Source organism: Girardinichthys multiradiatus, chromosome 10, assembly GCF_021462225.1.
Source record: "Girardinichthys multiradiatus isolate DD_20200921_A chromosome 10, DD_fGirMul_XY1, whole genome shotgun sequence".
Classification (NCBI taxonomy): Eukaryota; Metazoa; Chordata; class Actinopteri; order Cyprinodontiformes; family Goodeidae; genus Girardinichthys; species Girardinichthys multiradiatus.
In genome coordinates, this window is record NC_061803.1 from 34,949,170 (window position 1) to 35,062,410 (window position 113,241).

General features: G+C 40.2%; 5 protein-coding genes across 10 annotated transcripts; 3 read left to right on the forward strand and 2 right to left on the reverse strand.

The window, feature by feature from the left end:
• Nucleotides 1-14,491: 14,491 nt before the first annotated feature.
• Nucleotides 14,492-15,591, forward strand: si:ch211-131k2.2. 2 transcript variants are annotated; one of them, XM_047376105.1, is made up of 6 exons: nt 14,492-14,691; nt 14,794-14,890; nt 14,969-14,998; nt 15,096-15,149; nt 15,284-15,355; nt 15,451-15,591. In XM_047376105.1, exons 1-6 carry the CDS (start codon nt 14,590-14,592, stop codon nt 15,483-15,485), a joined length of 390 nt encoding a protein of 129 aa, XP_047232061.1. In that variant the 5' UTR covers nt 14,492-14,589; the 3' UTR covers nt 15,486-15,591. The 2 variants fall into 2 exon arrangements, with proteins under 2 accessions (XP_047232061.1, XP_047232060.1); XM_047376104.1 differs by having other exon boundaries at nt 15,284-15,459.
• On the reverse strand, nt 15,183-26,503 carry kat7b (K(lysine) acetyltransferase 7b). Its single transcript, XM_047376103.1, has 14 exons — nt 26,322-26,503; nt 24,561-24,711; nt 24,215-24,463; nt 22,762-22,844; nt 22,497-22,580; nt 22,273-22,371; nt 22,042-22,152; nt 21,756-21,947; nt 21,456-21,545; nt 17,987-18,127; nt 17,811-17,904; nt 17,543-17,689; nt 16,197-16,303; nt 15,183-16,079 (listed from the first exon to the last, which is right to left on the reverse strand). Exons 1-14 carry the CDS (start codon nt 26,337-26,339, stop codon nt 15,978-15,980), a joined length of 1,668 nt encoding a protein of 555 aa, XP_047232059.1. The 5' UTR covers nt 26,340-26,503; the 3' UTR covers nt 15,183-15,977.
• Nucleotides 26,504-33,707: 7,204 nt separating this feature from the next.
• On the forward strand, nt 33,708-38,892 carry ptges3l (prostaglandin E synthase 3 like). The gene is made up of 7 exons (XM_047378146.1): nt 33,708-33,896; nt 34,022-34,135; nt 34,213-34,279; nt 34,386-34,484; nt 34,598-34,687; nt 38,496-38,558; nt 38,676-38,892. Exons 1-7 carry the CDS (start codon nt 33,862-33,864, stop codon nt 38,682-38,684), a joined length of 477 nt encoding a protein of 158 aa, XP_047234102.1. The 5' UTR covers nt 33,708-33,861; the 3' UTR covers nt 38,685-38,892.
• Nucleotides 38,893-40,946: 2,054 nt separating this feature from the next.
• On the forward strand, nt 40,947-46,612 carry aarsd1 (alanyl-tRNA synthetase domain containing 1). The gene is made up of 12 exons (XM_047378145.1): nt 40,947-41,101; nt 41,383-41,511; nt 41,587-41,746; nt 43,249-43,306; nt 43,393-43,549; nt 43,649-43,765; nt 43,839-43,969; nt 44,048-44,114; nt 44,203-44,294; nt 44,602-44,656; nt 44,732-44,826; nt 44,902-46,612. Exons 1-12 carry the CDS (start codon nt 41,063-41,065, stop codon nt 45,038-45,040), a joined length of 1,239 nt encoding a protein of 412 aa, XP_047234101.1. The 5' UTR covers nt 40,947-41,062; the 3' UTR covers nt 45,041-46,612.
• LOC124875754 (myoferlin-like) lies at nt 46,602-99,072 on the reverse strand. 5 transcript variants are annotated; one of them, XM_047378140.1, is made up of 55 exons: nt 98,856-99,072; nt 98,302-98,357; nt 98,031-98,122; nt 90,756-90,864; nt 90,559-90,652; nt 90,290-90,462; nt 89,227-89,355; nt 89,053-89,115; nt 88,920-88,970; nt 88,813-88,843; nt 83,846-83,961; nt 83,572-83,698; nt 83,391-83,494; nt 83,217-83,285; nt 83,102-83,145; nt 76,966-77,048; nt 76,817-76,855; nt 75,157-75,281; nt 74,967-75,080; nt 73,385-73,562; nt 73,147-73,271; nt 72,909-73,018; nt 72,116-72,308; nt 71,821-71,976; nt 71,595-71,726; nt 70,377-70,540; nt 69,580-69,694; nt 69,242-69,344; nt 67,548-67,690; nt 67,254-67,424; nt 66,913-67,006; nt 66,749-66,826; nt 64,096-64,277; nt 59,557-59,715; nt 58,974-59,075; nt 57,091-57,252; nt 54,495-54,660; nt 54,350-54,423; nt 54,179-54,235; nt 52,862-52,873; nt 52,680-52,778; nt 52,421-52,549; nt 52,162-52,317; nt 51,991-52,082; nt 51,734-51,904; nt 51,505-51,653; nt 51,286-51,425; nt 50,072-50,160; nt 49,913-50,008; nt 48,653-48,794; nt 48,445-48,544; nt 48,167-48,360; nt 47,763-47,872; nt 47,519-47,666; nt 46,602-47,257 (listed from the first exon to the last, which is right to left on the reverse strand). In XM_047378140.1, exons 1-55 carry the CDS (start codon nt 98,941-98,943, stop codon nt 47,219-47,221), a joined length of 6,237 nt encoding a protein of 2,078 aa, XP_047234096.1. In that variant the 5' UTR covers nt 98,944-99,072; the 3' UTR covers nt 46,602-47,218. The 5 variants fall into 5 exon arrangements, with proteins under 5 accessions (XP_047234096.1, XP_047234097.1, XP_047234098.1 ...); XM_047378141.1 differs by lacking the exon at nt 76,817-76,855; XM_047378142.1 differs by lacking the exon at nt 54,179-54,235 and having other exon boundaries at nt 98,856-99,071.
• Between the last annotated feature and the right edge of the window lie 14,169 nt (nt 99,073-113,241).

Consider the following 113,241-nt stretch of genomic DNA (forward strand, 5'->3'; position numbering starts at 1 on the left):
TGGAATAGAAATCTTAATTCTCCCTTAACCAATGAAAGCATCAGTAAAAAACTATATTTTATATTTACTTGTGTTTTCTTTGACTGATTTTTAAATTTGTCTGCTGAGGACAAACATTTGAGTGTACAAAATCTGTATAAAGACACTATTTAACAGCACTGTATGTGAGTTTTACTTAAGGAATCAAATCACTGAATTGAATTATGTTTTGAATGATACTCTACTTCAATCAGATAAATCTGTATGGAATTGCTTGGACCTTAGCTATACTCTAAAAATATTTGGAGTAAAGCCAAGAAATTTTCAATAAATGTAAGTACAGGATTTAAAGAATTTTCACTATTGTTTTCAAGGGAAATCTGCACCCTGAAACAGTTTTAGTGATAGGGCATACAGTGTGACCTGATATGGCATCTACCTCTCTCACGAAAAGGATGAGTAATGCTTGCGGATCAAAAATCAAACATGTTTTGTCTGCAGCTCACTCACAGTTTACACCACAGCACACCTCAGCACACTTCAATGCAGAGTGAGTTATGATGCACTGGCAGGCCTGGGGCACAGGACACTGACAGGCTGAAAGAAGAGGAGCAGAAAGAAAGAGAAAATGCAGTTTGGGAAATTCACATGACAGAAACTAGGAACAGAAAGGAGAGAGGAGTGGAATATGGGAATAGGGAAGAAGAAAAAGGAGGGGGTAAAGCATGAGGGGCAAGTGAGTGAATAGAGGATGAATGGAAGAAGGACGGAGGAGGAGAGTTGCTTCCTGTCTCCATTCCTGCCTGCCCACATAGACAGGCAAAGAAAAGAGCGGGCGAACGAGAGGATCTAGGCGGACTGCAGGCCACATGACATTCCCTCTCCGAGTCCCTCGCTTTTCCTCCGCACTGAATGATGTGCACCCTCCCTCCTTCCCTTCCTCATTCCCTCCCCCGCCCTCCCCCTCCCTTCCCCTGCCCTTCAAAGCTTCGACATGTCATCTTCCACCACAAAAACAGAGGTGGGAAGACTTGCTGGCGCTACTGCTGCCTCAGGGTGTCTGGCACTAAAGCTGACTGCAAATACAGCAGGGAGAGGAGGAGGAGGAGTAGGAGGAGTGAAGAGACAGAGAGGGAAAAAGACATGAAGGAGGAAGAAGAAGAGTGGAGACAGAAGACTCAGAAGAGAGACAGAGACTGGAGTAGAAAGCAGGACAGCAAGCATTAAAGAAGATTCATGAAGCCTTGGGCGCAAGTGTGTTTGTGTGTGTGTAAAGAAGCTGTTATTAAGTTGAAGAGACAAATATGAGTCCTGTCTGTTTGGTCTTTTCTAAGGTGACACTACTGCAACCACATTGTGTCCCTGCTATGTCCATCCAGCTCACATACAAACAGGCTTGAAGCAGCTGGTTAAAAGTTGGAGAGGGAGCCTTGAAGATGCAGAGCTGAGATGTTTTCCTCTCCGTGTGGCCCGTCCTGACAATCACAACCACCAGAACCCCATGATACCCATAAAGACCGAGCAAATGGCATGTGAATCCTAACCAAGGCTAATATTAAATGTATGGAAACCCCAGGCATGTAACTGAATTTATCTTTATTAATTCATACATAATCATCTAGGATCTGGGATGCTGTCATATTTTCTGTGATTCCAAATACAATTTTGTGTGAGTAAACTCTTCCAGGCCAAATGTTTGCTGCTTGGATACCACGAAATTTGCAGATTGATTTAAAGAGCAATTATGCACTTGGCCTTTGAACCTCTGAGGCTTTGGAAATGAAATTGTGATTGGCTCCTAGACAAAGTAAGCATATCTGACCAAAAGCAGGACTTGCCATGAGGAGAGAGTGCTGGAGAAGCCACAGGAGCCCTGCAAACAAGAACATTGGTAACATAATAAGTGTGGCCCTCTGGGGACTCTTTGGGTACTGACCTAAGAGCCAACAGATGAGCACAGTAGAGAGGTTGGTAAACATTAAACACAATCGCACTGAGGCACTGGGGTCTAATATACAGCATGGATGATCCAGACAGACATCCCAAGTGAACCAAATCTAAATAATTTAGGTATTACTGCAATGATATAGAAGCAGATTGTCACCAAACTTATCCACAGAAGCTAAATATGAAAATGTATGATGTGTTCACATTACGTCACAGGTACCATAATTGCAAGTTTTTAATCTGTAAATAAAATTGATGTATGGATCCATATTATAATTATGAGTAGGAAAATTTCAGTTTTCTGAACACTTTGTCATTGTCAGATTATAACCATAGATGTTTGTTTATTTTATTGGGATTTTATGTGAAAGACCAACACAAAGTGGTGCATAATTCTGAAGTGGGATTATAAAAATACACTAATTTACAAATACAAATCTGAAACCACATGGTGTGTTGCTGTTTTCAGTCCCCTTCTGTGAAACGTTTGTGTAACTATCTTCTGCTGCGATTCCAGCTCAAGTTCAGCCAGATCGGATGGAAAGCAACTGTGAACCCCCGGCCCCCAGTCTCATGCCTTTAACAGCTTCTCTTCTGTATTTGAAAAACTGCAACTCCGATTTCTTTCAGTTTTCTTTCAACAATGGTTTTCTCTTTTCCACTCTTCAATAAAAGGGAAATATCTGGAGTGCACGACTCATAGTTGCCCTGTTGACCAATTCTCCTACCTAAGTTGTGGGTGCAGCCCCTCCAGAGTTACCATGGGCTTCTTGGCTGATTCTATGATTAAGGCTTGCCTGGGTGGTCAATTTAGGTGGACGGCCATGTTTTAAAAGATTACTAGTTGTTTTACAACTGAGTACCTTTTTTAGAACAGAGTTATATAAGTTTCACTGCAATAATAAAAACTTTTATAAGTGTTAAATTCTCAGAAATTGTCTTTCCTGGTGTTTATTTTGTGATGATCAAGACTCTGAAATTTTGTGGATTACTGTGGATAAACATTCAAAAAGAAATCTGATCAGGGCGTAAGGGAGCTTAGGTTTTGTAGCCCAAAGCTATGCATAGATTTAATACATCTCAGAATATTCCAGATTACCCATCTCATTGTTGTGGTATTAGCTTGCTAGGCTGAAAGTTAGCATAAAGCAACTTGTTAAAATTATTCGGATTGGAAAAGTATGACCGTACACAGAATAATGAATTAAAATCCAACCTTTAATTTAAAATCCCTTATACAAAATCCCCTTTAAGAAATAAGTATTTTTAATAAACTAATAGTTGACAAAGTTAGTGGCATCTACAACAACTGCTATGAAATAAAACATAACTGAAGCTTGATTTTATTGTATACATTTCATTTTAAGTTGGTCAGAGTGTCTAGTAACTTTACATTTCTAATCCATGAATTTTTGTTCCCCCGGGGAGGAAACATGACATGACACAAGGGTCCCTTCTTCTAAATTGGTGTGAGAACATTCATGCTCATTCATGCAAGTCAGATGTGTGCTGATTTTCATGAATCAGGAAATTGAGACATAAAATGTGTCCCCATCTAAACATTTCTTTATCTGTAGTCAGAGCAATAATTAAAATTTTAGAACAAGTGGAACTGAGACAAATGACGCTGAATGAAAGCCCAAGTTTATTTGACCAAAGAATCATTCGACTTGTAACAATCTTTTATTTAAGATAATGTTACAAGTCAGATTTTTGAGAAAGGCAGAAGCTTAATTCAACAAGTATGTACAATACCAATATTCAAAGTGATCCAGCTAGCTTAGTATTAATATAAGTTATAACTGATAGAAAATTTACACATGAAAATACATAGCCTATCTACAAACAAGTCTCTCTCCCTCCCTCCGGGCCAACCAGTCGTGGTTTGTCATCAAACCTGCTCTGATGCATATGGTCTAGACTTTCACTGGGCTATTCTGACACATTAATATTCTTCTATCTTAAACTTTCCATTGTAGCTCTGGCTGTAGTTCTCCTCTTTATTTGATGATGAACCTTGGCCCCAGTCTAAAGCTTTCTGAAACCATCCATATTCCCATCAACTCTGACCAGCTTCCATGTAAGTGCTGAAAAACGCATCCCCACAGCATAATTCTGCCACCACCATATGTAACCATGTGAAGAGTGTGTTCGGGGTCATGCGTGTGTTAGTTTTCAGCATGTAGGCCAAAAAGTTCAATTTTTGGCTCATCTGACCAAAGCACCTTCTTCCAGACGTTAGTTGTGTTCCATACAGGTCTTGTGGCAAACTAGAAATAAAACTTCTGATGACTTTCTTCTTCCCACTCTTCCTGAAAGGCCAGATTTGTGAAGTGCACTAAATAGTTTTTCCACCTGAGCTGTGGATATCTGCAGCTACCCCAGACTTATTCTTGGCTTATTTTCTGATTAATGCTTCCCTTGCCCAGCTGGTCAGTTTAGGCAGACTTCCATGTCTTGGTAGGTCTGCAGTTGGTCCATCCTCTCTACATGTTCAGATGATGGATTAAACAGAGCTCTGTGAGATGTTCAAAGCTTGGGATGATGCTTTAGAACCTAACCCCGCCTTAACCTTCTCCACAACTTTAGCCATCATCTGTCTGCCATGTTCCTTGACCTTCATGATGCTGTTTGTATGAAGAATGCTTTTTGCAAGTCATTGTACCTTTGGTACATTCTTTAAATAATGTATTGTACAGCGCAACATGCATGCAGACAGTTCCCAGAATGTGCTCGGGACATGTTTTTCTTACCATTTTGTTACAGGAAATGTTGTGAAGTTTCGTCCATTTTCAAGAATGTGTCAACGCCTTTGCATTTGAACGAGCTCCATGTGAAAAGCCATGTGCCAATGTTTGAAGTCAATTTCTTGCCAGTGAAAAATACCATTAGCAGATGGAAGATGAAAGCAGCTAAGACAACCTGTAGTGTATCGCAGTGGCAGAGCTAATTGGAAGTCATTCTATTTTCAAGCCTTGAAAAGAATTTCAAAGTCAAGCATTAACAGCTTATAACAGACTTAAAAAAACAATCTGCAGCTATTTGAAAGAGCTCCATCTCAAACACCTTTAAGAAAGACAGACAACCTTCTACAATAAGTGGGTGGAGGAGGTGAAACCTAAATCCAATGAAGAATATTATCCTCACTGATCAGATCTCCCCTTATCCTACAGCCATCAAGCATATTTAAGCACTTGCTATTTTCTCCAGAGTACGTATAGACGGAGGAACTCTGGCGCTTGTTGGTGTGTCCAGATCAAATGCAAAACAAGAAACATCCTATGCTCTCTGTGGCTGAGCCGATCCCATGACACCAGCCAGTCTCATGGATCCGTAGAGACAGAGCAGGCCACAGTACCAGCCTGAAGCCCCAAGTCAAAGCATGCAAGAGCAGACAGTGGTATTTCATTCTCAGAGAGCCTTGGGGAGCCACATTTATGCCTTTCTGTGGAGAAACCACACTAAGTGCCACAGCGCAGCAAACGGAAAAAACTATTTGAGGAATTAGCTGGCGAGGAGAATTTCAGAAGATGTCCAAAAGTGAAAATGTCAAACATAATTAATGGTCTCATTAGAAACAAGGTTGACTCACAGTCGTATAGATGGAGTCGTTCTTAGTCCTGTTTAGCAGTCTTTTAACACATCGCTCTGTAGTAACATTGTGGTATATATTAAACGGCAAACATCATAAACTCATAAACCACTAACATAAAAACAATGATGTCATGGCTTCGTAAGCTTCTAATAGATTAATTCACGACACCTGAGTTCAATGGGGGTTTGTATCTGAATGTATTTTAAGGCAACACCTCAAATACACTGCTTCCTTCTGTGGCACCATGAGAAAAAAATAATCTGCCAAAATGTCACAAACAGCAAAGAGTCATCTTCCACAGGTCTGGTTTCTCCTTGGTGAAAGATGTTAATCAAACATAGAACAAAAGCAAAAGACCTAATGAAGATGCTGGAGACATGTGCTGTGTTTGGTTTGGCCATAAAGATGATTGGAACATTTGGATATAAAAGGGGAAAACTTGCAAGCCTGAGAACATCATCCTAACTGTAAAGCACAAGGGTAGTAGCATTATGCTGTGAGAGTGTTTTCTGCAGGAAGGGTTAGTGCACCTTACAAAATAGATGATATCATGAGAAATTAACATTATGTTTAAATATTAAAGCAACATCTCAAGACATCAGCCAGGAAGTTAAAGCTTGGGACCAAATGGCTCATTCAAATGGACAATGACCCTCAGCATAACACTAACTACAAACTGGCTAAAGGACAACAAAGTCCCTGACCCCAGTCCAATAGAAAAATATTGTGGGAGCAAGGTAGTCAACAAACCTGATCCAGTTACACCAGTTCTTTCAGGAGGAATGGGCCAAAATTCCAACAAACTAATGCTAGAAGCTTGTGGAAGGAAACACCAAATTGTTTAACCTAAGTCATACAGTTTGAATTCAATGCTACCAAATATTAAGAAAATGTATGTTAAATCTTGCCATTCTGCCGTTTAGCAAATATTTATAATTTTAGTAATCCTGACTAGCCAACAGAAAACCTTAAGTTTAGAAAAAAAGGTTATGTGTCTTTTTAAACTGTTTACATAACTAAAGTAGAAACCAGAACAAACATGAGAAGAAACCTGGAAATATACAGAGAATATCATGCTGCAAAGATTTTAAAATAAAAGTTCTAAAAATGTGTTCAGAATTTATCTGTCATGTGGTTTTAGCTAATTTCACCATATTTTCACCACAATCATGTTTCCAACTTATTTAATGCCACTCCAACAACAAATAAACACATTTGTTTGAGGTGGCAAAATACTGCATGTTGGCAAAAATGAACAAAAGAAGGCCACAGAAATTAACCACAATTTGCAACATGTGTTACATCGATCAAAACAAAACAAAACATGCATATTCTTTCATTTATCTGCGTGTCAGTCATGGATACAAAACAAGCCAAAACAAAGGAGCCATTAAAAACTACAGACTTGGTGTTTTCAGAGCTTTAGTGCTCAGTAAGGTGGTAGTAGCATTTTAGCTGTGAGGCAGGAAACACTAAAGATATCGAATCTATGTGTTAGGCAACACTGCCACCACCTGAAAAAGATGCAAACTGCAATCAGGTAAATCCTGAAACTTTTCAACAAATCCTTCATCACGAAGATTATTCTTCTTGTGGTCTTTTTTCCTAAATATATTGGGTTATAAACTGTTTTCATGACACCTGAACAAAGAAAGCAAAACTAATTTATTGTCTATTATTCACTGTCAGTCAGTAATGTATGTATAACTCAATATTTCTTTAATTGAATTCATAGTCCATGACCAAGTCATGGTCACTGTTTTTGTGTAATGTTCCTGTATTAAGTTTTATTTTTGTACTTGCCTTGTATGACGATAAGTCATTTAACCTTTCCACTTGAGATTAGAGATTTTTTTCAAATAGAGATTTTAAAAGACAGACCAACAGAAAGTAGTGCGTAGTACGTAGTAGGACCCTAAACATGCAGTCAGAGCTGCATAGGAACCCTAAATAAAAGCATATTCATGGTATGTATTGGCCTAGTCAAAGGCTATACTTAAATCCAATTAGGAATTGAAAACATTTACCTCCAATCTGACTAAACTTTGACTAAGCTATTTTACAAAATAGTCTGTTTATGTGCAAAGCTGCTGGCGACAGATGCCAAAAGAATTTTGTTTTGTAAGCAAATTTGAAAATAAAAGCATATTTTTCCTTCCTCTTCACAATCAGCTACTAATCATCTACTTTCCTCTCTATCACATAAAAAGCCCAAAGTTTTTGGTGTTTGAAGTTGTAATTGGACAAAATTGGAAAACATTTAAGGGGCATACATATTTTTCTAAGGTGCTATGCAGAATTGATCCAAGTAGGTTTAATGACATCCTAGAAGGAGTTCAAGTCAACTCAACTGTCCCATTCACTGGTCATGCAGCATTAGTTCTGCACCCACTAGCTTGTCATCTTTAGTCTCATTAGTTGACTAGTTTGTAAACAATAAAATTAGGATTGAGCCCTGTTTTCTCAGGTGACTATGCTACCTCAGGTATTTCTGCCACCTTGTGAATGGTACATGGACTGAACTTATATAGCATCTTTCCAGTCATAATGACTACTCAAAGCACTTTACACTAGAGCCACATTCACCCAGAAGCACTCACTAACACATTCATCCACCGATACACAGATCTGCAAGCAATTTGGGGTTAAATGCCAGTTGATGTGACCCCTCCATGTGGCAGGAGGAAGCTGGAATCGACCCCACAACCCTCGGATTGCAAGACGACCACTCTTCTCCCTTCTGGGTATCACATGAACACATTTATGAAATGCAGCCAGCGACAAGGTAGACACTGGTTCCTTCACAGCTATTTTATATTTTAATTGCCATGTACAATTTCCCTTTCTGGAGATGATCAGCAAAACACAGTAGACTGTTTCCTGTGTTGTAGCTGTAATATGAGAAAAATCTACAGCGCTGACTCAGTGCCTGCATGTCAAAGGAAAAGCAGAGAAAAGATATATAGAAGTTGAACTGCATTTCTGATTAGAAGGGGAAACAGATGACTGAAGGATTTGAAGCTGAGATCAACAGAGTTTTATTTCGACACCAAAGTTAAATTCAAATCACTAAATGTACTGATCAAGAATGAAAGTGCTTATATTGCTTCTCTGCTCCAGAGTTAATCTACGAAAAATTAAAGGTTCCCATACGTCTTTAATTCCAAACATACTTGCTTTTCAGGATCAGACCCTGTTTACAATATCCTTCAGAACTTTTATATTTTTCCATCGTTTGCAACTCTCGTCCATCCATATACAAATGCAGTTTTTAATGAGAACTATTGGCATAAAGTTCATGTAGACTACAGATTTCTATACGTTCATCTCAACAAATACAGTGGCTTGTAAAAGTATTCATACCCCTTAAACTTTTCCACATATTGTCACATTACAACCACAAATATAAATATTTTATTAGAATTTAATGTGAAAGACCAACATAAAGTGGTAAACAATTGTGAAGTGGAAAGAAAATCCTACATGATTTCTTTTTTTTTTGTACAAATAAAAAACTAAGAAGTGCGGTATGCAAAAGTATTCAGCCCCTTTTATTCTGAGCTCAACCAGTTACTTTCAGAAGTTGCCTGATGGTTGCTAATGACTAAATAGAGTCCAGCTGTGTGTAATCTAATCTCAGTACAAATACAGCTGCTCTGTGACGGCCTCAGAGGTTGGTTAAGAGAATATTGGAGCAAACAGCATCATGAAGTCCAAGGAACACACCAGACAGGTCAGGGATAAAGTTGTGGAGAAGTTTAAAGCAGGTTTAGGCTATAAAAAGATTTCATCTCATAGAGCACTGTTCAATCCATCATCTGGAAATGGAAAGATTATGGCACAACTGTAAACCTACCAAGACAAGATCATCCACCTAAACTTACGGACCGAACAAGGAGAGCACTGATCAGAGATGCAGCCAAGAGGCCCATGGTGACTCTGGATGAACTGCAGAGATCCACAGCTCAGGTGGGGGAATCTGTCCACAGGACAACTATTAGCCGTGCACTGCACAAATATGGTATTTATGGAAGAGTTTCAAGAAGAAAGCCATTGTTGAAAGCAAACCATAAGAAGTCCCGTTTGCAGTTTGCCAGAAGCCATGTTGGGAACACAGCAAACATGTGGAAGAAGGTGCTTTGGTCAGACGAGACCAAAATTGAACTTTTTGGCCAAAATGCAAAACGCAATGAGTGGCGGAGAACTAACACCTAACATCACTCTGAACACACCATCCCCACTGTCACATATGGTGGTGGCAGCATTATGCTCTGGGGGTGCTTCTCTTCAGCAGGGATAGGGAAGGTGGTCAGAGTTAATGGGAAGATGGATGGAGCCAAATACAGGTCAATCTTGGAAGAAAACCTGTTGGAGTCTGCAAATGACTTGAGACTGGGGCGGAGGTTCACCTTCCAGCAGGACAACAACCCTAAATATAAAGCCAGGGCTACAATGGAATGGTTTAAAACAAAACATATTCATGTGTTAGAAGATCTGAAAACTGCTGTTCACAAACGCTCTCCATCTAATCTGACTAAGCTTGAGGTGTTTTACAAAGAAGAATGGACAAAAATTTCAGTCACTAGACGTGCAAAGCTGTTAGTGACATACCCTTATGACTTGCTGCTGTAATTGCAGCAAAAGGTGGTTCAACAAAGTATTGACTCAGGGGGAGTAAATACTTTTGCACACCTTTTCAGCTTTTTATTTGTAAAACACAAAACTGAAATCATGAATAATTATCTTTCCACTTAACAATTGTATACCACTTTGTGTTGGTCTTTCACATAAAATTTCGAGTAAAAATATATTTATGTTTGTGGTTGTAATGTGGCAATATGTGGAAAGGTTTAAGGAGTATGAATACTTTTACAAGCCACTGTAAGATGGACACATTCTACCATGGTACCACAGTCCACGTCTCGTGAATCTCCCCCAAACTTCTCAGCTGGCTCTGCCTATAAATCCACACAAGGCTGTTGTAATCCTTGTTGTTTAAGCACCTTTTTCTTCCACACTGTCAAGATTTTAATATCTATTTTCTATTCCTGTTTCTTCCGTATATGGTCAAGGGCGGGCAGGTGCCTATCTCCAACGGTCTACTGGCTACACCTGGACAGGTCGCCAGTCCATCCCAGGGCAACACAGAGACACACAGGACAAACAACCATGCACACACCCATTCACACTTAAGGACAATGTAGAGATACCAATTAATCTAACAGTCATGTTTTTGGACCATGGGAGGAAGCCGGAGTATCTGGAGAGAACCCACACAAGCACGGGGAAAACATGCAAACTCCATGCAAAAAGACCCCTGGCTGGGAGTTGAACCCAGGACCTTCTTGCTGCAAAGATTATAAAACTGTTAACCTGTTTGTACCAGATATGCTGGAGCTAAATGTAGGCAAACTGGTCCCTCCAGAGCTCCTACCCACTCTGGGAAAGTATGTAAATATGTGTTTCCAGACTTATTCTCTCTCTCACATTGTGAGAAAATTGTGTCCTTCCTTCTTTATGTCCTTCCTTTGTTTTTTACCTGCTTTTTTCTATCCGTTCTTCCTTCCTTGTGTTATTTTATCCTTCATTTATGCTCCTTCTTAATTGTGCCCATTCTTCTTTCCTGACCTCTTTTCTTCACTTCTTGTGTCCTTTCTTTATTCTGTCCCCCTTTCCTTTCTAATGTCCTACTTTCTGTCTTGTGTCCTGCTAACTTTGCAGTCACGTCTTCCCTCCTTTTCACTTGATTCCAAACTTTCTCTAGATTTTGCCTTTGGTCATCCTTCCTTCCAGTTTCTTGTATATCCCAATTATGCGTTTAAGCCAGTTTTATTTTATTTTACATTTTCCGGTGAATGCAAGGACTAGGAACTCTGGAAGGTTGACTCTGGAAAAGCATGGAATTTTCAGATAAAAAAAGTGTAGGAACCCTGTTCCATCTCCCAAGACCCCAGAGAAATGTTCCCTGGACATGATGGATAACCTGGAAATCGGAGGACCAGACAAACTGAAGACGGTCAAGTCTCTCTTCGCTCAGCAGTCTGTCAGAGGCTGGTGGCCTTGTTCCATCAAAGACGATGGAAAGAAGGTCCTGGAAGTAAGTAGAGTTTTTTTTTTAACTAACCCCTGAATATGCATTGTGAGACAAATTTTTAAGGGCTTTGATTCAAAGATAAACACAACTTTTAAAGTGCAGGGAAGTTCTGATGGAATGTTTTCACAATCCTTATTTATGGTATTTATTGTCTTAATGCAGGAGGCAACAGCTTTACTTTCAGGACACAGTAAGCTTGGAACATGGAAAATGCTTAAAGTCACAAAACACCACTATCCATCACGGAGTCCAGTAATTTAGCGGTCAAGACGAGGCCGCTCTTCCTGCGGTCACACTGACTGGAGACATTAACTAAAATAACAGGCATGAGTTATATTAGACTGTGTTATGAATCCATGTAAGCTTAATTTTTTGAATTGCTGAAATTATTTTTTGATGATATCCTGTATTGCTGAGACGCAACTGTATACTAATGAAAGCCCCCTACTTTGCTTATCCTCACAGTCATTTTCCTTGCTCAGCACCTCTTAACACAATAAATGTTCCTTTTGTTGGCTTTTCATGTCCTTAATCATGGCGATCTCCTGGAGCAACATACTTATTTAAGTTAGTTTAAATTTCAGAGCATGTGGACATTTTTACAACATGAATACACCCACAGTATTGAGACTGAGGCCTCAAACCTTTTATTTTCTCAGTTATTTATGGGCCCTTTAGGACTTAAGTGAAGATTCTTACTGTAACTTTTTGATGTTTTATGTTAAATGACATCTTGCCCTATACGACTTGCCCTACTGGACCTAACAGCGCCTTTTGATTGATTGATTGATTAATTGATACGTCTATTAATCCCCAAACAGGGCAATTCGTTTGTCCCAGCATAAAACACAATAAAAATAAACAATATACACCAATAAAGGTCTTTGAAACAATAGATTATGAGGTCTTGCCTTTCCAAATGAAATTTTTGTGTCAGCATCAATGATGTTATCTCTGCTTTTTCTGACCTCTCCTGGGGAATACCACAAGGCTCCATTCTTGGTTATTATTTTTTCCTTGTACATTCTGCCACTTGGTGTTACTTTCTAGAAACATATAATTTTCTTTCATTTTTATGCAGACGACTGCTGGGTTTATTTTTCACTGAAGCCCGATGAGAATAAGACATCAACATGAAATCATGCAGTTTAGACCAAACGCCATCAACAGGACCCCCTCAGTCGAATGGTTCCCCATGGACCTCTTGTGAGAAAACCACTTTAACAAAGATATGGGGGTCAGAATGGGCCTGTCCCTTAAACTGTATGGTTTTGCAAATCATAGCTTTAGCCAAAGTATGCAAATGAGTCTAAACAGATGTAAAGAAAATACTTTTAAGATAGCTGAACTCAAGATTAAATGCTGAAATGGAATGTAAGCATGTTTTTTTGCTTTGGATAATTGTGTCTGTTTTCATTTTTCAAAGATTTTTTAACACATTTGTTTGTTTTTCAGTTGAATTGCAAGGAATATACCAAAAATAAATAAAGATGTGTAATCATTTATAATGGAATATAACAGGAGTGTGTGCCATTTCTATATCCATTGTATGAATTATCCATCATGTCAAAGTGCTAAAGGCAGTGTGAGATCACCTATTTCTGAGGTGAAGTAAGTTTTTCAAGAATTAATGATGCTGACTGAATGATGATTAATATCTTGATGTGATGTTGTTCTTGTCTACCAACTACATGCCAGCCATGTTTAAGATGAAACTGAATTTTAACTTGTCAGGAACGACCAAAATAAAGGAGATATGCCCATTACCTCTATTTTCCTTTGTTCCCATGAATTCACCTGCATAGAAATGAAATCCTAGGTTAAGTTTCGATTCAACTCCCTGCAGTAAATCAAAATCCACTCTGCGTCACATTGAAACGCGGCGTCCGGCCATTACAGGGGCTCTTTTGTGACTCAGCCATTTTATATGCAGATCCTGCGCCTCTGATTTCTTTTGATTCGCCTCTCCACGTCAGGCTCTGGGTTAAGACTGCACACATGAGGGCTGTTCAGGTGTAATTGCCTTTCAGGCGTAATTGTCGCAGGCTTTTCTTGTTTGTGGAAGCACCTGTGTGGGGATCAAAGCATTTGATGTTTGTTGTCAGCTTTGTTTCAAGTGGGTGTCCTCACAGCACATGGATTGTCTCGTAATTGCCTCTCTAGTCATTTCTATGGCCGTAGTGATAGAAGAGTTCACATTTCCTTAGAAACAGAACATTTAAATACTGAGCATTAAAGATTATGAAGGTTTAATAACATATAAAATCTCAGCACAAAGACAATAAATAATGCACGGCTACAGTCCTGTATATTACTGTACATTTAATCATAATTAAATTAATTGCAGCATTTATTCTTGAGATCTGGAGATAGCTCACCAAGTCAATCAGCAGAACAGAAAAGAAGTCGTAGAACAAGCCAGATATATTAGCAAAGCTTCACTCAAAGCCAGGCGTCTTCCTGTCTCCATCATATCAAAGCAGTGTGTGCACATCATAAGGTGACCAATGAGGAAGAAGGGTGTTTTCAGGACCGACAACAATCCAAATGTCTAATAAAACTGGAAATGAAAGGTGCCAGTTCAAAAAGTCAATATTTAAGCTTGGAGATGATATTTCCTGTTGCTTGTAAAGCTTTTGTCATTTTAGTCCTTCTCTAGAATAATCTATAATATGCATCATATTTAACTGTTAAATGGTTTTTCCAGTTGTTTTAATTACAAGGACTGTATGAAGAAAATTGCTTCAATGGTACATATATGAAACGTTAGATGTGATGCGTTGGTAATTATGCTTTGAGGGGAGGGGTCCTGTAGAGCAAGCGGGTGTAGGATATAAATACAGCTTGGGTTAGGCTACAACAGAAGACTGAAGACAAGTCACCAGACGTCGTTGCATTTTATTTAGTTAAAATTCTTTAAAATACAGCTTTAATTGTAGGAAACCTGAACTGAATTATTTTTCTTCACCAAAAGATGGAAAACTGGAAGATCAAGCTTGTCGTCACGACTTTTTGTGTGCTGGTACAAACATCTACTAGCAGCACCAAGGAGAGAAGGCTGCCCAGACACTGGCAGGTAAGAGCTACGGGTTTATTTAACACACAGATTAGTTGAGGATTCTTCCACCATTAATGGAATGAGCCTTAAATTGATGCCAATGCATCGTTTTCCTGACAGTATGAGACTGCGGATACAGATGTGACCAGCCCTGTGGAAGGTTTGATGAAAAGGTCGAAAGCCCTTCGCTTCTATGGACTGATGGGAAAAAGAGCAGGTAACATCTAAACACATCCTTGCCGAAACGAAGCACCCGTGTAATTTCAATAATATACATGATTTTATTTCTTCACAGTGACAAAAAAACCATTTCAAGTAAAAAGGCGTGAGTAATCTCAGCTCTCCCCTTTTCTTAAAAAAAAAAAAAAAATCTAAAATTTTAAAATGTGAGTAGATAAAAAAATCTAATTTTCTACTTGTAGGAAATAAAGGGGAGGCGTTTGTGGGCCTGATGGGAAGAAGTGTTTCCACTGAAGGTGAGCAGCTGTTAAAGCAAGCGAAACAATAAGTTCAAAGTATCAAGGCAGCTTTATTTCAAAATGTGGACAAACACTTAAAAGCAATGAAAATCACAATGTGGTCCCATTCACATGTTTTCTGTTTATTTCAGAGTCTTTAAGTGGGATGATTTCTTCTGCAACAACCAGAGAGGTCCACCACCCTGAGGAACCATACAAGCAAGGTGTGACTGTAGCACTACAAAAACCTGAGGTTGTGTCACCAATCATTTCTAAGCAAATTCAAAATCTAATCTCATTTTTTCCATTTATTTGGCAGCTTCCCTAAAGGAATGGATCCACATCTTGTACTAATCAGACTTACAGGAAAAACATAACGTCTATACAATGTTTACACCAACCAAAGACTATAAAAAATATTTTTAGTAAAAAATTTCACCCTGCTTTTTTTTTCGCCGATCATGCCAAACAGGAATAATTACCGTCTTTATGGTGCACATTCTTTGAAAGAAATAAAGAAAGCTGAAAATGTAGTTGAATGTATGTGTTCAATTAAGCAAAGCAGAACATTCATGTTTCTCCACCAAACTAGATCAGTTCATCTAACGTTCACAACGGAGTAGACGAAGGCCAATTTAAAAAACAAAGACAGCTTCCGGTAGCTTTACCTGCTTTAACCTCAAGATGCTGAGAATATAAAAGAAAAGATGCAGAGAAATGATCTGGATTCAACTGTAAAATAAATGTAACACTGGTCTTGAAAGACGAGTCAAAGGTCTTAGGCTACTTGTGGTTTCAGAGGCTGGTATAGAGTGGGTTCCTTTCAGTAGCCTGAGGGTCCTGTGCTTATGTCCCTTTGGGAGGGGTCCACTTTAGTGAGCTCGGGTCGATAGTTTTGTTGCTGTTACCTCGCTTGACCTCCTTGGCTTTCCACTCGTCAATCAGGTCCTAGGATGAGGAAACAGAACCAGCAGGCAGTGGTCAAACGAGTGGAATGAAGCACAATCTGATGATGATTTCAAAGGACATTTGTGTTATTCAGTGGAACATAAAAGCTGATCTTACCTGTCGTTTCAGAACTAAGTGCTTTCCCTTCCAATACTTCAGCATCTGTAGAGACTGCAGAGTGCTGACAATGTCCACCGGATTAACTGCAGTTTCCTGACTGATCTCTGAACATAGAAAACAATGTAAATAATACAATCGCTGGTGCATCTAAATAATGTTAGCTTACTCTAGTAACTCAATTTATACAGTGGAACTCATGTTATAAAGATACATTCTGGTTTAAAGCTGAAAAAAACCCAAATCTCAGGATTAAATCAGACCAATAAAATGATTTTCAATACCGATGTGTTACACTTTAGTCCAGCAGTCACTGACACCCTCCACAGAGAGTACTCCATAAAAGTTCACTGCTAACGACACTAAATTTTCACAGTGTGCTGTATATAAGCCCATTAAAAGAAAGTTGAGTGGAAGGAAAAAGTGTAGATGAAAAGGCTGCACAAACATCAGGGATAACTGCAGTGTTAAGAGGATTTGTGAAGCAGAGCCCATTGAAGAGATTGGAGACATTTGTAAGGTGTAGACTGCAGCTGGAATCAGAGCTTTAAGAGCTGCCACACACAGACGTATCCAGGACATTGGGTACAACTTCCTTGTGTGAACACACACCTAAACCAGAGACCCAGTGAGAAACATTTTACCTGGGCAAAGGACAAAAAGGGCTTTACTGTTGTTCGGTGGCCCAAAGTCCTCATTCAGAAAGTAAGTTCTGCATTTCATTTGGAAATTAAGGTCCAGAGTCTGCAGGAAAAGTGGAGATGCACAGAATTCAAGCTGCCTGAGATCCAGTGAGATGTTTCCACAGACCGTGATGAGTTGCAGAGTCTGGTCATCTGCTGGAGTTAGGCCACTGTGTTTTATAGTCTAGTCAGTGCGTCCGAGACTTTAGAGCACTCTATGCTTCCTTCAGCTATGAAGCTTTATGGAGACACTGGTTTAATTTTTCTTGACATCTGTCCACACGGCCAGCAGTAACAGTACCTGCTGTAATGAACTTGATATCATTGTGCTGGTTGGCCGCCACCCTGGCCTGACCCAAAGCTCATGTTAACATTACTCCAAAGAGAAAAATGATAGAAACCTGAGCTAACGATGGAGATGAGCTGAAGGTCGCCAATAAAGCAACCTGGGTTTCCTGAACACCTCAGCAGAACCACAGGCTGATCTCCTCCATGCCCCGCCGCTCTATAAGTTTCATGTCTCAAACTGAATTACTGAAATAAATGAAGTTTTATATGACATTCCAATTTAATGGAATGCACCTATGTGAACTTCATGGGAAACAGTCCAAAACAACTTAATCCTTACAAAGTACCCAAACAGCTGCCTATTGAGTCCCTCACCTTTGATGGAGATCTCCTTGCCCTGAAAGTCGTGCATGTATCTGAGTAGCACCTCCTTCCAGTAGCTGCGATAACTGATGAGCCCCAGGTCAGACAAAGGCCTCTCTGGTGAACCCACCTTCTCCTCCACTTTGGACAACAGATAACCTTAAACAGCACAAACGGTCAGTCAGCAAAACAGCAACAACCAAAATACACTCTGCAGTCTTCCTCAATCATTTGATTACTGCTGGTGGAATTAAAGAAAAATCAAGTTTCATATACATACTGAAGTCAATGAGCATCTTGCCAAATCCCTGCCTCATGTACTGCGGCATCGTCAGGATACAAGACACGTTGTAGTTCAGGAAGGAATTCTTCTCCTTTAAATAAAAAACGTAAATACTTTTAGAAACAGATCTAGAACTAGTTAAGAATGTTACAGACCAACTGTTTTAGTTTTACCTTAGAAAAATAGCCCACTAGATGGCAGCCTGTGTTGTCAGCCTCTGTCATCACATAGAAGAGAAAAGGCTCCACATCATAGTAAAGGGTTTTGTGGTCCAAGAAGAGCTTGGCAAGTAAACACAGGTTCTGGCAGTAAATCTGGGGATGAAACAGTTCGACATTTAATCAAAGATGTTCCCTCAGGGTTCTCACACATCTTTCAGCAGCAGTTTTGTTGTCTTATATTGATGAAAATGAATTATAATATTATTTTTAACTAAATAATTCTACTTTAGTCACACGTTGTGCACAGTGGTGGAAGATTAAAACGACATACAGAACGTCACATGCCGATTTTACCCAAGTTTTTTTTTAAGTAAAAATGCTTTTTATGCAGAATAGTAGCTGTTTTTTGCCAGTCTGATCTTTATGGAGTAACATCTGGAATCTAACCCTGGATTTACACTGTATCTGCTCCGGTCCGGTCCGAAGCCCGGAGGAACTCCAAGAACCATTTGCAGATCGCGCAATAAAAGCCATTGGATAAATGCTGTAACAAGTCCAAAACGACTCATTCGGTGGAAGTTAAACCAGTTACAGGTCCTTCTCAAAATATTAGCATATTGTGATAAAGTTCATTATTTTCCATAATGTCATGATGAAAATTTAACATTCATATATTTTAGATTCATTGCACACTAACTGAAATATTTCAGGTCTTTTATTGTCTTAATACGGATGATTTTGGCATACAGCTCATGAAAACCCAAAATTCCTATCTCACAAAATTAGCATATCATTAAAAGGGTCTCTAAACGAGCTATGAATCTAATCATCTGAATCAACGAGTTAACTCTAAACACCTGAAAAAGATTCCTGAGGCCTTTAAAACTCCCCGCCTGGTTCATCACTCAAAACCCCAATCATGGGTAAGACTGCCGACCTGACTGCTGTCCAGAAGGCCACTATTGACACCCTCAAGCAAGAGGGTAAGACACAGAAAGAAATTTCTGAACGAATAGGCTGTTCCCAGAGTGCTGTATCAAGGCACCTCAGTGGGAAGTCTGTGGGAAGGAAAAAGTGTGGCAGAAAACGCTGCACAATGAGAAGAGGTGACCGGACCCTGAGGAAGATTGTGGAGAAGGGCCGATTCCAGACCTTGGGGGACCTGCGGAAGCAGTGGACTGAGTCTGGACTAGAAACATCCAGAGCCACCGTGCACAGGCGTGTGCAGGAAATGGGCTACAGGTGCCGCATTCCCCAGACCTGGGCTACAGAGAAGCAGCACTGGACTGTTGCTCAGTGGTCCAAAGTACTTTTTTCAGATGAAAGCAAATTCTGCATGTCATTCGGAAATCAAGGTGCCAGAGTCTGGAGGAAGACTGGGGAGAAGGAAATGCCAAAATGCCAGAAGTCCAGTGTCAAGTACCCACAGTCAGTGATGGTCTGGGGTGCCGTGTCAGCTGCTGGTGTTGGTCCACTGTGTTTTATCAAGGGCAGGGTCAATGCAGCTAGCTATCAGGAGATTTTGGAGCACTTCATGCTTCCATCTGCTGAAAAGCTTTATGGAGATGAAGATTTCATTTTTCAGCACGACCCGGCACCTGCTCACAGTGCCAAAACCACTGGTAAATGGTTTACTGACCATGGTATCACTGTGCTCAATTGGCCTGCCAACTCTCCTGACCTGAGAGTCTAAGACCTCAGCAGTGCCACAGGCTGATTGCCTCCATGCCACGCCGCATTGAAGCAGTCATTTCTGCCAAAGGATTCCTGACCAAGTATTGAGTGCATAACTGTACATGATTATTTGAAGGTTGACGTTTTTGGATTAAAAACACTTTTCTTTTATTGGTCGGATGAAATATGCTAATGTTGTGAGATAGGAATTTTGGGTTTTCATGAGCTGTATGCCAAAATCATCCATATTAAGACGATAAAAGACTTGAAATATTTCAGTTAGTGTGCAATGAATCTAAAATATATGAATGTTACATTTTTATCATGACATTATGGAAAATAATGAACTTTATCACAATATGCTAATTTTTTGAGAAGGACCTGTAAACTGCTTCATTTCTGTTTTTACGCATCCAGATATTTTCATGTGTTTTGTTCTACAATGAGTGAGTTCACTGAGTGCAGAGAAGCTATATTTGTTGCTTCATTTGGTGAATTTAATGTTTAATTGCTTGGTTTATAATACATTAGTCAATGTATATAGCCCAGCAACTGATCTAATTCAAATTCAAAGATACTTTATTAAGCCCAAAGCGAAATTAAATCTAACTGATCCAATTCAAAAATCCGGATGTACTTGTTCTGTTTCCTGTTGGTGTGGTATGATTCATGCAGACTTATTCTGGCCGTGCTCCGACATCCGGCTAAAATGGACTCTGGTCGAATTGGACCTCTGTCCGCCCTGCGCCCTAACCCTTAGACTGTGGAAATGGTAGTGGACTTTTGGAGAACACCACTAATATGTCAGCTGTGGACCACTTCAGGTTCTTAGGAACCACCATCTCTGAGGACCTGAGATGGTCTTCACACATAGAGACTGTTCGAAAGAAGGCCCAGCAGAGACTGTACTTCCTGAGGCAACTCAAGAAGTTCAACCTTCCACAGGAGCTGCTGGTCATCTTCTACACTGCCATCATTCAGTCTGTCCTGTCTTCATCCATCTCAGTGTGGTTTGGCTCATCCACAAAACAGGACAGGTCCAGACTGCAACAAATAATCAGGACTGCAGAGAGAATAATCAGAGTTGACCTTCCCTCCATCCAGGACTTATACAGGTCTAGGGTCAGGAAAAGAGCTGCTAAAATCTCTGCAGACCCCACACACCCTGCACATAAACTGTTCAGAGTTTTACCTTCAGGCCACCGCTACAGAGCACTGTTTACTAAAACCAGCCGCCACAGAGACAGTTTCTTACCCCAGGCTGTTTCTCTGATGAACATTCAATAGAGTACCAAACAACAGCATACAGATGTTGCAAATGCACCTTTTTTTTTATGTATGTGTATATTTGTATATTGTATATATGTATATTCTTTAATGTAAAAAACAAAAACCAGAGCAAAGTGTACCAGAGTCAAATTCCTTGTTTGTATGTACGAACTTGGCAATAAAGCTGATTCTGATTATAATTCCTTTCCAAACAACCTGACATTCCATGCCATGTAGAAGTGCCTGGCAGTGTGCAGATACATGTTAGGGTGAGTAATGAGAGACTTTCTTTGTCATCTTTTTAAAACGTTATGGAGATTTAGAACAGTGCTTTTAGTTTGCTTTATTTGTGGGAAACATAAATTCAAATGACTTCGGTTATGATCTGTTGCATTTACAAATTACAATCAAAGCACTTTGACTGTTACGGAAGTCCAGTATAATACGGGAAACCCTCAACAGATGCATGGACAGAAGACAGAAGGACAAATGGAAGGACAGACAGGTAGAAATGAAATCGAAGCTCAAGTTTCTGTACCTTATTTTTTTTGCCGTCCACTTCAAACACAGATATGGAGCCTTTTCTGTAGACCTCATCTCCTGGAGGATGCTTCCACACACATTTGGCCTGATAACACATAGGATACAAGAACCAGGAGCCACCATTACAAAAAACCTCAGCAAAACTCAACATATATGGAATGGGTTCAGTATATTTAGCAGCAAGCTCAGAAATATTTTGATAATTTTTGCCAAAACATCCCATAATGCCTGAGAACTGGTCAGCCTGACATGACAAGGGATCTGCTGCTTCTCAGAGTACGGTCTAAAGTCTCACCATGTGTCGCCTGAGAATGGTCTGACTCTTCATGTACTTCAGGCAGAACTCACAGACGTACAAGCGGCCGAGACGTGCATACTCCTCAGGATAGGGTGAGTGGTACCAGGTGTCCAGCTCGTAGCGGCCAAACACGATGGTTTTGATCATGTTGCTGCCCTCTGTGATCTGACCCTGGATACGCAGCTTCTCCTGCAGAATGGCACATCCCAGAGAAAACAGATCTGTTAAAGGAATGCTGGCTTTCAAATATAACGTGAGAGCTAAATAAAACAGCTGCCATTACCAGGTCTTCAGATGCACGGGCCTGAGCTTTTCTGAACAACTCGAGGTCATAATCGCTGGTAATGTTCTCGAGCAGAGGCTCTCTGGTGTTGCCGTACGTCTGCCGATGATCCTGTGGACAGAACAGGAGGTCAATCATACAGTTACACAAAACGCCTGCGTTATAATGAAGTAGAAATCACAGCTGCAAACACAGGAGGTGGATGATGACATGTGTCGGGTGTTAAGATACCATGTGCTTTTCCTTCTGTTCTTTCTGCAGGCCAGAGTTTCTCCTCTTCCTCATTTCAGCAACCTGCTCCTTGTATCTGCTCTGTTTTGGTGTTGGTGTCTAGAGATGAACATCCAAACAAACAAATCATTTTCCTGCAAGCATCAGAACTGTCTTCTGTCAAGAACTGTAAAAACTTCAAAACCTACAACGAAAGTGCTGTGATGCCAAATAATCCCAACTACCTGGTGGCGAGTTGCATGTCGTGAATTTCCATCATCAGGTGTCTTCATCTCCTCTTCTTGTTTCTCACGGCTGACAGCTTTCACCTGACAAGAAACAAATAAAGCATTAAAGCCTGGTGGGGTCCTACTGCAGCCGAAATACGAAGATCACCCCAGCAAACGTCTCCCCATGTATTCTCAGTCTGAAACAATGCTGCACTGTTCATTAAAACCAGCAATTCTAATCAAACTGCACTTTAGACACCATACTGGTTGTTAACTTTACCTTGCACTCATCAGCAGAGAGGTTGTGGTAAAGAGGACAGCCTGATATAGCAAAATGACGCTCATGTTTCCCAGTGAGGTGACCTACACAGATAACGAATTATTAGAATGAAACCAAGATTTGGTGGTACAGAAATTAATGCAATACAACCAAATGTAGTACTGTTCAAATATCTGGAATACCTTGGAAAAATGTATAAAATCATGTTTCATCACAACACAAATAAGACATTCAAAATATGAGAAAACACAACTTTTAGATTTAGTTTAGATTCAGTGGAAATTAAAACTCTATGTTAAGAAATAAATGTTTTTAATAAAATCAACGCCTAACAAATTCCACATTTTTAACTCATGCTTAATGAGTTTGTACGGGTGTATAAACATTTAATTGGCAATCCGTGTCTGCCTTCTTACCCTGGGGTGTTTTCAATATATACAATTTATATTCAATTAGTTCAATCCAGGTTATTTATATAGCGGCAACTGACAACAAATATGGTTTCAAGGCACTTTACAAAAAACAAGTTAATTTAATTCAATCATAATCCAAAGTCCATTTACAGACGTTCCAATTAGATCCAAGCTGTCACACTATTCAGCCAGGTTCAGTTTATTATTTAACATGGCTTAAAAAAAAAAAAAAAAAAAAGTCTTTTCTAGGGAAACCGAGCCAACACACATGACACCAATGCCCCTTTCAGATCATCCTTACACTGAACGACTACAGCACCAAACAGGACGTTTGAAGTCAACCCAACAAGAACACACCTCTGATCCACCTCGGGAAGTAGTCAAAAACCCATTAAACCTTTGAGCTTTGTGCAGAACAGGTCTGACCCAGAGATGTCATAGAAAGCTGAATCAGCAGCAGCAGCGGTTAACAGACACCAGATGATCCTACAGTGGTTGTCTCATATCAGAAATATGCTCATCAGCAGAATCTGACGCAAATCAGAATTATAGTCCTCAAATGGGTGACCATGAGTTCTCTCAGCTGGATACTGATCCAACGCATAAGGACAAATTGACAAAGAAAAGGTTCACTTGACACAAATCTAGTCTTATTCGATGGTCATATAAGCCCCCAGATCCAAATCCTACAGAACGTGGTGGGGTGAACTAAAGAGTGGAGACAACAGCAGAGGATCCAGGACTCTTGAAGGTCTGGAGATCATCCAAACAGGAATGGTTATAGATGTCTCTCGGTATGCTCCAACCGTGGGAAATGTTATAGGAGAACACTCAGTGCTGTCCTATCCGCAAAATAGGTTTGCGCAAAGCAGCTGTATTTTTTTATACCACTAATATTAAAGGTTGATTTTGGTTCAGTGTAAGATTATCCTATTTTAAGGCTTCACATGTTTAACGGGGACGTCAATAAACGTGGAGTGCTTTAAAAAAATTATTTCACAAGCGTATTGGGAAAATGTGCATCAAGGCTAAAATCATACCAAGGGAATTACACCCAGGGGTTGGACACTTCATGTTGAAGTTGTACGTTTCATGACAGCGCCGACGCTTGGGACGATGGGAGAGGTCCTTATCTGAGTCTCTGTTAGCTTGATCTTTGGATTGGCTCTCATCATGAGAAGCATTGGGGCTAGAAATATCCAGCTCAGACTCAGAGGAGGGGGCATTTCCAGTGGGTGTGAGCGGTGGAGATTCATCATGGTCCGCAGGACGCTTCAAGTCTGGAGTATCTGATGAGAAAGGGACAAAAAAGTCAAACAAGTTGTAATGACACAGCTAAGATTTTAAAAGACAGCACATGTATTCTTAAAAAATATAACAACCAACCCTGAGAGCTCTGGCTGAGGCGGGTAGAGGCTCTGGTGAGGCGTTGTCTCTTCGGCATGTTTCCATCGCTCTCTGAGCTATTGGTCTGTTCTCTTTCAGCAGAGGAATCAGAGTCTTCTGTTCCATCAGAGACACTCCCAGTCAAAGGTCTCTGCGGGAGAAAATAACTCTTATTTGCTATCATATCCGTCCCTCAAACTTGGATTGCAGGCATTTAGCCGAAGATTTTATCCAGAATGACTGGCAAACAACGCAGTTAAAATCAAAGCTAACAGGGCCAGTGTACAAATAGAGCGCAGGCATAAAGTAAAGCGCAGAAGAAGAGTATGCCAGTAGAGGAGGTAGGGAGGTACAGGGTAGGAGATGCTCTAGTTTCTTGAGGAAACTAAGCACATCTCAAAAGGCTTTACTGGAAGCTATACTCAAAACAAAAAGCATAAAGAAAGATGACAATTATTTAGCTTGTTGTATGTTATATTACAGGTCAATAATACTAAATTTTAAAGTCGGGTCAGTGCTGTTTTGGTGTTTTCCATGAAGCATAACTACCTGTGTGAGTGTAACTGGTGATGCACAAAGCTAAACAGTTTGGTTAAATGATTATTTTATTGCCTCTCGAAAGTTTTACATTTGTTTCTTTTGTCCATTTATTATTGCATTTGCTGCACATTGCTTAATTAAAGCGGCAGTGTTCAAACCTTTTGTCCACGGGCCAAAATCAGCGCGTTGAAACGACTCTGGGGCCATACGTTTTTTTCCCCAATTAAAAATGCTAAATAATTTAATATTGAATTTTGTTCTTTTTACCTGCTACTCAGTATAGAACAAACGCGCAACATTTTAAGGAAACAAAGTAAGAAATAGGTCACAAGGGCCACAAATGGCACCCGGGCTACACTTTGAACAACCCTGGAATTAAGGGCTTTTAATGAGTTCTGGTTCAGAAAACTGAACCAAAAGACCAACATACTGGCTTGGTTATGTGCCTTAAGCTGAAGAGCATGAAAACCACGTGGTGAGATCATGTTTGAGGATTAACAAATAAAAACACAAACTGGACAGTAGGTGTCATCAATATAAATGTCTTCTTTTCTCCTTTTCGATAATGGACCACCCTCTGATTTTTTTTCTCAGAGAGGAAGCCTGTTTGGGGCTAACAGCTACACCTAATGCTGGTCTAATTAGGCATTTTCCCCTAAACAATTGCTATAACCGTTCAAATCTCCCTGCAGTGACCCACAGTAAGTTAACAGGTCAGGTCTCCTCAACCCATTTTATTGCCAGTTAGCGGTTGAGTCTGCTGTGACGAACTGCCCTGAAAAATACAGTATTTTAATTTTAACTCTTCACAAATGCAATTTTAACGGCGTATGTGTAAACAAGACATAACATGTCTAGCACCTATATGGTTCCAAGTCAAAATCGGCATTAATCTAATTCAGATGTTTGGCTTTGTTTTGGTAATACCAAACCTTAAATGTCACGTGTGATTTTCCAGGTTATAACGCCCACAAAGGCTAAACGATGTCAATATTGGTTAAAAACCTTAATAAAAACTGAGCATGACTAAATGAATGCGAGAAAAGTGATTGTTTTAACGATGTCTGATAGAATAAGTAGCTAAAGTTTGTTTCAGGGCAGTAAATTCCCGGCTTGCTAAATGTAAAATTCGTGGAACCTTCCAGCTCCCCGCTTGGAGAATGGAGCTCTCTGATGCTAAAGCTAACCGTGTTTAGCAACCCGCTGAATCTGTTCTCTTACCTGTCGTGTGCGCGGCATGTCTTCCTTGATTAACGCTATTTTAACTGAGGTTGGGGTAAAAAAAAAGAAATGCCTTATCAACAGACGACAAAACAGAGAATGGGAGACACTACTTAATGGTTATTGTCATGAATATGTTTGTGTTCGCCCGGGTAGTCTGGCGCCACATTCCTACTCAGACGGAGGAGGGAATTACATTTCCGGTGACGAAAGCAATAGGTCCCCACACCAGCAGGAGGAAAGGTGCATACCGCCACCTACTGTACAAGAGTATGTAACTACACAACCTCCACTAACTAAATTCTATTTTTCAGTTTTATATCCTGCAGATATGTAAATAATGCTTTTCTTACATTTTTAATTTCTTCTTTGTTCCCTTCTGTTCCCCAAATTCCTTTCAAACTCCATTCTCGCCCTGCTAACTCTACTGTTTCTCTCTTTCAGTTAAATATACTACACATTTAATTAGTACATTTTCTACAGTTTCTTTTTCTCCACAACCCTCACACTTTTCATTTGTTCTTTGCCCTATTACATAGAGAACATCATTCAAAAATGTATGACCTACCCGTAATCTCATCATTATCACTTCTTCTCTTCGGCTTCTTCCTCCAAAGTCTTTGTTACTACTGAATTTTGTATTTTATAGATTTTTTTTCCCTTTCTTGTCTTCATTCCACTTTTTCTGCCATATTTCTAATTCTTACCTATTTCTTACCTTTCCCAAATGGAATATGTAATGTTGTTTCATTCCCCAAAGCCTTTGTGGCCCATTTATCTTTGGTTTCATATGCTTTCATCCCCTCATGTGCTGGCACCCAACAAAACCGTATATCCATACCACCCCTGTGCAATCTAAACAAACTGTGATGAATTTCTAATAATATATCCTTCCTGTTGTTTCCTATAGCCTGTATACTTTCTATGACTGCTTTTGAGTCTGTGCACATCACCACCCTATCTGGTCTGACCTCCTCCACCCACTGCAGACTAATACTGACTGCCACAATCTCTGCTGTGAAAACTGCTAAATTATTTGGAAGTCGTTTGGAAATGTATATTTGAAACTCTGGTTTAAATATCCATATTCCTACTCTCCCCTTTATGTTCTTTGATCCATCTGTGTAAATTTCAAAGTAATTGTAATACCAATTAATGCCAATACCGATGTCTAATATTTACACTAGTTTTCACCCCTATTTCGTTTAATTTCCATTCTTTTTTCCTTTTAAATAAGCTCATGTCTACTTTAATCTTTGGATACAGCCATGAAGGAATAACACTAACTGCATTATTCTGTGAAAATGTTTTCTTATCTAGTTCATATACTTTAGCCCATTAGTTTTCATTCCACCCATGCCCATTCCTCTGAAACTTGAGTATTACCAATAGTTCTGTAATGTTTTTGATGCAGGGTTATCTTCTTCACTTCCCTTAATTTAATCCAATTACAGTTTTATTCTTTTTAGGTCTAACGGAAACTCACCATTTTCTATTAATAATGCATTAATGGGAGTGGTTTTTATTGCTCCTGAACACACATCTAATGCCCTGTTTTGCAATTTGTCCACTTTTTGGAATGTTGAAATTGCTGCTGCTCCGTACACAAAACATCTGTAATCTATAGCTGATCTCATTCAAGCCCTGTAGATGCTTAATAATGATCAGTTCTCAGCCCCCCATTTACATTCAGTCACAGCTTTCATTAAATTTATTGCATTTTTTCACTTTGTTTCTAAATGTTTCATATGAGTTTTCCACGTATATGATCTGTCTAACCATACTCCTAAATATATGAATTAAGACACCATTTCCAAATGCTGAATATATAGTGTAAGATTATCAATATTAATCTTTCTCGCTTTTTGTTTCCACCATATAGCAGGACTTGCTTACAGATAGTTTAAAACCCCATTCATATGATCATTTCTCTATTTGATTAATGCTTCTTACTACATGTGACTCATTCCTTCCCCTCATCCAAATTGCCCCGTCATCTGCATATAATGATGATTTAATACACACAGAGGTTGGACAATGAAACTGAAACACCTGTCATTTTAGTGTGGGAGGTTTCATGGCTAAACTGGACCAGCCTGGTAGCCAGTCTTCATTGATTGCACATTGCACCAGTAAGAGCAGAGTGTGAAGGTTCAATCAGCAGGGTAAGAGCACAGTTTTGCTCAAAATATTGAAATGCACACAACATTATGGGTGACATACCAGAGTTCAAAAGAAGAGAAATTGTTGGTGCACGTCTTGCTGGCGCATCTGTGACCAAGACAGCAAGTCTTTGTGATGTATCAAGAGCCACGGTATCCAGGGTAATGTCAGCATACCACCAAGAAGGACGAACCACATCCAACAGGATTAACTGTGGATGCAAGAGGAAGCTGTCTGAAAGGGATGTTTGAGTGCTAACCCGGATTGTATCCAAAAAACAGAAAACCACGGCTGCCCAAATCACGTCTGAATTAAATGTGCACCTCAACTCTCCTGTTTCCACCAGAACTGTTCGTTGGGAGCTCCACAGGGTCAATATACACGGCCGGGCTGCTATAGCCAAACCTTTGGTCACTCATGCCAATGCCAAATGTCGGTTTCAATGGTGCAAGGAGCGTAAATCTTGGGCTGTGGACAATGTGAAACGTGTATTGTTCTCTGATGAGTCCACCTTTAATGTTTTTCCCACATCCAGGAGAGTTACGGTGTGGAGAAGCCCCAAAGAAGCGTACCACCCAGACTGTTGCATGCCCAGAGTGAAGCATGGGGGTGGGTCAGTGATGGTTTGGGCTGCCATATCATGGCATTCCCTTGGCCCAATACTTGTGCTAGATGGGCGCGTCACTGCCAAGGACTACCGAACCATTCTTGAGGACCATGTGCATCCAATGGTTCAAACATTGTATCCCGAAGGTGGTGCCGTGTATCAAGATGACAATGCACCAATACACACAGCAAGACTGGTGAAAGATTGGTTTGATGAACATGAAAGTGAAGTTGAACATCTCCCATGGCCTGCACAGTCACCAGATCTAAATATTATTGAGCCACTTTGGGGTGTTTTGGAGGAGCAAGTCAGGAACGTTTTCCTCCACCAGTATCACGTAGTGACCTGGCCGCTATCCTGCAAGAAGAATGGTTTAAAATCCCTCTGACCACTGTGCAGGACTTGTATATGTCATTCCCAAGATGAATTGACGCTGTATTGGCTGCAAAAGGAGGCCCTAAACCATACTAATAAATGATTGTGGTCTAAAACCAGGTGTTTCAGTTTCATTGTCCAACCCCTGTACATTTAACTTAGAAAATATGTAATTTATCATAATATTAACTAATATTGGACTGATTACAACCCCTTGCAGTTTACCATTTTCTGTTTTAATATCTCTTGAAAAATCCTGTTCAACTTTCATACAAATTTTTCTGTCTTTAAAGAAGCTAGTTATAGCTAGTTAGTTAGTTGTACAGTTTTCCACCTATTCCCATTTGATGTAGTTTTATTAATAGTTCTTCCCTCCACATTAAATCATATGCTTTTTCAATATCTAAAAATGCAATAACCATAATTTCTTTCATTTTTAAAGTTTTCTCCATATCATTACATACTCTAACCAGGGCATCTTTTGTGGATCGGCCTGTTCTGAAACTACACTGATAGTTACTAATAATCTCTTTATGTTGAAGGGTATACATTAACCTGTTGACTATTACTTTCTCCATCCATTTACACAAATGGGATGTTAAAGCTATTGGTCTGTAATTATTTGGGTCCAAGTCGTCCTTCCCTGATTTATTGAATGGCAGAATTATTGCTTTTTTCCAGCTTCTTGGAATGATGCCTTCTCTTCAAATTTTATTAAATAATTTTGATACTAATATTAATGATTCTTCTGAAAGCTGTCAGAACAAAGCATAGCACAAATTGTCCTCCCCTGCAGCTGAGTATCCTGTATCTTTTATTGCTTTAAGTTCTTTGATTGTTATATCTTCATGTATTGTTGACTCAAAGCTTCTTCTCTTCTCACGTTTATCACTGAAATTTTTGAGTTTTTTTTCCTTCTGTTGTCTATGTAGATTCCCAAAATATTCTCAGGTCTTTTATCGTCTTAATACGGATGATTTTGGCATACAGCTCATGAAAACCCAAAATTCCTGTCTCACAAAATTAGCATATTTCATCCAACCAATAAAAGAAAAGTGTTTTTAATACAAACAACGTCAACCTTCAAATAATCATGTACAGTTATGCACTCAATACTTGGTCGGGAATCCTTTTGCAGAAATGACTGCTTCAATGCGGCGTGGCATGGAGGCAATCAGCCTGTGGCACTGCTGAGGTCTTATGGAGGCCCAGGATGCTTCGATAGCGGCCTTTAGCTCATCCAGAGTGTTGGGTCTTGAGTCTCTCAACGTTCTCTTCACAATATCCCACAGATTCTCTATGGGGTTCAGGTCAGGAGAGTTGTCAGGCCAATTGAGCACAGTGATACCATGGTCAGTAAACCATTTACCAGTGGTTTTGGCACTGTGAGCAGGTGCCAGGTCGTGCTGAAAAATGAAATCTTCATCTCCATAAAGCTTTTCAGCAGATGGAAGCATGAAGTGCTCCAAAATCTCCTGATAGCTAGCTGCATTGACCCTGCCCTTGATAAAACACAGTGGACCAACACCAGCAGCTGACACGGCACCCCAAACCATCACTGATTGTGGGTACTTGACACTGGACTTCTGGCATTTTGGCATTTCCTTCTCCCCAGTCTTCCTCCAGACTCTGGCACCTTGATTTCCGAATGACATGCAGAATTTGCTTTCATCTGAAAAAAGTACTTTGGACCACTGAGCAACAGTCCAGTGCTGCGTCTCTGTAGCCCAGGTCAGGCGCTTCTGCCGCTCTTTCTGTGTCTTACCCTCTTGCTTGAGGGTGTCAATAGTGGCCTTCTGGACAGCAGTCAGGTCGGCAGTCTTACCCATGATTGGGGTTTTGAGTGATGAACCAGGCTGGGAGTTTTAAAGGCCTCAGGAATCTTTTGCAGGTGTTTAGAGTTAACTCGTTGATTCAGATGATTAGGTTCATAGCTCCTTTAGAGACCCTTTTAATGATATGCTAATTTTGTGAGATAGGAATTTTGGGTTTTCATGAGCTGTATGCCAAAATCATCCGTATTAAGACAATAAAAGACCTGAAATATTTCAGTTAGTGTGCAATGAATCTAAAATATATGAATGTTAAATTTTCATCATGACATTATGGAAAATAATGAACTTTATCACAATATGCTAATATTTTGAGAAGGACCTGTAGAAGGGATCTGGTCTGCTTGGGTTTCCTTCATATTTAGAACTTTTCCTGCTGCTGTGGCAACTGCTTTTATTTGATCACTTTTCTTTTTCATTTGTACTGTTACATTCACAGTATGACAAATAAATGCAATAAAGCTTGCCTTTTTATGTATCATTGTATTTCCATTCACTTTACACTGGTTTTTTACATACATTATATTCAGCAGCTGGACGAATTAGGATTTGCTTCTGGTTGATCTGATTATTATTTGTATTGTGATTTTCTGATTTGTTTCTCCAGGTCTCATGATTCTTGAATCCTTCCTTTCTCACTTTCTTGAGTGTTTCAGCATATAAAATTATTTACATTATCTTGGCTTTCTGAGCTTATCTGCCCCCCCCTCTGAACTATACATCCTCCATATGCTGCACTGCATTCCCCTCCACAAGTACAACATTTTATTTTAGCATCTTTACCATACTTTCCATACTCACGAGGGCCTCCACATCTTGCTTTTCCCTTACATTCTTTAGCAACATAGCTCATTCTTTGACAAGAAATAAACATAGATAGATAGATCGATCGATCGATCGATATTTTAAAAATCCTTACCATATCCACAGGCAAAAATACTAAAGTTGTGACTCCCTACAAGTTGGATAATGGGCACAAGACAGTGACATTTATCAATGAGCACAAACATTAATCTCACAGTAATCAGTAGTTTGGCTTCTACAAACTGCTGACACATTGACAATCACTATCAATGACACATAAACCACAACCTGACTATCTTCATTCTTTAGCACAGACTGGGATAAATCATGCAGCTTTCTGGAGGGTAACTGGAAACACTGAGAGGACCCAAACACAGCCAAAACCATTGGTTTCACTACGGAAGCCTGCAGAATGGTGAATTTGACATTCTTCTTTTTAATATAAAAGTATGACACTTGACTGTTTGCCAGGCAGTCGATCGGATTGTTTTCCATGTTCTGTTCTCATTACATGTTTCACACAGGAAGATCGGTGTTGCTTTGCCTCCTACCTCCATTTCCCATTTGAATAATCATCCACCTCCAGCAAATGGACCTCATGCAGACAGACATGTTTTGTAATTTTTGGGATATTTTCATGTTATGTACAACACAGTGTTTTCCTTTTATTAGCCATGTTTTTTTGCTTTCATTTTAATTTTTCTGAAAAATAGACTTTGGCACAACCCGGCATTGAACTTGTTCAAATATAGCAATGGTTTCAAAGAAAGTTCTCATTTACTGTTGCTGGAAATAGACAAAAAAGGTTTTCTAGACCAACAAAATAGAAAATGTTCGTCCCAAAAAGTTATGAAACTATAAAACTTTATTTTTTAAGGAAAATATCTTAAACACTTTTTCAGACCTATAATAAACATTTTTTCAATTTTGTTTCTTAAAACATGTCATGTTTAATTTAATGCTGAGCAGGTATAAAGGAAACAATTCACAATAAAATTATTTACCATTTATAACGAGTCAAAAGAAAGCATGACCCCTGAGTAATTTCAAATTGGAGCGAAATGTTTAAACACCAGTTGTTTAAAGGTTGATAAAATAGCATCGATTTAAATTTATGTGAAGTGCTGTGACGTTTTTATTTATTTAAAGATGTTAGAAGTATGCTTTGGTCTTCGCTTTTCTCTGAAAAGCCATTATCTTCTTCCTCCAGTACCAATTAATCTGGATTTATACTAAATGAAGATGACAACATAGTTATGTTTTGTAGATTTTAACTCTAATAATTATGTTATATGATTAAATATTATATAACTATATATTACATAACTATATAAACTATATATTTTATCAGAACCCCAATTCAAATATCCTGAACTATCCCTAACAAAAGCAATAAAAAATGTGAGAGTTTAACTGTTTCTGGTATTTTGCACAGATGATTTTTGTTTTCATTCTCTAAATCTCCCTACCCCCACATTCTTCTGTCCAGTAGGGAGGTCCAGGGGGGTGAAAGAGGTGTTGTAGGACCCAGAAACTGCGTTTGCCTTCCCGAGTGTTCCACTGACAGCCTAGAAAGGGCAGAGAGGGGGCTGTGGGAGGACTCACTCCTAGCAGCTGATATTGCTCTATATATAGAGCAGCTTCTTGGGCCTGACCATTGTATTACAACTTCACAGAGGAGACACATGCGTTCTACTTTTCTGTGATTTAAAGGAACAAAAGAAGTAGCTGCTGTTTTCATTTTCCTACAGGAATCAGAATGAACAAAGCAAAGATTGTAAGACCAGAAGGAAGGTAAGTGCTGGCTTTCTGTTAGTGAACAGTGAGAAGAAGCTACTCACATGTCCATTTTTTATTTGAGGTTTTAAGCTTCAAACTTCACAACAATAATACAAATCACCACTGACTCTGTGTCACAGCCAGCCAGCACATGCGCTGTGGTTTGACAGAAAGAAATACGTCACCATCAACTTCGTTGTTCAAAAGCCTAAAGATGTCCAAGTAGACATCCAGCCAGACAAAATGATTTTGTGGTAGGTTTATATTATTTTAATCTATGGTGATATCTGTATAGAGTTACTTTCTGACAAAGCTTCTGTCTGTGGAACAGCTGCAAAAATGACACCGATGATGTCTTCTACAATGAACTGCACTTTTACGACAAAGTCCAAATCCATGTAAGGATTCACTTTTTGCATCTTATATTGTTTAGTAATTTATGTTTAAGTACAAATCTATTTAGCCGTGTTATGTAGACCTGCATCTGTTTTAACACTTTTAAAGGACTCTAGAGAGAGAGTGCACGAACGCACCATCAACATCTTGTTAAGAAAGATGAAACCTGACGTTGCATGGCCTCGTCTTCAGAAGGACCCAGCAAGGGTAACAGCTGTAACAGCTCATTAGTTCTTCTGTTACCACATTCTGTCACACATTCATACTACTGTTGTGACGTAACTTGTATGTTTAACAATGTTTTGTTGCTCTTTCTGTAGCCCTGCTGGATTTCTGTAGACTTTGATAACTGGAGAGACTGGGACCATGAGGAAGATGAGGGAAAGGCGGAATACGACCAGTACATGGATGTGAGTGGCCCCCACACCCAGCTGTAGTGATAGAGCCATAATACAATGCCTTGGGACACAATGCATACACCTTTAACTTTTCACATGTTGTCACTTTTGCTTATTGGGCTTTTATGTGGCAGACCAAAACTACCAACAGTACAATTGAAGGAAAATAATTCACAATTATTATTATTATTTTTTTTTTTTTACAAATCCAAAAATTGCAAGATAGCTCAGTCTCAAGTCTTTTTTTATTGCAAATTGAAAAAGAAAAAAGTCAACATAAATACTGACATTCCTTGCTATTTTTTACCCATGATCTCCCACCACCAATTCCTCCCAAAAAAACAAGTGAATACTAAAGCCAAAAGCTTAAGAAATAAAAAACACATGAAAAGAACAAGAAGAAGAAAAAATCATTGGAAACTTTAAACATGGTTTAACAACCAGCAATACTATTATTTTACAAATACATAATCTTTTCAGCATTTACAATTTCAAAAAGTTTTAAAGCATCAAAACATGTATAAGTAGACATAATAACAGAGTTTTAAATCTCTTCAAGTTGAATGAACTCATGGCCTTCATACACTGTTTATATACAGCTCGGTGTTGGTCTTTCTATTTAAATAATATCATTGTTCCTGCTAAAAAAAAGTACAAAATGCTATTACATTGCTTTGAAGCTTAGTCAGGTGGATATTCTTTGGACTCACTCCTAACAGTGCAATGAGTGGGCATGGTTTTGGTGAAATATTGCATATTTGTGACAAATTTATTCTAAAAAAAAAAAGACTAAATTTAGGACATGTCCAAAACAGCAGGGTCAGGGTCATTGTCTTTATTGCTATAATAGAGTCTTACTTTGTCCAGTGTACAATTTTAAACTGGACTACTACATGTCTAAGAAATACAAAGGAAGTATAAATTCTATCAATAATATTTGCCACAATTCTTCTAAAATTTGTTCAGCTAAATCTCCCTCGTTTCTTCTTCAGTGGCTCCAATGTTGTCAACTTATACGTGCTCATTAATTCATACATTGTACCTACAGCACGTTTACCTTCTGGTTTATATTTGATCATCCAGAAGAAATGGAGATAGACAAAACAAATCTATATTACATGAAATGCAGAGTATGAGTAGCAGGTATCTGAAGAAATGTGTTTTGGGAATATTAAATGTTATTAACTGTTCAGAAGAAGAATACATTCTTGCAAAAAAAAGATCATATATCAATTTTACTTCAAGTTTTACATGTTAAATGCTTCATCTGTGATGGATGGAGTGAACATACAATGTCTCTGACACAGAGCAAAGACATGAGTGTTACATGTCCAGCAGATATCTCTTCTAAGGCCACCCATGATGGTATAAAATCAGGATTTTTAGTCCCTTACAGGACTGCCTTTATTTTAGCAGTGAGTTAGGGAGAACCATCTTATCTGTTTTCTTTGGCCTTTGTATTATACTGTAATTCATTGTCGTTTCCTATTCCAAATGAACAAGGAAATCTGACTCTTTAAATGATTGAAGAAGGTTTTGGTTAAAAATTCTGGAAGACTGAAAAATATGTAAAAAATTTAAAATAAATATTTAATTCATTCATCTTCTATACCGCTTATTCCATAGTGGGTCTCGGGGGAGCTGGTTCCAATCTCCAGCAGTCTACGGGCAAGAGGCGGGGTACACCCTGGACTGGATTGGCGACCTGTCTGAAACTGAGAAATATTTTACCTTCAGCGAGGTCAAATTTTTTATTTGACCTCCCTAAAATAAATATTTATTTTGAAAATTTTTATTCTTCCCCCCCAAAGAAAATGAAAGCAAATTCCACTTTTTAAGATGTTACTTTATCTCATACAGCAAAGGTGATCCTTGTGCTTTCCTGGAATTCAAATACCCAAATATTAAAATCTTTCATGACAAATTTGGAAATTGGGAAAGTAATTGAGGATTCCCGTTATTTTCTGATGGGCCTTAATTCAAATTTTTGAGAGTTCACTTTTTAACCAGATATTTTACCACTCTCATTGTTGAAGGTGAATACCTTGATACCGAAGACTCCTCAAAAGAGTCGGAGAATTTAAAGATCATTGTTTCTATGTTATCAGTAGATATTACCCCCTTATCATTTTGAATTTCAGAAATAGTCTGACTGGGCGTGTTCTTTGTCTTAACTGATATGCTAGAAGTTAACCTGTTTTTCCCGTGTTCATAGCTATTACAACCTGATTTCAAAATAGCCTCTTTTCCACCAAAAGAACTATCGATTTTGAACAGGTTCAGTTCAGGTGTCTTTGATAATTGAAGTTTTGTTGAGAACTGATGCGTGCTTCCACCAGTTTCAGGAACCAAGCAGTGGGCGTTACACACATGGACAGGTCATGTAGTAGCACTGTATGTTGTTCGTCTTTGCCGCCATACTTGTTGTTTCTGTTGTCTCCAGCTTTGTCATGCTGTTAAAATTTTGACATCATGAGACCAAGACAGCACCTAACAACTGATCAACAGTACCTCGCCATAGTGAGGCTTCAAACAGGAGGTTCTCAGATGGAAGTGGCCACTGAGCTTAGAGTCATGGAGTGTCATCAGCAGGTTGCACAGAAATGCAGAGTATGGAAGAGTCACAGAAAGGCATAGAAGTGGACGTTCTTTAGCCACATCCCACACTGATGACCCCTTCATTGTGAACAGGGCCCTGCAGAACTGGATGATGAATGCCACTCAACTCTAGGCACATTTAAGGGAAGTGAGAGGCACCTAAGTGTCTGTGTGCTAGACTACCTGCAAGGGTAACTGACCACACCTCCAGGCACAGGCATCATCTTCTTGAAAGGACCAGGGACCATTTTTGCTGGACGAGGAACCAGTGGTCCTCAGTTCTGTTCTTTGATGAAAGTCAATTCACCGTGAGCAGAAATGATGGCCGCTAACGATGTTGGAGACATTGTGGTGGTGGTGCCAACACATGTAACAGCACCACCACCAGCCTTTGGTGGTGGTGCTGTTACATGTGTTGGCATGCGTGTCTAGTCAATACAGAACTGCCCTACACTTTGTGAATGGGACAGTGAATGATACAGTATGGTAGCCCATATTACTTTAATAACATCATTAATCCAGTCATTGTGTCCCTTTGGGATCAATAAAGGTGCAATTTCATCTTCATGGACAAGAATGCTCCAGCTCATCGAGGTGGCATCATTAGGGAATGCCTGCTGGAGACTGGAGTACCTTTAATGGAGTGGCTGGCATTTTCTCCAGCCCTAAATCCCATGGAAAACGTTTAGGATCAGCTCACTCGCCGTCAAGAGCACAGGTGTCAAACTCCAGACCTTGAGGGCAGGTGTCCTGCTACTTTTAGATGTGCCTCTGCTTCACCACACCTGAGTCAAATAATTAGGTCATTAGCAAGACTCTGGAGAATTAGACTGCGTACTGAGGAGGTAATTCAGCCATTTGATTTAGGTATATTGGACCAGGGACACATCTAAACGTTGCCGGACACTGGCCCTTGAGGACTGGAGTTTGACAACCCTGGTCTAGAGGCTCGTAACTCTGTACCCCATAACCTCAATGACCTAAGGGCTGCCCTTCAAGAGTGGAACGCTATGCCTCAGGAGCCCATAAATTGTTTTTGGCTTTTATTTCAATAAATTGTTTGAGATGAGGAATTCATCATTTTGCTCTATCACATGGAATCCCAATGAAATATACTGAAGTTTGTGGATATAATGTGACACTATGTCAAAGAATTCAAAAGTATAATATAATTATACAACATGTGCATGTTTGAACTCCTGAATATGTATTTTTTTGTCAGATGATCCAAGAAATGGCCAGCGGAAACAAAGGAACAGTCCCAGACATGGGGGACCTCAGTGATGTAAGCCCAGTAATCTGGTAGCTTTTGCAATGTAATACATAAAAACATATATAAAAGCAGGATTTTTTTTTTATCTCTGTGTGTAAACTAATATTTATTTGTTTTCTTTTCTTCCAGTCTGACTGACATAGATGACTCTAACACATTTGTTGGAGACAGATGTCCCTATACTTTGCTTTTGAGATTTGGTGTCAAGTGAAAGTGATTATATATATTTTTAAATATATTTCACATTTGCGTATTTGTCTGTTATGGTGTATTGTAATGTACTGTTTGTATATTTTATTTTAAAAGATTATTATTCAACATATTACATTAAAAGTCAATCATTTTCTATGCCGCTTCTTCCATAGTGGGTCGCGGGGAAGCTGGTGCCTATCTCCAGCAGTCTATGGGCGTGGAGGCGGGGGTACACCCTAAACAAGTTGCCAGTCCATTGAAGGGCAACACACATGCACACACTCATTCACACATCTAAAGGCAATTTGGAGAGACCAATTTACCTTACAGGCATGTCTTTGGACTGTGGAAGGAAGCCAGAGTACCTGGAGAGAACCCACGCATGCACAGAGAGAACATGCAAACTCCATGCAGAAAGACCCCCGGCCGGGAGTCGAACCCAGGACCTTCTTGCTGCAAGGCAACAGTGCTACCAACTGTGCATGATATGTCCCATTTAATATTAACAAAAAGACACAACATGCAGTCACTAAATATCTAAAAACTTGTATGCAATATATGGGTAAAACAAAATTAACAAGTCAAAATATGCAGCAACACCGCATTTATTTATTAAACAATTCATGCAGATGTTGTGTTATGGCATGTTGCGTATGATTCAGTTGCTCTTAATATAATTTAAACATGATATTTTATCTTATTTCTAGAAAAATATTTGTTACTTATTTTACAATTTAAAGCAGGTTTTCTCATTCTAACTTTGTAATAAAGAATGCAAAAAGCTTCTCTTAAACAAATCTTCCATGACTTGAGGATCTAGAGCTGACCACAGTATTTCCTAGAACAAGCATCAAATTATATCACAGTGGCAGAGGTTGTAGAACTGGACAGCACCAGGAACTGACATGATCCACACTATGCTCTCCAACATCTAAAAAGAGAATGGACCAACCCAGTGTTGATCAAGGGTGGTATAGCTCTAATCATGCAGGACCCCAAGAAAGGGGGGTTCAGGTCAGGTGCATTTGGTGGCCAATCAAGCACAGTACCACCATGGACCAGGTTTTGGTACCTTTGGCAGAGTGAGCAGGTGCCAAGTCCTGCTTGAAAATAAAATTGGCATCTCCATAAAGCTTGTCAGCTTGACTGTGGACTTCAGAAAACTCAACAGTGGTTCAGAAATCCCAGCAGATGACATGGCACCCCAAATCATCACTGACTGTGGAAACGTCACACTGGACTTTAAGCAACATGGATTCTGGGCCTCTCCAGTGTTTCTCCAGACCTTGATTTCCAAAATGAAATGTAAACTTTACCTTCATCTGAAAAGAGGACTTTGGACCACTGAGCAACAATCTATTTCTTTTTCTGACATTGTCTCTTTTTCAGGAGTGACTTGACACAAATGCAATATTTGTAGCCAATGTTTAGGATTCATCTGTGGAAGTGGCTCTTGATGTGCTAAATTCAGCCGCAGTCCAATCCTTGTGAAGCCCCCCTCCCCCAATTATTCAATGGATTTTGTTTGACAATCCTCTCAAGGCTGCAGCTATTCATGTTGCTGATGCAACCTTCTACCACACTTTTTTCTTTCACACAACTTTCTATGAATATGCTTGAATAACAGCAAGCTTCTTTTGCAGTGACCTTTTGTGGCTTACCCTGCCTGTGGAGGGTATTAATAAATGTCTTGTGTACATTGTCAAGTCGGCAGTTTTACCTATGGTTTCGTAGGTATTAATATGGCCATTAGACAACATTTTATGCAGTAAAATTACTTTTTTCAGTTGTGTTATGTAATATTCTGAGACACTGGATTTTGGGATTTATTATCTGGAAGCCAGAATCATCAAAATTACAAGAAACAAATGACTGAATTATTATTATATTATATACAAGAATGTCTTATACATGTTTTTTCTTGATCCACTAGGATAATTATCTGAACCACAGCTCAGCCAGAACTTGAATAAAATAAGGCTCAGGGGTTCTGATGTGAGGGGTGCGGCAGGAGAAGCAGAGAGGAGAGATGTTGCCGTCTGGACTGATGATGCTCCAAAGTTTGCCTGAAGAAGGTACAATTTTGGGCTAGATAGATAGATAGAACTATACAAAGCATTTCTTGATGTTATTTTGTCCGTATACAAAGAAAAAAGAAACATACTATGATACCGCTGGTTTATGAGATATCCCATAGGGAAACTCGTAGCTGTTAGGTTTTGACTACATTGCTACCCGTACTAAACTGACAGCTGTGAGTCGGAAATTTTAAACCGAGTCCCGTACCCTTCAAGGCTCAGGTTTTCCCTCTTAAACAGTCCAGAATGGCTTTCCAGTGTCAGCGTGATTGTTATATGAAAGTGGTACGTACCTCTAAAGAGGACACTAAACACAACATCCCGGAAACGTAACCTTTCAATCCTGCTGGAGCTGTTAGCATGGCTGCTAAACTAATGAAGCTAAACCTGACTTCACTTTTATTTTTAAGACGACGAAAATTGAAGTTATTTTGTATACCGAGTTGTGACTTGCTTATTTATATTCATTGTGTACTCCATCTATTTACCGTGTCTATTAAATTAAATGCGCTAAACTTGTAGTTTAAAGGCTTTGCTAGCTGACAGTCTCATTCATTTGCTTTCAGTTTGTTACCTCTGTAGTGTCCTGCTGTCCCGCGGAGCTAAAACAGGAGGTGAATGGAAAGAAAGAAACCCTCAAAGGCTTTAATGTCATTCTCCAAGATACAGTTTTATTTCCCGAAGGAGGTGGCCAAGTAAGCATGTTCACATTAAGCCTGTGCCACCGCTGAAAGTCAGTGTGTTACACGTTCTCCCTAATGCTCCCACAGCCAGATGATCGTGGCCTGATAGGAGAGGCTCCAGTTTTAAAGGTGACTAGGCAAGGGCCAGATGCCGTGCACTTTGTGACCTCACCTGTGGAGGTGGGTCAGGAGGTGCGTGTGAAGGTAGACTGGGAGAGGAGGTTTGATCACATGCAGCAGCACTCAGGTGAGGAGGAGGGTTAAGCTAAAGTGTTGAGCTATAAATGCATTCTCACTATTGTTAGTTGTACATATGATCCCTTGCAAAATAATGTATACAATTTTATATTTTACTTATTTTGTCACAACCACAAACGTCAAGGAATGTTATTGTGACTTTATGTAATAGGTCAACACAAAATAGAGCATTAATGTGAAATGGAAGGAAAATGATACATGGTCTTCAAATTTCATTACAAATAAAAATCTGAAATGATTGTCATGAATTTGTATTCAGTCCTATTAATTCAGATACGTCTGAATAAAATGTATGACTGCCATTTGCATTCACAAGTCCCTTAATATGTAAACAGAGTCTAAGTTACTCTGAGTATTAATCCAGTTGTTATGGGATGACCTCAAAAGTTTCCTAGAGAGCATTAGATAATAAACAGCATCATTGATACCAAAGGACACAACAGAAGGGTCAGGGATAAAGTTGTGGAGAGGTTTGAGGTGGATTCAGGTTATGAACTTTGGACGTCTCACAGAGAAGTGTATGGCAAAACTGCCAACACATAGTCGTCCACCTAAGCCAACTTGCTGGGCAAAGAAATAATTAACTGAGCCTGGTTCTGGTTCTGCTGCATGTTTCTTCCTGTTAAAAGGGAGTTTTTCCTCTCCACCATCGCTACACGCATGCTCAGTATGAGGGATTGCTGCAAAGTCCTCTCTACTGTTGCTACATGCTCATCCAGGAGGAGCGACTGCTACAAGTCACTGACTTGATGCAATCTGCTGGATTTCCTTAGATAGAAAAACTTTTTATCCAATTTGAATAATAAATGAATCTGACTGCACTGTTTGATAGTTAGGATTAATTGTAATGTATGAACTCGACTTGAAATCTGTATGATTTGGTTGAATTGACTTTGTAAAGTGCCTCGAGATGACCTGTTGTGAATTGGCGCTATATAAATAAAACTAAATTGAATTGATTAATCAAAGCAGCACCCAAGAGACTTACAGTAACTCTGAGGCACTGCAGAGATCCAAAGTTAAAAGGCTCTGTTGACAGGACAACTATTAGTCATGCACTCCACAAACCTGGGCGTCGTTGAAAGTAGGTCCAGTTTAAAGTTTGTTACAAGTCAACCAGAAGACACATTAAATATGTAAAAGTAAATCTTCAGATTAAATGAGACCAAAATTAAACCTTGGCCTACATGAAAAACGTCACTTTGAACACAGTGAAAACATGGCGGTTCAATAGGAATGCCCTTTTCAGCAGTGTGTTTTCCTTGGGTGGTGGGTGTGCTGATGTGGGCGTGTGTGGTACAGTGTATAAAAGGCTTGTTTACTGGCCCACTGGCTTTTGATGGATGAGCCTGAGGATGTCATGTTTTCATATTTGTGCTGGTCTATACCCCAAAACATACATTGAGCTTTGTGGTTGTAATGTGATAAAAAATTAAAAGGAGTAATAATATTTATTCTAAGATAAAGTTTTTTTTTTTTCCTGTTCCTTAGGTCAGCATTTGATCACAGCTTTGGCAGACTCGATGTTTGGATACAAGACCACATCCTGGTACATCATTAGACAGATTAGTCTCATTATCAAAAAAAGACCCCAGCATTTACCTGGTCTGATTTTTTTCCTGTCCCTCTCTTTAGGGATTTGGGCCGTCACAGAAGCACAATTGAACTGGACACTCCATCCGTAAAAGCAGCGCAGCTTCAGGAACTGGAAGAAGCCGTAAATGAGAAGATCAGAGCTCACATTCCTGTTAATGTCCAACTCCTTTCTTTAAACGACCCTGCAGTGGAGAAGGTGTGTATACAAAGTTGTTCTTACTGTAACTGAGCTTGTTTGTGGCAGTCAGTGATTTAAATGTGAGATCCTTCCTACTTACGTGTTCCTGCGAGGCAGGTGAGAAGTCGAGGGCTGCCAGAGGACCATGCCGGACCTATTCGAGTTGTTGATATAGAGGGCATTGATGCCAACATGTGCTGTGGAACCCATGTGAAAAACCTCAGCCACTTGCAGGTGAATCTCAGTTTCACTTAAACACAGCTGAAGTGATAATAAATTATTAATCTTTTGCTCCTTTTGAACTCAGGTTATAAAGTTGCTGGGAACAGAGAAGGGAAAGAAAAACAAAACCAACCTGATCTTCCTCGCAGGAAATAGAGTTCTGAAGTATGCAGAGAAGAGCTACAGCACAGAGCGTTCGCTGGTGTCTCTTCTGAAGTAGGTTCAAACTAAATTTTCAAAGCAATCCCCAAAACAAAGCTAGAGTGGAAAAACATCCTGGTCATCATTCAACAGGACGGGTCCAGATGAGCATGTCCAAGCAGTGGACAAGTTGCAGAAGTCTTTCAAGCTGCTACAGAAGGTAAGAGGATTACCTCTAATTAGCTTTTCTGGATGTAGCTAAAGCTGAAGCACTGAATGTCTCCAACCTTTTGAAAAACTGTGTTCAGACGAACCTGAGCCTGCTTCGGGATACGGCAGTCTTTATTGCTCAGAACTTTATGAACAACCCTGAGAGAGGAAACTTCTTCAGCTTACACAAGTAAGTCAATAAATCAAGAAATATAAACATTAGTCTGTTAATAGTACCTTGCAGAACGACCCACTTAAATCAGCCCATCATTGTGTAAAGTATAATGGTGGCAGCATCATGGTAGGGGGAGACTGTTCCATGCAGGTTCAGGGAAGCTGGTCAGAGTAGATGAGCAGATGGAGAAGACTCCAGGGGAAAACATTTGCTGATGTTTGTGGTTGTAACATAACTAAATGTGTAAAGTTTAAGAGGTTTGAATACATTTGCAATGCATTTCAGGTGTTTTACAATAGTTAAAATTTTTATTTATCTACAGAAAAGAAGGTGACAATGAGTTTATGAATATCATCGCCAATGAAATAAATACAGAGGTAAGACCTCCATCTGACTTCTTTCCACCTGGACAATAAGGTGTGTCCTCGAATAATTGTTTGACTTGCCTTAAGGAAATTCTGGTTTTCCTCACTGTTGGAGAGGAAAAGGGACCCGGTTTGTTTCTCCTTGCTGGACCCAGCGGACAAGTGACTGAATTAGGACCACAGTAAGAGATTTAAAGACATTTTTACATTTTTATTAAAAAAACAATGAGTGTTGAATACATCTCTGTGCTCTTCAGGATTTTAGAGTTGCTTCAAGGAAAAGGCGCAGGGAAGAACGGGCGTTTTCAAGGTAAAGCCAACAGCCTGGCCAAGAGAGAAGAGGTGGAGGCTTTACTGAGACAACACTGCAAACATCACAGCTCACAGGAAGGGTAAACCCAGCAGCCATTCAGTTGGAGCAGAAAGGAAAAATAACAGCAGTTAATGTTGATAATCTGTCTTAAAGGTGCCGTACAGAGCTTGACAAATTTGTGTGCACCCCTGAAAAAATGTGAACAAAGAGCTTAAAATAAATTAATCTTAGTTCAGTAGCGTATTCTCAGTGGTAAACTGTAAAAAACTTTATTTTGAGCACATTAGCGGATGCCCCTGCTGTTCAAACTCTGTCCCAAGGCAGTGCCAACGGTCCTAAAACATTTCAAAAGGTTGGAGCATACAGAGATCTAGACACTTTGCAGTGTCTAAATCGTCCTGAATACTATCTTCAGTTCACTCCACCTCACTGGTTTTCTTCTGGATTTAGATCTGGGGCTTGATATGACCATGAGAGAATGTTGAATGTGTGCCTAGTGAACCATTCCTGTGCTGAAAGACTCCCCTTGTGACCCATTTTCAGTTTTCTGGTACAATTGACCATATGTTTAGTTAAAATGTAAAATTTGCACTTCCAAGGTTTCCAAGGCCTTTGGAAGAGAAGCAAGCCCACAGCATCACCGATCTTCACCATACTTAAGTGTTAAAAACCTGGGCTGTGAGTTTCTTAAAAGCTTGATCTTAGTCTCTGGCTGAAGTTCTAGTGGAGTTTAGTAAACTCCACATGCTAGGACACTGGTTCCTCTGGTGCTCAATATTGTCAAAGTTTTATGGGCCTCCAGTAAGGTATCTACATATTTAGATCCTTCTGTCCTTGCCAGTTATAGACTCATCTCCAAGCTTCCATTGACTGCAAATATCTTAAAGAAGGTCATGGTGAACCAGTGAACTCCTGCTCTAGATCAGCACAGCATTATTGGTCACTTTATCAGGTTTTTGCAGATGGCATTGAACTGAAACATCTCTTCTGAGAGGATCAAATGAAGTGAAGAGTGACAAGGGAAACTGTTCTGGCCTGCTAATATTGGACCTTACCTCCACTGTTAATACAGTTGACCATCTCATTCTGCTTGATAGGCCGAGGTTCTGGGTTAGTGACTCAGATTACAAGTACAGATCTCACTTTTATTCAATCTGTTTTGGTTGCAAGAAGTACCATCTGAATATTAATAGGCCTCATATATCAGCCATCATCTCCCCCGGATTTTAAATATCTGGTATAGAAAACCCATTTCAGTCGACCTCTGGCCTGATTGAGTCCACTCAGTCTTGTTTTGCTACTTTAGTTTGAATTTCAGTAAATATCTTCAGTAGCTCAGAACTAGAGTACAAGGATTTGAAACTATTTTTAATAATCAGTTAATCACATATCTGCCTGCTGCTCATCATAGTCGCCAAATTACAATAAATCTTTGTTTATGTCTGTTCACATGAGGAAAAACCTTTAGGGAAACTTTTAAATATGAAAGTCTACATTTGACACAATCAAGTGTGAATCATTATTTTTGTGTTAAGAAAATATTTGTCTCATACACTTAAATTGTTTGTTCTTCAGGAAATCTTTAATTATAATAGCTAGGACTTTCACATCTCCTGTAAATGTCTGCATAATAAACAAAGTTGATTTAAAACTTGCAGGATCTTTATTGTTTTTCCTCCATTACTGTTTTACATTCTTTTGAAAGTGATGTGCTACAGGGACCACAACAGATCCTCTTCTGTTAGCTATAATCAGTTTCATGTTAAACATTTGTAATATTCTTTATAAAAACAAACAGGACAGACTGAATAAATGGGTTGGCACAATATAATCGATGATAATAATCAAAAACCCACCTTGTGACAGACGAACAATTATATCTCATATCACCTTAAATAGATTCCAACAGTGACCGTGTACAGAAAACTACCCACAGAGACAAGCTGACAGGAAGGTCTGATCCAGTACAAGACCAGCCTCTCAAACACAGAACCAGAACCTGTGTGTGACGCATTAAAACAGTTCATCACCAGTCTGTGGTTTTTAAGACCAAAGTGTGAAACATTAAAGTCCCACGTTTGTCACATCAAAGTTGTCCAGACAAAATGTATATTTAGTTATGTTACCAGTGCAAATATGCAAGCACCCCTTCCCAATAATAAAACACTATCAGCTGTAAAAGACAAGCAAAACATTTTCAGTTCGCCTGAGTGTGTGCAGTCGGTGTAATCCTTGTGTTGCAACAACATTCTGCTGTAGAGTTACTGAAGCGGCTTCACGATCTTCATTGAGATGTAGTTCTGGAAAAGAGAAGGAAAGCAAGTTGCTCCTCTGTTAGCTGAACTAAATACGCAGTTCTCTTCACATTTGTGAATGATATGTTAAAACCTTCAGATGCTATTAGAAATCATTGGAGTTGCAAAATCTCACTCTGCAAACTTACATTAGTCCTATTTTTAATGTTTAAGGCTAAGGAAAACCCAAAACTTAGTTTCTCTGAAATATTACCAATATTAACATTGTAGCAACAACATTTAGTGCTTTCACAGATCTGTTCTTACTGGTAAAGAGTACAACAGGATGGCGATGAAGAGCACTATGATGATGAGGAAGATGAGTCCAATGAACACCCATTTAAACCTTCTCCACACAATGAACTTCATGGTCTTGCATGGGTTAGTGAACCAGAAGAAAGATGTTTCTGGACGGCTGGTGGTTTGAGGGAATAAAACAGCATTTGTTAGAAGATAAAGCATTGAAATCAACCCATACTATCTGGTACAGTTTGGTACGGTGGACTCTTACTTGGGAAGGTCCAGCTTTGGGTTCATGTTGGGTTCATCTCGTCCTTTTCCTGCAGGTCTCTCGTCTGCTTCTGCTTCACTCACAATCTCCAGCATCATCTCCACCTTGCCCTACAGATACAAAAAAGAAACCTGATGAACAAGGACTCCGTGTCCGTGGAAACTTCAGTAGTTTGGACCAATCTGTCCACATATGCTAAACTACTAATATTTTTTTTGTTTTTTGAAAGCTATTAATACTTTTGATGCATTCATAGTCTTTGTCATTTTCTAATTGTGGTTCAAGTACTGGATTAATGAAATGTATGGATTTGTGAAAACATTGAATAAGAACCTCCCCAAACCCTTACTGGTCCTCCTTTTACCCCTATAGTTAGAGCTGCTATATATAATAACTGTACTTACACCCAGGACCTTCTTGCCATCTTGTTCCATGGAGCAAGGCCACCAGCCTCTGACAGACTGCTGAGCAAAGAGCGACTTGACCATCTTCAGTTTGTCTGGTGGTCCGGTTTCCAGATTATCCATCATGTCCAGGGAGCATTTCTCTGGGGTCTTGGCCGGAGGGACCAGCTTGCGTAAATCCAGCTCCAGCACACCTGGAACAACAAGGTAAACTTTTTTTATAATCTCAAGCATATGAATTTAAAAACTCTGACTTATGTTGTATTTTTATGTTTTACCCAAGTAATCATCCAATGAGAATTTGTCGTTATCCCATATCTGAACAATCAGCTTGGGGGGAATCCTGAACTCTGTATTGTCAAGACTCCAAAAGTGTTCCTGAAGCATAAAGAATACAAACATATTCTAGTTAAATTATTTCAACAACACAGTCTAAACATTGTAAACAAAAACATGAACACACAGTAAACCAGCAATAAGCCTTACCTTCTTGGACACAAGGCAGAGCTGTTCAGCTGGCAGATAGTCAAAGCCATAGACAAACCGCCAGTTAAAGTTGCCGTCTCCATCCAGAGACCTGTAGTGGACGTCAGTCTTCTGTTTGTCCTCCTCCATGCCTGGCATCCAGCTACCATAGAGAATGACAGGGACAGAAGTCAAACACTCATGCTCATGAATGTCCTTTATTAGAGTGTTTGATTGATTGTACAACAACCTCAGAGTTTTAAAACAACTGGGTGAACAAGTTTACATTTTCCCTAGTCTACAAGGGGTCAAAATGTTATATCCAGGCTCAAATATATACATATAACTGCTAATGTTTGATTAAATGTCCCTTACCACATGCATTTTGTAGCCATCAAGACTCAATAGAGCTAAGGTCGAGAGTTGGGAACGCTATCCCAGAAACTTGATAAGATGCTTTGTTCTTTGGAATCGTTGTCCTGTTGGAACATCCAACCGTTTCTACGTCTTAGCTTATGATCTGAGGTGAAGTGCGATTCTACCAAGACCATGATTGAGGGCTCAACTCCCCCAGACATTTTTCATGTTATTGTGGCCAAATAGGTCAATCTTTGTCTTATCTGACCATCAAAACATTTTGTTTTAATTTTAGAATGCTTTAAACAGAACTTGAAGAATTTGATTTTGGAGCTAGTCAGCACCCTCTAAGTCCACAGAGAGGTGCAATAGGCCATGGACACGGACACTGGTATTCCATCAGTTTCCAGCTCATTACAGACTCCAGGCTCAGTGGTTCCAGGTTTATTCCTCAACATCCTGACCATTTTCCTTTAAATCTGAGGGTGACGGTTTGGGTCTTCTAGATCTCAACAGTGACTTATGCCTACATACAATTGGTTGAACTAAGAATTGTTATATCTAGACTTGTTCTGAAATGTCTCCATGAGACTTTGACAGTTCTTGTTCTTATATCTTTATTAAATGTCCTGGATGTTCCCATGTATCAGGTTAAAGGTTACTCCAATGAATGGTAAATAATTTTTTATGCTACCAGGGAGAAACTACAAGCTATAGTTGATAATGGTCACCATCAAGTGGCCACTGGGCCATGGCAAGTTTAAATGCATTCTAGAACCTTCAACATCCACTATTAGAAGGTTCTGGTAAATACTTGAGCCTCTAAGTATAATTTTGACCATGTATGGATTAGATAAAATCCACAATAAAATGTTCAAATGCGAGGCCGGTTCTTATTAAGAAAGAAAGGTAACTGTGGCATACCCTTTCACATAGATATCACTCATGTTCTCTCCTGTGATGCTGGTTTCATCCAGAGTTACATCTGTGGTGTTCCAGATGACAGCCCGCAGGAAATACCTGAACATTCAGACAGATCAGTGTTGTCCGTATGCATCTGGGGAGAAAACGCTGTTGACTTACTTTTTAGGTTTGCGGGGTGTAACGTCAAAAGGAGGACCGGGGAGTCCGATGCTTTTTGGGAACACATCCACCCACATCTGCAGCCTTCCCTTTAATCAACACATTAGGGTGATGGGTATAAACTTCATCCGACACTGGGGGTATGTTCACTAATTTGCCAAGGTATTGATACCTATAAAATCTTTCACATTTGTCACATTACAATCATAAAAGTCAGTATATTTATTAGGCCTTAATGTGATAGACAAACACAAAGTAGTGCAAGTAGTGGAAGGAAAATAATGTCAGTCAATAAAATCTTTTCACCACGATTACAACTTCAACTGTTTGGGGTACTGTTCTACTAGTTTTGCTCAAGTAGAGACTAAAAATGAAACCCGTCTTAACCAAATAGCTCAGGCTCCGTCCAATTGGATCAAGCATGTCTGTTAACATAAATGCAACAGTTAACTGGGGCATTCTAACACGAATTCAACACATTGGAGCTCTGGCTGCATGTTTAGCTCCATCCTTTGCAGCATCTAACAGCTTTTCTTCCAGTATTGCCTTGTATTTACTTCCATCCCTGTCCCCATCAACTCTAAGCAGCTTCTCTGTCCCTGCTGAATAAAAGCATCACCACAGCATGATGCTGCCACCATGTTTCAATGTGGGAAAAGGTATTCACATATAGCATTCTGCATGTAGGCCAGAAAGTTTCATTTTGGTCTCATCTGACCAGAGCACTTTCTTCACAAATTTGTGGTGTTCCCCTACATGGCTTGTTGCAAACTGTATATCTGACTCCTTATAGCTTTCCGTTTACAGTGGCTTCCTTGTTGTCACTCTTTCATAAAGGTTAGATTTGTGTGAGAGTGCCAGGTGCCTCTAGACTGCTTCTCCAAATGATGGATTGAACAGAGCTTTATAAAGATATTCAAAGTTGGGTATACCATTTTATAATCAAATCCTCCTTCAATCTTCTCCAGTATTTTCTCCCTGACCGTTGATAACGTTTCTTCACTAATTGTTCTCCAACAGACCTCTGAGGCCTTCACAGAACAGCTGGATTAATACTGAGATTTAATTACGCACAGGTGACCTCTATAGTGACCTCTATAGTTGATCTGAATTTTATTTAGGGGCTGAAAAGAAATGCAGCACACTTTTCAGATTTCCACTGTAAACGACTTAAGACCATGTTTCATTGGACTAATAGATAAATGAGGTCTAACCTGAGAGAGATTGGGCTGGAAGGAGCTGTAAAGTGTCCTGGTCTCCACATGTTCAGGAACAAGCCCATGTGTTCTAAGGACATGCAGACAGAGACGTTCCCAGGGTGGGCCCAAGTGCTGGTGAATTTCTGTGTTGCTCTCTTAATGACAAAACAGAGGTGGTTTGATGGGACAAAGTTCAAATAAACGGCCCCTTCCTAATTCATTTTAATATCTTACCAAACTGAGCCAATGTGTAATCTTTTCCGTTGAAAGTAAGCGACGTCCCGTTGTCTTCTGTCCTGGGTCTGGACAGCCCCTTCAGACGAGCCAGGTGCTCCAGGATCTGAGACGGTTTCAGCTGGTCCCGCCACTGGTTGATGCCAGAGCTTGGATGACAGACAATCATGTTTCATCCCTTTTCTTAAAAAAAGTTAAAATGTTTTGTTGAATTTGAAAATGTACTTACATGCAGTAGCTCTGAGGAAGGCCACAATAGGAGTTATAACGAGACAGTAAGCGGTTCTCCAGGTCAATCACAGTCTCACCGACCTTCTCATCACGAGTCAGGAGATCATAGTCATAAACTGAGATTTTCAGGTCTTTGTCTTGAGGCAGGAAACACGTCATCTCAAACATCCTAAACATGAAGACGGTTTGAAAACAATTGAAGTGACATTAAGGGAATAACAGATAAGGCTGGTTGAAGATACTCATTAGATTCACCTTCCAAACACAGGGTTTATGGTGTTGGGCAAGTAATGATCTCTGTCATCGACTGTATTTCTTCCCACTGATATTTTTATGTACGGATCGCACTGAGGAGACACAAACCAAGAATAAACCGAGGCAACTGCCTGAAGCATGGGTGTCAAAATAAGTGGGCGTCAGTCTCACCCTGCCATTGTTGTCTTTAGGCTGCAGGTCAATCGCCCGAATCACATAAATCCTGACCAGACACTCCTGAGGTCCGCTTTCCGGCAGCTCTCTGAACTGTCGGGGCGGGGCAGCAACACTTGGGTCATCCGGCAGGGGGTACACCTTGAACGCACCCTGCAGGTATGAGAAAACACTGCACTCAACTGATGAAAGGTAGTTTCCATAAAGTTAACCCATCACCACTCAGCTTTGAAGGTTCTGAATGGTGCTAAACTACCTTGAACTCGCCAACCACACTGGGGTCTTCGTCCCCATTTTCATTCTTGCCTTGATGGAGTTTGAACGTGTTGCAGAAGTCAGTCAACCCTTTGAACTCTTGGACGTTTTCCAACTCACAGTCATACACCTGAAAATTGACACCAACATTTAAGACATCTGCTACCAGAAACATAATCTGCTTGTCATACAATGAGCCATAAAGTACCAGATCAGTATGTGTTGGAGTGTGTAGTTAGGAAGAAATAAAGTCTGCGTACTTTAAGTGTATCGTAGCCTTTTCTTATGTAAGGGCCACATTTCTCCTGGTCTCCAACTGAAGCGTAGAATTTACTCCACCAATCAACCGTTTCCTTTTCCTGAAATGCATTTGCTTTGCATGATTACCTTGGCATAGTTCAAATGTATAAGAACTTAAAAGCCAAATATGTATTTATCTCACCTTTTCTGCATGCTTTTGAGAAAGGATGGTAAAAAAAATAAAATAATTAAATACATCAACAGTTAATCATGACATCATTAGAGGACACATGGTGAAGGTGGTGTGTTGAAAGATTATTAGTGATCTGACCCTTTTTTTATGATTGGTAGAAAGCCTGTTAAACACGGGCATAACAATGAGATGGCAGATATCTTCAAACTGTAACAACTTTGCTAAATCAAAGATTTAGCAAATCTAAGGTAAAAACACCCAAACACCCCATGCTTGCGATTAAACGTTTTCCAGTCATTTGGGTTTCAAAGAAATACGTATTCAATGAATCCAAACTTATTGAGCCATTCATTATCAAGCCCACTGACATTTATAAAACACATACTTTTCACTAAATTACCTGGATTTCAGATGTCACCAATAAAAATCCTAAAGTGCACTGTATTCAACCCCCTTTGCTCTGATACCCCAATACAATATACTTCTATGGAGACTGGTCAGTAGATCTCAAAATGGAAAGAATATGGCAGAACTGACAAGAGACCATTAATCAGAAACAGCGAAGAGGCTTAAGGTAGCTTTGGAGTTGCAGAAAAAGAAATCCACAGGTCAGGTAGGAGAATGTGTCAACTGGGTAACTGTGTGTACTACTGTGTACTTCATAATTCTAGCCTTTATGGAAGAGTCACATGAAGCAGGCCACTGTTAAACAAAAGCAATAAGACATCTGATTTGCAGTTTGCAACAAGCCATGTAGGGGAATGGCCCAGTCAAAGTACAGACCTAAATCCTCGCCATCCAATCTGAGCCTTAGGTATTTTATAAAGAAACTTCAGTCTGTAGATGTGTAAAGCTGGTAGTGATACGTCCAAAAAGACAAAAGTTGTTCTACCCCAAAGATGGTTGTTCTACAAAGCATAGGGTGGTCACAGGGTGGTCAAATGAATGCCATAGACAGATTTTTAATTGTAAGACAATCTAAAAACCATGAATCCTTTTACCTCTCCCTCACAATTATGTGCCATTTTGTATTGGTCTATTACATAAAATCCCTAGAAAATACATGAAATGTTTTGGTTCGACATGACAAAATGCAAAAAAAGTTAACCATCTGTCTGCCTTTGCTCGTTTTCATGTTATGCCCTTGCTGAGATCAAAATAATTCGGTGTGCTCATTAAAGCGGTTTTGGAGAAACTTAGTAAAATCAGTTAAGACGACAGCCCCAGTGTGGATTAAAGCCATGGTGTCAACATTATGAGGAATTTTCTTAAGCTTGTGTCATTGGCTTAGTGAATTAGAAAGCTACAATGATTAATCATACATACAAATTGGGAAGTTGGGGTGGCCAGTTTGTTGAAAGCAGCAGACATACTGTACAAAAACTGCAAGCCAAAGTATTAAAGTCTGTCAAAATTTGACACTTTAGGAGCCAAACTTTGTTTCTAAGCAAACTCAGTGCTGGGGATATAGGGAAGATATAAGAAGCTAGCATTTACCCGAGCCTCCAACAATGGTCGGGCCTCTTCCACGGTGATGGAAACATCTTTACGGGGTGCGCTCATCAGAGCCACTGTTGAACAGAAATAAAGATTTTCTTCTCTTTCTGTAATAATTTGTGTTTTTTTAAATACTGAAACTTACTCTTGGAGGCCCTAGCGCCCTCTGAAACGACAACATACGGGTCACATCTGAACTCCTCCAGAGACGTGATGGTGCACTGACCGACCACAGGCTTCCTGCCAAACGGACGATGGTCGATCACCTTTACAACGATGGGAGGAATGTACATCTCATCCTTAGGAAGGAGCTGAATATGTAAGGAAAACGATATGATTCAACTTACAGCATAAGGGACAAGCTTATTATGTGATATTTAAGAGAGGAACATCCTTAGATGTTGGATGAATTTGTCATAATGTGCAGGGTTTACAGTTTACCAATTCTTTCAACGTGTATGCGAGCTTTAAGCTACATCTGCAGCAACTTGCAAATTTTCTCATCCCCTTGTCATGTTGCATTCAAAAACAGGTATTTTGGGGGGATTGTAAGTGAAAAACCTTTACAAAATAGTGCAAAACTGATGGGGAAGCCAAATGATACATGTTTGTCAGTCAGTCAGTCATTTTCTATACCACTTCTTCCATAGTGGGTCATGGGGAAGCTGGCGCCTATCTCCAGCAGTCTATGGGTGGGAGGCGGGGTACACCCTGGACAGGTCGCCAGTCCATCGCAGGGCAACACACAAACGACCATACTCATTCACACACCTAAGGCCAATTAACCTAACAGGCATGTCTTTGGACTGTGGGAGGAAGCCGGAGTACCCGGTGAGAACCCATGCATCTCCCACGCATGGGAGAACATCCCACGGCCGGGAGTCAAACAAAGGACATTCTTGCTGCAAGGCAACAGTGCTACCAACTGCGCCACCGTGCAGTCCAAAACATGTTTGTATGCAGTTTAATTTAGACATCCAGGTAGAGGAAAGCTTTTTAAAAAGGGCATAAAAACTATTTAAAAACAAAAGGGTACCAAGTGTTTCAGAGTTCAACCAAACACCTTTATCTGGCAAAAAAAACACTACAGCTCAAAGTTGTCATGTGACTGTATTAGGTCATGTGATTTCCTTCTTTGTATATTGAATGCCAGAAACATTTCCTGGTTGCATTTACAACTGTCGACAGTGTTTTGTTTTAAATGTTTGCTTATCCACTGTTTTGTAGCTTAAACCTCGTCAAGACATGGTTCTCTCGTTTCTTTAACAAAAATATCATCATTCAACCCCTGAGTCAATACTTAGAAGTACAGGGGTTGGACAATGAAACTGAAACACCTGGTTTTAGACCACAATAATTTATTAGTATGGTGTAGGGCCTCCTTTTGCGGCCAATACAGCGTCAATTCATCTTGGGAATGACATATACAAGTCCTGCACAGTGGTCAGAGGGATTTTAAGCCATTCTTCTTGCAGGATAGTGGCCAGGTCACTACGTGATACTGGTGGAGGAAAACGTTCCTGACTCGCTCCTCCAAAACACCCCAAAGTGGCTCAATAATATTTAGATCTGGTGACTGTGCAGGCCATGGGAGATGTTCAACTTCACTTTCATGTTCATCAAACCAATCTTTCACCAGTCTTGCTGTGTGTATTGGTGCATTGTCATCCTGATACACGGCACCACCTTCAGGATACAATGTTTGAACCATTGGATGCACATGGTCCTCAAGAATGGTTCGGTAGTCCTTGGCAGTGACGCGCCCATCTAGCACAAGTATTGTGCCAAGGGAATGCCATGATATGGCAGCCCAAACCATCACTGAGGCAGCCGTGGTTTTATGTTTTTTGGATACAATCTGGGTTAGCACCCGAACATCCCTTTCAGACAGCTTCCTCTTGCGTCCACAGTTAATCCTGTTGGATGTGGTTCGTCCTTCTTGGTGGTATGCTGACATTACCCTGGATACCGTGGCTCTTGATACATCACAAAGACTTGCTGTCTTGGTCACAGATGCACCAACAATTAGTCCTCTTTTGAACTCTGGTATGTCACCCATAATGTTGTGTGCATTTCAATATTTTGAGCAAAACTGTGCTCTTACCCTGCTAATTGAACCTTCACACTCTGCTCTTACTGGTGCAATGTGCAATCAATGAAGACTGGCTACCAGGCTGGTCCTATTTAGCCATGAAACCTCCCACACTAAAATGACAGGTGTTTCAGTTTCATTGTCCAACCCCTGTACCTTTTGCTGGAGGTCTTTTGAGAAATGTCTTTACTAGCTTTCAAGTCACGTCACAAATTAATTGGACACAAACCTGGACTTTGACTAGGCCATTCTAACATGAATATGATTTTATCTAAACCATTCCTTTGTAGCCATCGTTATTTATCTCCCAATCCCCATCAGCTCTCACCAGCTTTGCCGTTCCTGCTGAAGAACAGCATCCCCACCGCATGATTCTGCTACCACCGTGTTTTACTCTCAGCATGGTGTGCTGCGTTAGTTTTCAAAAGGGTTTTGCATATAGGCCAATAAGTTCAATTTGGTTTTCATCTATTTGGAAGACCTTTTCCTTTTCTTTCCTCTTTAATTATGCAGTACGTTGCGTTAGTGCAAAACCCCACCACCATACTTTGAAGTTTATTTTAATGTGACAAAAATGCTACCTTCACATGAAACTGCATTTTTAAATATGTGTGGACTTGTTTGCTTTATCTGGAGACACCATAATTACCACTTTGATGAAGAGGACAGAGTTGGGGAAGTTGGGACTCTTTTTCATGTTCTTGATCACAGCAGACTCCACCCTTTGGCCCCCACACTCCACCACCAGACTGGGGGAAGATACTGCAGCGAGCTGGTATGTCTTCATGTTCCTCAGACCCCATGCAAGAATCTGAACACCAAGAGGCACACAAAGAGAAGAGAGGGTATACAGAAAGAAGGTCTACAGTACATACCAAACGTTTGGACACACCTTCTCATTCAAAGAGTTTTCTTTATTTTCATGACTATGAATATTGTAGCTTCACACTGAAGGCATCAAAACTATGGATTAACACATGTGGAATTATATACTGAACAAAAAAGTGTGAAACAACTGAAAATATGTCTTATATTCTAGGTTCTTCAAAGTAGCCATCTTTTGCTTTGATTACTGCTCCGCACACTCTTGGCATTCTGTTAATGAGCTTCAAGAGGTCGTCACCTGAAATGGTTTTCCAACAGTCTTGAAGGAGTTCCCAGAGATGCTTAGCACTTGTTGGCCCTTTTGCCTTCACTCTGCGGTCCAGCTCACCACAAACCATCTCGATTGGGTTCAGGTCCGGTGACTGTGGAGGCCAGGTCATCTGGCGCAGCACCCCATCACTCTCCTTCTTGGTCAAATAGCCCTTACACAGCCTGGAGGTGTGTTTGGGGTCATTGTCCTGTTGAAAAATAAATGATGGTCCAACTAAACGCAAACCGGATGGAATAGCATGCCGCTGCAAGATACTGTGGTAGCCATGCTGGTTCAGTATTCCTTCAATTTTGAATAAATCCCCAACAGTGTCACCAGCAAAGCACCCCCACACCATCACACCTCCTCCTCCATGCTTCACGGTGGGAACCAGGCATGTAGAGTCCATCCGTTCACCTCTTCTGCGCCGCACAAAGACACGGTGGTTGGAACCAAAGATCTCAAACTTGGACTCATCAGACCAAAGCACAGATTTCCACTGGTCTAATGTCCATTCCTTGTGTTCTTAATCCCAAACAAGTCTCTTCTGCTTGTTGCCTGTCCTCAGCAGTGGTTTCCTAGCAGCTATTTTACCATGAAGGCCTGATTCACACAGTCTCCTCTTAACAGTTGTTCTAGAGATGTGTCTGCTGCTAGAACTCTGTGTGGCATTGACCTGTTCTCTAATCTGAGCTGCTGTTAACCTGCGACTTCTGAGGCTGGTGACTCGGATGAACTTATCGTCCGCAGCAGAGGTGACTCTTGGTCTTCCTTTCCTGGGGCGGTCCTCATGTGAGCCAGTTTCTTTGTAGCGCTTGATGGTTTTTGCGACTGCACTTGGGGAAACTTTCAAAGTTTTCCCAATTGTTCAGACTGACTGACCTTCATTTCTTAAAGTAATGATGGCCACTTGTTTTTCTTTACTTAGGTGCTTTTTTCTTGCCATAATACAAATTCTAACAGTCTATTTGGTAGGACTATCAGCTGTGTACTGTATCCACCTCCTGCACAACACAACTGATGGTCCCGACCCCATTTATAAGGCTTGAAATCCCACTTATTAAACCTGACAGGGCACACCTGTGAAGTGAAAACCATTTCAGGTGACTACCTCTTGAAGCTCATCAACAGAATGCCAAGAGTGTGCGGAGCAGTAATCAAAGCAAAAGGTGGATACTTTGGAAAACCTAGAATATAAGACATATTTTCAGTTGTTTCACACTTTTTTGTTCAGTATATAATTCCACATGTGTTAATTCATAGTTTTGATGCCTTCAGTGTGAAGCTACAATATTCATAGTCATGAAAATAAAGAAAACTCTTTGAATGAGAAGGTGTGTCCAAACCTTTGGTCTGTACTGTATATATGTGCATCAGCGTTTGAGGTTGTGCCTTACCTCCACAGCTGTGAGCTGCACCACGGGTCGGATACCCTGAGGAACCATATAGAGGTTTTCTGCTCTTTTTGGGGGAACCAGGGGAAGATCCCATTTACCTGACTACAAAGAGAGACATTCTTATTTCTTTTCCAAGATTATCCTTAAAAGACAAGAAAGATAAGAGGATGAAATAGTAAAAAAAAAAAAAAACAACAAACCCCTTAATACTAATGCACTGAATCCAGGGTTCCCACACGTTTTGCATTTCTAAGTTCCATACTGGCACATGGTTTGAAGAATAAAACCTCAGTCATAGACTATCCCCAATATTATGTACATCTGCATTTTCCATCTTTTCCCAGTCAATCACGCAGAATGCCAACTGTGAGAACACATTACCACTAACCTTGTAACGTAAATTAATCAAGGCATTTGTAAGATAACTACAAAATCTAGAAACCTTTGGTATAGCGGAGAATTCAGTCTAAACGTGTCTGAAGTAACACAGACAATATCTGAGAGGAATGTTAAACAATCTGAGTTCTACAGACTCAGGTTCTTTGACTGTAAAACAAAGTTTCCCAGAGCTTTTATTTCAAACCTTGTCTTTAAGAATTAGTTCAGCTGCTACGAGTGTTTCCCCAGACTTCTTCCCCTTCCGGATGACGGGACGCCACAGCAGTTTGGGCGTCTGATCCATGCTGGAGTTCAGCTTCACCAACGGGGTGCAAACACTGCGGCCGAGCAGCTCATCCTTCCCCTTAACAGAGGATCACATGTTACAGTTACACGGATGTTTAGCTGGAATTTCCAAGGGTTCATAACTAATGAGCATCAAAATTCATTTCAAGGGTAAAACAGAGGGGTTCATTTTTATACAACCATACAGGGGTTGGACAATGAAACTGAAACACCTGGTTTTAAACCACAATAATTTATTAGTATGGTGTAGGGCCTCCTTTTGTGGACAACACAGCGTCAAATCGTCTTGGGAATGACATATACAAGTTCTGCACAGTGGTCAGAGGGATTTTAAGCCATTCTTCTTGCAGGATAGTGGCCAGGTCACTACGTGATACTGGTGGAGGAAAACGTTTCCTGACTCGCTCCTCCAAAACACCCCAAAGTGGCTCAATAATATTTAGATCTGGTGACTGTGCAGGCCATGGGAGATGTTCAACTTCACTTTCATGTTCATCAAACCAATCTTTCACCAGTCTTGCTGTGTGTATTGGTGCATTGTCATCCTGATACACAGCACCGCCTTCAGGATACAATGTTTGAACCATTGGATGCACATGGTCCTCAAGAATGGTTCGGTAGTCCTTGGCAATGACGCGCCCATCTTGCACAAGTATTGGGCCAAGGGAATGCCATGATATGGCACTGATCCACCCCCATGCTTCACTCTGGGCATGCAACAGTCTGGGTGGTACGCTTCTTTGGGGCTTCTCCACACCGTAACTCTCCCGGATGTGGGGAAAACAGTATAGGTGGACTCATCAGAGAACAATACATGTTTCACATTGTCCTCAGCCCAATATTTGCGCTCCTTGCACCATTGAAACCGACGTTTGGCATTGGCATGAGTGACCAAAGGTTTGGCTATAGCAGCCCGGCCGTGTATATTGACCCTGTGGAGCTCCCGACGGACAGTTCTGGTGGAAACAGGGGAGTTGAGGTGCACATGTAATTCTGCCGTGATTTGGGCAGCCGTGGTTTTATGTTTTTTGGATACAATCCGGGTTAGCACCCGAACATCCCTTTCAGACAGCTTCCTCTTGCGTCCACAGTTAATCCTGTTGGATGTGGTTCGTCCTTCTTGGTGGTATGCTGACATTACCCTGGATACCGTGGCTCTTGATACATCACAAAGACTTGCTTTCTTGGTCACAGATGCACCAGCAAGACGTGCACCAACAATTTGTCCTCTTTTGAACTCTGGTATGTCACCCATAATGTTGTGTGCATTTCAATATTTTGAGCAAAACTGTGCTCTTACCCTGCTAATTGAACCTTCACACTCTGCTCTTACTGGTGCAATGTGCAATCAATGAAGACTGGCTACCAGGCTGGTCCCATTTAGCCATGAAACCTCCCATACTAAAATGACAGGTGTTTCAGTTTCATTGTCCAACCCCTGTAGCTCCATCTATTAGAAAAGTAAGAGATGTAGGTTTACTGCAGGGAAATACATCTGACCCCCATTTGTCTTCATACTCTGGACCTTGTGCTGACATACACATGACAAGTGTGAACAAATGGATGGAAATTTCCTCATAACTCTGTACTGTCTGACCGTTTTGTAATAACCTTTAAGTTTAATTTGAGTACTCCACCCCTGAGAGAAAGTCTCATTATTGTAGATATTTTTCAGACAAAGCCTTAACAGCTTTTAAAGAACATCTTCCATTTTTAATTTCCTTATTTTCAGAAAAACACAGCCAAGTAAGGCCATTTATTCCCACCCTTTCACAAATTCAAAACCCAAATCCAAATTTATTTATAAAGCACATTTAAAAACAGCAAGTTTGCCCAAAGTGCTGTACAAATAAGATAAATAAAACATATTAAAACACCCAACATGTCAACTCACACCAGGCCAAATGAAACTGAAAAAGCAAGAATTTTTAAATAGAGACTTAAAAACACAAAGAAAAGATGCCATATTTGAGGACAATGCTTTTCAGAGGGCCAATAAAGCATAAAGTACATTGCAATAGTTGAGATGAGTTGAGATTAAGGCATGTATTATTCTCCCTAAGTCATGCCTCAACAACATAGGTTTGCCATTTTCCTCAAGTGAAAAAAACCTTTTCAAATTTAAAATGAGAGATCAGAAATTACACCCAAATTTGTTACATGCTGTTTGATCTATGTATCCAGGCAACCAAAAATTAATAAGTGTGTTGCATGGGGTGCTATTAGACCCTTGTAAAATAACCTATGTTTTGCTTTCATTGAATCTTAAAACATTTAACGCCTTCCAAGCTTTAACGTCTTCCCTGCAGCTTAATAGGGGGTTGCATGGAGAGTGGATTATTAGGCGTTAGAGGCAGATCAATCTGGCATTTGCGTAGCAGCGGAAGGCGATGCCATGTTTTCTAAAAGACCACAAAGGGAGCAGGTATAAAGAAAATAAAAAAGAGGTCCAAGAATTGAACCCTGAGGAACCCTGCAAGAAAGGGGGGCTGAGGTGGACAGAAAATGTTCAATATTAACACTAAACGTTCTGTCACTAACAAGAATGAAGCCAACCGAGTGCTGCACCTTTAATCCCAACTCAATGTTCCAAACAAGAGAACAATACTGTGGTCCACAGTATTAAACGCTGCAGACAGATCTAAAGTACTAGAATCACAGTTTTCAGAGGAATTTCCTTAAAGAATGTCATTAAAAACCCTTAACAGTGCAGTTTCAGTGCAACATAATGTTTAAAACCAGACTGGAAAACTCCCACAGTGCCATTAGTGACCCAAAAGCACTACATTTGCATGTTTAAAAACTTCAGGGGCAATACTGGAAGGAATCCTGCTTTTTATAATAGCAAGGACTGAGGTTCCAATTAAAAGGAAAACCTCTTTAAAAAGGGACATGCAGGGATGATCTATTTTAAGAGTTTCTGTCAGGTTTCAGAGCTCATCATAGCACTGAAACAGCACTAGTGGGAGTCACTAATAATATTCTCATGGCCTCAGATAATGGACTTGTGTCTTTGATTGTTCTGTTAGATATCAGTGATGAGTTCTGATACAGTTGATCACAATATTCTCTTAGAAAGGCTGGAACATGCTGTAGGGATCAGGGGAACAGCGCTAGGCTGGTTTAAGTCTTATTTGTCTGACAGATTCCAGTTTGTTCAAGTAAATGAACAAACTGGCATAACACAAGTAAGTGATAAATCATCTTCAAACTCCATGGTTAATTGTGGAGTACCACAGGGTTCACTGCTTGGGCCATTTCTCTCAACTATATATATGCTTCCAATAGGTAAAATTATCAGGCAGCATAGGATAAATTTTCACTGTTATGCTGATGATACTCAGCTTTATTTATCCATAAATCCTGATAAGCCCAACAGTTACATAGGACTACAGGCATGTCTTGAAGACATAAAAACTTGGAATTTTCTGCTTCTAAATTCAGACAATACAGAAGTTATCTTTGGAGTGTTCGAAAAGGAAACTACTAAGTCACTTAATCCCGATGGCCTTAAACCGGCCTCTGGTAATAAAGTAAAAAACCTTGGTGTTATTTTTGACCAGGACATGTCATTTAAATCCCATATTAAACAGGTTTCTAGCATTTCCTTCTTTCATCTCTGGAACATTGCCAAAATTATAAATATCCTATCCAGGAGTGACGCTGAAAAACTAGTCCATGCATTTGTTACTTCAAGGCTGGACTATTGTAATTCTTTACTATCAGGATGTCCACAAAATGCAGTTAAAAGCCTTCAGCTGATTCAAAATGCTGCAGCAAGAGTTCTGGTGAAAATTAAAAAGAGAGATCCTATTTCTCCTATTTTAGCTTCTCTTCATTGGCTCCCTATGAAATACAGCGTAGAATTTAAAATTCTCCTTCTCACATATAAAGCCCTTAATGATCAAGCTGCTATAGGCTCAGGAAAAGCCCAGTGGGTCATGGCAGATGGCCACTAACACTAAGCCTGGTTCTGCAGGTTTCTTCCTGTTAAAGGGGAGTTTTCCTTTCTGCTGTTGCTACATGCATGCTCAGTATGAGGGATTGCTGCAAAGTCACACAATGACCACAATGAGGCAATGCAAACGACTGTCCATTGTTGCTACATGCTCGTCCAGGAGGAGCGAATGCCGCAAGTCACTGACTCGATGCAATCTCCTGAGTTTCCTTAGATAGAAAAACTTTTAACTAATTTTAATAATAAAGTAAACCTCACTGCAATGTTCTATCTGTATTATTTCATTGAACTGACTTGTTTGTAAAGTTCCCTTAAGACAATGTGCAGTGAATTGGCGCTTTACAGTTCTTCGAAATGGAAAAGAGTGTTTTATTACACAAATAGATTATTCTTTCCTGGAAAAATTAATGTTGCCATTGATGTTTTTGGTATATTCTGCTTGATATGTTATTAAAGAACCCTACAGCCTCCATAGCCTACCACTTGGTCACTGTCGTAGAACTCCAGCACTACATCAGGAGGATTGTCACCGACGTTTTTGGGGTCTCCATGAATCTCCACATCATTGAAAATCAGAGTTTGGTCCCAGGTTGGGTTCAGCGTTGCTCTGAGCTTCTCAGTTGTCTTGCTAACATAAAGGAAGGAAACGTGCACATATGGATCTGTAAAGGGAAAAGATACATTTATTTTTACCTTAACTTTATTGGAATAGGTTAATCTTACTAAAACACAAAGGCTGATGTTCAGAGACCTCTGTAATGAGCACAAACGCATTAGATGTGAACTTTTCCCTCTTAACTGCTTTTCTCCAGGTCAATAATCTTAGAAACCTTTAACCCCATGAAGATGGTTACGCTGATTCTTTAAAATGTTTTAATATGTTAACAAATGTTCAAAGGAAGGATACTATTTTGTGAATTCAGCAAGTTTTCAACCAATCCTCGATTCGTTAACTTTAGATCTTAATGACCGTGGTATACATGGTTGCACTTATAATTACTCTTCCTTTTGTACAAATTAGGGTTACGGGCAAAATACGGACACTAGTGCAGGTTTACAATAAAACTAGAACAATTTAAATAGCTCAATACTGCATTAAAAGTGGTTTCTCCAGATTTAAGAACACTGTAGTCTCAGAAATATTCAACCCCTTCATGAAAAACAGCTTTGGTCCTCAGTAGAGCACCCTTTGCTGTTAAGACCTCCTGCATACGTGATCCATAGCCAGACAAAAGGTCAAAGTTCTCCAGTTCACTAGTATCAATATCATCTTTGTTTCAAATCTCAGATTTGAAATCTTTACAGAATGGATTTACTTTTTAAACTGAATAACTGAAATAAACCAACTTTTTGAAGATATTCCAATTTATTGACATGGATCCATATTTTGTATGGGAAGAAACTTGTGCCATCAGAAACTGAATTTGAATTGCTCTGACTGAATCTATATTTAAACTGAATATAATGGTTTAAAACTGAATTTGTTTGCTTTGAAAATTGCTTTGCTTTGTATCAAAAATTCAGTTTGATTACTTTCACTTTCAGTTCTATAATTCAATTTCAGCTCCAAAATTCAGTTTTTTGTGTCACACATCCGGGTCCTTGAAGCCACAGATTAATCAAACACAGATTCAAGGATGTCATTCACTATTGCTGTGTCCAAATTCAGGGGCTGCATCCTTTGAAGGTCATATTTGTAGGCCGATTATGTCATGGTGAGGCGACAAGGCGATCCAATTTCAAAGGCTACTTCAAAAGCGGCCGACAAATGCGGCCTTCTTTTCCCGCAGGTCAAAGTAGATTGTTCAAATGGAAGTAGCAAAGGCCGGAGGAGAGAGAAAAGCTGTGAATAAAATTGGATATATTGCACAGTCTGTGAAACTTTTACAATGTTTTTAGACGAGAATGTAGTTGTGTAAACCTGAAATATCTGATCGGTTTATCAAGATATCGCTTAATTGAACCAATGCGCTGACGTGTTCTGAGACGTCCGTTCAGGCTGCTCCAACAGCCAGCTCGCCTCGTCAGCTGACCGGGTGGTTGAGGTGCGCTAAACCCCGAGAGAACAGCTGACTCCCGGCAAATTGTTTTCAAACTCCCGCTGGGTTTCCTCAATGAGTGGAAGTTAAACAGATATAATTCAGTCAGATGATATCTAATATTAATGTTTAGTTTATTTATCATCATCATCATTACTACTACTACTACTACTACTACTATGCTCTACAAATAAACTGATTTAAATTTTGTTCCTATAGTTAATATGTTAGTGTTTAAGTTGTTAAAAGCTTTACAAATAAATTAAACAAATATTTTTCATCAATGTATTTTACCTACAGTGTTAGATTTTTATTTCTATGAACACAAACATTATGTTGGACATTTTAAATGGCTGAATAATGAACAAGATCATAAACAACATTTTAAACAAAATAGGATTATAAGCCATCAGAAATTTGTAAATGTGTAAATAAAAATCATGTAGTTATTTACAGTGGAGACAGTAGTATTAACCTTCAGACTCCATTTGATCAGCTTGCTTCATGCCAACACGGTTGCTAGGCAACAGAAGTTACGCTGAGGTAAGGGCAGAAACGCAGACAGACGTAACACCGGGGGAACACTATGCTAATCAGTCATGTTTAGCTAATAGCTACAGGTAGCATAAGTGTTAATGTTTGACCATCATTTGTTTACATGACTTCTTCTAGATGCTCATTTGACTTGGTGACTGACATCCACCAAGCTCATGTATGCTGCGCTGCTGCAGCTCAACATGCCGTAAAGGAAGTTTAACCTGATGTGAAACGTAAATCGCTGAATCTGTGATTGATTAATCTGTGGCTATCCTCAAGGACCCGCATATGTGACAAAAATTTTTTATTTGGGAACTGAAATTGAATTTGAAAGTGAAAAGAAGTCAAACTGAATTTTTAATACAATGAAATATATTTAAAAGCAAATGAATTCAATTTTAAGCCATTAAATTCAGTTTCAGTTTAGTGAAATTTATTTTCAAACCAATGCATTTTATAACAAATTATGCAAATACAGATTCAGTCGGAACAATTTAAATTCAGTTTCTGATGGCACAAGCTTCTTCCCATAATTTTGTCCACAGGTAAAATCTTACCAGAGAAACTATCTTTATCCATAGACGTCAGGTTTCTTGCCTGATAGAGATAGACGCGGAGGTGGTACGTATATGACCCTAGAGAAGATTTCATTAAAATAATTAATAAATCCCATTCATGCATTCTGGCCTTTAGCATCTCGTTTTCATTTTGTGTCACTCACTGTCAAAGGAGCAGGACACAGTGGGCGTGTTGGCACCAAACAGCTTGGTGGCATCTCCTTTGGAGCCTTTTTCTTTCTCCTCTGTGTCAATACCCTGCAGACCAAACCAGAAAAACATCTTAAAAACAAACTCTGGCTGAGGACACAGGTTTCATTAATCATGGGTAAATATTTGGTAAGGTAAAGGTAAGTTTATTTATATAGCGCTTTTCAGCAACGAGACACTCAAAGCGCTGACTCATTAAGCTCACACTTAGTTCCTGCTACCTTTGCATTACTAACAGAATTATTTGCTGGTCTGAATTCAGACTGAGAAGTAGTAGTTATTAATTTTCACTCACTAATGCACCCTCCAGTTGAAAGATGGCACAAGCTCCAAGGCGATCTTCGGGTGCCATCTTTCGCCTCCAGCGCCTTTGACGAAATGAGTCTGAGGAGCGCTCATTTCGATGGAATTTCCAGCCAATCAGAGACGAGAATTCCCATCCCTCTGGGTCACCTTGATCTCTTCTCTGTTTTTAGAAACAGAGACACCTGATGCAAACACTGTACTTAAAAGGTGATGGTTGAATGTTACAGCAGAAATTGCATCCGCCAACTTTTATTTATAAAATAAAAATGAGTTTGGTACTGACCTCCACTGCTGCTCCTGCGGGACGTGCATCTCTCTTTCGAGGCCGAACCAGCCTTCTCCTGCGGTGGATGTGGTACATCTTCTCAGCAGGGACCCAGGATCGAGGTTTCTCATCTGGAGGAATGGTCAACCCATACTCCCAGCCTGTACAGTGCATGCAAACAGAAGCACATATTCTCTTAATTTTTTATTCTGCACTATTTTGCCAGAAATGTTTGCTTGTTTGATTTTACATACACATTATAAAACCTGAATTGCATCCATTTCCTAATTCATAGGGTTTAATTTGCCGTTACTCCACACTTCAGCTTAAATGGCTTCAGTTGTTTTTGGAAAGGTTTCCATAAGATTTAGGATTGTGTTTATGGGAATTTTGACATTTCTTCCAGAAGCCCGGCTCTTAGTTTCAGGTCCAATTCATCCTAAATGTGTACTATCGGATACACCGACTGCAGGCCAGTCGAATTCTTTCACACCAAACTTGCACATCCACGTCTTTATGGACCTTGCTTTGTGTGGTGGTGCAGTCATGTTGGAACAGGAAAGGGCCCATCCCCAGGTTGTTCCAGGTTGAGTTAATAGCAGTTAATGCTAAAGTTGGAGACCTCTGTGCAGTTTGCACATCACCCCGCTCTGATTTTACATGGCCTACCTCATGGCCAAGTTGCTTTCATACACAGGAACTAATTTCGTCATGTTGCCTACCACAAACAGTGTATTTCAGCAAGATTCTGTGATAAACCAACACAAGGTGGTGCATAACTGAAGAGGAAGGAAATTACTGAATTATTTCTTATTTATATTTACTGAAACCTTATAATAAAAATCCAGTCCAATCCATTACTTCAGAAATCACCTAATTAGTAAATAATCTAAGTATGTATTCGGCTGTTCTACAAAGGCCTCAGAGGTTAGTTGGAGAAAATTAGCAAGTAAACAGTATTATAATGACCAAGAAATACTTCAAACAAGTTAGGGATAAAGTCTGAAGCAGGTTTAGGTTAGAAAACAATATTCTAGGATTTCAAAATCTCACTGAACACTATCCAACAAAAGAGTACGGCACAGCTGCAAACCTAGAGGCCTGTAGTACCTGGAGTAGCTGCAGAAATCCACAGCTCAGGTAGGAGAATCTGTTTACAGGACAACTATTAGTCGTGCAATTCAAAAACCTGGTCTTTGTGGACAAGTAGCAAGATGAAAACCATTGTTTAAAGAAAAGCTGCAAGTCGTCCTGTTCGCAGTTTGCTCAAGCCATGTAGTGAACACAGCAAATCATGAGAAAGAAGGTGCTCTGATTAGATGAAAACAAAACAGAACATCTGGCCTACATGCAAAACACTGTGTGGTGTAATAAATCATCCCACAGTGAAACATGGTCATGGCAGCATTATACTGTGGAGATGTTTTTTTTTTTTAGCAGAAATAGAAGCTGGTTTGACTTGATGGGAAGCTGGTTGGAGCTGAATAGGGCAATTCTGGAAGAAAACCGGTAAAACACTGCAACACAGACTGGGGAGAAGGTTCAACTTGATGCAGGACAATCATCCTGAACATACACCCAGAGCCAAAAACACACCTGAATCAAATAGTGAGGTCATTAGGAAGATTCTGTGATGCTGCATGCTGAGGAGGTAATTAACACTGAAAAATCAGAGGGATATCCCCCTCCCCCCCTGAAGTAAATTTCTGCACCTTGGTCGTCCACAGCTCTGTTGATGTCCACAGTCCAAGTGTCTTCCCATGTCCAGCCTGCAGGACAGTCGAACTCTGTAGGGTTACGGCTTTTCTCTCCATTCTGTCCAACACAGAAACCACGATAGCTGCATTTTTATATTCATAAATGTGCACGACTTTGTAACCACTTGAGTAACAGGGAGTAAGAGCATGATGTGTGGGTCAAATTAACATTAACACATTCAAATTCATGCGTGTATCTCAGTTTGTCAGAGAGACAAAGAGATAAAAGATTATGCATGATTGCCATTTGCAGCTAAACTGCACATTATTTGCATTGCGCTCGCTGCTCTCACCACATCTGTGAATGGTTCCGAGGCGGCTTTCCACTCTCCACCAGGAAAACGGGTCTCATTCTGGAAAACTTCATCCATAAATTCCGTGTGTCCGGCGTCTGCCTCAGTTAGCAGGCTGAAACAGACCCCAAACGCATGATGCACTTAGTGAAAATAAAAAATAAAAAAAAGGATTTTAAGAAGAATTCAGTGCACTTGGGTCAAAATATAATGGGTCTACTTGTGGTAGCTTCAAAAATACAGAACCCCTGAACTTTTGGAAGGGAATGACCATGTGCCATTAGAGAGATGGAAAATGTGCGTGTTTTGTTTTCCTCTGGTTAGGATTAATTAAATAGGTTTTCAAGTCCTACTATTAAACTGAGACTTCCTCTTGATACTTCCCCATATATTACTGGGTGACTAATCAGTGCGGTGGGGTACAGGTTTGTGAAACATTTCTATGACTTCTTTATAATGTCAAGTATGATTACATGCAGCTGTTGTGTAATTATTGTCTGAAAGTTGAAAGGACAGTTACTAAAAAGTTAAACCACTGGAGTCTAAAGATTGGTTGTTTGAGCTGAAAGAAGATGAACAAGCTGAAAGGAAACCCTACATTCCAGCTCACTAGTACCGTTTGGGACAGTCCCTAAATCATGGTCTGTGGAATGAGAAAAATATAAACAAGGCAGAGCAAATGTGGCCCACTAACTTCAGTCCTGGTGATTAAAAAGTTTTTCTTTTAACTTATTAAACCAAGGCTAGTTTAGACAAACTTCTGCTGCTGTCATATGATTATATCCAAGTATACTCACGCCTTTTCTGGATCAATGAACCAGTCAGACTCCCACTCCCATCCTCTGGGTGGAATGAAGTACTCTTTCTTCAGCTTCAGTTTTCCCGTCACATCTGAGAATTTATAGCGGCCCACCAGCCCTGTGGTCCCCCAGTTCCCAAAGACTTTAGCCTGGTTTTCATACTGCAGCACAGAAGAAGACATGTAGGCTAAAAACTATTGTTCAAGTATGCATACCCTTCAACTTTTTTACATTTTCTCTCTTTTATGTGATAGAACCAACACGGCGAGCAAAGTTTGTTAAGGGGAGGGAAAAGTTTTCAAAGTTTTTGCAAATAAAAATCTGAAAACTGCCATGTAGTTTTTGCCTGTTCTATACAGAATAGATATAGCTCAGTCACAGATTCTTAAGTGGATTTAGGTCTGGACTTTGACTGGGTCATTCTAACATGAATATATATTTTAACCTCAGGCCCAGTCTTTAGCACCCAGCAACAGTTTTTTTCCAGTATTCCTCTATATTGAGCTCCATCTTCCCATCCACTCTGACCATCGTTCTTAAGCATCCAGCATGATGCTGCCACTACTATCCATCACCGTGGGGATGGTGTGTTCAGGATTATGAGCAGGGTCACTTTTCTTCCTGTTTCATCCTCCTGTGTTTTAATCTGGTTGGTCTCATCTGATAAGAGTACTTTACCAGATCTTTGAGGCAAGCCTTTATGATTTCAAGAGTACCTCACTTCTTTCCACTCTTCCACTCTAGTCGCCCCATTGACAGATCCTCCATGTTACACTTTAAATCTCTGCAGCTCCATCCAAAGTTACCATGGACCTTTGACATTGTGCCATACTGCATATTCAGATGATGGACTCAACAGTGCTCAGTGGCTTTATAGCTTGGGATTTTGTTTTATAAACCAACTCTGCTTTAAACCTTTTCACAACCATTTTCCTAATATACACACACACAGGAGGTCTATTTTCTAATTGGATGACAACTGAAGGACGTTGGTTGCACTATTTAGCAGCATTAAATTAAAGTGGGCTGAAAACATTTGAATGCTTTTCAGATTTAATTTGTAAAAAATCTTGAAAAGTGCAAGCGTTGTTGAGGCACTACAAGTATATTAACTGACAAAGTAAACTACTTCCAAGCTGGGGGAAACCTTAAATTAAAAGCTTTATAAGAAAAAAAAAAAAAACTTTCATAAAAATTTGTTTTGGGGTCTCATACCAGTTCAGCAAACACAGTGAATGTTCCTTCTGAGAATGCGTTGAACATTTTCTCATGTGCAGAGAGGCCAAACCACATGTTGACCCTTATCTGGACTGGCACCTTCAAGCCTTTGGTCTTATCCATGGGGTACTGGGGAGATAAACACCAAAAATGGCATAATCTGGTTCAACAGAGTCACAAACAGCTTTGACTCATTTCTTTCTCTCTTTTTTGACACATGTACCTTTAGAAAGATGGTCCGAGTCTTGCCACAGTGCTGCCCGCAGGCCTGGTCGCTGTAAGAGGAATAAAGGATCTGGTGAGCCGGAATACGACTGTAGGCCACCCTCTTCTCACCCCGCAGCATCCAGATGACCACGTCAGGCATGCTGTTCTGAGGCTGACAACAAGGAGAACATTGCCATGTAAATGTATTTTTGCAAATATGCCACAGAAATACATCAGATTTTTTAAACAATCCCAAAATGTCAGCTGGAAACCGGACTGGAAATCTCCAGTCCGGTTTCTGTATTTTTTACCTCCTCGGCCACCTGATTAAGTTTGTCCACCCAGGCTTCTATGTCCGGCAGAGTGTCTGGGATTTCTCTGGCCTCCTCTCTCATGCGTCTTGCAGCATCCTTGACGGAGGCTAGAGCGCCGTCTCGCAGTTTCTTGATTTGGATGTCTAGAGATGTCAGGTTGGAGCGGCCCTCCAGCTCAGGAGTGGGGAAACTCAAAGAGAAGACACACATTCATAGTCAAAAGATTATTCAGACACTCTTGCATATCAATACATCTGGTCTTGTAAATTTCTGTACGTTTGGTTTCCCTATCTACTCTCACCTTCCAATTAATATGATCCTTACGTTGAAAGCAGAGATACACAAAGACTCAACCATTTCTAGCATTTGTAAGATGTTTACACATGAAGTCAGAGGAAGCAAGGAGATCCAAGACCCTATTTAAAAGTTAATTTATTTTTCACATCACATTGACATGTCTGTGGTCCTTCAAGCTGGAGGAGAGGGCAAGGCTAAGTAGATAACAGGAAGGCTGGACAGCAGAGCGGCTCCATTTTACTCTATTAAGCTTTTAACCTTTTGCATAACAAACTGAATTTGGAAATGATGGCAGCCTTTTAGCAATCTCTGGGTTAAGCTAAGGCTCTCTCTCTAGAACACACACAAAGATGTTTTAGCTCTAGATGTTTTTAGCTTAACCGCTGTTATAGATTAAGAATCAAGAGACTCGCTCTCTCACGAGATGACCTCTCCTCCTAATATAATTAATAATGGTGGGAAGCCTATGATCAAATATTTTGTTGGTAGGTACCTGTCAAGGTCTTCAATCAACTGATCGAGTAACTTCATCCACACCTCTGTGAGTTGGTTGTCGGAGACTTTAGCCAGTATGGCGGTTTTAAATGCATCCAGGTTGATTTGCTAAAACAGCAACACATTAAACTAATAAGCTCCCTCTCACAGATAATGTCAGCTGAACTGTAATGCATATTAAGTTCTCCATAAAAGAAATGTATTGCTTTAGTTTTTTTAGTTATTTCAGATACTACCAGGCGGCGTGTAATGTAGAGGATGATGTTGACAGTATCGAGGCGGTGACTGATGTCCTCCCAGAAGGACGTGAGCACAACCACTGGTTTAGTGTTTGCCCAGGGCAGGTAGTAGTATTGGTTACCTGGAAAAAACAATTGAACTTAAAAGTGAGGCGAGGCTCTGAAACATGTTGTTCAAAGAGCTTTAGATTCGGACATCACTATGTCTCATACAAGGAAGATTTTATTCACTTACCATCAAACACAGCACTGCTGTACCGAGTGGTGGAGGCTAGGGGTTTGCAGGTGGTGTCAAGTTTGTTGCCATAGTTACCAATGCTGACCTCAAATAGGACCGGTTCACCAGGTTCCTGAATCATGGAGGCGCTGTGGAAGACTGCACACAGACAGTATTTCCTTCTCCTTTGGTACTTCTAAAGAGGCACAAAATAGAGTATTTTAACTTAGTCAGATTAAATACTAGTCATCATGTTAAGGTTTGTTCAAATAATCGGGAAATTTTGATGACGACCAGAATGGGACAGTTTTCAGTTTGATACTAAAAATATCCAATACTGTTTTTCAGTCAATGAATGCGCTATAACTAAGTGCTAATGGACTGAGCTAACAACGCTCTTTGGTGTGGAAGTTAAAATGTTCCACTAGCTCTTAGAGGTGAATAAAAGCTGAAGGACAAAAGGTGCAAGAAGATACTTTAAATCAGACTACTTTCTTGCCCAAAAGGAACGTCATTGTGCATGGAGTCCATCGGTTTTAACAGAACTCGCCAGAGTGTTCCAGCTAAAAGCTTTGAACTGAATGAGAGGATGGCAAGTACAGGTGTTCATTAGGGAGTCAGGCTGAACCATCGCATGCAACAGAGGGAGGCAAGCTGGGAAAAGAGGCTGGTTGGTGCGTTCGTGGGTTGGTGATGCCAGTGTTCTCACTGATCCCCAAGAGGCCTGCTCTCAAAGCCATTGATTCTCTAGCCTGTATCTTGACTAAAGGCTTTAAAACAGAGTGGTGGTGTAATAGGGTCCTTCACATATACCACATGGGAGCAGTGGCATTAGATATCTGCAGTCAATCTCTGGCTTGAGGCGACTGTTGCTCGTGATGGTTGAGCTCAGGTAAATGAAAGTTCTAACAAATTCCACATTATCTGAGCCAGCTTCCAATCGGAGGACATGGTGTGGTCCACCTGGTTGGAAAGTTGCTCTGTTTTACCATTATGAGCTTTAAACTTCGGTCTGATAGGGCACACACTGGATTTAGAAATGTTGGCAAAATCTTCAATTCAATTCAAAGATACTTTATTGATCCCCGAGGGGAAATTAGAATTCCAGTACAACCCATCCAAACACACATCATGACACAAGACAAGGGGGGACGGGTCACCGAGGCTTTGCTGCCCACTCACAGGCACTGCCCTTGCTAGATGAGAAAAGAGGCCACATTAGGTAAGTAGAGGGAAAAAAAATCATATTTCACACTTTATCCTTAGCAGGATACAGTTTGAGATTGCAAAAAACCTCAGAACAAAGAAGCAACAAGTTTACAAAACAACATCATGCCGGGAACGACATCCCTTTTGATCCTAACCAATTAATAAGTTAAGTGCAATATAATAAGTGAAATATTTCCACTGCTGTTAATCGTTAATTATAGTTCTTAAAGAGAAACCATAAATTGACTGAAATTAGTATCAGCAGCTCAAATCTTTAAAAACCAGACACTGGAAATATTTCTAAGCTGTAATGAACTCATCTTAAACCACATGCTTGCAATGTAGGATTACTAATACTTGGTAACACCTAACTGATAAACAGCCACAGTACCTGGACCACAAGGATGTCATCACTGTGGATACTGTCAATCGTTTTATCAGCTTTCCCTTCCAGCTTAGTGGAGAGCTCCACCAGTATCCTGCCCCTGTAGGCCACTCCTTCTCCCTGTGGTGAACACAAATTATTAAAAACTCTAAAAAAAAAAAAAGTCAAGGTCAAATGAACGTAACTGTTCTACTACCTCGCCAAGATTTAGAGCCTTGTAGGGGTCTGGGAGGCCTGTGAACTCTCTCGGACTGCCGTACAGGTTGATGTAGCAGGGCCCAAACACAGGCAGGAAACCCACCTCTGATTCTCCAGACTCAGCTGGAACAATGGGAGCAGAGTTAATCTCTGTATAAACTTATTGAGCAAAGCTCTTATTGTTAGTAGGTCACACTGTGAACGCAGTGAAAGCAGGCGGCACAAACTAAAGTAATTGGGTGGTGTGAGATAAACACTTGAATCTGATCAATTAGGTCGAAACAGAACAGAGAACAGCCGTTTTAGCACTTTGCACAAACTCTACTTCATCACAATTAGGCATGGGCCGGTTACCAGCATCAATATATACCAAGGTTTCAAAAGGTTATTGTTTTTAAAATTTTTCAACATACTGCTTCTTTAGTTTATGACGGCGAGGTCAAGTTCAGCCCTCCATAAAGATTCAGGCCTTATTGGCCCGGCTCCCTTGAAGGAGTCAACTCTCAAGGTTCCCAAATGGATGTATTGTGACTGAGCATCTCTTTCAATCTAATTTAGCAATTATGAACCTTATGGTCCATGTGTTGCAATTTTTATGTAATGTTTTCATAGAAGTTAGTTTTATGGTTATTAAACGGTCACGATTGTTTAACATTTCAGTAAAACTCATAGAAAACTGAACTGTGCAGGATTGTCTCGAACTGACAGACCTTCAGTTTCCAAATTTCATGTTCAGTATTGTAGGCTCCAGTATCAGTGACATACAGCTAGATGCTGTTTCTTTTTCAGTTTTTAGTTATTTTTAAAAATTGTATCTCTCTATGCCTACAAGTAAGTACAGCCCATTATTTTTCTGTAGCTCAGTGTACCTGGCCTTTACCACATCTTTGAAACCCTCCTTCCTTCTTTCCCATTAAGGTTTAAAGCTAATCCATCTTTTCATGTGATTGTCCACAAGGTGTTTCCACCAAAACGTTCCTGTCCTCCCTGCATGGATTCTCAGGTTTGATTCTTCCAAAGGGCATCCTCTCATCTTGTTCCTGAACACAACATCATTTAATGTCCTTTAATCTTATGTACCATTGTGATACAAGTTTTATTTGGCTGTATGGGGCATTAGACAGACATAGTATCGCCTGTTTCTGCACACTGCAGCTGGCTATAAGATGGTTCCAACACCATTCCCTTGTTTATAAGCAGAACAAATTCCATTGCTTGGGAACATTTCCTGTCGTTAAAAACACAGAGTCAAGGTGAGGAAGGAGAAAAAGCACCATGCATCACTGTTAAAGTAATGTTATTTACCACAGGTGCAAGCTATCAGCAGCATGGCTGTTGAGCATCAGCCTGCAGGCTAGCCACCCAACTAACCAGTGTTTTTGCTGAAGTCCATCCATTAAATCCAAATACTAAAATTTTATTTGCGACTGTAATAGTAAACATGCATATTATATTAAAAGTAGTGTGGATAATTGTTGCTTTCCCATCTTAAATAAACCCTGTTTATGTTAATTAATTAGAACTCTTGTTCTAATCTTTGTGCAACTACTATGAAACCATAATTTTGTGAAAATGTCATACCGGCCCATGGCTAATCATAATTTTTGGCATGCTTAATGCACATTGCATGCAACAGACAACAAAAAGCACAGATGAACCTTTAAATGACGGCATTTCCCGATTTTCTGCATGTTCCTCTATTCCAAAAGAACAAAAAGGACAATTTAAAGTACTACTACTTAGGTTGTAAACTTCTACTCCACAGTTTTTACACTTTTTACACTTATTTAAAATCTAAAATTCATACCTTCTATTTCACCACCAGAGGAGGCAATCTGGGTCAAGTTCAGGTATGTGGTTCCAACAGCATCATTTCCTGTCATACGATCCCTGCAGACAAACAATTTCATGACACATTCCACTTTCTATACAAGTACAAATACTACAATCATAGTCCGTTGTTCTGCTTTCTTTCCTAAAATATACAAATTAAGTCCACTTTTTGTTGCTTTGAGTCTAGACGTTTTGGATGCTTCTACCACCACCACAAAGTGTTAGTATGGTTTCATTGTTTTACATTTATTAGTTTCAGATGACACTATACGTAAGTTTAGTCATTTATGTTTGTTAATTAGTTTGTATGTATTTTTCTCATTTGTTCTTATGTTGTGCCTTCCCCATTTGAGTCTAGGTTATTCCAACCCTATTTAAGTAGTCTTTGTTTTTTGGTCTGGAGGTCAGTTTTGTTTGAGTTTTGTTGTTCAGTTGACCTCAGCTGAGTTGGGCCCAAACTCATGTCATTTATTATCCGAGTTATTTTTGTATTGAAGTTTACCTTTTTGTTAACTATTTTTGATAGTATTAAATTGAAGTTTTTCCAATTTTTGAACACCTTTTGTCCTTGCTCAAGTCTGGTCCACCACAGTTGGTGTCAGGAGAGGGATCAGTCAGTTAAGGACATTGGTGTATTTTATCTTTTCCTGGTTTTGACCATTTTTGCAATAACTACCTCTGATTTTTTTTTCTTCTTCTCTCTTGCCTTTTTTTTCTGAGAGGAAGAAATGCCTGGAAGGGGAAGAGGACGAACAAGAGGACCCAGCTCTGGTCCTGATGAAAGAGATGCTGTTGAGGAAGGTGGAGCTGTTGGTGGAGTGTTTGACATGGAAGAGAAGGGGAGTGAACCAACACTTTCAGATTTGGCTAGTCTTCTCAGAGCCCATCTAGGACAACAGAAGGCCAAGGAGGACTACTGGACCAGAGAAGCTGCTAAGCAAGAACAGAAATTTGAGGAACTGGAAAAAAACGGTTCAGCTTGTTTAGAAGTAAGATTCAATCTCAGACCACTTCCCCAGTGTGGCCTACACAACCACCAGATCCTGGAGTAGCAGCTTCCCCGCAACACAGTCTATCAGGTGACCTTCTCTATGCACATTCTCCGGCACCTAAATTACAAAAACTTAGTGAAGAGGATGACATTGAACACTTTCTCATTACTTTTGAAAGAATGTCTTCTGCCTGCAGGTGGCCGAGAACTGACTGGGCTTTTCACTTAATACCTCTGCTAACAGGCAAGGCTAGAAGTGCCTTTGTGCATATGGATGTTGATTTGTCTATGATCTATGACCAAGTTAAACTAGCTAATTTGCAGAAGTATGAGATTAATAGTGAAACCTACAGGCAAAGATTTCGCTCGCTTCAGGTAGAGCCTGAAGAAACTCCAAAAGAGCTCTACATAAGGCTGAGGGAGCTTTATAGTAAATAGGTGCAACCTAATGGTAAAACAATGGAACAAATCAATGAAATAATTATTCTTGAGCAGTATTTAAGAAAGTTGTCATCAGAGCTACAGGTGTGGATAAAGAAACATAATCCAAAGACTGCAACGAAGGCTGCTGAACTGGCTGATGTGTTTGTGGCTGCTAGGAGGAGGAACCTGTCTTGGGCTTTCCAAAGCTGGAAAAAGGATGGCTGCAAGCAATCATCCGCCCAACAGGTTTCAGCTGTGGGTAAGCCCCTTGTGAAAAGATTTGACACCAAATTTCAGGGGAAGAAGCCTGTCTGTTACTTATGTGGACAGGAGGGTCACACCAAACCAATGTGCCCTCAAAATGCTGTTAAATTGTCCCAGATGTGTTTTGTGCCAAGGGAAGAGACTCAAAATGCTGGATCAACGCAGCCATTAATGGAGACGTATGTGAAGCTCAATGGTCAGGTACTGAAAGCACTGATTGATACAGGGAGTACACAGACCTTGGTCCAGCAAAGATATGTTCCACCTCAGTCTGTTTGCACCAGTGAGACCGTCCCAATCTACTGTATCCATGGTGATGAAAGGAAGTATCCAACAGCAGATGTCAATGTGACCATAAAGGGACAAACTTACCTGCTTAATGTTGGGGTAGTAGATAACATGCCATTTCCAGTAATCCTCGGCAGTGACCTACCAGTGCTTATTGACCTGTTACGCCCTCCTCAGTGTAATGTCGCTCTAACTCGGGCTCAAGCAAAGCAGCCTGAGGAAATTGTTTCAGATCTTAGTACCTTGCCATTTCACAATGTGGAATTTTCCACAGAAAAAATAAAAGTCAGGAAGTCCAAAGGCCTGCGGAGGAAGGAAAGTTTCAAGGGACGATGGTAGTTCCTCCTGACACCCCACAGCCTGAGGTACTCCAAGAGTTTAAAATTCCTGGTAATATATTGGAGCTGCAGCACCAGGATTCAAATCTTGTGAAGTATTTTAAAGAGGCAAAAGTTAACAAAAATGATTTTGTCATTCAGAATGACATTCTCTACAGACAAAATGGACCAATTAAACAGCTTGTGGTTCCTAAAGCAGTGAGAGAAACTGTTTTGAAGTTGGGCCATTCTATTCCCTGGGCTGGCCACCTGGGGAAGCATAAGACCTTAGCCCGTATAAAGCGCTGTTTCTATTGGCCTGGCTTGCGTAGAGATGTTGTGCAGTTTTGCAGGAGCTGTCCAGAATGTCAAGTTACATCAGCCAGGCTGCCCAATAAAGCTCCTCTCCAACCTCTTCCAGTTGTGGGTACACCATTTCAACGCCTGGGCATGGACATAGTGGGACCAGTGGAAAGGAGTAAATCTGGAAATCGGTTTATGCTGGTGATTGTGGATTACACAACTAAATATCCAGAAGTGTTCCCCCTGAAAGTTGTCAAAGCAAAGAATGTTGCATTCTGTTTGGTGCAATTTTTTTCCAGAGTTGGCTTTCCTCAGGAAATACTCACTGACCAGGGCACCTATTTTATGTCAAAATTGCTTAAAGATGTGTATCAGTTGCTAGGGATTAAAGGACTGAGAACAACACCTTATCATCCACAAACTGATGGACTCACTGAAAGGTTGAATCAAACCCTTAAACAAATGCTAAGGAAATTTGTGAATGAAACTGGCTCTGACTGGGACAAATGGCTTCCATATATTCTGTTTGCATACAGAGAAGTTCCTCAGGCTTGTACTGGGTTTTCCCCATTTGAATTAGTATTTTGGTTATGAAGTGAGGGGACCATTGATGGTTCTAAAGGAACTGTGGGAGAGGAAACAAACTAACAAAGATTCTCTAAATGTTGTATCTTATGTGCTCCAGATGAGGGAGAAGCTGGAGAAGATGACAACATTGGCCCAGGAGCACATGAAGACCTCACAGCGTAAACAGAAGACTTGGTATGACACTGCAGCCCGGGAGAGGGGGTTCAAACTGGGCCAAAAAGTGCTTGTTATGCTGCCTTCAGAGGATAGCAAGTTGCTTGCTAAGTGGCAAGGGCCTTATGAGGTAATGGGGAAATTAGGACCAACAACATATAAAGTCTCTGTTCCAGGTCAAAGCCGCTCCACTCGGATTCTCCATGTGAACCTGCTTAAAGAGTGGGTGTCCCGGGACCCAGAGAAATCTGCCTCTTTTTACATCCAGAGTACAGGGGATGAGGAACCTGAGGAGCAATATTTTCCTGTTTCATCACCCTCCCAGCCCAGTTTGGATCATCTGTCCAGGGAACAGCAGTTGGAGGTGAGGGCTGTCTGTCCATTAAATGTGTTCCAGAAGAATCCAGGTTATACTGATGTGATAATGCATGATGTTGCCTTAAAAGAAGACGCAGTTCAAAAAACGAATGAGCTATCGCATTCCTGAAAGACTTCTGGAACCACTCAAAAAGGAAATTGAGGTAATGCTTTCTCCTGGAATTGTTGAGGCATCACAGAGCGAGTGGTGCAATCCAATTGTCCTCGTCCCTAAAAAGGATGGAACAATTAGGTTTGCATTGACTTCCGCTACCTCAATTCAGTCTCAAAGTTTGATTCCTATCCAACTCCTCGTATCGATGATTTGATTGAGAAACTTGGTAAAGCAAAATATCTCACCACAATCGACCTTTCCAAAGGCTATTGGCAGGTACCACTCTCCTCTAGGTCTAGAGAGATGACGGCTTTTAGAACACCATGGGGCCTTTACCACTTTATAGTGATGCCGTTTGGACTTCATGGGGCTCCTGCCACATTCCAGCGCCTAATGGATAAGGTACTTGATGGCCTCTCACATTTTGCCTCTGCATATCTGGATGACATCATTGTTTACAGTAACTGTTGGGATGAACACTTGCAACACCTAAAAGTGGTCTTTGAGTGTCTACAGAAAGCAGGATTGACAGTGAATCCAGCAAAGTGTGCCATTGCAAAGAGGGAGACGGAGTACCTCGGTTTTGTTATTGGAGGAGGACTGGTGAAGCCACAAATTCAAAAAATTGAAGCCATCCAGTCCTGCCCCCTTCCACAGACAAGGAAACAACTTAAATCCTTCTTGGGTATGTCTGGCTGGTACGAAAGATTTATTCCCAATTACTCTGCCAGAGCTTCTCTTCTTACAGACATGACCAGTCTTCACAGCCCAAATGTTCTACGGTGGTCTGATGAAGCTAAGTCGGCATTTAAAAACATTCAGCAGGCCCTAAGCCGAGATCCTGTGCTCCATTGCCCTGATTTCCAGCAAGAGTTTGTTTTACAAACTGATGCTTCAGATAAAGGTCTTGGTGCTGTGTTGTTGCAGGGCCCCCCAAATGACCGCCATCCAATCGCCTTCATCAGCCGAAAGCTTTTTCCCAGAGAAACCTGTTATTCCACTATTGAGAAGGAATGCCTGGCTATAAAGTGGGCTCTGGATTTACTTCGATATTATCTTCTGGGAAGACATTTTGTACTGGAAACTGATCACAAAGCCTTAAAATGGCTGGAGAGGATGAAGGACACCAATAGTCGAATAACTCGCTGGTACCTGGCAATGCAACCCTACAAGTTTGAGGTGCATTACATCCCTGGCAAGCAGAATATTACTGCTGACTACCTGTCCCGCTGTGTCGGTGAGCCTTCAGAGGAGGGGGAGTGTGTGGTGGATGCTTCTACCATCACCACAAAGTGTTAGTATTGTTTCATTGTTTTACATTTATTAGTTTCAGATGACACTATACATAAGTTTAAGTTATTTCATTTAGACAGATATTTTCTAATGGGTGCACACTTTTAAGATTTGTCTGAATGGTTTACTTATACTTGTTTTTTTTTTCTTTGAGGTTTTGCAAATGCAGACCAGCTGGAGGTGGAAGCCAGGAACATATCATTATTCCAAAAGACTGAGGGGGGGACTTAACTTCTTAACTTGTTAAAGTTGTTAGTTATTTTGTCACTTTAGTATTCACTTATTTGTATTAAGTTAAAGATTAATTTGTGTCATTTATGTTTGTTAATTAGTTTGTATGTATTTTTCTCATTTGTTCTTATGTTGTGCCTTCCCCATTTGAGTCTAGGTTATTCCAACCCTATTTAAGTAGTCTTTGTTTTTTGGTCTGGAGGTCAGTTTTGTTTGAGTTTTGTTGTTGTTCAGTTGACCTCAGCTGAGTTGGGCCCAAACTCATGTCATTTATTATCCGAGTTATTTTTGTATTGAAGTTTACCTTTTTGTTAACTATTTTTGATAGTATTAAATTGAAGTTTTTCCAATTTTTGAACACCTTTTGTCCTTGTTCAAGTCTGGTCCACCACACCTGGCATCAAATTGTGCTGGGATTTAAATGTGTTAACACGCTCTGAAAGGCCATGTCATTTCTCCAACCTTTTCCTCTTGTGCTCATTTCCCTCTGGCCTTCCTGAACCCAAGTAATGTTAGTACATGAAACTGTGTGATGAAATTAACTGAGCACAGTCAACAGAACCTGTTATTGAGGGAAAGGGAAGGGCCACCACAGTCTGAGTCACTACCCTGCATTATTCTCAAGAGGTTGGCGTTGGGCCATGTCCATGTGCACACACACATGCAGAATGTAGCTGACCAGACTGCAGAAACATGGAGGCACATGTTTCCCAGCTGAAATTAACTCTACCAGAACAATACCCTGCTGCACCCCAGCTTTAAAAAAAAAAAGAAAAAAGGTACCTACCAGTCATATACCGTCAGCTTCACACGCTCGCACATGGATGGGAACTATAGTGAAGACAAAACAATCATTTCCATGCAACGTTTCTATGCATCTTTACAAGCTCAGGACTAATTACCTTGACTTGAAGGTTCAAAACTTGGTTCCACTCCGGATTTGCATTCTTCTCAATGATCTGAGTGCACAACTGGAAACACAGAAAATCCATTGGTAGCCTCTGCAGTTACAGTAACATTGTAAGCCTTTATGCTTCTTTATTAAGGACTTTAGCTAAGATGATATAAGTTGAAACCTTTTTGCCAGCAAAGCGAGCCTCTAGAAAAGGATCCACCAGGTTCTTCTTGTTTTTCTCTCCTCCAAAGATCCCTTTCAGTGTCTGGATAAATGCATCATCCACTAAAGAAGAGAAAATTATGAATTATTTGGTCATGTTTTATCAGACAGAGGACCAAAATATGAGAGTTTAATCTTACTCTGGGGAATGTCCTCAGCCCTGAACACCTTTAATGACAGGGTGACCCATCGCAGAGTTACACCTGCAGGCAGCAGCAGGTTGCTCTCTATATCATCCTGGTCATCATTAGAATCCCTCTTCTCCACCTACAGTTGTCAGAATATAGTATATACAAGACAATAATACAGAATATAAGACTTTATGAATGGAAAATGAGAACAAATTCTGTGTATTTGTAAGTGAAATTAGGAATGTGAGCAGGGTCAGTATATGTATGAATGGAGCTGTGGTACCGGAGGCTCGTCTCCTGCGCCGACAACAAAGAGGCTGACTTTCAGGTAGCCTTTAGCACCAGAGCTGGAGTCATCTGGGTCATTCAACAGGAGCCACTTCCTCATCACGCAATGGTCTGCATCAAGACCACGAATATAAATAGGACACAAATAACATACATTCACTAACCACTTTATTAGGTATGCTTTTTCAGTACCAGTTTGACCTGGTTTTCTTTCAGAACTGTCTTAATTCTTCGTGGCAACAAGCTGTGGAAGATTCTACAAGCTTTCGGAAACATTCCTCAGTTGTTTTAGTCCACACTGACATAATGTCACACAGTTGCTGCAGATTCATGATGCAAAGCTCCCATTCCATCACAAATGTGCTCTATTAAATGGAAATCTGGTGACTGTGGAGGCCACTAGAGTACAGTGAACCAACTGCGATGTTCAGGAAACCAGTTGAAAGCACTTGAGATATGAGAGATGGTGCATTTCCCTGGTGGATAATGTAGCCATCTTCTGCCATCAGAAGACATTGCACAACCAGACTAAACTGTTGATACAAGGCAGGATAGATCCATGCTTTTATGTCAGAATCAGCTTTATTGCCAAGTCTGTACAAACAAGGAATTACTTTTTAAATGTACATGGATACACAACTGACTTTACATTACAATATAATGTTAGATCAGTCCAAGCATGCATGGTGTTGTTCTGGAACTCTCGGTCAAGTGTTCATCAGGGAAACAACCTGGGAGAAGAAACTGTCTCTGTGGCAGCTGGTTTTAGCAAACAGCACTCTGCAGCGCCACCTGATGGTAAAAGCCCAAACAGTTTATGTGCAGGGTGTGTGGGGTCTGCAGAGATTTTAGCTGCCCTTTTCTTGACCCTAGACCTGTATAAGTCCTGGATGGAGGGAAGGTCAGCCCTGATTATTCTCTCTGCAGACCTGACTGTTAGTTGCAGTCTGGACCTGTCCTGTTTGGTGGATGAGCCAAACCACACTGAGATGGACAGAGACAGGAAAGACTGAATTATAGCAGTGTAGAAGATGACCAGCAGCTCATGTGGAAGGTTGTACTTCTTGAGTTGCCTCAGGAAGTGCAGTCTCTGCTGGGCCTTCTTCCTAACATTGTCTATTAAGTGAGGACCATCTCAGGTTTCATAAAATGGTGGTTCCAAGGAACCAGAAGTGGTTCACAGCAGACACAGTGTTGTTGAGGATGGTGAGTGGGGTATGTAGGGGTGGTGTTCTCCGAAAGTCCACCATCATCTCAACAGTCTTGAGAGGCTTAAGTTCCAGGTGGTTCTGACCACACCAGTGTACCAGCCAATCCTCCTGCTGTCTGTATGCAGACTCATCGCTGTCCTGGATCAGTCCAATTATAGTAGTGTCATCTGCAAACTTCAGGAGCTTCACAGATGGGTCCACTGAGGTGCAGTCACCCTGGGGGCACAGGTGCTGATGGTTCTTGTGCAGGAGAAAATGCTCCCCAGCCTCACCTGCAGCTGCTCCTTCAAGAAGCTGGTGATCCACTGACAGGTGGAGGCCGGGACTTTGAGCTGGATAAGCTTCTGGTGAAGGATGTCTGGGTTGATGGTGTTGAAGGCTGAGCAGAAGTCCACAAACAGGATCCTGGCGTACACCCCTGGGTGGTCGAGGTGTTGCAGGATGAAGTGTAGACCCAAGTTGCATCATCTGCCAACCTGTTTGCCCGGTAGACAAACTGCAGAGGGTCCAGCAGGGGGCCTGTGATGCCCTTCAGGTGCTTCGACAACAGTCGCTGAAAGGATTTCATGACCACAAACGTCAGAGCAGCAGACCTGTAGTCATTTAATCCTGTGATGGTGGGTTTCTTGGGTACTGGGATGATGGTGGAGTGTTTGAAGCAAGTGAGAACCTCACACAGCTCCAGTGACTTGAAGACCTCAGTGAAGATGGGTTCCAGTTACTTGGCGCAGGCTTTCAGGCATGACAGGAGACATCATCAGGTCCTGAGGCCTTCCTTGTTTTCAGTTGTTGAAAGAGCCCATTTATGTTTAGGGTAACTTCTGAATGTTGCACATGAAATTGAGACTTGTTAGACCAGGCAATGTTTTTCCAATCAGTTAATGCCCAGTCTGTGTAAACTGCTGCCTTAGTTTCCTGTAGTTATCTGACAAGAGCTGCACCCAGTGTCTATTGCTGGTATAGGCCGTTTCGAAACTTTTGTTTCATTTTAAATCAGTGTGCCCATTCTCCTCTGACATCAGAGAGGCATTCTCATCAACACTGCTGCTTTTTCACTGCTTTTCCTCCTTGAACTAGTCTGTATACCTGACCAATAGTTGTGTAAAAATCTCAGTAGATTTGCAATTTCTGAAATACTCAGACCAGCCTGTCTGCCACCAACAACTACACTGCATTCAAAGCCACTTAAATCTCCTTTTTCTACTGACTCTGATCCTCGCTTTGAACTACAGCAAGTCATCTTCACCATATTAATTCGAAGCCTACTCTAAAAATCTAAAACCATTGCCAGTTTTCATGAGGTTGATATGGCTTCATCAATAATCCAAAATATAAATCAGAGTTTAATATTTTGAAGAGTATCTTAATTTTAAAAGCACGGGCAAATACTTTTTGCCACCGTTTAAGCCCATAAGGAATTTGAATTATTCTGTTTTATCGTCACCTATAAAAGACTAAGATGTGTTTCCATAAGGTTCTGTGACTTTTAGTTTGAAAGTCCAAGTTTACACCTTCCTTTTTGGTGCATATTTGTTCAATATCTTCTGTTGTCATGGTGACCCCCGCCCTTCTGGGATGCCGGTGGGAGGGGCAGAGTGTTAGGCATAGTGCTATGGCACAAAGCAATGACATCAGCTGGAGTCTGTGGTTACAAACAGATCAGGGAAACTTGAGGATCGTCCAGGTTCTGCCTAATTTTAAAGACATGAGTCTGATGCAGATAGCATGTTGAGGATGGCCCACAAACATTGAATGCATTTGAACAACCAGCATTATGGATTTAAACAGACCTTGGTGGATCAACTAAAACAAGACATGCATACACCCCATGCAAATGTCTGCACAAATGACCGTAGTTTATGTCTGATAAGCAGTGGCAAGAGTTGGCGTACGTTCATAGAGATTTTCATATTTGCACCTCTGAGATGCGTAAAAAACTATTTTAAAATAACTTACAAATTTAAACTTTATAAGAGTCAGACTCAAAATTCGTTTGTCTATTGACAGAAATTAACTCCTACAGCAATGACAGCCACGACAAACTTTCCTACAAGATGCTAAAAATAATGCATGTACTGCAAAATTTGCACACGTCTGCTCTCAGTTCATTGCACCTATTAGTCCCTCTCTGAGAAACATTTCATTACAAGCAGAACCCTACACTACCAATAACATTAATGGAAAAAAAACTGTGTTGCAGATACAGAATTATTTTAAAACCTGCATAAATTACTCGACTGACAGATTTCAAATTTTATATTCCAAACGACAGACTCCTAAATTTTATTGTCTTAATACAGATGATTTTGGCATACAGCTCATGAAAACCCAAAATTCATATCTCACAAAATTAGCATATCATTAAAAGGGTCTCTAAACGAGCTATGAACCTAATCATCTGAATCAACGAGTTAACTCTAAACACCTGCAAAAGATTCCTGAGGCCTTTAAAACTCCCAGCCTGGTTCATCACTCAAAACCCCAATCATGGGTAAGACTGCCGACCTGACTGCTGTCCAGAAGGCCACTATTGACACCCTCAAGCAAGAGGGTAAGACACAGAAAGAAATTTCTGAATGAATAGGCTGTTCCCAGAGTGCTGTATCAAGGCACCTCAGTGGGAAGTCTGTGGGAAGGAAAAAGTCTGGAGGAAAACGCTGCACAACGAGAAGAGGTGACCGGACCCTGAGGACGATTGTGGAGAAGGGCCGATTCCAGACCTTGGGGGACCTGCGGAAGCAGTGGACTGAGTCTGGACTAGAAACATCCAGAGCCACCGTGCACAGGCGTGTGCAGGAAATGGGCTACAGGTGCCGCATTCCCCAGACCTGGGCTACAGAGAAGCAGCACTGGACTGTTGCTCAGTGGTCCAAAGTACTTTTTTCGGATGAAAGCAAATTCTGCATGTCATTCGGAAATCAAGATGCCAGAGTCTGGAGGAAGACTGGGGAGAAGGAAATGCCAAAATGCCAGAAGTCCAGTGTCAAGTACCCACAGTCAGTGATGGTCTGGGGTGCCGTGTCAGCTGCTGGTGTTGGTCCACTGTGTTTTATCAAGGGCAGGGTCAATGCAGCTAGCTATCAGGAGATTTTGGAGCACTTCATGCTTCCATCTGCTGAAAAGCTTTATGGAGATGAAGATTTCATTTTTCAGCACGACCTGGCACCTGCTCACAGTGCCAAAACCACTGGTAAATGGTTTACTGACCATGGTATCACTAGTGCTCAATTGGCCTGCCAACTCTCCTGACCTGAACCCCATAGAGAATCTGTGGGATATTGTGAAGAGAACGTTGAGAGACTCAAGACCCAACACTCTGGATGAGCTAAAGGCCGCTATCGAAGCATCCTGGGCCTCCATAAGACCTCAGCAGTGCCACAGGCTGATTGCCTCCATGCCACGCCTGCATTGAAGCAGTCATTTCTGCAAAAGGATTCCCGACCAAGTATTGAGTGCATAACTGTACATGATTATTTGAAGGTTGACGTTGTTTGTATTAAAAACACTTTTCTTTTATTGGTCGGATGAAATATGCTAATTTTGTGAGATAGGAATTTTGGGTTTTCATGAGCTGTATGCCAAAATCATCCGTATTAAGACAATAAAAGACCTGAAATATTTCAGTTAGTGTGCAATGAATCTAAAATATATGAATGTTAAATTTTCATCATGACATTATGGAAAATAATGAACTTTATCACAATATGCTAATATTTTGAGAAGGACCTGTAAATGGCTTGTGTGAACTTACCTGGTTCATCATAAACATAACCAACATCCAGCTGTGTGAAGAAACAAGGAGAGGTCAGGTTGACTCAGATAAGCACAAAAAGTTCTCAGTTGATGGACAACATTTACCATGAACGCTCCCATGAGACTGTCGGCCCTCAGTGAATATGAATTATAGACCTATAAATAAAGATGCAACAATCAGGTTTTATACTGGAGCATGCTGAAACAGAACCACAACATTAACATTTGCTGTACTAACCCGGAAACTGATGTTCTGTTCAAACAAATCCGATGGCAGCATATGAACGTTGTAGAAGAACATCTGCAGGAAGTCAATGAACAATTACATGAGGATTAGGAAGAGCTGCAGCAGAACAAATCAAAGGAACACTTTAAACTGGTGTTTCTACATTAGATAATAGAAAGACAACACCTCATCAAAGAACGGGTTATTTCCCTTCTTTATCCTCGTCCTGTGGGTCTGTCCACACACATGAACCTTCACCACAGGTTTGATGTTGTTTCCAGACAACTGACGGGCTTCGATGACCCGAACACGGATCTGGAAGACACACAGTGGATCAGTTCCATGTATGTACTGCATTCATTGGTCTTCTAAACCTAGCATACAAAGGGACTACAGAGAACAAAAGCAGCTAAATCCAGACACACACGCACACACAAGTTCTCACCATTACACCTACTGACATTTTTTAAGTGTACTAAAATCACTAAACATTTGCATCTTGATGAAACAGCCACAAAACGTTGCATTTCTGTAGTAAAATTCCTAAAATGTATTTTCCTTATAGGGTGTGAGACCAGGTTCTGGGAGAAAGGATTCACAGAGGTTTTCCAGTCTGAAAAAGCCACTTCTGCACATTATATTGTTTGATTAAATCAGTAATCTAACTGAAGCATTTTTTTTATTTAAACTTTGCTTTTTCAGTTAATCAGAGCTTCTAATAACTTCTAATAAATTATATGACTTTCTGTTTCCCTGGGGTTTGAGAACAGCATGATAGAGGCCCATTTCTCTTGGCTACTGGCCACTAGGCCAGATAAGGACCCACACAGTGAGTAGGACGGTGACCGAGGTAAATCTCCAAGGCTCACTGCAAAGACAGGCATCATGAGGTCGCCAAATCACTGTTAAGTATGGTGGAGGAGCTGTAATGCTGTGGGCCCATTTCTCACCCATAGGCCCTGGGATCCTGTTAGAGTCCATGGCATCAAGTTAGGACATTCTAGATATAAACCTGGTGGAACATTCAGCAGGATTAATGATCCAAAACATGCAGTCAAATATTTCTTAATTTAGGATTTTTCCCCCTTTGAATAAATGAATTTAAGTAAAAGGTTTACTACATTTTTCAATATAGATTTATGCTACTGCAATAAACTAGAAATATTTAAAGGAGTTTATGCATTTTAATTTGAACTCATCTAAAATTGTTGCCAAAATTGCTATTAAGAAATAAAATGATCATAATGACCTGGAAGTCCTGAGGTTTATTCACGAGTCTATGGCGACTCTGTGCCCGGGTCAGCCTCTGGCGAACACCAACAGCCTGGCCAGAGGATGAAGGGACTCCTGCTGAGCCACTTGGGCCCGCGTCTGGAACAGTCTCACTCCCCTCCTCATCCCCACCTCCTCCACCACCTCCTCCTAAGCATGAAAGAAAAAAAGAGACCTGAGATTCAGCAAACTAAATCCAGTTGATTACAGTTTGTGCAGTAACATTCCACTATGAAATAAACATACCAGCATCCACTGTAGCGTTTTCATCTGGAGGATTGTTGGGGTTGGGTGCAGCATTGGCTGGAGGGTCATAGGCCACCACCATATCTATTGTTGCCTAGAAAGAAAATAGAACCTGGTCATTTATGTTTTATTCATAAAGAGCCAGGCTTTCCTCTTTATTAAAAGGTTTAATTTTGCTTTTAAGCAATGACACTCACTCCAATCCCCTGTCCATTTTCATTGACCAGCGGAACATTCTTGGATGGCAGAGATCTCACCTTTCCAGAGGAAAGGTCTCTTAAAGAAACTTTAGCAGACCCAATAAATCTAAAAAGCAACAAAGAACAGCCATTCATAATTAAAAACAGACATTTTTCACACCATCATGCAGAAAACGTCTGGTAAAAGTCAAAGTGCCAATTTCATTGATTTTATTGGGTAACATGTATACTGCCGACTGCTTAGGTGTAGTCAGTCAGGTTATCTGTGCCCATACTCCAGACCATAGGTAGATGCAATGCTGTGTGCTCAGCTGAAGTCATGTTCACAGAAAGAGCACAGAGAAGGTAACCGCCCAGAGCTAACAAGCCTGGCCTGCACACACAAACAAAACGCACCCAACGAGGAACATCGTTTCATTCCTCAGCTTCGCTCTCATTAGGCTAGTTTGTTGTCATTTCAACAGCAGCTCTGATTGGTGGTGTGGAAGTGTTACTGCAGGTGTTAAGACTTTATTGAAGAATTAAAATGATAATGCAGGTACATCACAAAACTTTTTTATCTTAAGCCTTAAGACTCGGGTTGGAGGTTCACCTTCCAGGACAAAGACCCAAAACATACAGCCAGAGCTAGAATGGGCTGGATTAGATCAAAATATATTCACATGCTCACCAAAAGTCCAGACCTAAATCCAAATGGGAATCTGTGGCAAGACCTAAAATTTCCACCCATCCTGACTGATTTGAGCCATTCTAGGTACAAGAAACACATATGCACCAATGTGTGTTGGTTTATTACATTCAATAACAAAAAATATACTGAATTTGTAGTTTCAACATGAGGAAATGCAGGTGAATACCTTTAGAAGGCACTGTTAGCCACTTTCCAGTAATGACGTTGCCTAATTTGTCCCTTATGATGAATTGCTATATCAACTGTCACACAGTTAAAATCTGCATTGCTTTATGGGCTTTAAGCTTACATAAAACATTCTTGCTTTGTACAAAGCAAAAATGTGTCAAACAGTGAGAACTGATAGAAAGGAGCTAAAAGCCAACTTTGGAAGACAGAAACTATCTGAACCTGTTGCCCTGTGGATGGAGTGGTTTCCTGTGTTGTGTCCAGAATAAACTTTGAAGATGTACATATAAAGCCATCCAGGATGGCACATTAATGCGAGCTGTGGCAAGAAGGTATGCTGTGTCTGTCAGCGTAGTGTCCAGAGCCTGGAGGCGCTACCAGGAGACATGGAGGAGGCCGTAGGAGGGCAACAACCCAGCAGCAGGACCACTACCTCTGCCTTTGTGCAAGGAGGAACAGGAGGAGCACTGCCAGAGCCCTACAAAATGACCTCCAGCAGGCCACAAATGTGCATGTGTCTGCACAAACGGTTAGAAACCGACTCCATGAGGATGGTATGAGGGCCCGACGTCCACAAATGGGGGTTGTAGTCACAGCCCAACACCGTGCAGGACACTTGGCATTTGACAGAGAACACCAGGATTGGCAAATTTGCCACTGGCACCCTGTGCTCTTCACAGATGAGAGCAGGTTCACACTGACCACATGTGACAGATGTGACAGAGTCTGGAGACACCATGGAGAGCGATCTGCTGCCTGCAACATCCTTCAGCATGACCGGTTTGGCAGTGGGTCAGTAATGGTGTGGGGTGGCATTTCTTGTGCTCGCCAGAGGTAGCCTGACTGCCATTAGGTACCGAGATGAGATCCTCAGACCCCTTGTGAGACCATATGCTGGTGCAGTTGGTCCTGGGTTCCTCCTAATGCAGGACAATGCTAGACCTCATGTGGCTGGAGTGTGTTAGCAGTTCCTGTAAGATGAAGACATTGAAGCTATGGACTGGCCCGCCCGTTCCCCAGACCTGAATCTGATTGAGCACATCTGGGACATCATGTCTAGCTCCATCCACCAACGTCACGTTGCTCCACAGACTGTCCAGGAGTTGGTGGATGCTTTAGTCCAGGTCTGGGAGGAGATCCCTCAGGAGACCATCCGCCATCTCATCAGGAGCATGTCCAGGTGTTGTAGGGAGGTCATATAGACACGTGGAGGCCACACACAATACTGAGCCTCATTTTGACTTGTTTTAAGGACATTACATCAAAGTTGGATCAGCCTGTAGTGTTTTTCCACTTTAATTTTGTGTGTGACTCTAAATCCAGGCCTCCATTGGTTAATAAATTTGATTTCCATTGATGATTTTTGTGGGATTTTGTTGTCAGCACATTCAACTTTGTACAGAACAAAGTATTTAATAAAAATATTTCATTCATTCAGATCTAGGATGTGTTATTTGAGTGTTCCCTTTATTTTTTTTGAGCAGTGTACAATTCCAACACACTCACCAAAACAGAAAAATACCAAAAAGGAAAAATGTTCCTTGGTCCAATGACTCTTTATTTTAATGGCAGATAGTAGGGTCATCATTTGGATTAAACATCTGCTGAGGCTACTTCTGTCAATGCATCACGTCACAAAACCTAAATCTTCTTAAACTGGTTTCTTGGACTTGACAACAGGTTTAGTGTCTTCCAACTGCCTCCACAGTCACCAGCTCTCAGTCCAATAAAGCACCTCTGTGATGCATTTGAACAGGATTCAAATCGATGTGCACCAGCTGTGTGATCATGTCAAAAATGAACAAAGGTCCCTCATGAATGACTACAACACCTTATTGAATCGGTGCTCCAAAGAGTTGAGGCAGTGCTGAATGAAAAAAGTGACTCCATCCTGGTTCTAGCAAGGTGTACCCAACAGAGGCTGGAGATGCAACAGTTTTATTATAAAAAAAAAAAAAAACAACACTTTGCTTTTCTAAACTTGAGGAGTGGCCTCAAGCTGGAAAGAAAAATGCTCCGGAATCCCTTTAAAATAGAGTCTGAGTCATAATGTCAACAGGATTTTATGAGAAAGGAGCTTTAGGCAGATGATTTCCTTGCAGAGCTCAGTCACTAGTTTTCCATTTAGGGTAACATCTAGGTCACTGGCCTCACTGGGAACTGGTCTGGATTGTTAGATATTCCATGTATTCAGCAGTTTTCTGCTACACTGCACTCAGATAGAAACATTCACTCCAACCATCCCTTTATCACAGGTCAAAGCCCTCATTTGTTTCACTATCTTACAGACACTGGCAGCATATCTCTCAATGCAGAAGGAACTCATCATGGTGGGTACTAACCCTCAACAGGGTATTAATGCCATCAGCCAAACTAAAAACAGTTTTACTGTAATAATGTGGCTAATTGCAAAAACTAAACAGTTCAAGTAATACCAGAACTTCTGCAGTGAGTGTTTCAGGCATTTTAAACCCTGGACCCACAACTCTACCCTAACCCATAACCCTCTACCTAAAGAGATAGTTTCCTCCATTTAAAAAAGGTCCAATACAATTCCAGTCAAAATTGCTACAATACCCATTGTATGCAAGCAGGTGGCGAGACTGATGTTACAATTTCAGAAGATCCAGATCAGCGCTATGCAAAAAATTCTCCCAAAGACACTGTACGGAGCTTGTTGTGTATAACTTTACGTTACTTGAACTAAACATGCAATATTTTGATGAAAAAGTCTAACTTTTGTACGAAAGGAATCTGTAAATCATCGTCGATCCAAAAACCTTTTAAAATACAACTCAGTAAGCCAAATGGCTTTACACACCTGTGGAAAAAAAACAAACACAAGAAAACGGAAAGAAATGAAAAGAATAAAAGCAAAAAACAATAAAACCAGTAAAACAGAGCAGACAGATTAAATAAAAAAATAAAAAAATTATACCAATGATAGCGACAAAACTCAACATTTTAAACTGCGTTTAAAGCCAAAGAGGGTAAAAAAAAAGGGTTTTGAGAGACATTTTGGTGCAATGACAGATAGCGCTGTATCATCTCTGAACTCTGCCTTCGGGGCGACTAATAAAAACTGCTCTGCCGACCTGAGTGAATGAGAGGGAGCGTGCAGATGAAGCAGGTCTGACAGATACTGGGAAGAAGGCCACGAAGACATTTTAAATCAAATAAAAGCATTTTAAAGTGAATTCGAATGTGAATGAGTAGAATTGCTGCTACGTCTGGAGAAATTGTTGTTTTTGGTACAATTTTTAACTGGTACCAAAAAAAATTCTCCAGTTGTGCTAGCAACAGCATTTTGGACCAGCTGTAGTCGAACTTTTGTTAAGACCAACGTAGTACATTGCAGTAATCTAAAATAGTTGCAATGAAAGCATGGTTTAAATTCTCAAAAAGATGCCGTGACAGGAATGGTTTAATGTTGACCAGCTGGACCTGACCACTCATTTAATCTAAGCAAAGTTAAGATCCCTGGCCCGTTTTACAATCTGTGTCAGATACTGACTTAAAGGACCCAGGTCAACACTGCTGCTGAAGACATCACTGGGCCCAAACAACATAACCTCAGTCTTTGTTGATCAGGTGTAAGAGATCTTAAAGAGATCTATCGAAGGCAGCTGTTAGATCCAACAGAACCAATACAACACAGTGATCTAAAGAACATAAAATCTCTCAGCAGTGCTGACTCGGTACTGTGGCGAGTTTTAAAAATGGACTGGAAAAGCTAAAAACACCATATCCAAGACAGAACTCAACCGCTAATTTTCTCCAGAGTCTTGGAGAAAAAAGGAGTTTAGATATTGAGCTAAAATTAGAGAACAGAGGAATCAGACTTCTTAATTTGTGGTGTTACAACCACACACCTAAAACTTAAAAAGGAGCAATTCCCGTTTATAAACTGCTGTTGACATTAAGAACATGAGATGTCGAGGTGGAGAAATCTTTAATAAGATGAGGCAGAACTGGAGACCCAGCAGGCTTCACATGATCAATCATCTCTCAGACTAGACTGACAAGCTAAAACCGAGTCAAAAACTGCCGAATAATATGACGAAGGGTCGTAGGAAGGAGAAATGAGGGTTCCGATGTTCACAACCTTAACAAAAAAGTTCAAAACGTTCTCACACACCTCAGTTGAGTACTCGAGACGGGCTGTACCTGGGGGTTAAGAACAGAGTTCTTTAAAAGTACAAGCATATTGTGAGAGTTTGGAGGCAACAATATCAAAGAAGTGCTCGGTCTGAGCAACTTTGATGGAAATTCTAGGTGTTCCTCAGCATCTGAAAGGAAACCCGTCACTCGTTCTTTTTCCATTTTTGCTCTACAGTCAGGCATGGCAGCACAGGTAGCGTCATTTGTCCGGGGCACCGGTCTAGGAAAACTTCTTAAATAAATGGTAGAAAACACGGTCTTCTAATATTTGGGGGTTGATTGTTTTATGTTTTTTTTGTCTAGAACCTTTAGCGAAGGTTTTAGTTGGGAACAAGAATGAGATATCGTTTCTCTTCGTAAAACACTTGCTTTATTTAGCCACATCTTTTCTCCTGCTTTTGTCACTTAATGTTTGTGGTCTTACTGTGAAATTAAGATTAAAAAAATGTGGTTAATAAAAAGAAAAAACTGTTATACTGAACATCTTCCATTTTAAGATGATTTTAAATTGCATTAAAATCTTGCACGTACATTTTTAAAAAGTGTCTCTCTGCATCAACTGCCTGTGCTGGTGGGCCAGAATGTACCTCTATCGAATTGTAGTTGGGGGCCACACAAAATCATTCCAGGGGCCACAAATGTGCTGTAAGATGCCCCTCATCTACAGTCTCCATCAACGTCAAGGCTAAAAATAGATTTGGTCTAAAAATGAAGTTTTCTTCTTGCATGTCTTGAAATGTTTATGAGAAATATAAATGTATTCCCATTTTAGATAACATTGACAAGCATTAAATAGTAATATTGCATTGCAGCAAGAAAGTCCTGGGTTCGAATCCCAGCCAGGGTCTTTTTGCATAGCGTTTGCATGTTCTCTCTATGCATGCATGGTTTCTCACCTGGTACTCTGGATTCCTCCCATTGTCAAAAATATGCATGTTGGGTTCATGAGTCGCTCTAAATTGCCCTAAGGTATGACTGTTTGGATGCATGGTCATTTGTTCTGTGTCTCTGTGATGGACCAGAGAGCTGTCCAGGGTGTGCTCTGCCTCTCCTGCATGGATAACAGGTTATAGACAATGGCTGGATGGATAAAAACTCAGCACATTAGTAACTTTAGAAGTCTTTTTCCACACATTCATTTATTTATATTGATTTTAATAAAGCTTTAAGTTTTGGTAAATGCTTTCTGCCATTTTTGCCTGATTGACTCACCATTTTAATGTCCTACAAATGTTTAATTCTACATCCAAGCTTTGAACACTTTTAGAGCAGTGAGTTCGGCTAAGTGTATATATAGGATTGATATCACAACACACAGCTTTTAAATTGGCTGCTTGTGAAAGCATTTTAAAAGTGGAAAAAGAAGGATTTTGGTTTCAGCTTTACAGCATAATCTTTAGTAACATATCTGTAACCCCCTTGTTGCCATGAGAACAGGAAATAACTCATTACACCAGCTGGAAAAATATTTCAGAGAGCACAGCCCCCCACTGGCAGCACTGTATAAATCTTTCGGGAGTGTGTCAGATAGGACAGCAGAGTGGAAAACTTTGCTCAGTTTAATATGGTCTCATGCACCAGATATGCACCTCCCTCTGTATGACTGTCCAGACAAGGGAAACATTTACTGAGCAAAACATATGCACAGAAAATTTGGATACAGCTTTACATATTTTGTATTTTAAAAAAAAGATTCTCTACCTTTCTCTTGATATTAGACAAGACATTGATCACTGTAATTAGTGGTGTCGAACACGGATGGAAACATTCTTTTGTGGTTGGTGCAGATTGGTCCCACATGTGACTTTAATTAGAAGCTAAGGCTGTGTTATAGTAGCGCATAATGGTCGCGTTTCTCCAGATTTGCAGCAGAGATTCCTAAAGTTCTGTACACAAATCCTACGCTGAGACAGAAGGCAAACAGGGAGTCATTGTTGCCCAAATGGATTCTGTCAACCCACATAGTCCTGCAAGTCTCAGCATGGTGAGATGGGTGTGAGAGGATGGAGACAACCAGCAACATAACTGAACTCTTAAATACAAAAGGTATTGGTTATTGCGTGTTTGAAAAACTGATCCACGCTGCATGGAAAAAAATTAAAGGTTTGCTGGAACCTTGGTTCAGACAACACCAGGTTTAAGCTGTGATTCATTGAGGAGGGCCTTGATGTTGACAACCTCATTACTAAAATCCCTTTGTTTTGTTAAACTAACAGTGAGCCTAAGCAGCCTTCAGGCTTTATTCTACTTACTTATCTTTCCCAATTGTCTCATAGTCTTTCACAACCACGTCTAACTGTGAGCCGGAGTCCAGCGGAATGCCTTTCAGGTCGAACTCAAGCACCTGAAAGACAGAACGTCCACAAGAGGTTCAACTGCAAGCACAACCTGATTAATTAACAGTAAATGCTGCACCTACTATTTCTACTGTGACAATAATTAACTACTTGGTATTGCTTGACAGGGGGGGGGGGGACACTTTGATGTAATCACAGTAATGATTTGCTGAGTTGAGGGAATTACCTCATTCCACACAGGGTTCACCTCATTATCGATCCATTTGGTTTTCTTCTTCTCATCTGGAAGATAAATATTTCTTCATGATCACAGTAAATCGGTCATCACTGACAGAGCTGAAGGCATTGGAAAGTGTGCCGTGCTGACCACAGGAAGCATCCTGGAACATCAACTTTACCTTAAATGTCTGGATGTAAAACCTCTCGCCAACAATATACACTTACAGTTACTCCAATTATGTAGCTTTAGGCAAATATTGCTACAATTTTAAGCATGTCTCTCAGTTTTTGCAGCCACATGTCTGTGTTCCTGTGGATCCAAGCACAGCCACTCCAACTCTCTTTTGAGTTTAAAATACTTCAAACTTAAACTAAACCAAACGTGTTTTAGCTTTGTTTTAAGAAACAGTGTTTCCTGTTTTAAGTTAAATGAGCAACACGTACATTTTCTATTTTCCATTTATTAAATGTATAAATAGAGCAACAAATGTACCATTCATCGTTAATCATTCAGATATTGAACAAAATCCAACCAACTTCCTGCCTTGAAACGAGACCTACCTTTGAAAATCACAGAAGCAATTGGGTCAGGACTGCCGAGTTTCTTTTTAGGGAGACCCTTGGCTGACTCTATTATGACCCGCAGCATGGCAGCAAACAGATAGGGCAAAAAAAGTTAAAAAGAAACAACGGTTGGAGGTGATAGAAAATTGGAAATGTTCTACAGGGAACAGTCCAGTGACGGCGTCCTCACTGCTCCATCACCGAGAAGGCTGGCCGTGAATGAACTCGTTTGCAGGACTAGTTGGGTGGGGACGAGGTAGGGGGGGGAGAGATCGAGTGAGAGGGCGGATCATGGGAGTTTAATTATCCTGACTGCCAGCTGGACATCTGAGAAGATGGGAGCAAACAGCCTCTCTCTTTCAGCCGTCACTTTAATTCATGCGAGATGTTAATTCTTGTTAAATTCAGATTTATCCACACAAAAACTCCACATTCGCTTTGAAATATATTTGTCAAAAGGCTCCATCTAGTGGTCAAGATGGGAAGTACAATACTTTAAAACTGAAAAGGATTGCGTATATTAACAATAATTAGCTTCAAACATTATAACTCTACCAATCAATAACAATCGTGGATCTAGAACCTCAAATGTACAAACTGATGAGAAATGCACCACACCTCAATGAAACCCGCAGGAATACAAAATTCTTCAGAAAAAGGACTGATGTGTGGCTAAATTACATAGATGCTTATTGTTCTACATTACTGAGATGCTGTTTATTCTTAAGACAATTGAAAAAATGTCAGTAATATAATTTATTTTAAGCACAGCGTTCACAGACCAAACTACTGTTTAATTCATGTCTATTTTGGGTTTCTGTCATTGGAAGAAGATGTAGTTGGTGGACCCCATAGAACTCACCAGATGCAGCAACAGCTGGAGCAAACATTATTACAGGTTGCTCTGTTTAACCCTAGTCCCAGATCTGAGTTCTTCCTCCGCACTCCGTGCTGCTAATGAAATCAATGATTACACCACTATTACAACTGAAAGCTCACATTTACACTGAATTCATGAACAAGTCGAAATCCCTTGTTCTGAGGTGTGGCTAATCAGATGATGCACAACAGCTTGCTGCCCTCATTGCGGTAAAGCCAACGTGGTAGAGATGTTTTGGGGGCATTCAAAATAAGAGTATAGCTAAAGTAAAACAAGTATTGATAGCATATTCTGTAACTTGACAATGTCAGTAACTGTGTGTGTTAGTTTACCTCAGTGAGAGAATCTATCCCCACACAACCATTAATCCCCTGATAGTTAGTTTGTTAATTATCCCCCTGTGAGGACCAGAAATCCCCTCAATAAATAAAAACATCATAAAATTCATTTGTCCTAATGCCATGATTCAAATAAAAATGTGTGATTATTTACAAGCATTCGGAATGTCTAAATGTCATCAAAGCAGTTGATCAAATCTACCTAAGAAATCCCTCACCTTTAAACAAACTTAACACTCATAGCGTGGTGAAGTACGGAGGGCCATAAGTGCCACAATCCAATTAATAAACAAATCATTGAATAATTATTTACAGATGCCACAATTTCAATAAAACTGTAAATAAGAACAATAATACATGCACAATTATTTTAATAAATGTTTTAATAAGTGGTTGTCTTGCAATCCAAGGGTTGTGGGTCCGATTCCAGTTTCTTTGTGCCACATGTTGATGTGCCCCTGGGCAAGGCACTTAACCTCAAATTGCCTACCGTGTATTGGTGTATCTGTGTATTGGTGTATCTGTGTATCGGTGTATGAATATGTGTATGAGTGAGTGTGTCTGGGTGAATGTGGCTCTAGTCTAAAGCCCTTTGAGTGGTGAGTATGACTGGAAAGGCGCTATATAGGTTCAGTCCATTTACCATTTGCTTTAAATACTATTGGAAATAAAAACAATGAATCGATAAATGTATGCATGTATAAACCTGAATAGGGCTGCATGGTGGCGCAGATGGTAGCATTGTTCCCTTGCAGCAAGAAGGTCCTGGGTTCGACTCCGGGCCAGGGGTCTTTCTGCATGGATTTTGCATGTTCTCCCCTTGCATGCGTGAGTTCTCTCTGGCTACTCCAGTCTCCTCCCACAGTCCAAAGACATGCCTCTAGGTTAATTGGTCTCTCTAAATTGCCCTTAGGTGTATGAATGAGTGTGTGCATGGTTGTTTGTGTGTTGCCCTGCGATGGACTGGCGATCTGTCCAGGGTGTACCCCGCCTATCGCCCATAGGCCGCTCAAAGCGCTTTACACTAGAGCCACATTCACCCAATTGCACTCACTAACGCTCACACATTCATACACCGATACACAGATCGGTAGGCAACTTGAGGTTAAGTGCCTTGCCCAGGGGCACATCGACCTATGGCAGGAGGAAGCTGGAATCAAACCCACAACCTTCTGATTGCAAGACGACTACTCTTCCTACTGAGCCACAGTCAACTCCCAGTTGTACATCCGGCAGCATTTTAATTCAATGAAAACTTTTTTGTTACTGATATGATGTAGAAATCTTTTAAAGGCAGCAGCGTGTCAGGCAGCAAGAAAAGTCTCTGAACTGAAACACCGTGGCACCAATCTATAATAACTACCACAGAGTATTTCAGCAAGTTATAGATTTCAGACTAAATTTAAGGTTGGTCTTAAACTCACGTGCTGTGTATGCTAAGCAGTCAAATATGATAAACCACAGTAGCAGTTAAAATGATTTTATGGTCCACTGCAGCAAAGGAACTGTGAAATAAATAAAGGCTGAAGAATTACATACGTAATAGGCTGTCTTACTCTAAAGATGAAATGAAAGGATTCGGATAAATTCAGGCATCATTTGACTTGTCAGTCCTTCATTCCACAGAGTGCTCCTGACATTTATTAAATGCAATGTTTATAACTATGACATTGTTATGATGAAGTGTTTATTTGAGTGCAAGTAAATACATGTCATTATAATGCTATTTAAAATAACTTCAATTTTCTACTAGTTTGCTATAAGCTATAAGCTGTATCTCTTCTTAGTGCATGGGACAGCAGACCTTGAATAGTTTTATCATTTATAGTAGTTTATAATTATGAAAATTTGAATGTTCATTCTTAATGTCCCTCAGAATTCCCCTTTAAATAGTTAGATGTCATATTTGTTTAGCCCTTCCTTCACACAATTAATTATTGATATTAGTGTGATAATTAATAGGTTCATTATTGACTCTTTGTGACCAGATCCAATATAATTATTCAATTATTAGCTCAAATGTTAATACTGGGATTCTGAGAATGAATATATTTTCACCATATATTCCCATCATTTATTCATTTAGTGAACAGACAGACAGACAGACACCCTGGATCCCTGGTTTTTGAGGCCTTCTCATTTCACTCGATATGAATGGATACAGCACTCTGCCAGCTTCTGTGCTTTTGTGGGTTAACCTCAATGAGTATAGGAGGTGTGAGTAACTTTAAAGTCAGTCTTCCCTGTGATCAGGTAATTGATATCATGGCTGTAATATAACATATCTTTATCTTATGTAATATTCCAATTTTCAGAGAAACTGAACTGTGGATTTTTCGAAGCTATAAGCCATAATTAAGATAAATAATTTAGTTTGTGTGAAATGAATCCACATAACTGAATTGAATTGAGGAAACAAATGGAAACAAAAAACATTTTGATAATATTCCAATTTATTAAGATGCATGTGTTTAGTGTCGTTTCAAGTCACTTCACAAAGTCAGGTTCATACATTCCAATTAATCCTAACCACTCAACCATACCACATGAGGGCGCTGCATTCTCTCTTCAAGCCAGTCCTTAATCTAAAGACTGATGCTCTGTTTATTGACTGAGGTGAAGAAAAAAGTATCAAACATAAAAGACGATACGATTCCATCAAACGTCAGTGTTTATTCCACCACCTCTTTGTCCAGGTAGATATCTGCTCCATCTGGTAGGTAACAGCAGCAATGTTCTTGCATCAAATTAGCTGATCTGAAGTTAATAAGCACCAACTGCCAAAACCCATTTTTGCTTTGTAAGAAAGTGGAGAAAGGTTCAAGAACTCCTTGTAAGAGCTTAAACTGATAACAACCAGGAAAAGGTTCGGATAGTTGCCTATGCTGTGGTCCGTTGGTATCTGATGTCAGAACTTAGATGTGGGAATGACTTCAAAGTTTATTATCATTAGTAGGGAAAGAAAATCAACTACAACCCAAAAATAGAAAGTTATAAAGAGTTAAAACCCTTAAGAAATGTGAAATAACTAAAATATGGATTTAAAGAGTTTAGCTCTACTTGGTTCAGGGAGAGGGAAAAAGCCCATTCCATGTACCTCCAGAGCACCGGGCATGGTGGGCACCTGTCAGAGGGCATAGTCACACACTCGGACCGCTCCTTGATGGCATTTGCTTCCCTCTGCATAACCTGGCTCCCCTGCTGCTGCTCCATCAGTTGCATTTCTTCTGCTGCTGCTACAGTGGAGGCTGTGTAGTATTGGGTGGGAAAGATTTAATGACAAGCAAGCTGTTAGAAGAGCACATAAACAGATTTATACTGTGGCTATGCATTACGCAAGGCAGACATATTGTGGTAAATGGTACGTACAATTTTCCTACTTGGAATTCTGACTTCCCTGGACCTTTCTGTTTGTTTTTCCAGCCTCAAACTTGAAAATTTTAAGTTCTGACTAAATATTCCTGCTATTGAAAGCACTGCTGCAGCAGTTATTCCTGCGAAATATATTAATTATTATAGTAACAGTGATGTTATGGATAACATTTATTTTTGTTATTATGAGCTCTATTCGGACTTAAAATATACCATTGGCACCTGCTTAATCTTGAGAAGATTATAAAGAAAATTATACTTCTTGCTCTTCTAGCCAGGTTATTTGCTTGTTTATCCTTAAAAGCAATGAAGGCTGCTGCTCCTTTATATTCCACAATAATCCTACCTGGGTTTTTGTGACTGGAAATATTTCCAAACAGCTAAACTTGTCTTATTGCAAGCCAGCTGACTGGTAGTGCACAACAACAAGTAAGGGTCATCGCCATATTACTATATGTTACACATAGACAGACAAAACTCTTTCACATTGGTGCCGTCTCTCTTTTATCTCATTGAAACAATATTAAGCTGTGGGTATGGTATGACAAAAACATTTAATGGTTATGAAACATCACTTTTTAAAACCTGAGTATAATTAATAGCGTTAACCTTTAAAGTGCTGTTTTACCTTCTAATGGTTAATGAAGTAGTTTTAAACACATGCTTTCAGCATTAGTTTTGTCACTTTGTGTTCTAAAAACATCACATTTTATTTAAAATTTATTAAAAAACTTATTAAAAATTTATTTATTTTAGTCTTTTGACTAAAATGTAATTTAGTTTTGATAGGAGTTTATTTACCTGATGCCATTTTAGTCTAGCTTTAGTTTAATCTCACACTACACTCAACAAAATTTGAATTGAACGTTAGTTTTTGTTGGCATCATTGCTCTATCCTCTTTGCAGATTGTCATCATGTTTTTAATACATTTAGAAACATTCCTATCTGCTCTTTCTTTTCACTCCAAAGCATCCAGCTGCAGATCGAGTGGAGAAATATGGAAATGTTGACAGCAATCGCCTTCAAGAACTTCAAGTCTCATTGGCTAGCTCTCCAATTGCTTCCAACTTTGCAAACTACAAAGAATAGGTCTGAATGGATTTTATTTACCTGGAATATTTATGTCACCTTTTTTTTTGTTGATGAAACTGAAAGTTTTCACACTTCCAGTTATTGCCCCCATGTTTTAAGGGCCGTTGATGAAAGCTTTTTCTCAGATCTTCACATTGTGCCTAATAAGCAACTGCCTCTGCATTAGAAAGTTCAGTTTGTCAACATCAGGATTCTATGGACTGCTTGTTGGAGGTCAGTGTGACTCTGACCTGACAGAAAAATGATTTAAACACAATAGTCTGACGTGTTGTTGCACATATCCTGACTTAATTTCTTCTTCAAGAACAAAATAGAATCAGCCTTTATATCCGAAACATTTTGGTAAATGCTCAGGCAGACGTCTTGGTAGACAATGAGTAAAAACAACTTTAAAGTGGGTTGTTATGTTACCTGTTACAGTCAACAGCTTTTTCGAAGATTTCAACACGTTTAGAGTCCAATTAAAAGTTCTAAACTTTCCATTTCCTAATAATAATGTTTTAGGTTACCTTAATAAGTTTTGTGTTTTTTATATTAATTTCTCTAAGGACAGAGGCTGCTGTAATAATGACAGACCCGTCATTTAAACAGTCTCATTTTTATTAAGTGTTTAAAATATCGCTTATCTGTGCAGCTGTTGGTTTCGGGAGGTTGCGACTGAACAGTGAGAGTGTAGAATCACCATGTGACCTCCAGTCCTGTAGCTGCACTGCTATGTCACCACTCCACCGTGTTTGGTGTCACAGTCTAACAACTTTGTAGGACAGATCTGCACCTTCTAGAGCTTTTTGATAATCTGTATGTTTAATTCTCATCATTACAGAATAAAGTTTTCATGGAAAAAGGCAAATTCACATCTCAGTCCGTTTTGAAGTGAAGTATTATAAAGTATTTATTTATTATTTTGCATTTAGATGTATTTTACATCAAAATATACAGATTAGCTTGTTTTAGGGAGTAAATTTGGAAAAGAAAAGAAATCCTGTAACTTATTTATCTGTTTATCAATGACTAAAAGTGCTAAGGTTTTGAGAAGTTTCTCTACATTCTTCTTCAAAATCTATTAAAATCATCATCATGCACAAAAACTGCCACCAGGGTAACTGATCTACAACAGATCAGAAGCTCAGCTCTTCCTGTTAAAAACAGCATGGACATACAGTACCAGTTACTTCATTTACAGCTTTTAGTCAGACCTTGTCTGTGTTGTTTATGGGTTTTTTTTCCTTTTAAGCACACAGACATAACCACATTCAGACATTCTCCTCCTCACACTGCAAATACGTAAAAATCTGGGAGTTCAGTCTGTAATTTTCATAGTTTAAATTCCCGAGTTACTTGAGTTTGGCTTGTGGTTTGGCTTTATTTCTTCTGTTCTACTGAACAGTTGTAGCATTCATTATTTTATGCTTCTCAGCCACATTCTTGTTTCAGTTATGAAAAAGATAAACACATGCATGGCTGTTCTCATTTTACATCTAGAAAAGTGGAGAAATGCTATGCAGCGTCAACAAATTGTTAAAATTGCTAATAAATTTGATCATACAGCTGCTGAGATGAAAAACATCTGTGGCAGGATTTCTGACAGTTCACCTGCTGAGCCTCCAGATGGTCCTGAATTACGAGCCGACCACAGCATGGGAGCCCAGAGGAGGAAGTGGACGTTGTTTCCAAAAGCTATAAAAACAGCTGTTTAATTCAGAATGTTTCTAAACTGCTAGTGGACGACAGAACGCAGAAGATAACACCAGACTTCCCTTGGCTCTTTGCAAAACACTGCTAGAAATAGTATCTTTGTATTTTGTAAAAATGTTCATTGACTTTAATAACCAGATCAACTAGAAAGCTTTAATCTTTTCATCTGTATAAACTATAGAAGGCCTTAGAGCGACGAGACAAATAAACCAATTCCCTTTAGACAGTTTAGAACAATCTGACTTTCCATTTAATTTGTGTTGTAAAATAGAAGTTATTCAAGATAAAATTAACTTTCCGAAAAACAAGCTTCCAAGTGCCTCTGGTGAAATAACAGAAGTGTGTTTTTCTTGTTTTTTGCTCATTTTCTGTACTTTTTGTTTAATTGTATTCTGTTTAAACATTTAAGTTCTATGTGAGAAAATTTGGTAAAAGTGAAAATACAGTGAAGCAGTTTGTGTGGAGAATTAAGGCAGACTGGAATGGACGTCACATGCTCCAGAACCAAAATCTGTCAGTAGTTGCTTCATCCAAAAACCAGCAGACAGATCAGAGAATAATAAAACAATCAAACTATTCAACAAACAAGCACATCCAGGGATTTCATTTTATTTTATTTTGATAGATTGCTTTTATTAGATATAGTTTTAGGGTGGAGTTTTATTTGACCAATTTTACTTGAAGAGAGAAAAATTGATCTTCCTCTGTTCCTCTCTTCAAATGTATAATGCCACTGAAAACAGTGGCATTATACATTTATTAGGTAAAATAATGCACCACTGGATAACAGCTTTAAAAGCTAGAGCAGGAAGTCCAGCATCCTGCTTCAAGTCCTCCACCATCGTCCCTGTTCCCAAGAAGCCAAGGACCACAGGGCTTAATGACTTCAGACCCGTCGCCCTGACCTCTGTGGTGATGAAGTCCTTTGAGCGCCTTGTGCTCTCACACCTAAAAGACATCACCGACCCCCTCCTTGACCCCCTGCAGTTTGCCTACAGAGCCAACAGGTCTGTAGATGATGCAGTCAACCTAGCCCTTCACTTCATCCTCCGGCACCTGGACTCCACAGGAACCTATGCCAGGATGCTGTTTGTGGATTTCAGCTCTGCCTTCAACACCATCGTCCCAGTTCTGCTACAGGAGAAGCTCTCCCAGCTGAGTGTGCCCGACTCCACCTGCAGGTGGATCACTGACTTCCTGTCTGACAGGAAGCAGCGCGTGAGGCTGGGGAAGCACGTCTCTGACTCCCTGACCATCAGCACCGGTTCCCCCCAAGGCTGTGTTCTCTCTCCTCTGCTCTTCTCCCTGTACACCAACTGCTGCACCTCCAGTCACCAGTCTGTCAAGCTTCTGAAGTTTGCGGACGACACCACCCTGATCGGACTGATCTCTGATGGTGACGAGTCCGCATACAGATGGGAGGTGGACCATCTGTTGGACTGGTGCAGCCAGAGCAACCTTGAGCTCAACGCTCTAAAGACAGTGGAGATGGTTGTGAACTTCAGGCAGAACCCAGCCCCACCTGCCCCCATCACCCTCTGTGACTCCACAATTGACACTGTGGAATCTTTCCGCTTCCTGGGAACCATCATCTCCCAGGATCTCAAGTGGGAGCCAAACATCAGCTCCCTCATCAAGAAAGCCCAGCAGAGGATGTTCTTCCTGCGGCAGCTGAAGAAATTCAACCTGCCAAAGACTATGATGGTGCACTTCTACACAGCCATCATTGAGTCCATCCTCACCTCCTCCATCACCATCTGGTATGCCGCTGCTACAGCCAAGGATAAGGGCAGGCTGCAGCGTGTCATTCGGTCTGCTGAGAAGGTGATTGGCTGCAGTCTACTGTCGCTCCAGGAACTGTACACCTCCAGGACCCTGAAGCGGGCAGGGAGGATTCTGGCTGATCCCTCCCACCCCGGTCACAGACTCTTTGAGACTCTCCCCTCTGGCAGGAGGCTGCGGTCCATCCGGACCAAAACCTCACGCCACAAGAACAGTTTTTTCCCATCTGCCACCAGCCTGGTTAACAAAGCCCGGAAACCACCTTGACACTCTCCCTTTCCCCCACACCCCCCCTTTTTTTGCTGACAGGACACCTGTAACCTGTAACTCTATGCGTTACATTAACGCTCAGCTTGGACTCCTGCTTACTTGCACTGCTTTACTTGCACAATGATCACCTGCACTGTTGTATTGCTCTTGCATCTTATACTGCTCTATATTTACTCTCACTCACTTAAAACTGTGCACATATATTTATATTATATTGTAGATATGTTTGTACTGTTTAATTTGTATTGTATTGCACCGACTACGCCAAAACAAATTCCTTGTATGTCCAAAAACGTACTTGGCAATAAAGCTTTTCTGATTCTGATTCTGATTCTGATTCTGATTCATAAGTCTGACACCATGTGGTACAGCGAGTTATGATGTACCGGTAGTAATCTGGTTAAATGCAACACATAGAGCCCTCCACTACAACATACAAGTTTTAGAAAGTTTAAGTAAAGGGTGTATAAGTGGCAGAAAATCTGGACCTGGCTCTTTGACAATAAGGACTAGCAAACCTGCCTTGGTGAAGGGTAAACTGTGAATTGCTCTTCTAGTTTCCATTTTGACTTTGTTGTTTAGTTAAATTGTTCTTATGTTTGCTATATTTAAGTTTAAAGTAATCTCTTAATTTTCTTAACATATTCCTTAACATTTTCTTGTGGTCCATCCAGAATCCCAACTTGAATCTGATGGAGAATCTATGGAGAGCTAAATGTTAGGGTGATGGCAAGGAGGCTTTGCAACCTCAAAGACTTGGAGCCCATCACCAAGGATAAATGATCAAAATATGTGGGAACATGCAAAAAGATGGTCAGCAGTTATAAGAGGTTTGTGATAGCTGTAATGCCAATAAATATTTTTTCCACTAGGTATTGAGAGTATTATTAATATGTAATTTATTATGAAGCTATAAACAAAATACAAATTCCTTTGTTCAACATTGATACTTATTTGACATTGTTTTATTACCTTTTGAAAGATGCCTGTCTCACTTCCTATCAGAAACAAACTTCTTGGTTGAATTCAAATAGTTTTGAAATCTGCCAGAGGTATTAATAATTTTGGCCTTAACTATAGGTGTAATAGATATGGTATAAGAACCTTGGAGACAAAGACTTCATAACACCATGCACTGTAAAAAGGTCCCCAGGGCCTTTGGAAAGGAAGAAGACCGACAGCATCACAGATCCTCCATCATTCCTGACAGCGGTGGAGGCAACAAGGAGGCTGGGGAAAGCATCTAGTTTAGCTAGATGTTCCAATTAGCTCCACTTTCTGCAGAATTAATTTGCCTGTAAACAGTGGAGAACTTACTGTGAACCTCTGTGTGCACATTTTAGACTAGATGCACCAAAAGACCGGTTTAGCGTGGTTAGAAACCTATTCCTGTCTTCCTTTTCTCTCTGCTAGTTCAGTGAGGCACTCCATTTGAATCCCATGTTCCTTTAGGGCTGCAGTAAATCCGCTGAGAAACAGAGATGTTCTGGTGTCATCGCAAGAGATGTTCTGGTGTCATCGCAAGGCTGCCTGGTTGTCCTTCTGGAGCATCGTTAGAGAGAAACACTGATATGGTAAGCAGTAAACTCAGGAAGAAAGGCTTGAGACAAGAGTAGAAATAATACACTGAAATTAATTTAAAAGAAAACTGCTCCAGCTGACCAGACAAGCAATCTAGAAGAAAAGCTGCTGTCAGTTGCTATGATCCTCCTGCTGTAAGATGGGTTAACATAAAGCACTAGTACAGTTGACAGGCTGAACTGTCAACTTGGCCTCCAGCCGCCTGATTCCTGGCTGGCCACAACTATGTCTCTTTCCAGAGCTCATCTGTGTTTAGCGGTGAGGGATTCAAACGCTGTAACCGCTGCATATGTGTACGAGCTTGCATGGGAGGGTTTGTGCATGTGTCAGTGGACCAGGGCAATGCTGCATGTCTGTATAGGTTTTCATTTAAACAAAGAGTGGTTTAAACCGGGATGACTGTGTGAAATGGGTTTAGTGCAAAATCTCAATGTAAATATTCACTAGGAAAACTGCTTACAAATAAAATAAAGTGCTGTCAAAAATAAATTAATTAAATAAATTAAAAAAAGTTTCTCTACAATCAGTCAATTCATAAGCATGAATGTCATTTAGTGTTTGGCTTTTAGTGTTACATTTGAGCCACTCTTTATCCAGGGGAAAATTATCATACAACATAAAATTTGAGTTAAGGTTGGAAACTAAAACTGGGTGAACAAAAATCTATTGATGATTTTCCTAATACATTATTAGAAGGGATGATGCTGGCTTTATCCATTTCAAAGCCAGTTTTGGTGTGTTTTGATTAAATGACCCATTGGAACATCCAGCTGCGTCCAGGTTTCAACTGTTTGAACTCCAATACCTTAAAGCTCAATGGAAATTTGCAGCTACGCACATGGGAAACAATCAAAGGGGACAAAGATTTAGCTATTTAGCCTAAATAAAAAAGCTATGAGCCTAATGACACTGTATCAACTGCCAAGCATGGTGGTGGGAGCATAATGTTGACGGTGTCATGTTATGGACCCAAATGCAGATCGTAGAGAAGAAATAATCAAAGAAACTTACATGGAGACCAGATCATGGAACACGGGCAGGTAAACAGACATGGAGCGAGGTAGTTAACAGGAGGAACCAGAGGTGAGCAATGAAAACTAGATGGTGTAAACACAGAGGTAGGGTGGAGAATGGACCAATGAACAAAGGGGGGTTATCAGTAGAAATATGGAACAACTGGTGACAGGCAAAATGCAGGGCAACAGAAGGAGGGAGGCTAATTAACACAGATGAGAAGGCAGTCCCGGGAAGTAACAGAAATATCTAAGCACAAGAATGAATGATGAATCTAAACTACAATGAATGAACTAAAATAACAGCAACTGAAGAACCCAAACAGGTAAGTGCAGAGAAAACAGACAAGGAACTCAAACTCAAAACCTAACAGAAAAATAAGGAAACTCCTAACAGAGGGTCTGTTTAGGTGATCCATGTTACAAGTGGGTGGAATATAAAGGACAGGGGCTACCTCAAAATTCTTAACCTTAAAACCTGAACCCCTGTATATGATCTCAAAAACACAACAAAATGGGTTTGGAAAGGATTAATCAGGCCACTGTTAGGCTTCTGGAATTGCCTTGACCTCAACCCTGTGGAAATGTATTAACTATTCTTAAAAGCTGGGTTTGGACCAGGAAACTAACCTATTTCAGTAGGTGCTGTTGATTCTGAGAAGAAGTGTGGTCAAAAATGGTAAATGGTAAATGGACTGAACTTATATAGCGCTTATCCAGTCATACAGACCGCTCAAAGCGCTTTACACTAGAGCCACATTCACCCAATTGCACTCACTAACGCTCACACATTCATACACTGATACGCAGATCGGTAGGCAACTTGAGGTTAAGTGCCTTGCCCAGGGGCACATCGACATATGGCAGGAGGAAGCTGGAATCGAACCCACAACCTTCTGATTGCAAGACGACTACTCTTCCTACTGAGCCACAGTTAAAACTTTTCCAGGACCTTGTCAGTGGTCAAACAAAATTATCTTTCTCTGCAACTTGCCATGGGCCATATATCTAAATATTAGAGAAGATATTCTGGTCTACATGTACAATTATTAACCAGTTTGGATTAATGCAAATCCACAGTAAATAAACATTTGTAAATCATTGGAGTTGTATGTTGAATAGTTATCCCCAGGATGATGAACAACAGGCTGCCTTCAGATCTGGAGCGAACCTTCACATGTACTGTATGTCCAGCATTAGGTGTAGCCCTGATGTATTGTTCTTTACATGCAGAACCAACAATGCAGATGACATGGAGGCTGCTATTAAAGCAACCCAGGCTGCAGCAGCGCCATAGCCTCCATGCCACACTACATTAATGGAGTAAATCATGCAAAAGGAGCCCAAACCAAGTACTGAGTGCTTATTATTATTATTAAATGAACATACTTTTCAAAAGTCTGATATTTCTGTTTAAAACATGTTTTCATTTTCTGTAAGCCAGAATCATCAAAGATACAATAAAGGCCTGAAATATTCCCATGTGTGATGAATCTAAATACTAAATGAGTTTCACTTTCTGAAATAATGAATGGAAATATAATCATCAGCATAACAATGAAAAAACAAACAATGCTGTCTTAATACGCAGATACTGATAAAGAGCAAAGAGAAGGGGGCCCAAAACAGCCCTGTGGCACCCCACATGTTTAAGGAGCAGAGGATGACACATCTCAACAGGTTTGAATTTCCAAGTTCGATCTGAACCAGTCCATTGGTGTATTCCTGATGCCCACTGGACCAAACAAGAGAGTAAAATAATGTGGTCCACTGGATCAAATGCAGCAGGTAAATTTTAAAAGACAAGAACAACACTGTATCTGTTAAGAATTTATCATTAAAACTTTTAAAATAAAATTTGGTCCTGTGTAAAATTTTAAAACTAAATTGGAAAACCTCTAAATTATTATTGAATTCGAGAAAGAACATCAACTGACCATAAACCACCTTCTCATTTTAGAAACAAAGGGTAATATAGAAATTATCCCATGATTAGCAAGGACATCAGTGTTTGGCCAGCATTCTGTTTTAAATTTCCTGGAACCACACAGAACAAACAGCAGGAACAGAGTTCCCCCTAAGGTCAGTCAATACAATTAGTCTGCAAAGCATTAAAAACAGGGTCAGTAGTCCAAAACTAAACACGAGGATTGTGATAGTTTAACAGAATAATATCAGAAAGTCTTACTGCATCTGGAGCTGCATCTGAATCTATCGTTATGATTGGATTCATCTGACTGTAAGTTACTGGATATCAATTTCATCTGTTTATTTTGGGAAGTGGTGATATATAAATAAACTAAATTGAACTGAAATTGTCATATCCACTGATCTGTGTGCAGGTTGTTTGGTTGTGATC

Bases quoted from the DNA above. Each gene is read 5' to 3' on its own strand.
- si:ch211-131k2.2 (XM_047376104.1), top strand. From the start codon at position 14,590: ATGGAAAACTGGAAGATCAAGCTTGTCGTCACGACTTTTTGTGTGCTG. The intron at 14,891-14,968 runs GTAACATCTAAA...ATTTCTTCACAG, and splicing joins ACTGATGGGAAAAAGAGCAG to TGACAAAAAAACCATTTCAA. The intron at 15,150-15,283 runs GTGAGCAGCTGT...TGTTTATTTCAG, and splicing joins AAGAAGTGTTTCCACTGAAG to AGTCTTTAAGTGGGATGATT.
- kat7b (XM_047376103.1), bottom strand. The intron at 21,546-21,755 runs GTGAGACTTTAG...ATGTGTTATCAG, and splicing joins CCATTCTCAGGCGACACATG to GCCAAATGTGTGTGGAAGCA. The intron at 16,080-16,196 runs GTAAGATCAGCT...TCCTCATCCTAG, and splicing joins ACTTAGTTCTGAAACGACAG to GACCTGATTGACGAGTGGAA.
- ptges3l (XM_047378146.1), top strand. From the start codon at position 33,862: ATGAACAAAGCAAAGATTGTAAGACCAGAAGGAAG. The intron at 33,897-34,021 runs GTAAGTGCTGGC...TCTGTGTCACAG, and splicing joins ATTGTAAGACCAGAAGGAAG to CCAGCCAGCACATGCGCTGT. The intron at 34,280-34,385 runs GTAAGGATTCAC...ACACTTTTAAAG, and splicing joins ACGACAAAGTCCAAATCCAT to GACTCTAGAGAGAGAGTGCA.
- aarsd1 (XM_047378145.1), top strand. From the start codon at position 41,063: ATGGCTTTCCAGTGTCAGCGTGATTGTTATATGAAAGTG. The intron at 41,747-43,248 runs GTGAGGAGGAGG...CCTGTTCCTTAG, and splicing joins TCACATGCAGCAGCACTCAG to GTCAGCATTTGATCACAGCT. The intron at 43,970-44,047 runs GTAGGTTCAAAC...ATCATTCAACAG, and splicing joins TCGCTGGTGTCTCTTCTGAA to GACGGGTCCAGATGAGCATG.
- LOC124875754 (XM_047378140.1), bottom strand. From the start codon at position 98,943: ATGCTGCGGGTCATAATAGAGTCAGCCAAGGGTCTCCCTAAAAAGAAA. The intron at 98,123-98,301 runs GTAATTCCCTCA...TCTGTCTTTCAG, and splicing joins TGAACCCTGTGTGGAATGAG to GTGCTTGAGTTCGACCTGAA. The intron at 59,716-64,095 runs GTAGGCTATGGA...TCCTCTGTTAAG, and splicing joins TCTACGACAGTGACCAAGTG to GGGAAGGATGAGCTGCTCGG.